General features: G+C 37.1%; 1 protein-coding gene across 3 annotated transcripts; it reads left to right on the top strand.

Moving 5' to 3' along the window:
• The first annotated feature begins 43,605 nt into the window (after positions 1–43,605).
• On the top strand, positions 43,606–143,526 carry NDUFS4 (NADH:ubiquinone oxidoreductase subunit S4). 3 transcript variants are annotated; one of them, XR_011430379.1, is made up of 6 exons: positions 43,626–43,777; positions 86,886–86,964; positions 118,603–118,775; positions 124,373–124,446; positions 142,948–143,147; positions 143,308–143,526. XR_011430379.1 is itself a non-coding variant. In XM_014734882.3 (5 exons), exons 1-5 carry the CDS (start codon positions 43,680–43,682, stop codon positions 143,409–143,411), a joined length of 528 nt encoding a protein of 175 aa, XP_014590368.3. In that variant the 5' UTR covers positions 43,606–43,679; the 3' UTR covers positions 143,412–143,526. The 3 variants fall into 3 exon arrangements, 1 of the variants encoding a protein (XP_014590368.3); XM_014734882.3 differs by lacking the exon at positions 142,948–143,147 and having other exon boundaries at positions 43,606–43,777; XR_011430380.1 differs by lacking the exons at positions 124,373–124,446; positions 142,948–143,147; positions 143,308–143,526 and adding an exon at positions 124,004–124,130 and having other exon boundaries at positions 118,603–123,252.
• The last annotated feature ends 653 nt before the right edge of the window (positions 143,527–144,179 follow it).

Raw genomic sequence — 144,179 nt, 5'->3', positions numbered from 1 at the left:
AAATTTATATCAATATATAGTGTAGGTTTTTTTTCTTCTCCCCAAAGCACCCCAGTACATAGCTGTATATCCCAGTTGTAGATCCCTCTTGTTCTGCTATGTGGGACACCGCCTCAGCAGGGATTGATGAGAGGTGCTAGGTCTGTGCCCAGGCTCTGAAACCGTGAAACCCACGGCCACCGAAGAGGAGCGTGCAAACTTAACCACTTGGCCACATGGTCAGCCCCTATATCAACATATAATGAATCAATATAAAATTCAGAATTTGTCAGAGAAATATTGCACCTTTAAAAATCTGCCAAGATGTCCAGAATAAACAAATCTACAGAGACAGAATGATTAGTGTTTGCCAGGGGCTGGGCAAATGGGAGAGAAATGGGAGGGTGACTAATAACAGGTACGGGATTTCTTTTTGAGAGAATGAACGTGTTCTAAAATTGATTGTGGTAATGGTTGCATGACTCTGTGAATATATAAACACCACTGAATTGTACACTTTATTTTATTTTATTTTATTTTTGGGAAGACTAGTCCTGAGCTAACATCCTCTACCAATCTTCCTCTTTTTGCTGAGGAAGATTGGCCCTGAGCTAACATCTATGCCCCCATCTTTCTCTGCTTTATATGTGGGACGCCTGCCACAGCATGGCTTGATAAGTGGTGGGTAGGTCTGTGCCAGGGATCCAAACCAATGAACCCTGGGCCGCCAAAGCAGAGTACGCAAACTTCACTGCTGCACCACCAGGCTGGCACCTGAGTTTGTATACTTTAAATGAACGAACTGTATGGTATGTGAATTTTATCTCAATAAAGCTGATGTTATTTTTTAATTATCTAGATCATTTAAGTGGAAGAATTTTAAATTTTCATTTAATTTTAAAATTTTTTGTTTTATAATAATCAATTTATAAAAGACACACACACTATTACACTTTTAACACAATCTAGTTGTGTACCCATGTTTACTTTAGATTTCTATACCCTTAAATATCAGCTTTGGTGGTGGGAGATATAACCCAAGCATCGAAATTATAGTTCCAAAAAATTGAGTCATTGTAGCTTCATTAGGAAAAAAAGGAGTCCTTTCATGGATTAAAAATATGCTATACTTTTATCCCAGTTTTATTACTATAGTAACTGCATTATTACCACAGAGATGACAGGAAAAAAGAAGTCAGAATTCTATGGAAAAAAAGACGATTTACCAATGTACATTTCCTTGGCTATCACTAAGAAAATCCTCAGACTAGAAAAATAATAAAAATCCTGGTCTTATCATATACTACTTTTGTACTAAAAGGGTTTAGCATAAAGTTAAAACATCAACATCAACCAAATTCGTATAAAAATTTTACTGAAAGAGAGAGAATAATTTTGGTCCCACCTGGCTGTTAACACAGTCAGTCTTAAGGCAATTAATTATGTTATCACATGTTTTTATGGGTGTGCTGCCAATTTGTATCAGCACAGAAGTTAATTTTTTCCCTTTTGGGTGTAAAGTGGTGCTGGAAAAAGAGAATTACTACTAGAAAACAGTTTAATCTATGGTAATACATTAGCTTTACTGGTTATACTTCATCTTGGAAATGAAAAGTCTGCGACTTTTTGGACAAATATATTTATACACACTCATTCTTTCTGACAAGAGAAAATTATTCCTTCTTTAAGAAACATTTTCACATCCCAAATAAATATGTTTTGTGTTCCACTTAGAAACCAAGAAAATTAGACCCTACTATCTGAATGCTAATTTTCTTTAACTAATCTAACTTATTTTCACAAATTACAACTTTTAAATGGCAGCTTTCCCCTGCAGAATGTGGAAGAAGGAAAGAGTTAACTATGTCCTTTCTCCTTAACACAACGTTTCACAAAATCCTCCAAGCTTACTCAGATTCTTACTCTTCAGTTACGGTTGGATGTGTCCCTTTTTTTTCTCAGATTTTTAAGTTGATCATTTAATTCCTCTAGGGGAAAAAACTTGAGAATTTATGCAAGCACTTTGTTGTTTATCTAGAATCTTAATTATATATCTCAAGACATGATATGCAACATACTATGGCAATGATGCATATGCGTATATAATGAACAGATACCCAGACAGAATCTTTCCTTGAAACCCCATCTCGATGTACATATGGTTCCCATAATCACCCAAAGCCAGATGGGGTTTGGATCAACCAAGGTTACTAATAGCTTACCTGTCAGAGCAACACGTTTTGCTCAACCTCGGGGTTTGCCCAGAGGACTTGAATGCATGCTATGCTGAGTGTACTGATTCATCTGTTTGCACTTCCACTCCCACCCATTCTCCATCCTTCTCTCTCCTGTCCTGTTCCCTGGAAGGCTGAGCTCTGCAGACTGCATCTCCCAGGGCCCCAAGGATGGGAGGAGAGAGACTCGGGGTGCTGCTTCCCTGCTGCCTCCTGTTTATAACGCCAGCTCTCGGGCAGAGCTGCTTCCCTCCCTGACACGCAGGCAAAGCAGGGCAGCCCTATCTCACTTCCAGCTCTCTTTGAGCTCCAGAAACTCTATTTCCACCCCTTGTCCCTTCTCTAGGGAAAGTGGAGGCTTCCTATTGTTGCTGGTCTAGGTTCTTCACATCGCTTGCTTACTCCCTCACCCCTGTCTAAGACTTCCTATGCAGACCTGATTTTTTGTTGATCGATCCTTAATTTATAAAGGAAAAGGGAGGGAGAAAACACTCAGGGAGAGAATAATTTCTCTCCATAGCCCAATATCACTGAATCTCAGTTTGATCTACTTCATTTTATTCCATTAAAAAACACTGTTTCTCGGGCCGCCCCGTGGCTGAGTGGTTAAGATTGTGGGCTCCGCTTTGGCGGCCCAGGGTTTCACCAGTTGGAATCCTGGGCGCGAAAATGGCACCGCTTATCAGGCCATGCTGAGGCGGCGTCCCAAATCCCTCATCTAGACAGCTCCACAACTAAAAATACACAACTATGTACTTGCGGGGCTTTGGGGAGAAAAAGGAAAAATAAAATCCTAAAAAAAACAAAAGACACTGCTTCTAGGGGCTGGCCTGATGGCATAGTGGTTAACTTTTCACACTCTGCTTTGGTCATGGGTTTGGATCCCAGGCACGGACCTAGACACTGCTCATCAAGCCATGCTGTGGTCACATCGCACATACAAAAAATAAGATTAACACAGATGTTAGCCCAGGGACAATCCTCCTCAACAGCAACAACAGCAAAACACTGCATCTAAGCTTTGGATCCTTACCCAACACCTGAATGCATGCATTTAATTTTTTTTTTTTTTTTTGGAGGAAGATTAGCCCTGAGCTAACTGCTGTCAGTCCTCCTCTTTTTTCTGAGGAAGACCAGCCCTGAGCCAACATCTATGCCCATCCTCCTCCACTTTATACATGGGACGCCTACCACAGCATGGCTTGCCAAGCGGTGCCATGTCTGCACCCAGAATGCGAACTGGTGAACCCCAGGCTGCCGAAGTGGAACATGCACACTTAACCACTGCCTCACCCGGCTGGCCCGCATTTAACTTTTTGTACCTAATTTAGTGAATACAGAGTTTTGTGCTGTCAGATTGGGAATAGGCAGAAAAGACAGGCAGCTTCCACTGAAAACCAAAACAGACGTTTCATGAAGCCTCCTCATTTGTTGTATTTGCACAGGCCAGTTTTAGGGCCAAAGCAATCTATTCCACCACCCTCTGTTCAGACTTGTCTCCAGGACCACAGCATCAATTTGTCTGAAAGCACAGGGCTTTCAGTTGTGTTTTTGACAATGAGTCTGTTATAAGCACTGTTTTATTTCCTTGCACAACTGTGGAGAAAAGTCTAGAATCAGAATCTGCTACATTTTTGAATTAACAAGGGAACTTACCCTATTTATATAACAGAGAGGATAATTATAATAAGATCAGACAGATCATAGTCAAGGTGTTATTTATCACAGGTAGGCAAATAAATTCAAATTCTTAAGATGAACATATTTATTACTTTAAAGGAATAAGTGTAATTTTGTGTAACAAATATCCTAACCCATACAGTGTCTTATAGTAAGCCTATTTGCATATGCTTTGAGATTAACATAGCCTTAAGTTTATAGGTTATAATTGTTAACCAAAAAACCTTTATTTTTAGAAGCTGCATAACGTAGAAGACTTCCTTGTAAATTTTAATAGACATTTATAAGGAATCATAATTGTGTTTAAAAGAGACAAAATTTGTACAAACTTAAAGTGGAAGAGCTTTACTCCTTTCCCCACCCTGGGTTGAGAGTTATTTGTACATCATGTTCTTAAAACCACTTAAGCACTTTATAAAAAAAGGCATGTTTGTTTGGTTTGACTAGGAAGCGCTTACACCATGCTATGACGTTTAGAGGGAATGAAAGGATACCTAGGGAAACGTTGTTTCCCTCCCACTCCTATATCCTGGTCACCAAGTTCCCCTCCTCTGAGGCAACTAAGGTTACCAGTTTATGTATATTTTTCAGAAATATTTGGTGCATAAACAAGCGTGTACCTGTATCTTCGTTTTGTTTTGCATGAATGGTATCATCCTAGAAATTCTATTGTGCAGCTTGCTTTGTCTATTTTTCATATCTTATAGATTGCTCCACATCAGTGTAGAGCTGATTCATTGCCTTAAAAAAGATATAGTGTTCGGGCCAGCCCAGTGGTGCAGCAGTTGGGTGCGCGTTCCACTCCAGCGGCCCAGGGTTCGCCCCTTCGGATCCCAGGTGTGGACATGGTACCGCTTGGCAAGCCATGCTGTGGTAGGCGTCCCACATATAAAGTAGAGGAAGATGGGCAAGGATGCGCGCTCAGGGCCAGTTTTCCTCAGCAAAAAGAGGAGGATTGGCAGATGTTAGCTCAGGGCTGATCTTCCTCAAAAAAAAAAAAAAAATTAAAGGCATGAAAACAAATTAAAAAAAAAAAAAGGAGGATTGGCAGCAGATGTTAGCTCAGGGCTAATCTTCCTCAAAAAAAAAAAAAAGATATAGTGTTAAATGATGTAGGTGTACCAAACTTAGCCTATTTTATCAGACCTTTCTTGCTTTGGGTGCCCTGTGCTATCTACTCATCAACCCTTTATTTCTCCCTTATCTTTTATTTTCTGTCCACATTTTTGGTTGGTTTGTTCATTTGTTTTCACTTACATAGCAGGGAAGATAAAAACAAATGTGATGATGATGATATAAGGATATACGAGGGTGAAGAGACCGTTTCCTTCTGCTGGGCATTTTTCAGTGGTGTCCTGGTAAATGTGATTTAGCAATCAGCTCTCCAGGAAGAAAAAACCCTGTTTTGTGGCATTTGCTGATTATCCTATCATAGTCAATTTCAGGCTACCAACGTGATGTCATTGAACCCAGAGTTGAGGAGGGATACCCACCATTCTGTGGTACTTTCCCTGAACAGATACAAGAGACTTAACCTTATCGTCATAGACAATAGTAAAATAACTAGGAAGTGATGAGTTTTAAAATGTGTTATTTTTGTTTTAGTATATTTTAATACACTTCTACATTCCTACAGCTTAATTTTGAACAACAGCTTGTTAATTTTTAACGGCTGGCTCACAAAATTCCTGAAAATGTAACAATCAGCTCTCGTGAGCCGGTGTGAGCCAGCTCTAGCATATCTCTAATTGTGTTCACCCTCATTGAAGAGGTCCCCACAGTAGCATATATCCATAGACATCTTCCCTTGACTCATAATCAGCTCAAATTTAATATGTCCTAAACCAAATTCCTGATTGCCCCTGTCCTCAAACGTCCCCTCCAACAGTCTTCTGTATTCTGGCAAACAGCAACTCTGGTCTCCCAATTGCTCCAGTCACAAGCCTTGGAGTCAGAGGAAGAGAAAGACAACAAGCTAAAAAGGAATGTTGAGGGGAAGAATAGAAGTGTCTAATAGGGGGCCGGCCCAGTGGCGCAGCGATGAAGTGTGCACGTTCCGCTTCCGTGGCCCAGGGTTCGCCGGTTCAGATCCTGGGTGCGGACATGGCACCACTTGGCAAGTCGTGCTGTGGCAGGTGTCCCACATATAAAGTAGAGGAAGATGGGCACAGATGTTAGCTCAGGGCCAGTCTTCCTCAAACAAAACAAAACAAAACAAAAACATTAAAAAAAAAAAAAAAGAAATGTCTAATAGAAATTTTCAGTTAGGCTTTCCTGTGTGGTATGTGATGTCATTCTCTTCTTCAGCTTCCCAAAAAGTATTCAGTAACATCTACATCATTCACTTTCTTAGGTGATTTAAATTTGAAGTTTCTAGATGAAACAAAAAGCTGAGTCCTGGTTCAAGGTTAACGTGGAAGCAATGACAGGTTTCCCATTGAGCCCTGTCACATCTATATTACACCCTCATTCATTCCAGGGATATTTATTAAGCACCAACTCTGAGTCAGGTACAATGTCAGGTATGTAGAATTCAGTGATAAACAGGATAGACACAATCCCTGTCCTCATGGAGCTTAAAATCTAGTGAGAAAGGTAGACAATAAATAATTCATCGCACTTAAAATACTATTACTTATTAAAATTACTATTGGTTTGAGTAATTTTACTTATAAAAGTAATATGTGTAAAGGCAAAATATAGGATACTATAATAATCCATAACATAAGCTAGACTGGAGGGCCACCGCAGCTGACACTTGGAAGTTGAGGAATGAGCAGGCAGTGATGGCCTGGCTTGGAATGGAGGTGGTGACGATTTTCCCAGACAGACAGAAACAGCTTGTGCTAATACTCTGAGAGATCAAAGAGCTTGGTTTATTTCAGAAACAGCAGGTAGGTCACTGAGTTTGAAACTCAGTAAGGAAGGCAGAGAAAGGTAGAAAATGAAGCTGGAGAGGTGGGCAAGGGCCAGACCATGCAGAAACTTGTAGGATTTTACATTTTAACGGAAGAGCAATTGGAAACCATTGAAGAGTTCAAGCAGGGCAAGGATATCATCAGATTTTAATTTTTAAAAATTCTACTGTCTTGGGGCTGGCCACGTGGCCGAGTGGTTAAGTTCACGCGCTCCGCTGCAGGCGGCCCAGTGTTTCGTTGGTTCGAATCCTGGGCGCGGACACGGGCACTGCTCATTAAACCACGCTGAGGCGGCGTCCCACATGCCACAACTAGAAGGACCCACAATGAAGAATATACAACTACGTACCAGGGGGCTTTGGGGAGAAAGAGGAAAAAATAAAAAAATCTTTAAAAAATAAAATTTCTACTGTCTGCAGAATTGGAGAAGAGGGATTGGGGAAGAGGCAAGAGGAAGAGGGAAGACGAGGCCATGAATAGCTGGAGGAGGCCAGTTAGAGGACCATTGCTGTGGTCCTGGGTAGAGATGAACGTGGCTTAGCCTAGGGAGTAGACTCTAGATGTTGGCTTCAATACACATTCAACCACTGTTGGCCTTGCTTTTGGTTATTTGAGGAAAACTTGTGGCCTCCCTGTGTTCTTTCTACATGGGATCTCTGCTCCCCAGGCCAACCAAGCTCAAAGAACTTCTCTGTTGTTCTCTTTGTAGAAAGTGGAAACAAAGTAAGTATCTAAAAGAATGAGCTCTTTCTTGTAAACTCTCCGTAGTCTCATTTATGTTTTCTTTCCACACCTCAGCTGTGACTTCTACCATTTCATTTCCATTGACTAGAAAGCATTCTTATTAGACTCAGATTCCCTGGGCTTGGCAAAGACAAACAGTTGATATTCGTTTATTTTTTATTATACAGTTACTGATGTTTATTCCATTTGGCTTCCTTATATTTTCAAAATTTAATTCTACACAGAAAATTATTTTTAAAGATTTTTTATTTTTCCTTTTTCTCCCAAAGCCCCCTGGTACATAGTTGTGTATTTTTAGTTGTGGGTCCTTCTAGTTGTGGCATGTGGGATGCTGCCTCAGCATGGCCTGATGAACAGTGCCATGTCTGCACCCAGGATTCGAACTGGTGAAACCCTGGGCCACCGAAGCAGAGTGCGTGAACCCAACCACTCGGCCATGGGGCCGGCCCCAGAACATTATTTTTAAAAAACTTTAAAGCAATGACTGTTTTTTACAAACAGGTGAATTTTTATTTTAAAAATTCTAATGTTTGCATTTGTTCCAGTTTCTCTTCTCTGTGCTGATTTGCAACATGCTTCAGATTCAAATGAAAGTCAGATCCACCGAGTTTTATCTGGACTATAAAAAAAGATTATAAAACTAGCAAAATTTTTGTAAGATACTTGTTGTCTATTTGCTGTCTGGACTTAACATGCTCCCTCAACCTCCTACTTGACTGTAGTCTTAATATTTTACTTCTCCAAGGGTTATCAGTCAAAGAATCAAGACTTTAAGAAAAAAAGTCTCATATTTTCTCAGTACTTAAAAGTATATCTGATGTTTCTGGACATGTGTGAAGGATAAGATATAAAAAAGTGTATGCACTTTCTCCAAGGCTAATTTTGACAACTTAAAAAAGAAGCATCTATTATAAAATATTATTTAGACTGAAAAGAAATCCAAACAGCCATTTAAGCCATGAATCTGCACTTTAACCACCCGAACCAGCCAACAACTTGAGATTTTATGCTTCCTTTGTTGTGAAGCTAAATATTATGGGATGTAATATGCCTGACCCAAACCTTGATTACCCTTTACATGGAATTTTCAAAAAGAAATTAAATCAGTGTTTTATTTGCCATCACTCTAAGGAACATTGCACACACTAGCACCTGAGATAAGAAAAAGAAATTCATCTCATCCATTCCATTATCGATGTATTAGTATAGGCTAGATTCTAAACTCCCAAGTTCAGGATCAATGTCTGCCTTGTTCTTTATAGCTCATCTACCACTTAAGACAGTGCCTGGCACATAGTAAACCATCCATAGATATTTGTGGAATTAATAGCTGCACTTAGTTTTTCTTTTTTTAAGATTTTATTTTTTTCCTTTTTCTCCCCGTAGCCCCCTGGTACATAGTTGTATATATTTTTAGTTGTGGGTCCTTCTAGTTGTGGCATGTGGGATGCCACCTCAGCATTGCCTGATGAGTGGTTCCATGTCTGTGTCCAGGATCCGAACCAGCAAAACCCTGGGTCACCAAAGCAGATGGAGTGTGTGAACTTAACCACTTGGCCATGGGACCGGCCCCCTAGCTGCACTTAGTTTTAACATACTCCATCATTACATAGATTTTGGTATATAATTCTTCCCTTCAAAGAATTCCATATACCTGCCTCATCCAATAACCCACTTTCATCCCCATCGTTAGACTCACATAGGGAAATTACTCAGCTTAAATCACTCCTTGAGGCCTCTGAGAAGTGCTATTTCAAATTTCTGGATCTATGGAAATCACAATTACTAAAGTAGTGTATTTCTTTGACCAAGTACAATGCCCTTTGAACTGAATTCCTCAACAAAATTATAGAAGCCTCTCTGATTAAAGAATTATTAGGGCTGGCTGGGTGGTATAGTGGTTAAGTTTGTGCACTCCCCTTTAGCAACCCAAGGATTGCAGGTTTGCATCCCGGGTGCAGACCTACACACCACTCATCAAGCCATGCTGTGGCAGCATCCCACATATAAAATAGACGAAGACTGGCACAGATGTTAGCTCAGGGCCAATCTTTCTCATCAAAAAAAAATATATATTATTTCAGCACACACACAGAAATGAAGAGCATAAAGATGATTTAAATGACAGCCTGTCAATATGAAAATTCTCAAGATAAGAGAGACAAGAGAAAAAGCCATGTGCCTGACAAATGTTAAAGGGCTGTGATTAAAAACAAATGATAAGCTCAAGGTTTTGTAAAGTCATCCAAAATCAGACTGAGGCTATAACCTTATTTAGATATCTTTGTTATCTTACAATGTGCCAGAAATACTAAAATGACTCCCCAGAGTACTAGAATCATACTTCCTTGAACACTGCTGTGAATAGCACTGATGTATGATAGTGCTGTTGTTTCCGAAGTATTTCATATTAAAACTCTGTGTGTGCATTAAAAAACACATGGACTATTGCTTTGGTAGGCATTTCTCTCCTGATGAATCAATTAGTACCACATTATCACGCACCAGACTGACCTTGCCTCCATTTGAGGGAGCGTGCCAGTCTGTTTCTTTACTTGAGCATGGTAAACGTGAAGGCAAAAAAGTGAGAATGAGCCTTTATTTCATATTTTGGTGAATAATTTCATCCATGGTCATTGATAAAGGATGCACTCACTGTAGAACTGGGGGTACTCCAAAAGCGCCAAGCATGAGAATTACTTTGGATGTAAAAATGCTTGAGGAGGAGGAGCATCTTCTAGGAACCAGTGGAAGAAATACATGGCAAATAGCAGAGCCATTTATTGACAGTGATCATCCTTTGTCCTCACTGCAGCTGAGAAGAATAGTGATATGAACCATGGTTGAGGAACATAAGGCCTGGAGCGTTTCTTGACTCAGGATATTCAAAGGGGATAGGATCAAAATTGTCAACACAATGCTCAGAATGTAATTCTATGTAATTATCTGTTTGCAGTTAGCGCTCTCCTTTTTATAGATGCATCCCTGAGCTAACAGAGTATCACTACATGAAAATGATTACATTTGCTTACTTTAATTTTCAGATTAAATTATCACAGACTATTTCATTGAATCAAGTCAAGCAACAAGTATTTTCTAAGGATTAATCTCAAGCCCAGCACTTTGCTGAATACATCAGGTGTATAAAAGAAAGAAAAGCTTCCACCCATGAGTAGAGTGCAAGTTCCCTGGTGAGATAAGAAACTCACAAAGAAAACAACCAGAAAATAATACTAAAGAGTATATTAGGAGCTAAGCCATTAGTGTGAACCACACAATAACTTCTATTTAAATTGAACAAGTCCAGGCTCATTTCATGGCCAGGATAGGACTTACACTGGCTGTGAAGTATAGATAGAATCGGGTTTCAGAAAGGAGGATGAAGATATTTTGGGGGCTGGCCCCGTGGCCAAGTGGTTATGTTCAAGTGCTCCACTTCAGCAGCCCAGGGATTCGTGAGCTCGGATCCTGGGCGTGGACATGGCACCGCTCATCAGGCCATGTTGAGGCGGCATCCCACATGCCACAACTAGAAGGACCCACAATTAAAAATACACAACTATGTACCAGGGGGTTTTGGGGAGAAAAAGGAAAAATAATTTTTTTTTTTTTTTTTGAGGAAGATTAGCCCTGAGCTAACTACTGCCAATCCTCCTCTTCTTGCTGGGGAAGACTGGCCCTGAGCTAACATCCTTGCCCATCTTCCTCTGCTTTATATGCGGGATGCCTACCACAGCATGGCTTTTGCCAAGTGGTGCCATGTCCGCACCCAGGATCCAAATTGGGGAACCCCAGGCCGTTGAGAAGCAGAACGTGCAAACTTAACCACTGCGCCACCGGGCCCACCCGGGAAAAGTAAAATCTTTAAAAAAAAAAAAGAAGAAAGGAGGATGAAGGTATTTTAGATAGGAGAACATCAGAAGTGAAGACAGAGAAGAGCGAGTCAGCCTGGTGGTTGCAACACAGTAATCTAAACAGCTTGGAGAAGAGCTTTTCTAAAGCATTGCATTCATGCTGACTTGCTGTTTGAAACCCAATTAGTTCTGAAGCTCCTGTCCCCCAGAAACCCTGTCCCCAATTATCATGACTTATTTGTAATGATGAGTGTCATGTAGTGTTGGCTTTAGGTTACAAAGTGTCGGGAAGATTCAAGCAATACCACCTTAACTTCTGTAGACCTATACCTAAATACAGTGAGATGAATAGGGACCTACTTCATCAAGGCGCTTAACAAATGCTAGGTTCCCTCACAGGAAAAACAATTCTGCAAACTTTAGTAATACGGGTTGAAATGCACCCAGTATTAGATGTGCAAAAAATTATACATTTCTTTATTTTAAATGATCTCATCTTGTTATTGAGTCCCTACTGCCACTGGCAATTGAAGAAAAACTTGGCGTCCATTAGCTGCCCTCTCAAGTTAAAAGTCTCCCCATGAATCCATAATTTTAACTCCCTATCAAAGACATTTCTTACTGCTGGAAGGGATTCCTCTCCCTTCTTTCTCACCAAGCTTGTTTCTGAATAGAGAGGGAAGCTTCTACATATTTATGACGGTGAGGAGCAGGGCCTTCAGCTTACCTGTTGTTCTCTTTTTTTTTTTTTTTGAGGAAGATTAGCCCTGATCTAACATCTGCCGCCAATCCTCCTCTCATTGTTGAGGAAGACTGGCCCTGAGCTAACATCCGTGCCCATCTTCCTCCTTTTTATCTGGGACTCCTACCACAGCATGGCTTGACAAGCAGTGCGTAGGTCTGCACCTGGGATCCGAACCGTTGAACCCCGGGCCACTGAAGCAGAACGGGCCACACGAAGCAGAACAGCTGTGCCAATGGGCTGACCCATCCCTGCTGTTCTCTTGATCTATGCTATCCAATACAGTAGACACTAGCCACACAAAGTCTTGAGCACTTGAAATGTGGCTAGGCCAGATTAAGATGTACTGTAAGTGTAACATACACACTGGATTTCAAAGACTTAGTACCAAAAAAAGTAGACATATACCTATATAATCTCATTAATATTTTTATATTGATTACAAGTTGAAATAGAAATATTTTGGACATATTGGGCTAAATAAAATATGTTAACTATTAAAATTAATTCCACCTTGTTTTCTAACCTTTGTAATGTGAGTACTAGAAAATTTTAAATTACATGTATAGCTTCCACTCTATTTCCATGGGACATGTTGCTCTGGGTCTTCTCCTATCTCCAATGCAGTATCGCTCATCTGTCTGTTTTCTCAGCAGTGGGCACAGGCATCTGCTGTGGAGTGTCTGGTCCTGCATGGTAACCACTCCCCTGCAATGACTACCGTCCCCGTCACGGCCTCCAGTTTCAAGTTCTCCATCAACACCAGCTTTCTTTTCCAAGCCCAAAACACTTTGATCTGTGGGTCTATGATATTGTGATTTATAATAAGAAATACATGTTTGGTCTTTGTCCCCATTTCTCGAAAAGAGCTCCTAAAAACCCTTGGAATTTCCAGTGATAAGAGCAGATAAAGGTGTCTCTTGTTATGGTAATGAGGAGACTTTGGGAATGCACCTTAGGATGGGGGCTGGTTGCCTGGAGAACCAATCACATGATTAGAGGGTTGGAACTTTCAGTCCCATCCCCCTGACCTCTGGGGAGAGGTGAGGGGCTGGAGGTTGAATCAATCGCCAAAGGCCAACTATTTAATCAATCACGCCTGTGCAGTGAAGCCTCCTTAAAAGCCCAAAAGAAGGGGGTTTGATAGCTTCTGGGTTGGTCAACATGTGGTGATTTGGGGAGAGTGGCCCCCTGGGAGAGGGAATGGAAGCTTCTCGCCCTTCCCCATACCTTGCCCTATTCATCTCCACCATCTGGCTGTTCCTGAGTTATATTCTTCAATAACACACCAATAATCTAGTAAGTAAAACATTTCTCTGAGTTCTATGAGCTGCTCTAGCAAATTAATCAAACCCAAGGAGGGGGTCATGGGAACCTCTGATTTATAGTCATTCTGTCAGAAGCACAGGTAACAACCTGGACTTGTGGTTAGCATCTAAAGTGGGCACGGGGTGGGGTGGGTGAGGTGCAGGGGGTAGAGGACAGTCTTGTAGGGCTGAACCTTCAACCTATGGAATCTGACACTATCTCTGGGTAGTGTCAGAATTGAGTTGAATTTTGGACACCCAGCTGGTGTCCAAGAATTGCTTCCTTGGTGGTGTGGGAAGCTCACCCCATGCACCTCCTCATTAGAATTGGGCGTAGAACTCTTACAGGCCTTGCAGCATTTCTGCTTCCTACCACCTAGTAGCGTATGAAGGTTACAGGCTGTGGATAATATCCCAGGCCCATGTCTAGAATCTTCCCAGTGCCCTTGCTGATTAACCTTTCCAGAGCTTTGATAGATAAAGCAATGAGGCCGACTACAAGCCTGGATGTTCTCAGATTCCCCCTCAAGCTATCTGGGGTTACTAACATCTGGCCACACCCTCCTTTGTCCAAGAACAACAATGATGGCTCACTAAATCCCTATTCGAGATCCAACTATGCTTATCTTGTTGCACTCATTCCTAATCAGTCTGAGTTTCTCCCATCCTATAAAACTTTCTCCTTCCTCTTACTGTCTATCTGATAAGTAATGCCCATCTAGCATGTTCTCCATGCTCTTTATACTAAGGGTTATAGTAAAACTCTATAATCTGAGTTCACAAGATTGGCTCTTGATATTGCCGACACAAATAATCCATAACCAACCTATAAATCAAAATTGGGGTGAGTTTATTATGAGCCAGAGTGAGGACTATAACCCGGGAAGGCCTTAGAAGGAGTTCCAGAGAAGCATGGGTTTCAGTACAGTCTTATATCTTTTTGGAACAAAGAACATACAGTAAACACACCCAGGATGCATTTCCCTCAAAGTTTCAAAGAGGTATTCAGTTGCAAATTAGCTGGTCAACATGACTCTGATGTCAAGAAAGGGACTAATCTGGGCGTTACCAATAGGGTGTTACCAATAGGGTGTAGGAGGGGAAGTAAGCATTCTTATCTTAAGAGAGGGCATTCTCTGCTTTAATAGGTAAGCAGATGCACAATGTATGTTTGATAGACCATAAATCAGGCTTTTTAGTTCAAGCTGAACCAGTTTTGAACTCGAATAGTTACCCCTTTTAACCTCAATATGTGAAAATCTCTTGTCAATATTCAAAGACGCGTTTTAGAAGATAGGCTATAGAGCCACTGAGCTCTGCTGGAAAATACCTTATCATCACTAACATTAGTGCATGATTTCCAATTTTACCTGACATGTCTGTATTTCCTGAAATCCTGTAATTCTCTACATAACAATTGCTTCTAGTCTTCACATAAGCTATTTCATTCCTTCCTTTATTATATGTTAAAAATAGCTGTAGCTCTCTATATATTCTTGTAATTTACACATATTCATTAAAAAACTCAGTACAGAAAAAGACCAAAATACCAACACCTAATGATAAGTGCTGCTAACAATTTTGTGATTATCTTTCCAGATACTATGATTCCAGATTACTGTGTTTAGTAATCAGTTTTACATAAGTAGGATTATTCTATACATACTGTCTTTTTCACTGTTAGAATCTTGTGGATATATTTTCACATGAATTAATATAGAAACATATATTAATTTTAATGGCCATAAAGTATTCCACTGTCAAGTTGTACTCTATTTTCTTGTCCCATGTTAATAGATTGGGGTGGGGGGTAAAATAAACAAAGCCATGATGGACATCCTAATAGATACATCATTTTGTGCTTGTGCAATTACCCCTTGGAATAAACTCTAGAAGTGAGATTGGTGGCTCAAAAGGTATATACATTTTGTGTTTTGATACTTTGTGTCAAATTGACTTGTAGGCTATTGTATTGATTTATATGTCCACAGTGAATGAGCGTGTGTTTTCCTTCACTTCCTACACAAATGGGGCACTTAAATCTTTTAAAACTTTATAGATGTGGAAATTATATTTCACAGTTATTTTTAGTTACATGTCTTTGATTATTAATAAAGTTGAATATATTCTTATACTTATTTACTAATTGTGTTTCTTCATGTATCACTGGTCTGTTAAAACTCATCACTGATTTTTTTCTATTGAATTGTTATTTTTTATAGATTTCTTCATTTGTGCATTATGGCTATTAATCTTTTGCCATCTGTTGTGAATTTTTCCTAATTTTTTATTCATCTTTCAGCTTGCTTACAGTATTCTTTGCCATAAAGATGTTTTAAAATTTAAAGCAGGGGCCGGCCCCATGGCCAAGTGGTTAACTCGCACGCTCTGCTTTGGAGGCCCAGGGTTTCACCAGTTCAAATCCTGTGCGCGCACATGGCACCCCTCATCAGGCCATGATGAGGCGGCGTCCCACATGCTACAACTAGAAGGACCCACAACTAAAAATACAGAACTATGTACAGGGGGGCTTTGGGGAGAAAAGGGAAAAATAAATATTTTTTTTAAATTTAATGCAGTTTCCAGTTTCTGTGATAATTTCCTAACAATGAAATATCAATATATACACTTATATTTTCAAGTTTTCTTACATTAAAATCATCGGTTTATCTTTAGGCTTATAGGGATCCAAAAGCAGAAATTTAACTTGTCTCTTCTAAATCACTAGCCAAAGGTTAAAATATCATTTGATGAATGATTCATCTTTTGTTCTACTGGTTTGAATTCATCCTTACCATATAATAAATGCCCATATATAAACTTGGTCTCATTTCTAGACTTACCAGCTTTTTCTACAAACTCATTTTTGAACCAATAACACTGGCTTTTTTTTTTTACTGGTAACTTTATGGTACATTTTAATGTATGGTAAGACATATCATCATCGTCTAGATTCGCCCTTCTCCATCTGATCTGTCCCCAAGAGGCTGATGTGTCAGGAACTACAACACAGATTCCTTTGCTCTCTGGCTTCTGGTTGGGGTTGGCCAACAAAGAGATGCAAGGGATTAAGGATAGTGATGTCCAAGTATTCATTCTCCCTGCTCCCCACTTGTGGGTCCCTATCAATGACTGTGTCTCTCAACCTTTCAAAAGTGCCTGCTCCTGAAAGCTGGCCTCTCCGCACAGCTTCCTAAGTCTCTGGGTTCCAGTAACTGTTTCCTGTTTTTCCCACTTCAGTCCTGGGAGCCATAACAGTGCCCTGGGTTACCAGTCCTAGAGTGTTGCACTAGATCCCCCAATTTCCCTTATCTGCTGCCCAAATCTTTATAAATAGTTGTTTTTTAACCTTCTCTTCTCCATATCCCAACTTGAGTGTGTCATCTGTCTCTTGCTGGGAACATTACTGATCCAAGTGGTAATAGTGAATACTTCTCTCTAGTCCTGGCTTACATTGGAATGCATCTAGTGTGTCACCAATAACCATCCTATATTGCAGCTACATCAAACTCTCTATAATGTCTTTGAACACCCACTTTATCACCTCTTCCTCTCCCTCTCAGCAAATGGTCTCACCTGCTACTACATTTGCAAACTTACCTGCACATCCTTCCTTCCTTCTCTCCCTCCTCTCATAATGCAAGAGTGACTTCTCTTGTGTCAGCTTAATTCCTCCAGCCATACTCATGATTTCATTCCTTCACTTTTCTCAGGGATTTTGGGCTATCATCCTTACTTTCTACTCACTCCCCGTTACCAGATTGAAACATTTCATGCCTGTCCTATCTTAAAGAGAAGTCCCCATTGGTTCCAGTCCCTTCCATTTTCTATCCTTTTTCTTCCCCTTCACCATTAAGAGTCTTGAACTTTACTATGCATTTACTCTTCAACTTCCTCTAATATCTATAATTCCATGGAAACTTCTCTTGCAAGATCACTGTGTCAGAGGTGGAGAGAGTGAAGAGTGCAAGAGGTTTATTTGGGAATAGCACCTGTGAAATATGAAAGAGGAAGGAAGCAGGATTTGGGCATGGAAAGCCTTCAGATGGTGATGCAAATATGAAAAATTCTCAGTCAATCAACAGGAAGCTCTGGGGCAAAAATTGTTCCTTAAAGGAGTCCTGTGTTTGGCAGACATGTCCTTACTTACTCGATGTCCTTGTCATGCTCCACCATTGGCTGTGGGCTATCCAGGAAGAGTTCGGCCTCAGGTCTGAAAGCTGAGGCAGATTCCGAATGTGCTAAAAACTGGACTCTCTCAGCTCAATGCTATTGATCACTCTGTCCTTAAGAACCATTCTTCTCTGATTCTCACCTATTACTCTCTCAGCTTCTTCTCAATCACATTTGAATGATTCTCTTTCTCTGGCCATCCCACTTATGTTGTTCCTCAGGGTTCTGTCCCAGGTCTTGTTCGTTTTGTACCCTGAAGTCTCTATCTAGAAAAGTCTCATACATGTTGATAGTTTCAAAGATGTTGATGACTTACAATTGTATGGCTCTAGCCAAGATCTCTGTCCTAAGCTCCAGACCCATATAGCCTAAAGCCCACTAGACATTTTGCTCACATGCCTCACAGGCACCTTAAGATGTCCTAAATGAATTCTTTTCTCCCCTCCAAACCTGCTTCTTCTCCTCTAGTATTTTCGATCTCAGTAAATAGCACAGTTATCCATCATCCTCCTCTCCTCCTCTCCACAGTCTTATTCAGTCACTGTCTTGTCTTTTTAAACTTCAACCATCTCCCCAGTCCATTCTCTTCATCTTCACTCTGCTATCTTATTTCAAGCCATGACTTTTTTCTCCTCTAAAATATTGCAGCAGCCTCCAAACTGGTTTCTCTCCTTTCTGCTTTGTGTCCCATCTTCACCCAACCTTATTATTAATTAAATAAATAAAAGTTAAAATGACTATGTCTCTGGTGAGGGAAATACAGATTAAAGCAACGTTGAAATACGATTTTTACCCCTTGTATTCGTTTCCTTCAGCTGGTATGACATCACTACAACTTGGTGGCTTCAAAGAACAGAAATCTCGTGTCTCACAGTTTTGGAGGCCAGAAGTCTGAAGTTAAGGTATTGGCAGGGCCACGTTCTTTCTAGAGTCTTCAGGGAAAATCTGTTCCTTAGCTCTTCCATCTTTTGGGGACTGCCGGGACCGCATCCCTGGGTTTGTGTCCCCACCACTCCACTCTCTGCCTCCATCTTCACATTGTCTTCTTTGCGTGTCTGTCTCAAAACTTCCTCTGCCTGTCTCATAAAAATACACACGATCGCACTGAGGGCCCACCTGGATAATCCAGGATAAACCCTCCTGTCAAAATCTTTAACTTAATCGCATCTTTTGCAATGCAAGGTAATATTCACAGACTCCGGATATAAGGATGTAGATTTATCTTTCTTGGGGGGACCATCATTCAGCCAACTCACCTATCAAATTAGCAAGGCTTTCATTACAATGCAGACTCAATGCAGGCATGAGAGCCAAAAAACAAGATGCGTACACATCCACAGCTGGTGAGGCTATAAATTGGTACAACTCTGTTCAAAACAATGTGGCAGTACGAATTAAGACTTTTAAAAATATTCATACTCCTATCTAGTAATCTCACATGTAGAAATCTGTCTTAGACAAATGCATTTAAATACAAACAGAAGATTCAAATTTATATATGTATACAAATCTATACACATATCCAGAAAAGACTAGGAAAAAATATCTTTCCAAAACTTAATGGAAAAAGCTGCCTATGATGGTTATCTCTGAACAGTAACACATTCTTATTTATACTTGTTTATGGTTTTCAAAAATTTTATGATAAGCATGCATTACTTTAAGAATCATTTAAGTCTCTTTTCAAGTTTAATCATACGAAATGTGGACTGGAGTTTGATTCACAATGAAGGAGTAAATGACTAGCCATTGAAGATTTGAGAATTACTTTCCAAAATGTTTCAAATCCTATTTGGCTATATCTCTAGAGCCAAAGGAAGACAGAATAAAAAATGGATGCTGGGAATCAAACTTCTGGCATTTGTGATTAAACTCCCAATGTGTCAGGGTTCATCTGTCTCTGGAGAAAATTTAAAGAGAGAGGGGCCGGCCCAGTGGCATACTGGTTAAGTCCACACACTCCGCTTTGGTGGCCCGGGATTCGCAGGTTCGGATCCTGAGCACAGACCTAGCACCACTTGTCAGGTCACGCTGTGGCAGCGTCCCACTAAAATAGGGGAAGATTAGCAGAGATGTTAGCTCAGTGATAATCTCCTCAAGCAAAAAGAGGAAGATTGGCAACAGATCTTAGCTCAGGGCCAATCTTCCTCACAAAAAAAAATAAAATAAAATAAGAGAGAGAGAAGTGAAGCTGGCATGGCCTGCTAGGATCACCCTGCCATGTGGCTAAAGAGGACTCAAGAAGTCACCTTGTTCATTGTACTACCTAAAGGCAAGCAGCTGCACTCTAGAGAAATGTAAAAGCCTCCTTTTTAAAAAAAGTACTCTAGAAAGAGAAATCCAATATCTCCAGTGGGCTTCCATGTTCTTAAATATATCAATTACATTTGACAATGTTCTGCAGGTTAAGTAACTGGAGGAGAGATGTGAGTTTATGAATTTTCTTTTGGGAACAATTAAAGAAACAAAGGAGAGTCTATTCCTTTGATTCTATGCTAAATCTAGCTACATACAGCACAAAATTATTTTATGATTCTATTTATAACAGACTCCTGTGTGAATTCTGGTTTAAGATCAAGGACTTGGTAACAAAATAATTTTTAAGCAAAGGCTATCTTTATGTAAAATATCGTTAAAAAAAATAAAATTTCTCCTACAATAAGAAATTTTTTAGGGGCCAGCCGGTGGCACAGTGGTTAAGTTCGCACGTTCTGCTTTGGCCACCTGGAGTCCGCTGGTTTGGATCCCCGGTGCGGACATGGGACTGCTTGGCAAGCCATGCTGTGGTAGGCGTCCCACATATAAAGTAGAGGAAGATGGGGACGGATGTTAGCTCAGGGCCAGTCTTCCTCAGCAAAAAGAGGAGGATTGCCAGCAGTTAGCTCAGGGCTAATCTTCCTCAAAAAAAAAGAGAGAGAAGGAAAAAAAAAGAAATTTTTTAAATGTGCCACATCCAGCTAGGAGTAATGTGTTCAACCCGCATCATTTTCGGAAGAAATCACATAGTTCAACAAAACAAATGTTTTTTTCATTATGAAATGTTATCACATACAGTTAAAGGTAACCTGAGGGCACTAATTAACCTGAAAATATAGTTACAGTGAGTTTATTTAGCATGTGCTTATTTAGTAATTATTAACTTCATCTATTCAATGCATTACTCAATAAAATCACTGAGAAGTAAACATCTTGCAGATCCTGTCTCAGGAAGACTTAGAAGAAATGATGGCTTCCCCATTCATGACACACAAAACATCTTAAGGATTAAGACAATTGTAGTCAAAGGACTCTCCTCTCCCATTATGTACAAAGATCCTCAAAGCCTTTAACCTCGAGAGATTATGCAGAAAATGTGCATACAGTTTCCCCAGAGGAAATTCAGTTTGGGTGACTAACTCCATGAGAAGATGAAGCACAAAGAAAGGGACAAGAATAACCAAGCAAGACAAGCTGAAGTCGTGCAATTATCCTCAGAATTAAGATCCAGTTAGGTGTATTCATCCTCAAGACAGTGGTTACAGTTCTGAAAGTCATCTTTCAAAGGAAGGGACTATGTTACAAGCAAGGAATTTATGTAGGCTTGATTTGCAAGTACTCTGTTATTTGATGAAGTTGGTAAAAATACTTGTGTTTTCTTACCATAACCTGTGGCGGGAATAATTTTAAATGGAGAGTGAGACTTAAGAATAAATATGGCAAAAATAAGTACATATGTATGTCAAGGATACATACATATTTCAAAGTTATACACATATATGGGTTTATAAACTCATAAATACATACAAGGACTGTTTTTTGCATTCCTCAGTTGAAAATCACGAAATGATAGAAATATTCATTTTTGGAGTAAACTTGAGAAAGCTCCGGTCTCAAGAAATTGGTGTGGGGATAAGAAATTAAGACAGGCCATAAAAACAGTGATTATAAGTAGTCTAGACTGCATAAGGAAACACTAGACAACCGTTAAAAATGATGATATAGACATATTTGTTGTCTGTGATGTTTTTTGTTATAAAAAAGCAAGTAACAGGACAGCATGTATGTTGTGTCCCTATTTATGTAAAATTGTGTATATGTATGTGTGTGTGTGTAGAAATATGTCTGTCATACAGCGAGCATCGAATAAATATTTTGTTAAATGAACACAGTTAATCTCAGGATAATAAGACCTGGAGTGAATTTCAGTCCCTTCTTTTTCTATCCATTTTTGCCAAACAAACAATTAAAAGCAGAAAAACATTTTCATTTTTTTTAGAAAGAAAAAGAAAACAAGAAAATAATAATATTGTTAGTTTCCTACACGTAATGCAGTATCCTTGAAACACTATTCATCACTCAGTTTGGATTTCAAAAGAATCCATTCTGCTATCCCACGTCTTCTCTTGTTCAAAAGCCCTGTGTTTTTCAGAGACAGAAGAATTTGGATGAGGAAAACTCATTAAAGATAAGGGTGTATATATGAACGACTACAAAGGTAAGGAAAGAAAAAGAGGATTGCACCTTTCTGTGTGTTAATACAGCATTTCTCACACTTTTCTACTTGGGCACCCTAATTGTAGAGAAAAGAATCCGGAAGCTCTCCACAATCTTGAAATTTCTTTAAAGTCTTATGTTTGATTTTAAAATTTTGAGGATTTTGGGTTGTATTCCAGAGTACATCTGTAATTTTAATGCAAAATGAGGTTTAAATTTATTTATCCTAGAGTAAAATTGATGCTCCAAGAAAAAGCTGGCCACATTTTCCTCGTGGTTTGAGCGCCTGGGGGGCTGAGGGGGTGGGGTAACATCCCCGTGGAGAAGAATCAGTGTGTAAAATCCATATCACTGACAGATTGCCTGCTCTTGTGAAATAAGGCTGCAACTTTGCCCAGGAGGTCTCAGCACCTGATGAAAATCACGGAACAGGGAAGGAAAACACGTGATGAGAATAGAATACATTCGATCGTGCTTACTGTTCATTTAAAAAATATTGTTCATTTTACTAGTTCTCTCTGTTCAACATTCAAGTCCTAAGAATTAAAATAGTATTTAAAAAAGTAAAATATGGACCGGTAAGGTAAATAAAACATTAGTTACTAAGTACTCGTATCAGTACATCGAAAAATCAGGGAAAAGCTGAAATAAATTTTTTATTTCAAGATTTTGTGTGTGAAGAATCTTATTGGTATTCTGACAATATTATGCCTTTAATACAAATGTTTTGTAAAATTTAAAATGTATACAAACGTTTATTAGAAAATGAATAATCCCAGATGTTCATAAATTATCCACAATATCAAATTTAATTTTAAAATAAAGGGTGACGTCCTCCTCTTCCAGGACAACATAACAAAATTTATATGTATCTAATCCTCTAGATGATAATGCTATCTTTTAAAACATGAAGTTTTTCTCTCTAAAAAAACTGTTCTCACAATCCTTGAAATTAAGGGAAAAAATCTTTTAATAAAGCTTTTAATAACTCCATATCTATTCATGACTTTTATCACTCTTCTAGTTCAGAAAGGAAAAATGTAATTACCCAGTATATCTCAATAAGGGGGGGCAAGGAGTAATAAAGATACCAATTGATGAATATTAAATTAAAACCATGTGGAAAATTGGCAAGAGGATCAAGACAACCAAATTACAATTTAAAAATTAATCTTCTTTGAATTTTTGGTAACTGAGTAATCAGGAAAAATAAATTCTATTTTGTAAACCAGTTACTGTTCAAAAACTCCAAAATAATATATCTTTCTGCAGGAGAATGTAGCTGGAGCTGATGGTCAGAGGAAGATTTTCAGTGCTAAATGGAACTTTAAAAGGCTTCTTTTTCTTTTGCAGTTATTCATTTCTTGGGTTCAGTGAAACGTGTTAGGTTACAAAGAATGATCTAATTTTATTTTCTTCCCTAAAAAAAGATAGTGTTATAAATTTAAAATTATAGAAAAAATTAATCTACTTTTAGCAAAAAGGGGCATTTAAAAAGAACTACAAGTAGTTTTTTTACATTGAAAAGCAACTCAGTGTACTAAATTACTGTATCTGAATATTCTATTTTTGCACCACATTTAAATTGTTGGAGCTTGAAAAGTAGATGCCAATGCTTGATTCAAAGAGATATTTATCACATTCCCTAAACTGATGGGAAGAATACACAGACACAATAGGGATTACAAGTCTCTTTGATGAAGTCTCCCTGATTTGAACCTGTTTTTTCCTCTTTCATGGAACAAGAGATAATCTCCCTGAAATAAATATTTCCCCCTTTGAAAAATGATTCAAACAAAAAATAATTGGGCAAAATAAGGTACAGAATACATCGTTACGGTGGGAAATATTAAGTAAATGTAAACACATAAAACACTAAGATTATATCTCTCCATTCTGTTTTCAAAAGAAAAAAGGTAATGAGCAGACACCCACTTGTAATTTACGAGCTGAAGTCTTCCTTTGACAGCCCACGGATCAATTAAATCCTCTTCAAATTAGTTTTGATGTGTTAATGTGTAAGTTCCCCACCTCCTCAAGTTTCCATGGACCATTACTGGGTTTTTATGCTGGCTTTCCACTGAACTGTTTCTAGTGTTTTGTTGCATGTTAATACAAGGTCATTTAAAGCTATGTAAATACAGAGAAAAATAACTCTAAAGCAGATCATTTCCTACTTTGCTTTATTTTCTCACACTGTCTTCTCTTTTCCAAGGGTTAAGAAGAGATTTGAATCTTGATTAGTGTTTCTCTTCTATAGCTGCATTTATAATCTTTAGCAACACTTAGATTATCAAAACATAGCAGGTGGCCATATCCCAATTTCCACAACCTGTTCAAAAACACCTAGCTTCTAAAAATTGTTAACCTTAACCTGTCACAAATACTTAACTCTAACACAGAGCGACTAACAGGTAAAGAAAGAATATTTTAAATTTATGACTGGGTAATTCTTTTCACATATGATGGAATCCAAAACAATACCTCAGTTTTATCTGACAGGGAATTACTGTCACGTTTGCCTCCCCAATGCTTCCTGTTGGGGGTGAGTGGTCTATTCTTCAGCATGACAAAGTCTGATTTCTGAATGGCTGGTGGTGTCAAAGGGCCATTAGTATGCTAAGCCTTTTAGTGGCATGGGATAGCTCCATCCTGCTTTCCTCAATTGTTGCAATTGGGCCACGTGATTAACTGATGATTTCAAGGCAAGCTTTGGAATCTTGATATCTTCCAGAAATTAATATTCCTTCTAGTAATATAATCTATTGACTCCTCCTGCTCAGTTCTTTAAAGCCAGAAAGGAGGCAAAGTTTTAGTAAAACTCCCGAACAATAAGAAAACAGAAGCCTCAACAAACAAAATTGCTAGTTTCTCTCATGATTGGGTTTTAAGAGTTTAAAAAGACAAGTCTAATCTGTTTGGAAAAACTGTTGACAGCTTTTATCATGTCCTTCATTTTTTAAAATTCTACAAAGAACGGTGACAATTAGACTTTGAAAGCAATTTTTTTAAACTGGAATTAACTATAAAAATGTTTACGGTAACTTTTTTTGTATAGTCAACTCTTTATTACCTAGCACTGGTATTTCTTTTGCACTTCTTGAAAATATTTTTTTCATACTTATTAACTGCCAGCGCCTGTAGTATAGCAGAATAAGCATGAAACACTCATTTGAAAATTAAAGGAACTGAACCAGATGATTTCTGATTCTATACTTATTTATTTTATTATGTCTTATTCTTATTCTACGTTTAGCCTGAAAACCAACAAGGAAGTTTATTGAAATAGCACATTTAGCTCCAAAGAAGATTTGAAAGATGATATACTTTAGATTAGTTTGCTAGCGGTACCAAAGGAAGAGCTAACCAGGGGAGAGGGGTTGACAAAATGGATCAGTTTCTCAGCCTTGCGGGAATGAGACCTATATAGTGCGTGTTATTTGGTTAGAGGGGTATTCCAGGAATATCAGCCACATGCATGTTCAAATATAGAAGAGAAAATGCCTGCCAAAGTCCAACACACAATGTTTTTTAGATTATTAATGTATACATTGTTGACAAATGTGCCTTTATTCCTAATGGGTGAAAAACTGAGAACTACAAATATCTTGTCACATTGTGACCTAAAATATCAGAGACTGCCTGGCTTTTCAAAAAACTTGTTTCTTTTTTTTTCCTGGGCACACATCTAGACCACACATCCCTGCCTTCCCTGCAGTTAGGTATAATTATGTGACAGTTTCAGCTGTAGGGTGTATTTAGCTAATAGGGTGTACTTCACTGCCAGGACTGGTCCAGAAAAGTCTCCCACGTACGATCTTTTGTGCCCTTTCTCCACCTGCCAGCCTGATTCAGAGCACAGTACTGAAAACCTGTGACCAAGAGGGCAGGCCCACAGGCTAGAACTAGCCTCTATTCAGGAAACACTGCTGAGAGGAGAACTGCCCACCAATCGGGAATACTTATATTGGACTTTACGTGAGTGAGAAATAAACTTCAATGATTTTTGAGCCATTGCACTTTACATATTGGAAGTGGAGTACTGCTGAAAATAACAACCCCAAATTGGTGACATTGGTTTAGTGGTTGAGCATCAAGCAGTGAGGAAACTGATATTGGAGGCTAGAAAGGTAGAAAATCATGATAGCTAGAAGCAGAACACATGGTAAAACTGTCTCCAACGAAAGCTTGAAGGAAGCCCATATAACCACTGGCCCTGTAGCACTAGTGGAAGTGACTAGAAAAAGCAACAGTGACTTCTTTTAGCAAGTTATCACAAGAAACTGATGTACTCAGAAAAGGACAGTTTGCAAACAGAAATGAAAGCGTCCAGAAATCTAGTTCCTCGAAGGACTGGAAAAGTCAACTACTTCTAAACCCTACAGAATAGGAAAGAAGACTGAAAAAAAAAAAGGTTTGAGAAACAAAGGGCCATAAAGCAATTGTACATTCTAGTTTGGCCAGGATAGTCATGGTTTATGCCTGTTGTTTCTGCCTAAATATTAATAGTATTAATGTGACTAATTCTGAAGCAAAAATCAGATCACAGGTGTGGCCTTCCTACCCAAAGTCCAGGTGCCATGAAAGTAGCTAGGTTGTTAAGAGAAAAGAACAGGACATAGGATAATATAGTTATCTATTGCTGTGTGACAAATAACCCCAAACTTAGTAGATTAAAGCACAATCTTTTATCTACTCATGATTGCACAGTTGGGAAAGAGCTCAGTGTGGATGTCTCATCTCTGCTCCACAAGGAATCAGCTGGGGTCACTCAATAGTTGCATTTAACTGGAACACTGTTTGCCATAAGAGGCAAGGAAGCAAAGAAATAAATGAGGCTTGAGAATTATGTCTAAGAAGGACCTTTAGGTGTGGTTACCGACACATGGAACTGACTGAAAAGTATACGAATCAGAAATCTACTATGATTTTGAAGGAATTGAACTATCAACACAATTACAAGCCCAAACTTTCACATCAGGAGTAAGTGGTAAAAACTCAGCAGCTTTCAAGAAAGGCACACTTCAGATGTATCTATGGAGGATATTGGACAAGGAAGTACCTCCCAGAGGGCAGGGTCTAGAAACCAGAGAACAAACAACAAGGGACTTCCTACCAGGGAGAAGAATCAGGGTCTAATCAAGGTAGGGAGCATTCATAATGCCCATTCAACAAAATTTCAAAGTTGCAAAGAGGATTGATGGCTGTTTATCTCTAAGTCTTTCCTTTCCTGAATAGGAGTGTTTATTGCAATTATCTGTTCCCAATCCACCATTGTAATTTGAGTGTATATGTTGATGGCACATGTCTGTTTATTTCATGTTGGTAGGCTATGGATTGGTACATCAATATGGACTTCATCTGGATGTGGTATCTTGCATGGAACTTTGGTTTGTTTTCCTTGGGAAGGGAATGAGTGTTTTCCGTATGTAAGGAGAAAAGAGAAAAATAGATACTTGGTGATCAGAAGAGCAGACTGTGGTAGAGACCTTTATGTGTTAACCAAAATCCGTTCCCTTTTTCTTCAAAGTACATAGACACACTACTTGTTCCAGGATTCCTTATGCAGTTAAGTGTGACTATGTGACTGAATTACAGACAATGGAATGTGGATAGAAGTGATATATGCCACTTCCAAGTCTGATCCATTAAAAATTTCCCCATCATGGGGCTGGCCCCGTGGCCAAGTGGTTAAGTTCATGCGTTCCGCTGCAGGCGGCCCAGTGTTTCATTGGTTCGAATCCTGGGCGCGGAGATGGCACTGCTCATCAAACCACACTGAGGCAGCGTCCCACATGCCACAACTAGAAGGACCCACAACGAAGAATATACAACTATGTACCGGGGGGCTTTGGGGAGAAAAAGGAAAAAAGTAAAATCTTTAAAAAAAAAAGTTTCCCCATCATCTTCATAGTTTCTTTTCTTATCCATTTACTGAATGTAACGTTCTCCAAAGACCTCGAGAAAGGTAGAGCTTGGGTCCCTGGCCTGACTGGGAACACTTTATTTTACTGATATGTGAGAAACAAACTTTTATTTTGATGAGCCATCGAGAATTTAGGGTTTATTTATTAAGGCAGTTAGCCTCATCTTAACTAATACAAGGAAATTAAATGTACCAGAGATAAAAGTTATGTGATTCACAAATTATTATAGGGTTAGTTTTGTTTATGATGAATAAATCCAAATGTGTTCATTGTCAAAAAACATTCTTAAGTTTTTATTTTCTTTTATGGGTTTAGGATAAAAATAAAACATGTATCTCTTAGGCAAAAGTTGGGATATTACCTGGCTCACACGCTTTCTTTTAAAATTTGTCTCTTCTGAAGAGATAGGCACAGGCAACCATATCTAGCCCATGTAGTACCACCATCTAGTCCAGCTGATTGACAGGGGTGGAGATCTGACCCAAGATGGATCAATCTGATTCCTCTGCCACAGGAAGTTGGTACTGGAAAACTACTAAGTAGGGCATAACTGAGTAATTTTAATGGTGGGATCTTAATGTGAACTCCATAAGCTTCTGCTGATTAATGAGTGAAATATATGATGTCCAAGATTTGTTTTAAAATACTCCAGAAAAAAATGTTGAGGAGGACATGTGTGTATATGGGTCTTAATTTTTTTTTTATTGAGTTAATGATAGGTTACAAACTTGTAAAATTTCAGTTGTACATTATTGATTGTCAGTCGTGTTGCAGGTGCACCACTCCACCCCCTGTGCCCACCCCCCACCCCACCTCTCCCCTGGTAGCCACCAATCTGTTCTCTCTGTCTACATTTTGAAATTCCTCATATGAGTGGAGTCATACAGAGATTGTCCTTCTCTAATTGGCTTATTTCACTTAACATAATTCCCTCAAGGTCCATCCATGTTATTGCAAATGGAATGCTTTTGTTCTGTTTTACAGCTGAGTAGTATTCCATTGTATATATATACCACATCTTCTTTATCCATTCATCTGTTGATGGGCACTTAGGTTGCTTTCATGTCTTGGCTATTGTAAATAATGCTGCAATAAACATTGGGGTGCATAGGACTTTAGGAATTGCTGACTTCAAGCTCTTTGGATAGATACCCAGTAGTGGAATAGCTGGGTCGTATGGTAGTTCTATTTTTAATTTTTTGAGGAATCTCCATACTGTTTTCCATAGTGGCTGCACCAGTTTGCATTCCCACCAGCAGTGTATGAGAGTTCCTTTTTCTCCACAACCTCTCCAACATTTGTTACTATTAGTTTTAGATATTTTTGTCATTCTAATGGGTGTAAGGTGATATCTTAGTGTAGTCTTTGATTTGCATTTCCCTGATGATTAGCGATGATGAACATCTTTTCACATGCCTATTGGCTATCTGTATATCTTCTTTGGAGAAACGTCTGTTCGTGTCTCCAGCCCATTTTTTAATCAGGTTGTTTGATTTTTTTGTTGTTGAGTTGTGTGAATTCTTTAGATATTATGGATATTAAGCCTTTGTCAGATATATGACTTGCAAATATTTTTTCCCAGTTAGTGGGTTGTTTTTTTCTTTCAATCCTATTTTCATTTGCCTTGAAGAAGCTCTTTAGTCTGATGAAGTCCCATTTGTTAATTCTTTCTATTGTTTCCCTTCTCTGAGTAGACACGGTGTCCGAAAATATCCTTTTAATACTGATGTCAAAGAGTGTACTGCCTACGTTTTCTTCTAGTAGCCTTACGGTTTCAGGTCTAATCTTTAGGTCTTTGATCCATTTTGAGTTTATTTTGGTGAATGGTGAGAAAGAATGGTCAATTTTCATTCTTTTACATGTGGCTTTCCGGTTTTCCCAGTACCATTTGTTGAAGAGACTTTCTTTTCTCCATTGTATGCCCTCAGCTCCTTTGTCGAAGATTAGCTGTCCATAGATGTGTGGTTTTATTTCTGGGCTTTCAATTCTGTTCCATTGATCTGTGCACCTGTTTTTGTACCAGTTCCATGCTGTTTTGATTACTGTAGCTTTGTAGTATGTTTTTAAGTCAGGGATTGTGATGCCTCCCGTTTTGTTCTTTTTTCTCAGGATTGCTTTAGCAATTCGGGGTCTTTTGTTGCGGGTCTTAATTTTTTAAAAATATGAGAATAGTGTAATAAACCCCCATGTACTCATTAGCCAGCATCAACAACTATCAGCATTTTGCCACTCTTGCTTCTATGTGTGTACCCGCAAACACACACACACATACAAACACACTTTTTTAGACAGTGTATCTTTTGTGTGGTTAAAAATTTAGATTCTGGGGGCCAGTCTGGTGGCCGAGTGGTTAAGTTTGCGCGCTCCACTTCAGCAGGCCCAGGGTTTCGCTGGTTCGAATCCAGGGCGCGGACATGGCACCGCTCACCAGGCCATGCTGAGGCGGCGTCCCACATGCCACAACTAGAAAAACCCACAACTGAAATATACAACTATGTACTTGGGGGCTTTGGGGAGAAGAAAAAAAAGAAGATTGGCAACAGTTGTTAGCTCAGCTGCTAATCTTTGAAAACTGAAAGAAAAAAAAATTTAGATTCTGGGATGTGATGGACTGGGCTTCGTATCTTGTATTTGTCTCTTTCTAGTGGTATCCAGCTTGCTCAAGTTACTGTGTCCTCTGTAAAGTGCAATATTCTCATATGCAATGTAAAGAAAATGTTAGTGCTTATGTTGTAGGGATGATTAAAGATTAAATGAAATGTGTAAAGCACTTAGCACATTATCTAGCACATAGTAGGTACATAAGATTTACTTTTTTATTTTTAATAGTACCGTGGCGAAAATTTGTACAGTGTACAGTGGTGGCACAAGGGAAAGACGATGGATACCCCTGAGGGCGTGGGGGGAGGGGCAACATTAAATGAGAGAAGAAATTGTTACGCTGAGTCTTGAAGGTTGCGTTGGACTTTTCTAAAAGGATAAGATAGTGTAAAGGGTGTCCAAGAGAGAAAAGCCACAGCATTTTGGATATATACAAAGATACAGTGAACATTTGTTAATTTTTGGCTGCCCAGTGTGTAAATCCCCTTTGTAAGTTTGAGAAATTATCAGCTTATGAATACTGATGAGAGGTAGAGACTGCATGTCACCAAGAAACCTGAAAATAACACATACCCTTTCCTAGCCCCCTGTGCAGCTAGGATATAAGCATGTGACCCAGACTCAGGCATTTAGACACATTTGCCCTGGATTTTGGATAGGGAGCCATTGATGCCAAGGGCCCAGGGCAGTGAAGAACCCTTTATGGAGACAAGTGGCAGTAGTAGTGGCAGCGATACCCAGTTTTCATGACAGCAGTGGCCATGGTTCCAGCAGTGGGGTCTAGTGTCCAGTGACACTCCAGGCAGCTATGCATCTGTATTTAACACAGCCATACTAGAGTCCTCACTGGGCTAGTTTCTATGGCATGCTTTGGCTTTGGTCTGGCTTTCTGTCTAGCTTCCCTTGTTGCTGCCGCTTTCTAGTGGAGCTCAGTTCTTCAGACCTGTGATTCTATCTCCTACTCAATACACTTTGAATAACCTCCTTTTCTACAGTCACAGTAGGTTTCTGTTGTGTACATCTAGGAATCTTGATAGATAAGAAAGTGCAGCAGGGTAAGGGGGACTGGTAGTATGCGGTAGATGTGAGGCTTGGGATCTTGCAATTTTAGATAGGGTGGTAAGCTCAACTTTTGCTGGCTTCCCTTAGATTTCTTCCCTGATTTCCCTGCTCTGCCATTTCAAAGGAATAATATCTCCCAGGTTCTCTTGACTTCGGGCTTCTTGGTAGGGTCAGTTAATAAGAGGCACTGGCAGACGGGAGGGCAAGTTGGGGTATTTATCTGCCCCCTTGCCAGCTTGGGGGCTGATCTCAGGCACTTTTCCCATGATTCTATTCTAATTCCTGTTGGACAGCCTCTCCCTTCCTGGTCCTAGCTCCCACTTAGCATCCCTTGCTATGGTTTCAGATCCCGCTGGATGGCCCCTCTGGTAACACCACTGATTCCCTGTGGTGCTTAGCCCCAGGGGGTGACAGCAGCTCCTGCTAATTCTGATATCTGAGTTGCCTCTTGATCTCCCTTGTTTGGCTCCTCAGCAGTTCCATCACCTGTGTAAACAATTCCCTGAATTAAATTTCCTCTGTTTGAAATAATGGTCTCTGTTTTCCTGGCAGGACATTGACTGATATGTATGTCAGGGAAACCCTCATTGAAAAGGTGACATTTGATCAAAGACTTAAGAGAGGAAGGAGTTGGCCATGTTGATATCTGGGTGGGGGGAGTGAATTCCAGGCAGAGGGAACAATCCATGCAAAGTCCCTAAGGTGAGAAGATGCCTGGCATGTTGAAGAAAACAACAGAGTGAGGAAGGAAAGAATAATAGGAGATGAGGTAAGATTGGCAATGGAGCCAAATCATCTCTGATATGAGGACCCATTGGAGAGTTTTGAACAAGGGGGTGACATGAATTGCCTGCCTTATATTTTAAAAGGACCATTGTGGCAAATGTGTTGAGAATATACTGTAGGGGGCAAAGACGAAAGACGGGATATGTGTTAAAAGGCTATCAGTACTGTAGGTAAGAGATGATGGTAGCTGGGACCTGTGAGCTAGCAATAAAGGTAGTGCGAGTGGTTGTATTACAGCTATACTTTGAAGGTAGAGCCAGAAGAATTTATTGTAGTGAGAAAGAAAGAGAAGAGTTATGGAGGACTCCAATGATGTTGTGAATATCTAACGAGGGATATACAAAGTGGCCAAAAGTCTTTAAGCACGGTAGTGAGAAGTTACCTGCATGTGTTCCTCTAATATCTGCACAAATTTTATTTTTTTATTTATGTTCTTTTGGACATCTTCTAATGTTAATGGTTGAAAGCACTAAAGCCATTTCTGCTGTCTTTAGTTCTTTGACTGTTGTTCAAGCTCATGTATAAAGACTGTGGCCACTCTGTCGTATAGAATCATTTTCAAGAAACATCCCAACATATTTCAGAACTAGTGTTCCAAAGAAAGTGTGGGAAGTCAAGGATAACTCCAAAGTTTTTAGCCTGAACTACTGAAAAGATGAAGTTGCCACCAGTTAAGATGGAGAAAGGAGATGGATTAAACAGATTTTGGGGAGATCAGGAATTCAGTTTTTGCCATGATAAGTGTGTGATATCTATTAAATATGCAATGGAAGAAATCAAGTAAACAAGTATAAATGCAAGTCTTTAATTCATGAGAAAAGACCGAGCTGGAGATAAAGGTTTGGGAGCTGTTGGTAAATAGATGACATTTAAAAACCATGAGACTGAATAAGGTTGTCAAGGGAGGGGAAAAGAAGGCCAAGGATTGAGCCTTGGGACTCCAACAAGAACAACTTTGGGAGAGAAGGAGGAACCAGCACTGGAGTCTGAGAAGGAGCACATAAATGAAGTGGGAGGAAAAGCAGGACAGTGTGGGGTCCCGGAAACCAAGTGAAGCAAGTGGATTGTGGACTGAGTAATCAACTGTGTCAAATGATAGTTCAAATAACATGAAGTCTGAGAATTGATCATTGGCTTTAGCAACATGGAGGACATTGGTGACCTTGAAAGAGCAGTTTCAGTGAAGTGGTGGGAGAGAAAGCCCGTGGGGTGGGTTGAAGAGAGAATGGGAGAATTGGAGACAGTGTATATAGGCAACTCTTTAGAGGATTGCTGTTGCAAAGAGATGGGGCAGTAGTTGGTGGGACAAATTGAGTCAAGACAAGTTTTGTTTTTTAAAATGGGAGAAATGACAGCATGCTTGTGAATGGAGGAAAATATTCCAGGAAATAGTGAAATATTTACAGTGTAGAAGAGAAGGGACTGAACTACTGGAACAATGTTCTTGGTTAGGTGGTTTAGGATGGGATGAGATCTGGTGCACAAGTGGAAGAATTCGCTTTAGAAAGGGGCCTGAAGAGTTCTTCTAAGGAAAATGATGGAAGGCAGAGTATGTAAGTGCAGCTGCTGGTAAGTGATATGGTGGTGGGTAATCTGATTCTTCTGATTAATTCCATTTTCTCAGTGAATTTGGAAAGTCATCAGCAAGAAGTGACGATAGAAGAAGAAATAACAGAGGTTTGAGGAGAGAGAAGAAGGTAGGAGTGATTTAATAAAGTGAGAAAATGAATGGGATAGGAATATACAAATATAGAATACAGGAAAGTATAATATGACTACCAAGTAGTGTTCAGGGCCAACTTGAGGTTTGTGGTCCAGTGAGGCAAGTCAGTATGGTTTGGTGCTTTTCCTCAGTTGTGTTCAGTTGTGTGGTTGCAGGTGCAAGATAGAAAGAGAGTTGGATTTAACTTAGGTGGCAGTGTCACTGAGTACAAAGTGATAGAGGGGAAATGGAGTTGTGAGTGTAAGCAAGGAAATGATTATAGTAATTGGCTATGGAATTTAATCTTGATAAGGAGGGAGAGTGCTCATCAAGGGAGAGAAGAACAGGGAAATAGTGGTAGGATCAAGGGATTGGCAGTTCTTGTGGAATTAAACGATACTTGGAGTACCAAGCTCCTTCCACCTCATTGTTTGCTCATCATAGAGATCTTGTCTTCATGATCTGAATCTTCACATTTATATCCAGTTAGCAGGATGATAGAAGAAATAAAGAAAAGGCAGGGGAAAAGAGGTGCAACTACTATCTATGTTTAAAGAAAGTTTCCCAGAAGTTGTCACATGATTCTTTTTTTTTTACATTTCAATGGCCAGAAATTGTTACATGGCTATTCCTAGCAATGGAGAGGCTGAAAAATAATGTCTTTATTCTGGAGACTTCTATTACTAAGACAAAGGGCAGAAAATATATTGGGTTAGGCAATTACTATATTTCTTTACTTCTAAAATGTACATTGTCCCAATTTTACTTCCCTGAAATCAGGATATATAATATAGTTGATAGTGTGTCATGGTTTAATTGCTGCATTTTTTCATGCTTAATAGTACAGAAAATAACGATGCGTTTTACAGTTGATGACATCTTTTATTGGAAGAAAGATGGTAGAATTTTGCCAAGACAGAGAATACTGGATGCGAGGAACAGATTTGCTTCAGTTAAGAGAAAGGGAAAGAATATAATTAGTTTGGTTTTCTACATGTTAAGTTTGAGAATATCCTATGAACAGTTGAAAATTTAGGATTGGAACTCCAGACTGTGATGGGGCATGTGATCAAATTTACATGGGAAAATTCCTGAGTTCTTAGGAGTCTTGATTGTTTGTACCTCTTGTTTTCCAAAAATAATTTCAGTGGCTGTTCTTCACTATAGGTAGAAATTATCTCATTTGTTGCCAAAGCCTTGGAAGCCCTGCCAGATGTCATGATAACTTTATAAGATGATAAGATATTAATTCAAGATTTTCAATTAAATTAGCAGTGAAAAATAAGATGTGATTTAAAACATTAGTTTGTAGCCAATAAGTGATGGTGGAATTTTCTCATGTCTATAGTGATTGCATGTGAAACTTCTGATCGAAATGTCTGGTTTTAATTTATTTTCTTCTGGATGCTTTGCTGAAGACCCATGTGCAAGGGGAAAAAATTAAAACCAGACAACTTTAGATCCACTGTAAATTTCACATGCCATCAGAAAGACTAAACTAAATGTTTCTTTTGGCCACCATGCTTGAAATGCAAGCAAAAAGTCAAATCAATTCACATTTTAATACTCCTATTTGAAATAATAAAATGGTATTTGGATCCAGACAATAATTAAGCCTAGTCGTAGTATCTATAGTTTCGGTGAAACTGTGAAAAACATAAATGCACACAACGAAGTATTACTGTTCCATTTTCAGGTCTATATCCTGTATTTGAAATGTGAGAAATAAGGAAATGAAAGGGGTTATTAAATTTTTTTTAATGCAAGCCAAGTGAAAAGTAGATTTATGGTATCCAGTCTCTTGCCAGCAACACTGGGCCCCTCCCGCAACATCCCACCAAGGTCTTCAGGAAATGGCACTTGATCAAAGATGAAATATTAGAAGCCAATAAGATCTGTAGACCTGAGAGAACAATCACATTAAAAATAATTTGTACAAGCTTTTTCTAAGCAAAAGTTAAATAAAGAAAAGCCACTACCTTCCTATTTTTGACATTTTTAAAGTTCCAATTAGCTTCATTTATTCATTCATTCATTCATTTGTTCTACACCTTCTTTGGGGTCTATTATGTGTCAGGGACTAGGCTAGGTATGGGAAAATGATGAGCAAAAATGGATAAAAAAAGTAAGTTCAGAGAACTTACTTTACCTTCTGAAGAAAGACATGATTACATTGCATTATAACTGCACCATGGGAGGTGCTCTAAGGGAGAAAGATACAGTGCTAGGTGGGTCTACAAAAAGAGGAGCTGACATAGTGAAGGAAGTCAGAGAAGTATTCCTTGTGTAAGAGCATTGGTAAAGATGCTTTTGGCTGCAGGCTATCTAGCAAATGGAGGCTTAAACAATTTAGCCAATTGTTTTTCCATATAACAAGAGTCTGGAGGTATTTTGATCAGAGTTGATTCAGAAGCTCAACAATGCCATTAGAGCGCTAGGCTCTTTCCCTCTCTCTACTCTTCCATTCCGCCTTGTGGCTACGTTCTTATGCTTGTTCCCTCATGCTGAGATGTCACAGCTCTAGGCATCATGTCCTCATACAACTGCATCCAAAGGCAGGAAAAGAGATGTTTTTCCTTGTGTGTCTCTTTTTTTCTGGAAGCCTTTTATCCCAGAAAGGATTTCAGTTCCCCTCGGCCTTGGGCATGTCACGTGCTAGCTGCAAGAGCTGATGGGAAGTATACGACCTTTTTTAGTCTCTATAGTAGGAGTCAGGCTCTGGCAGCAAGGAAGGGGGAGGTGGGAAATGCTTCTAAGACACCAACAGTTTCTACTACAGGGAGTGACTCACCGGCTGTGATCTGGAGGGCAAGGAGGATGATTCGGGAAGAGGCAAGGAAGAGCACTCCTGTGGGCAACAGCTTGTGAAAGCCTCTGGGCTGGGACAGAAGGAGAGCCAGAGAAGAAGGTGGGGGACAGACCATGCGGAATCTGTCAGATCAGGATTTTGTCTTTATCCTGGGGGCAGTGGTAAGCCATTGGAGAGATTTATAGAGGTGACATGATCATATGTTCATTTCCAGAGTGGAATATAAATTGGAGGCCAGAAGGAGTGTGGTAACCCAGTAGGAGCCATTGCAGATCTCCAATTCCAAGTGAGAGTAAAATTATATAGTTTACTAATTATTGTAGGTGAAGTAAAAATTTCCTCATTTGATCAACATTTATTGCAGACTTAAAACAATTGTTCCTGGAAGCATTACTGTGAAGGTAAGGAAAAGTTTACCTCCATAGCTGGAGGGAGATTGACCTCATTTACTGAGGGATTTTCCCTCCTTACTTTATAATTCATATTTATCATAGAAAGTTCATAAAGTACTGAAACTTACAAAAATGCTAAGGAGGAAAAATAAAGCGGAGAGGATGTATAGAAAGTGTTGGAGTGTGGCCAAAATTTTAGAGAGGGTAGTCAGGAAGGATCTCACTGAGAAGGTGATGTGAGCAAAGACTTGAAGGAGGTCAGAGAGAGAGAGGGAGAGAGAGAGAGAAAAGAAGAGTGTTCCAGACACAGGGAACAAGATTCTAAGCACAGAGAACAGCAAGCACAAAGACCCTGAGATAGGAGTGGGCCTGGTGTATTTTGGCAATATCAAGGAGGCCATTGGAGTTGGCCTGTGGCTGAGTGGTTAAGTTTGCACGCTCCATTTCAGCGGCCCAGGGTTTCACCAGTTCGGATCCTGGGTGCGGATGTAGCACTGCTCATCAGGTCATGTTGAGGCTGCGTCCCACATAGCACAACCAGAGGCACTCACAACTAGAATATACAACTATGTACCGGGGCCTTGGGGGAGAAGGAAAAAAGAAAAAAAAAGATTGGCAACAGATGTTAGCACAGGTGCCAATCTTTAAAAAAAAAAAGGAGGCAATTGGGTCTAGAATGTAGTAAGTGAACTGGATAGTAGTAGAAAATGAGGTTGGAGAACCTTTAGGGTGCCCATTGTATAGGGCTTTAAAGATTTTATTTTTCCTTTTTCTCCCCAAAGCCCCTCGGTACATAGTTGTGTACTTTTAGTTGTGGGTCCTTCTAGTTGTGGCATGTGGGACACTGCCTCAGCACGGCCTGATGAATGGTGCCATGTCCGCACCCAGGATCTGAACTGGTGAAACCGTGGGCCACCAAAGCGGAGCGCACGAACTTAATCACTTGTCCATGTGGCCGGCCCATGTACAGGGCTTTATATGTTATAATAAGGTCTTTGGCTTTTGCTCTGACTGAGATAGAAAGTCCCTCAAGGGTTGTGAACAGAGGAATGGCATGACCTGACTTTTGCTTCAACAGCTCTGATTGCTATGTGGAAGCAGTTAGAAGGATACTGTAATGGACCATGCAAGAGGCGATGGTGGCTTGGATGAGAGTAGTAATAGCAGAAGAAAGGAAAACAGTCAAATTCTGGATATCTTCCGAAGATTGAGGTGGAAGGTGAAAGAAAGGGAGGAATTTTAAGAAAGATTCCAAAGTTACCACATGACTGAGCAATCCCACTTCTGGGCATAAATCCAAAGGAAATAAAATCACTATCTTTGAGAGATATCTGCACCTTTGTGTTCATTGCAGGATTATTTACAACAGCCAAGACATGGAAACAACCTAAGTGTTCATTGTGGATGAATGGATAAAGAAACTGTGCTGTATATATACACAATGGAATATTATTCAGCCATAAAAAAGATGGAATTCCTGCCATTTGTGACAACATGGATGAACTTTGAACGCATTATGTTAAGTGAAATAAGTCAGAGAAAGACAAATACTGTATGATCTCACTTATATGTGGAATCTAAAAAAACCAAAGTCACTGACACAGAGTAGATGGGTGGTTTCCAGGAGGGAGGTGGGGGTTGTGGGAGTGGGGAAGTGTTAGTGGTGGGGAATGGATGAAGGTAGACAAAAGGTACAAACTTCCAGTTAGAAGATGAACAAGTTTTGGGGATCTAAGGTATAGCGTGGGGACTATAGTTAACAATATCGTATTGTTTGCTTGAAAGTAGCTAAGAGAGTAAATCTTAAAAATTCTCACCACTCACACACAAAAAGGTAACTATCTGAGGTGATAGATGTGTTAACTAACTTTATTGTGGTAATCTTTTCACAATATATGCATATATCATATCATCATGTTGTACACTTTGAATTTACACAATGTTACTGTGTCAGTTATATCTCAATAAAGCTGGAGAAAAAACAATGATTCCAAGGATATTATGACTATTCGAGCCTCTAACATTAACAGTATAGAATCAAGTTTTAGGAGTACCTATTAAAGTCTCTCATGGGGCCAGCTCCGTGGCCGAGTGGTTAAGTTCACGTGCTCCGTCTGCTTCGGTGGCCCAGGGTTTCACCGGTTCGGATCCTGGGTGCAGACATGCCACCGCTTGTCAGGCCACGCTGAGGCGGCATCCCCCATGCCACAACTAGAAGGACCAACAACTAAAAAGTATATATATACATCTATGTACCGGGAGGCTTTGGGGAAAAAAAGGAATAACAAAATCTTTAAAAAAAAAAAAACTCTCTCACAATTAGTGTTCCCCAGAATATCATTTGGGAAATGAGGTTAAAGATACTAAGTGAGTTAAAAGCTATGCTAAACTACTGAGAAGTTAGATAAGGTGAGATAGTGAGTACTCATTGGTAAAACAAGTGTCTTAGGTTGCTGTTTTGTTTAGCAATGATGAGCAGCTCAAGAGGAGGTTTCTGGTCACCAAGTATGAAATGCAAGCAAAAAGTAAAGTCAATTCATATTTTAGTACTCCTATTGAAATAATAAAATGGTACTTGCATCTAGACATTCTCTTAAGCTTAGTGGTAGAATCTATAGTTCAGATGAAATTGTAAAAAAAAAAAACAACACAGCAAGTTTTTTCTGTTCCATTCTTAAGCCTATATCCTGTATGTGAGGTCAGCAAGACCTCAGGTAGGGGCGGCTGAAAGAATCCAGCAGAAGGTCAAGAGAACCAGAGATTCTACAGGAGTGTATTGCTGGCAATGCTGCTTTTGGATCATGGGCTGTGTAGAAAGGCAAAAAGCCGGAAAGTGGAGGCTTCCCTGGGGATTCTAAATTCATAGAAGGAGGGGACTAGAATACGTGGTAGGAAGAGAGGTTGGGTTCTGGTCAATGGGACTCAGGTCAGGGCTACAAAAGGTTGTCCTCATGAACATTGGCACAGAGCATAAGTTACTCCTTAAAAAAGAAAAAATCTTCATTAAAATTTAACCCAAACATTAAAGCCACCCTTGGCCTTAAAATTCCCTCTGAAATAGAGAAACCCGAAGCAGTCACACATATGTATGGCCAACTGATTTTTTGACAAATGTACAACACAATTCAATGGAAGAAGGATAGTCTTCTTAACATATAGTGATGGACCAAGTGGATATCCACAGGTAAAAACTGAATCTCAACCTAAACCTCACATCTTATTAACTAAAAACTTAAAAACTAACTCAAAATGGATCATGGAGTTAAATGTAAAAGGTAAAACTAAAAACACCTTTAGAAGCAAACATAGGAGAAAATCTTTAGGACCTAGGGTTGGTGAACAGTACTTGGACATGACACCAAAAGCACAATCCATAAATTGAAAAATTACTAAAGTGGGCTTCGTGAAGTTTAAAAACATTTACTAAGCAACAGATCCTGTTAAGAGGATGAAAAGACAAGCTACAGATAGGAGAAAATATTACTAAACAACATTTCTGATACAAGACTTGTATCTTGGATATATAAAGACCTCTCAAAATGCAACAGCAAAAAACAAATAATGCAATTAGCAAATGGGCAAAAGACATAAGACATTTAACTAAATAGAATATACATGTGGCAAATGAACACATGAAAAGATATTTAACATCATTAGCCATTAGGGGAATGAAAATTAAGACCATAATGAGATATCACTAGATACCTATCATACCTATTATTTATGTTAGCTGAGCTGAAGTTAAATAGTAACAATGCCAAATATTGGTGAGGATATGGAGAAACTGGATCTCGCACATTGCTAGTAAGAATGTGAAATGGTATAGCTACTCTGGAAAATAGTTCGGCAGTTTCTTAAAAAACTAAACATACATGTATCACATGACCCAGTTTTGCACTTTTGAGAAGTTGTTCCAGAGAAGTGAAAATTTATGTTCACACAAAAACCTGTACATAATTGTTCATAGCAGTTTTATTTGTGATAGCCAAAAACGGGAAACAACCAAAATGTTCTGCAACAGGGGAATGGTTAAACCAACTGTGGTCCATCCATATCTATATATCTATCCTATTGGTTTTGTTTTTCCGGAGAATCCCAACAATACACTATGGCATGCTACTCAGCAATAAGAAGGAATACACTATTGATACACACAATAACTTGGACAGATCTCAAGGACATTATACCGAGTGAAAGAAGTGAATCTCAAAAAGTCATACACTGCATGTGTCCATTCATAGAACATTGCTAAAATGTCAAAATTATAAAAATGGAAACAGGATAGTAGGGGCCAGGAGTTAGGGGTGGGTGGGCATTACTATAAAAGGGTAGCATGGGGGAGATCTTTGTGGTGATGGAGTAGTTCTGTATTTTTTTTTAATTTCTTGCTTTTATTTATTTATTTATTTATTTTCTTTTCAGGAAGATTAGCTCTGAGCTAACATCTGCTGCCAATCCTCCTCTTTTTGCTGAGGAAGACTGGCCCTGAGCTAACATCCGTGCCCATCTTCCTCTATCTTATATGTGGGACGCCTACCACAGCATGGCTTGCCAAGCGGTGCCATGTCCGCACCCGGGATCCGAACTGGCGAAGCCCAGGCCGCCAAAGCAGAACGTGTGCACTTAACTGCTGTGCCACTGGGCTGGCCCCTCTTGCTTTTATTCTTGAATACTGTTTCTTTTTTTGAGGAAGATTAGCCCTGAGCTAACATCTGCTGCCAATCCTCTTCTTTATGCTGAGGATGATTGGCCCTGAGCTAACAGCTGTGCCCATCTTTCTCTATTTTATATGTGGGACACCTGCCACAGGATGGCTTGATAAGCAGTGTGTAGGTACACGCCTGGGATCCACACTGGTGAACCCCAGGTGGCCAAAGTGGAGTGCGTGAACTGAACTGCTGCACCACCAGGCCAGCCCCGAATAGTTCTGTATCTTGATTGTGGCAGTGGTTTCATGAACTGACACGTGATAAAATGACGTAGGACTATACAAACACTTTACATCACTGTCAGTTTTCTGGCTTTGATATTGTACTAGAGTTATATAAGGTGTCATCAGTGGGGGAAACTGTGTGAAGGATACACAAGACCTCTCTGTACTATTTTTGCAACTTCCTGTGAAATCTATCATTATTTCAAAATAAAAAGTTTAAAAGAAAATTCCCTCTGAGACAGCTCTCCTTAGCTTTCCTTCATCTTTCTGTGCGTGAGCTAACAACTGTTGCCATCTTTTTGTTTGTTTCTGCTTTTTCTCCCCAAATCCGGCCAGTACATAGTTATATACTTTAGTTGTGGGTCTTTCCAGTTGTGGCATGTGGGATACCGCCTCAACATGGCCCAATGAGCTGTGCCATGTCCTCACCCAGGATCTGAACCAGTGAAACCCTGGGCCACCGAAGCAGAGTGAGCTAACCCAACCACTCGGCCTCGGGGCCGGCCCCTCACGTGCTTAATTTTAAGAGCAGCAATGTTCCAGCGTTTAAAAAAATCTCTTAAAAAACAAATCCTGCAAATTAACCTGCTTTTTATTTTATATAATCCACAGTGAATCATTGTTCTTAAGGTCAGTATCCCATAATACAAACATGTTTCCAACACTCGCCTCAGAAGATAATTTTGTTTTATATGAATAGAGCACTAATCAGATTCTTAGTGGCAACTGATGATTACACATTCAGAATTTACTGGGAAAACAGTGATATCAAATACTATGTTCCATTAGTTTTTAATATAAATCCGCACGTCATAAAAATAATCTTTTTCCAGGCCATGTGTCCAGACTTGCCGTTTGGAAAATATGATCGTTACAACTACAGAACATCAAACTGAATACAGCCCTTTCCTGAGGGCTTGCAAACTGAATCTGGCAACACTTTGGAAAAGTAATACTTTAGGTTCTCAAGAACCCAAAGAGCCCTCTGGCTCTTCCAGTGGGTTCAGCCCTAAATATTCTGAGTCCTTTGAAAAAATTATGAGTTGCAGGTGTTTAAGTTTTCAAGTATTTTCTTTTGGTCTTTTCATTAAATAACCAGTCCTAACAACAAACAAGGATTACAATTTATCGGGGTAATATTTACACTTAATGTACTTCTGCATTTTTCTTCCATCCATTTTCATTTTTATCTCTTTCAACCAAACCTTTCACCTCTTTTCTAAACTCCAGTATTTAACAAAACGTCAAACAAAAAAATAAAATAAACCAAAAAACCACTCCATTACAGTGTGGTTGCGCTAGCTTGCGAACGAAGGAAGTTTGTCCCTTGCGGTGATCCGTCCTGGTGTTTGCCTGCAGCAAGATGGCGGCGGTCTCAATGTCAGTGGCGCTGAGGCAAGCGTTGTGGGGGAGAAGGGCAGTGGCTGTAGCTGCCGTTTCTGTTTCCAGGGGTCCAACCAGGTAATAGGATTTCTGTGCATTTCCTCTCCTTCAGGCTTCTCGCGTCTCTCCACTTTTGCGGTGATGTCTACCGGCCAGGGCCCGGACCTCGGGGAAAGCGTCCTCTCTTGACCCTTTCCTCGGGAGAGGGCGGGCGGATTTGGGACTAGCTGTGATCAAGGCGCGCTGGCCAGGCGAGTGGGGGCGTCACTGCGGGCAGGGGCGAGCAGGCCCTCTGGTTTCTTGGAAACTTTGGGGCTGTTGGTCTGGGACAGGTTCTGTAGGGTGGCGTTGTCTCCGGAGCGGGAGCCCGGCCCCAGCCTCTGGAAAAGGGGCGGAGCCTCACGCGTTTCCTCTCCCCTTCCGCACCCCTCCATTTTTCACCTGTTCACCCATCACTCCAGTCCTTGCTGGAGGGATAAATCCATCTCTTCGTTCCGCGGCTTCAAGTGGTGTTGATTTGGTTTCTGAACAGAAAGATTGTTTTATTCATCAGTCCGCTTGGGAGGAAAACTTGGTTGGAATTCAATGTTAGTAAAAATCTCACTGCTAGGAACCTTGGAAGGTAATTTTTAAAAGGCTGGTGGTGATGTCGGGAGGGTGCCCATCCAGAATTTTATTAAAGCCTCACAATAATTCACAGATTGTCGTTATTGTTTTGCCTTGAAGCATTTTTGTGCTGATGAATTCTTTTTTTCTGACTGCTTTACTTAATTCTCCATTTCCCTATTTTTCCGAATTTTCCCCATTTGGTTATAATACGACCACAACAGCGTACATGCACACACACTAGCATTTTTATCTGCGAAGAATTTTTTATCGCTGTTTTCGCAGCTTGTTAGTATAAGTATAAACCAGGGCTTATGTTGAGTGTCTTCTACATGCTGTGGCGACTGCATTAAGGTGCGTAGAACAAGGATGGAAAGACTGAATGGACAGATGTGAAGGAGGTGGGAGGATTGGGGGTGATTAAAATTGAAAAAAGGGTCTAGTCAAATGCTAATTAGTGTTTCATTAAATAAATACGAAGGGAAAGCAGAGTTAGAACTAGAGTTAATTAGAAAGGATTTTTGAAGGTAAGTTTTATTAAGGTTTTAAATAGTGGGTGTTGGATGGGAAAGAAGAGGATGTCCTGGGTCGGGTCAATGGCTTGTGAAAAGACTTGAAGGCAATAGTAGAGACATATATGCATAATATAGTCATTGAAAAATAAGGATGCTAAGATTGGGGAAAGGTAAAAAATTTTTAGTTAACTGTTCTACATGTGGGGAACTTGAAGAATGGAAAGTATTTCTCTGAGGTAAAAAACTCCACTGGTTGACTTAGGAATAGAATCGAGGTACCCGGGTTAGTTTTTGTTTCCCTAGACATTATGGAGATTAATTTTGCATTCCTTTGTTGTTGTTTTTTTTTTTTTTGAGGAAGATTAGCTCTGAGCTAACTACTGCCAGTCCTCCTCCTTTTTTTGCTGAGGAAGCCTGGCCCTGAGCTAACATCCATTCCCATCTTCCTCTACTTTATACATGTGGCGCCTACCACAGCATGGTGTGCCAAGCGGCGCCATGTCCACACCCGGGATCTGAACCGGCGAACCCCAGGCCTCCGAGAAGCGGAACGTGCGAACTTAACCGCTGCGCAACTGGGCCAGCCCCAATTTTGCATTCCTGAATAATAATGTGTTCACAGTAGCCCTAGAACTGGAAACAGATTTTTAGGGTCCTCTGGTGCATGGCTAATCAAAACATGATTGTAAATCTAAACTTAAGTCACATTTTGTCAGCAATTAAGTAGTTGAAGTTAAGATACTAGATTTTGGAAACTTTCATGATAATTAGTGCTACTTACCCAAATTTAAAGAATTTCTGCTTGAAAATGTATTAGAAGACATTTGGAAATAAAATTTTAAATCGTATTAGATCGCCTTTGTTTCACACTTTAAAAGACTTAAAAGCCAAGGAAAACAAATTTTAAACAAACCAAATGACATTTATTTGCTTTCCGTATATACCACTTTTTTACCCAAAGAGCTTACGATGTCTGTCTCACTTTGAGGGAGATTTATGGCCCTTCTCCCTTACATCTTATTTGCTTTTCGTCTTTAAGCACTCTTTCCATTATGGTTTGATAGTAATGAGGATCCAAAAAAGTTGAGTGTGGACAGAGAACAGTAAATGGGGAAGTCTACATCTAAAATTCACTGTATCGTAATGCTTAGAAAACATTTGCAAATGATGTACCATTTCAGATCACTTGAGTAAAATGAGGGAGAGTAAAATCAGTAAGGCACTTGGTAAGGAGGAGAGAAGTGAAGAAATACGGATATTGAAGAAAAGGAAGTGTCAGTTGAAGGCAGGAAGCAGTTAACTGCTACATTAGCTTATATGAATTAAACTATAGTATATCAGTAAAAAACAAGCAAACCAAGAAACCCAACAACATATACACACAAGAGAGAGAGAAAAAAATTGTTTTAACAGTGTAGATGATTCAGCTGCTAGTTACTGAACTCATGCTCTAGAGTGAGTCCCGGTTTCCACATGCTTCTCATTTCCCTGGACTCAATGAGAGGGGGCAAAACTCTGGATAAATGGCCTACGCTTGTCCTTACTTTCCTAAGCGCTTGTCCAGGGTAAGTTTAACTATTTAGGATTTTAATCTGAAAGCCAGATCAAATAGCACTCTATTTCAAAATAGTAATACTTAGGACTCAGAACATTTGGTGCAGTGGTTTTTGTTTTCGTTTTCTTTAACCTATTCATGTATACTTTTCTCAGCCTTGTTTCATCACTTCTCAGTTAGACTGAGTCTTGTGTTTACCCCATCATAGCTCCTTAGGGTCCTCAGAGGGTATTAATTAATCACTGTTTTGGGGACTAAGCCTCTCTGGGACCTGTTTGTGAGGCCTATTTTATGCTCCAATCTCTGGCTTTATTCTGTTGCTCTATTTCCTTTTTCAGCATTAGATAAGGCAGTATGAAGTTATGAGTCTGCAGGAACCTCCAATGAGTAAGAGGTCCTAAGGGTGACAGGAGTTCTGTGTATATTACACCTTGCTAGGAAACTCTTTTAGCCCAAATTTGAGAAGCATTTAGGACATTTAAAAATCAGTAAGTGGACTTCTTTAGATAGGCTGGATAAACAAATTCATCTCTGAAGGGCAGATACTTTTGCTGTCTTTGAACGTATCAAAGCCTAGTATTGTGAGCATGAAATGTTTCTAAAGTATCCTCTAATAGGTTTCATTGTTTTGCTTATTTTCCTCATTAAAAATAACTATATTTAGTTGGTCTGTTTTCATCAGTAGCAGACTCTTTGTTGAATTCTTAGGAGAATTAGATTTTTTTTTTTTGAGGAAGATTAACCCTGAGCTAACATGTGCCGTCAACCCTCCTCTTTTTGCCGAGGAAGATTGGCCCTGAGCTAACATCTGCGCCCATCTTCCTCTATTTTATATGTGGGACGCCTGCTACAGCATAGTTTGACAAGTGGTGTATAGGTGCACACTGGGGATCTGAACCCAAGAACCCCGGGCCCCCAATGTGGAACGTGCAAACTTAACCACTACGCTACCAGACCAGCCCTGAGAATTAAATATTTTAATACTAATAAATATTAGAATAGTGTCTGACACATAGTAAACTTTATCTAAATAAATGCTAATTTTATTTTTGGTTTGAATAGCCTTAATATATTTCTTTTCTTTAATTTTGGTGGTAGATACTGTGGTAGATGGTATTATTGTTTAAAATATTTTCTTCCATTCCCTGTGACAGCATTATATATCACTGCGCCATTGGCTAAGTGTCTTGTTTTGGCCAATGAAATGTTACTGGAAATGATATGGCATGTCAAGCAGAATCTTTAAGAGCTGTCTCATGTTTTCAATGTCCCTTTTCCCTTGGAAATGAGTGTTTTGCCAGGTCCCCTTTCTCCTGGAATGACGATAACATGGAGCAAAGTGGAAGCTGATTCTTGTAGGTTATATAACATATAAAGTGACTAAGAAATAAACCTTTGTTGTAAGCCACAAAGATGTTTAGATTGTTGGTTACCTTTACTGACTCTTTTTTATACATACGGATACACATTTGCACACACACACATTTGCAGATCAGCAGGTTTTAGCACTTGGACTGATGGTCTGGTGAAGTCACACACTTTTAGAAGGCTGGAAAAGATTTTATTTATTTTTGTATACTTCACAGCACCTAGTTTGATGGCTCACATGTAACAGGTAGATGATTATCACATAGATGAGTAAATATATATTTAGAGATACATGATTGTGAGAACAGACAGGAGCCATAGGCAGTATTTCTGTTAATAGCCTTATCAGTGAAAACCAAGTAGGCACTAACCTACATAAATGTGAATATAAAATATCTATAACATTCTTTTCTAATTATTTGCAGTGGTCTGAGTTTAGGATATTCACCTAACCCTCTGTTAACTTCTGGATTGAACTTGTCTCATAGATAGATTTTCTTTGTACTTATATATTTCTTTGACAAGTGTTCTGACTCCTGTATTCAGATTTAAAAAAAGAAGTGGAAATGAATTTATTTGGGAAAGGGTACTCATGGAACATGAAAGCTTTTTAGGAATAATGGTAACTAAATGGGATGATTAGACTTGCTCTCTGCAAGCTGCTTTACATGAAGTTTTTAAAAATTAATAATACCTGAGGCTTAATGGGGAAAGATGCAGCAGCTTGGTTCCTATGAAATGCATGTTAGAAGAGGTCTCTGGGTATGGGTTGAATACAAAATAAGACAATTTCAAATGGGGAGGCTTCTAAAATATATCATATCCCTTCGTGAAAGTTGAGAATCATTTTTATTGTATTTATTTTGAGCACAAATTAATAATAGCAGTTAACATTTATTTCTCACTTACCTTGTGTTAGCCACTGTGTCAAGGACTTGATCTGCATCATCATGTAATTTTCACAGTAATCCTGTGAACTCAGGTGTTCTTAGTCTCATTTTTCAGATGAGGAAACAGATACAGCTGAGGAAACAGATTTTTAAGTTTACTAGGAAATACGAGGAAAAACAGAAATAAGTTTACTAGGAAATTTAGCAGTCTAAAGGAATATGTTGACTTTTGCAGTGAGAAATATTTTGTCTGATAATAGTAAATTAAAACCCCAGTGTCTTCTCTGTTTTCTTTTCCTTTTAACAAGGTATGTTCTTTATATGAGAGACTATCCAATGGTCTTTACTTTCACTCCACTGTTCCTTTTGTACAGTGAGGGTCTCCAATTGAGGAATTAGGGCTTTTATGTGTGTGTGTGAGGAAGATTGGCCCTGAGCTAACATCTCTTGCCAAGCTTCCTCTTTTTGCTTGAGGAAGATTGTCGATGAGCTAACATCTGTGCCAGTCTTCCTCTATTTTATGTGGGATGCCACCACAGTGTGGCTTGACTAGCAGTGCTAGGTCCACGCCTGGGATCTGAACCTGCGAACCCTGGGCTGCTGAAGTGGAGCACATGAACTCAACTGCTACGCCACCAGCCAGCCCCCCTTGTTTTTTAATAGTATGGATTTTTTCCTCTAAATTTTGTAATTATTTGTGGTGAGAGACTTTCTATAAATGACTTCTTATATTTTCTTACCCTCTTAAACAAAACACATATAATATGTGTATTAAACAAGGTATACTGAAAACATTTTTTTCTTTTACTCCAGTGATCATTAGGAAAAACAAGTATTGTGTTCTGCTGCCTTTAAAAACTATCAGGTGTCTGCTGTGATTTCAGAGTTCTTGTGTCTGTCTTTTGATAGGGTTTTTGTATCCTTCCTTGGTTGGTCTGCTTCCTTTTAGCAGTTTCACTACCCCTTTTCATTTATCATGGGTTTGAATACCAAGCAAGGAAACCTGTTAGAATTTTGTGTAAGATAAAGTAGGCTTGATGAAGCTCTGATGATGGCCACAATTTATATTGTTGTGATTAAAGCCTTGAGCATTTTTAAGATTGACAGATAATTACATATAATACATGAAGTCTTATAACTTTTCTTTTTCTTTTTTTTTAAAGATTTATTTTTCCTTTTTCTACCCAAAGCCCCCCGGTACATAGTTGTATATTTTTAGTTGTGGGTCCTTCCAGTTGTGGCATGTGGGATGCCATCTCAGCATGGCCTGATGAGTGGTGCCATGTCGGCGCCGAGGATTCGAACCAGTGAAACCCTGGGCCGCTGAAGCGGAGTGCATGAACTTAACCACTTGGCTGGCCCCCTATCACTTTTCTTTTTAGTTTTCAGTGTCCAAAGACCCAGATGGAACCTTATTGTACCTGAATTACGCAGTGGCCACATTCTTCATAATGAGTTTCATCTAAATATTTGGATATTTTAGCAAACTAGTCTAAGTCTTTGTCCTTTAAGTAATGGCATGAGAGCAGTTCAGAATTTCTGCTTTCAAATTCTCTTTCTGTTATTTGTTATTGGGCATTTTGATAGGTGAATACAACCTTAGTTTCTTTAGAACTAGTTAGTTGCTTACATGAGACATTTTCTTTTTTTTTTTTTTTTAAAGATTTTTTATTTTTTCCTTTTTTCTCCCCGAAGCCCCCCGGTACATAGTTGTATATTCTTCGTTGCGGGTCCTTCTAGTTGTGGCATGTGGGACGCTGCCTCAGTGTGGTTTGATGAGCAGTGCCATGTCCGCGCCCAGGATTCGAACCAACGAAACACTGGGTCGCTGGCAGCGGAGCGCGCGGACTAAACCACTCGGCCACGGGGCCAGCCCCGAGACATTTTCTTTTTGCCTTTACTCACTAGACTTAATTTTTTCTTTATAGGATCATGTTCCTTTTCAGTGTTTTTAAATGCTTGCAGTGCATCAAAATCACCTGTTGTGAACATAAAAAGTTCAGATGCCTTGGCCCCAATATATATTGGTTCAGTAAGTTTAGGTTAAGGTTTAGCTCCATGGCTATTCTAATGGGAAGCTAGGGCTGAGAACTACTGTTTTATTTTATTTTTTAAATAGTTTCCATGCTATATCTTGAAAGACTTCAAAATGCTTTTTTCCTTGTGGGAGGGGTGAAGGAGATTTCCAGAAACACACACAAATGCTCACATTTTTGCATATTTTCCTAATCTAAGCTTTATGTTTTTCACCCATGCACCGTATAGAGGCTTTTTCTTGGAGAAACTTTCCTTTGAGGCAAAGCAGGCATTGTGATAATTTTGGAGAAGGCAGGCCATGTTATTCACTCTCTAGAGACTCTTGGTCTTCCTTTTGGAAGGGCTCAGGTTTAATATAGCGCAGCTGTTGAACTCTGCCCTTCAAAGTTTTAAGAAAGTGTTTTGTCCTTTAAAATGGAAATGGCTTTTTTAGGGAGGTGGTCTTTGGGTGGATGTAGTTCTCTAAGAAAGTTTCATGCTTTTCTAGAGTTCTTTTGTTTCAGTGATTTTTTTAAGAATTGTTTCAGATGTGAGCACTATCTCTGAGAGTAAAGATCTGGCTGCTTTGTAATATGTTTTGCTATATCCTTAACAAAGCTAGATGAAGAGTTTCTTTCTTTGTGTTTTCTAGGACTCAAAAATATGTTCTTTCCTTTATTCAGCCACTCCGTACATAAGTAGATGGTCCTTGAATAGGGTTTACTAGACAAAAGATCCTGTTCTAGATGACTGTTCAGCAAGCCATATGCTCCTTCTGAAACTGTCAGTCTGTCTCGATGAGTTTTAAAGTGAATACAGATGTTTTGGCTCTTTTGAGGACTACCACTCTTTGTGTGGAAAGAGTACTTTTTTTTCAAGAGATTTCTTCAATATACTTATAGAAATTTGCATGAAATTTGTATTTAATAACTTTTTGTCTTTGTCTAATGAAATTAGATTTAATTTGACATTAGTAATTTGAATTTAATTTTAATATCCTTAGTATAAATGAGATTTGGAGAAATAAAATAGGTCTCAATATGGCTTTCGTTAAGATTTTGTACTTTAGTCTTTTTAAAAATTTGTAACTTGAAGTGCTTTGTAGTATTTACTTTTGTGCAATGAAAGGTGATATTTTGGCAGGAAGGGATAAGCTTTTAGATGTTCAATGCCTTCTACTTTGGTGGGTTAACTCTAGAAATTATAGTTCATAGATTCACTTAATGTTTGAGTTGGAAGAATTTAAGGCGAGAATCTCTAGAACTTTCTGCGTGTTGATTATCTAGCAGTTGAGGAATATATGAGAATTTCTGGTAGCCCTAGAAAACCCTCTATACTTTTAGACTCAGAAACTGGTGTTTCCCTTGAATACTACATAGAAAAATTCTAACTCCCATGCGCATGTCAGCCGTTCAGATAATTGAAGACGTTTGTCATCACTCATTCTCCCTCCAAGTCTGTGTGCTGGGCTTAGCATGTCCAGTTTGTTTACCCTTTATTAGTGACCAGATTTCCTAATGCTTTACTACCTCCGGGTACTCCTTAGGATGTATTTCATTTTGCCAGCATGTTTCTTTGAACTATATACTGTACTTTTAACTAAATGAACTATATATTGTACTTTTAATTAAATGAGATTATTAGTGAGTTGAAAGTAAAGAGTTGACTCTAGGTTGGATTTAAAATTTTTTTATTTTTAAAATTATAAAGAAAAGTTTACATTTTTCCTTTTGGTGAGCAGTTTTTAGAATTTTAACACATGTATAGATTGTGTAACCATAATGATCAGGGTGTATAGAATAACGAAAGGCTTTACGCCAAAAGACTCCCTCATGTTATCCCTCCCAATGCCTCTAATCCATGGCAACAAGTTATCTTTTCTTCATCTCCATGGTTTTCTAATATTGAAACTAATATAAATGGAACCGTACAGTATACAACTTTGTGAAGATTGTTTTCTTCACTCAGCACAGTGCCTTTGAGATTCATCCAAGTTGTGTATATCAATAGTTCATTCCTTTTAATTGCTAAGTAGTATTCCATTATGTAGATGTACCACAGTTTATCCATTCACCTCTTGAAAGACATTTGGATTATTTCCAGTTTTTGACAGTTGCAAATAGAGCCGTTGTAAACACTTTTGTACTGGATTTTGTGTGAGCATGATTTCATGTCTCTAGAGTAGATACCCAGGAGGGAGATTCCTGGATTGTAGGGAACATATGCTTAATTTTATAAGATACTGCCAAACCACTTTGCAGAGTGGTTGTACTGTTTTGCTTTTGGTATTGTCAGTATTTTTAAATTTAGCCATTTTAATAGGTGTAGAATGGTATTTCATTGTGATTGTTTTATAACAACTTTATTGACATATAATTAACATACCATAAAATTCACTCATATAAAGTGTATGAGTTGATGGTTTTTGGTATTTTAACAGAGTTGTGCAACTATTCACAGTCAATTTTAGAACATTTTCATCACCCCAAAAAGAAACCCCATGCCCACCAGCAGACACTCCCTGTTTCTCCCTTCCCCCTAGCCCTAGGTAACCACCAGTCTCCTTTTTATCTCTATAGATTTGTCTACTCTGCATATTTCTTATGAATGCAATTGTGTCATCTTTTGTGATGCCTCTTTTCCTTAGCATAATGTTTTCAAGGTTTGTCCAAGTTGTAGCATCTATTAGTACTTTATTCCTTCTTATTGATGACAAATATTTTATTGAAAGGACATACGATTTTTTTTTTTTTTGAGGAAGATCAGCCCTGAGCTAACATCTGCTGCCAATCCTCCTTTTTTTGCTGAGAAAGACTGGCCCTGAGCTAACATCCGTGCCCATCTTCCTCTACTTTATATGTGGGATGCCTACCACAGCATGGCTTGCCAAGTGGTGCCATGTCCGCACCCGGCATCCAAACCAGTGAACCCCGGGGCACCGAAGTGGAATGTGTGCACTTAACCGCTGCACCACTGGATTGGCCCTGATGTATTTTCTTTTTCCTGATTTTTCTCCCCAAATCTCCCCAGTACATAGTTGTATATTTTAGTTTTGGGGCCTTCTAGTTGTGGCATGTGGTATGCTGCCTCAGTGTGGCGAGATGAGCAGTGCCATGTCTGCGCCCAGGATCTGAACCTGCGAAACCCCAGGCCGCTGAAGCAGAGCGAGCGAACTTAACCACTCAGCCACATGGCGGCCTGACGATATTTTATTTATCCATTAGTTGATGAATGTTTGGTTTGTTTCCACTTTTTGGCTATTATGAATAATGTCCTATGAACATTCCTGCACAAGTTTTTGCATGGACATATGTTTACATTCTTTTGGTTATATACCGAGGAGTTGAATTGCTGGGTAATGTGGTAACTCTATGTTTAGTCTTTTGAGTAACTGCCAGACTCTTTTTCCGAAATGGTTGCACCATTTTACGTTCCCACCAGCAGTGAATAAAGGTTCCAGTGTCTTCACAACCTCATTGTAGGGGCATTAGCTGGCGGCCCCCCATGTGTCCTTGAGGCTCCTTATCTGGGCTATGTGCCAGCACTCATCATGATAACACATCATGGTAACAGTCCTGGGCTTGGTCAACCCAGCTGCTTTCTTGTGGGATAATTGGCACAAAGACCATCGAGGTCTGGAGGAAAACAGAGGCCCTTTGGGAGGAGGGGTTCTGGTCCTTGGAATGCAGGTGATACAGGTATGATCCCCCTTGGCAAGCACGCAGCCTTTGTTCCTTTGCCTACTTAAACAAACTTCTTTGGGGAGGCTGTAGTGGTGCGCAGATATACGTCCAGCCGGCAGCCCCTGAACTCTTTCCCTTTACGTAAGTCCCAGTAAATCTCTGTGTCTCGCCTGTGGTCTCCAGGTCGTTTCTTCGGTCTCTCGGCACAATATCCCACTGCCCTAGCTCAGCTGGTTGTGCAGCCTTACACTCATCAATGCTTATTATTATCTTCCTTATTATAACCATCCTAGTTAGTATGAAGTGGTGTCTGGTGGTTTTGATTTGCATTTCCATGTGGCTAACTCATTGTGATTTTAATATGCATTTCCCCAATGGATAATGATGTTGGACTTTGGTGAAGTGTCTATTCATGTCTTTTACCCATTTTTTAATTGGGTGGTTTATTTTCTTATTGTTGAGCTTTGAGTTCTTAAAATATTCTGGATAGAAGTCCTTTGTCAGATATGTGGTTTGCAGATACTTTCTCCTAATCTGTAGCTTTTCTTTTCGTTCTTTTAGAAGTAGTTTTCATACAGTAAACATTCTTAATTTTTATAAAGTCCAATTTACCAGTTGTTTTCTTTTATGGATTGTACTTTTGTTGTCATATCTAAGAACTCTGCTTAACCCCAGGCCATGAAGGTTTTTTCCTATATTTTCTCCTTGAAGTTTTGATCCATTTTGAGTGGATTTTTTTTTCTGCTGAGGAAGATTCACCCTGAGCTAACATCTGTGCCAATCTTCCTCTATTTTTTTTTTTTCAGTGTGTGGTTCACCAGCACAACATGGCTGCTAACAGAGCCATGTAGGTCTGCACTGGGAACGGAACCCAGGCCACCGAAGTGGAGCGTGCTGGACTTAACCACTAGGCCACGAGGGCTAGCCCTGAATGAATTTTTTTTTTTTCTGAGGAAGATTGGTTCTGAGCTAACACCGCCAATCCTCCTCTTTTTGTTGAGGAAGACTGGCCCTGAGCTAACCTCCATGCCCATCTTCCTCTACTTTATATGTGGGACGCCTATCACAGCATGGCTTTTGCCAAGTGGTGCCATGTCTGCACCCAGGATCTGAACCGGCGAACCCTGGGCTGCCGAGAAGCGGAACATGTGAACTTAACTGCTGCGCCTCTGGGCCAGCCGCTGAATGAATTTTTTTTATAAATTATGAAATTTAGATTGAGGTTAGTGTTTTTGCGTATGGATGTATACTTGTTCCAACACCATTTATTGTAAAGACTATCCTTTTCCAATGAATTGCTTTTGTACCTTTGTCAACAATCAGTTGTCTGTATTTGTCTGGGTCAGTTTTTGTACTCTCTGTTCTGTTCCATTGCTTTAAATCCCTTTGCCAGTATCACAGTCTTGATTACTGTAGCTTTATAATAAATGTGTATTATAATTGCATAGTTGTGATTCTTCCAATTTCATTCTTTTTCAGAAATTTTTAAGCTGTTCTAGTTCCTTTGCCTTTTCATCTAAATTTTAGAAGCAGCTTGTCTATTATCTATGTAAAATTCATCTGGGATTTTGATTGGTGTTGTTTTAAATCTATAGATTAATTTGAGGAGAGTTGTCATTTTTACTATGTTGAGTCTTCCAACCCATAAATGTGGTATGTCTCTTCACTTATTGATTGATTTCTTTCATCAGAGTTTTGTAGTTTTGAATGTGCAGATCCTGTATATGTTTTGTTAGATTTACGCGTAAGTATCTGAATTTTGGGGGACTATGGTAAATAGCATTGTTTTTAAAATTTCAATTTCTAATTTTACGTTGCTGCATTGAAAAATAGGATTTATTTTGTGTGTTGACTTTGTATCCTGCAACCTTGCTAAATTCACCTGTTAGTTCCATAAATATTTTGTAGATTCTTTGGGACTTTTTAAATAGGTAGTCATGCACTCTGTGAATAGGGACAGTTTATTTTTTCTGTTCCAATCCCTATGGCTTTTGTTTCTTTTTGGTTTCTGGAAGGATGTTAAATAAGAGTGGTGACAGTAGACACCCTTGGCATTTGCCAGTCTTAGGGAAAAGCATTCAATTTTTCACCATTAAGTAAAATGTTAGCTAAAGTTTTTTTGTAGAAATGCCTTTTATCAGATTGAGGAAGTTTCCTTTTTTTTTTTTTTTTTTCCTTTTTCTCCTCCAATCCCCTCAGTACATAGTTGTATATTTTAGTTGTGGGTCCTTCTAGTTGTGGCATGTGGGATGCCATCTCAGCATGGCCTGATGAGTGGTGCCATGTCTGCACCCAGGATCCGAACCCATCAAACCCTGGGTTGCCAAAGCAGAGTGCTCGGACTTAACCACTCCGCTACAGGGCCGGCCCCAAGGAAGTTTCCTTCTACTTCTAGTTTGCTAATAGTTTTTTATCAAGAATGGGTGTTATATTTTGTCTAATCCCTTTTCTGCATCAATTGATATATTCTTGTGGTTTTTCTTATTTAAACTGTTACGATGGTGGATTATATTGATTGGTTTTCAAATATTGAACCAGCCTTGTGTTCTCAGGATAGGCCCCACTTGATTGTGTTAATTCTTTTTATATATTGCCATATTTGATTTGCTAGTATTTTGTTGAGGATTTTTATGTCTATGTTTTTGAAGGATATTGGTCTGTAGCTTTCTTTTTTGTACTGTTTTTGTTTAGATTTGGTATCAGGGTAATGCTAGACTCATAAAATGAGCTTGGAAGTCTTTCCTAATCTTCTATTTTCTTTTGAATTACTTTAGTTTCATACAAATTTTGATATGTTGTGTTTTATTTTCTTTTGGTTCAAAGTATTTTCTTATTTTCCTTGAAACTTCCTCTTCGATGCATGGATTATTTATAAATGTTTTATTTAATTTCCAAGTATTCGGAGATTTTCCTATGTTTTGAAAACGCAATTCCCTGGGATTTCCCTTTGCAGATTCCATCCAGAAACTTGTGGCTGTTGTTAGCCTGCTCTGTAGTGCAGTCCCTACAGTTACACTCGTATCAGGGGCTAAGGAACAGGAGGACAGAGAGAAAAAACAACAGGAAAATAGATGTTGGTTCTACCTTCTTAGAATTGCAACTTCAGTGAATGGAGAGAATGGTTTCCTTCTCTCAGAGTTTTGGCTCTTGCAGGTTTCCATGTGGCCACAAGATTGCCTCTGGCTGGTATATGGTGATGAGAGAACGGAGAAAAGAGAAAAAATGGTTGACTTGCACTCTCACCCATTTCTATTAGTTCCCTTTCTAGTTCTTTGGAGCAGAGTGCTTCTTTTGGAGTAGTGCTCACTTTTGGGTTTCCAGCTGCATTAAGTTCAGGCGTGGGGGGCAGGGCGGCGATGGACCCCCTGGCCAAGTGGTTAATCATGCGCTCCACTTTGGGCAGCCCAGGGTTTCGCTGGTTCAGATCCTGGGCATGGACATGGCACTGCTCATCAGGCCACATTGAGGCGGTGTCCCACATGCCGCAACTAGGACCCACAACTGTAATATACAACTATGTAATGGGGGGATTTGGGGAGAAAAAGCAGAAGAAAAAAAAAAGATTGGCAACAGTTGTTAGCTCAGGTGCCAATCTTTAAAAAAAAAGAAGTTCAAGCAGGGGATACTGGTGGGAAAAAACATGGTAAACTCACTGCTGGTTCAGTGGTACTTCCAATTCTGGTGATCTCTGAGCTGCCTGCTATTTGCTTTTCAGAGTCGTCAAATAACTGTTCTGTGCATCCTGTCCACAGTTCGTGGTTGCATTCAGCGGGGGAGAGAGGCCAGAGTGTGCTTAACTACATATTACCAGGACCAGCCATCCTAAGAGGAATTATTTTTAATACTATTTTTTTCAAAGATTGGCACCTGAGCTAATATCTGTCACCAATCTTCTTTCTTCTTCTTCTTCTCCTCCCCAAAGCCCCCCACTACATAGTTGTGTATTCTAGTTGTAGGTCTTTCTGGTTGTGCTATGTGGGACGCCGCCTCAGCATGGCCTGATGAGCGGTGCCATGTCAGCTCCCAGGATCTGAACTGGCGAAACCCTGGGCCGCCAAAGCAGAACGTGCAAGCTCAACCACTTGACCACGGGGCCGGCCTCTAAGACGAATTATTTTTAAAGCTAAATTCTAATATTTCTTATATTTTAGCACGTCTAAATAGATTTGGAAGATCTAAAAATGATTCAAAAAAGTTGTTCATACCTTCAGATTCTACACCATTGATTCTCAACTGTGGTGGGAGGAAGGGAGGAGTTAACATATCAGAATCTTAGAAATGGGGCAGAGAAAGGGTTTCAAAATACGTGTGCCCTGGGTTGAAAATCATGGCATTTAATAAAAGATGGAAGTTTGTTGTCCATATAAGTGGACAGAAAAATACATTGAGTCACTGGTTTAGACCATCAACCAATAAATCTTAACTTCTTTGTGAGAATGTGGGAGTCAGAGTTTTATTTTGAGTAACTGATGGAAGTTTTGGTGACTTCTCTCTAGAAATATGTATACTCATATATATAATATCAGAATTTTTAGGGGATTCATGGATCCCAGGCTTTACAGCCTGTAGAGAGTATTAGATCTTACAAGTTTTGTTTATGACTAGCTCTTGTGTTAGACCTGTCTCAGTAACAAGTCACAGAATCCTAGAAACTCAGATGACTGACTTAGGGAAGAAAAGGGAATTGGTTTACGTCACCAAGCAATGGAAAGGGCAAGGGTATAGCTAACTGGTCTCAGGGACCAGAGCTAGAAAGCAACTAGGCTCTCTTTCTGGTTTGTCTCTGTCATTCTCTTGAGTGACAGCTACTACTTCAGATTGTTTTTTCCTTTGTGGCAGGTATCATAGCTGATGGAAGGTTTTTCAGTTCTCGAGAGGAACTGAAAATCCGTGTCTTTGGTACCATGTTTGGAAAATCCTGGGGAAATATTGAATTGAGTTAGATTAAAGTGACTAAGGGTACGGTCATTGTTTGTAATTTTACTTACACTGCTGTATCATATGCATGTAGATCATGGAACCCTGAAAGTCAGGTATAGTGAAAGCTGGGCTCCCTGAACAAAAATTATGAACACGAATATTTTATATTGAGATATCTTTAGGGAACAAATAATGTTTATATATAATTGTGGCAGCTGACCTCTTAACTTTTTTCCTAATGAACTCTGGGGTCTTTGCTTGCTAAAGTTTGTTCACTCGTTATAGAAATATTTGTATTTCTTTTCTAGTCTCAGAGGACTGCATTTCTACAGACTTTACTAGGATATATGCCTTTGGAACTTCTGCTTTGAGGATGAATGTATAGGGAAGAAATAGTCAAGCAAAGGCTAGTTGATCATTTCTCAAGAGTCTTGCAGAAGGGCTTTGTCTTAGATTGGCATTTCCTAAAGTTGAGTCTGAGACAAGGACTTGGGTGTAGGTGGTTTATTTGAGAGTTGACCTAGGAACTAGAAGTGAGGAGCCCAGGAATGAGACAGGGAAGAAGGAAAAAAGTGTGATGCTGAGATTGCTGCTGTGAGCAGTAGAGGCTCAGTTCCACTGGCACCTCTTGAGAAGCTTACAGAATGCCTTTCAGTATTGTCCACTTGAAAGATGGAAGGCTTGAGCATTTATCCACTGGTTCTCATTTCTCTTTGGTTGAAGGTGTTAACTCTTCTGTACTTTGAGCTATACTTGTGCTTCTAAAGACCCTGAAGCATAATGGGATCGCTTGAGGTGGTATGCTGGAGGAGGACCTGAGTCTGAGCTCCTATAGCTATGGCTGAATGACAGATGGGTCAAGGGAATGTGACTTGAGTACCAAAGGTGTCCATTACAGGCTTCCTTACAACTCAAGAGTCCCTGTAACCTATTTTTTTAGGGGGTGCTAATAGTAAGAATTCTTATCATTAATAAAGATTATTAATGATAAGAATTCTATTCTAGAATAATAATTCTAGAATTCTAATAATGAGTTCTATATATAAGAATAGCTATCATATATTGAGCACTTGGGCACTGAGGTAATTGCTTTATATATGTTATTTCATCTCATGAAAGTGAATGATCTCATTTTAGATGGTCTGTTGACAATTATGTTATAGTTTAATCTGTTCCTAGGGTTGTAAATAACTCATATTTATTGGAATTTGCTTTATTCACCAGTATTCTGAAGGACATGACAAAGGATCAGGAAGCTGAGATCTTATAACTCACTTAACTGTAAATAATAATAGAAGTTCTCCAGGGAAGAGATGGTTTCTTCTATACAATTCCATGTTTAAAAAATTCGTAAAGGCAGAATACTCCCATATTCTCTACCAGATGGTTGACCAGGAACTGCGTATAACAACATCCCAGCAAACAAAGATCAACCTACAACGTTTTCTTTGAATTTGAGACTATAACAGATAAGGTTAGTAGCCAGTAACCTAGATGATCTCATTCTCTGGGTGAGCATATATTTTCTCTTCACTGATACTACCTAAATGATTCAAAGATAGTTAAGGGAATTTTTTTCTACAGTTGCCTTTTAAGCTCTTGCTCCTGTCCCACTGTCATGTCTAACTGATTACTGTGGTAGTGGCCTTGTCTTCCATCTTATTAATGTGTTTTAGCATACCATTTTCATGCATTGTTAACACTGGGAGGGGTATAACGTGCGTCTGAGGTTATTTCACAAATTTCAATTTCCTCTTCCCTTAGTTGAGACTAAAAACGTTGTTATTCTGTTGCTAAGGAACAACAGAGGATTTAAGTTCATCTTAGTTACTGCTTGTAAGTGGCCCCTCATTAGGGCTCAAGTTTTTATTTTGGTCTCAAATTTAATCTTTTGGCTTTGAGTTCAAACTCTTCCAACTCCCTTAATAATCTCTTACTAGCGTCCTTGACTCTAGCTTTGGGAAAAACTGCTTTCCAGAGATTTCCTATTAGGTCCTGATATTAGCTGTGCTGCCAGGCTGTGTTCTTAGCTTCCTCACACTTGAACTACTCTATTGGATCCATCACATCAGTCTAAAATAGTAGTTAGGAGCACATGTTTTGCAGTGAGCTCTACCTACATTTGAGTTCCAGATCTGACACTTCCTAGCTCTGTGCCTACTTTGTGCCTGTTTTCTCTTCAGTCAAATGGACATAATAATCTTTGCTTCAAAAAGTACATAAAGTGTTTAGGGCAGTGCCTGGCATATGCGAAGTGCCTGATAAATTGTAATGACAACATTATCATCATCCTCAACAGCATTATTCTTTCTTTGCTGACTTGTTTCTTTCCCTTCTCTTTTTACTTTTTGCTGAGGAAGATTTGCCCTGTGCTAACATCTCTTGCCAGTCTTCCTCTTTTTTTGCTTGAGGAAGATTAGTCCTGAGCTAACATCTGTGCCTGTCTTCCTCTATTTTGTATGTGGGCCTCTACCACAGCATGGCTGGTGAGTGATGTAGGTCTGCACCTGGGATCCAAACCCACAAACCTGGGCTGCCAAAGCACAGCATGTGGAACTCTTAACCACTCAGCCATGAGGCCAGCCCCTTTTCTTTTCCTTTTTGTTCCTTTGTTTCTTCTCCACCATTTTTTTTAATGGTAATTCTATTTTTAACTTTTTAAGGAGCCTGTGTAGTGTTTTCCATAATGGCTGCACCAGTTTACATTCCCCTCAACAGTGCATCAGGGTTCACTTTTCTCCACATCCTTGCCACACTTATCTCTTGTCTTTTTGACGACAGCTATTCTAACAGGTGTGAGGTGATATCTCATCGTGGTGTTTTGTTTTGTTTTATTATTTTAATGAGGTCATAATGGTTTATAACGTTATGAAATTTCAGGTGTACATTATTATTCATCAGTATTCTTTTTTTTTTTAAAGATTTTATTTTTTCCTTTTTCTCCCAAATCTCCCCAGTACATAGATGTATATTTTAGTTGTGGGTCCTTCTAGTTGTGGCATGTGGGATGCCACCTCAGCATGGCCTGATGAGCAGTGCCATGTCTGCGCCCAGGATTTGAACCGGCAAAACCCCGGGCCGCTGAAGAAGAGTGTGTGAACTTAACCACTCAGCCATGGGGCCAGCCCTGATCATTAGTATCCTATATAGACTGCATTGTGCTCACCACCAATATTCTAATTTTTATCTGTCACCATATATATGTGCCCCTTTAGCCCTTTTGCCCACCCCCAAACCCTGTTTTTTTTCCTTTTGTAAATCTTACCTAGATTTTAGTTCCTCTTCCTGGCTTATCAGAGCATCTTGGATTTTGTCTATTTACAGTTTTTATTCATGAGTATATAAAGGAATTATCTGCACCTGGCTTTTTCCAGATTGTGACCTCCCATGCACTCGTCAGCTCAATGCAGTCTATTTTTGGCATCCACCATTCTGTGGAAATAGCTTTCATCAAGGTCGACAGTGATCCTCTTGATACATGAATAGACTCTAGACTCTTCTCAGTCCTTATCTTACTTGATCTTTGCAATCCAAAAAAATGACTTTGTCATTCTTGAGAGATTCTTCCTTTGACTACTCTTTTGGCTTTCCTCCTTCTCACTTCCCTTTGAATGCCCATCATCTTTTGCCCACTCCTTGAACTGTCAGTGTTTCTCAGAGTTTGATTTATAGCCCTTTACTCTTTTTAAAATGTTTTATATTATATAATATTTTATAAACGTATGAATATATGTAACATATAAAGGTTAGAAAACATAATGGCAAAATGAGTTTGTATGAACCCACTGTCCAATTTAAAAGCGAGAGAATTACCAGTACCTTTATTCTTTGCATACTCTCTGGTAGGCTGAATAATGTTCCCCCTCCAGTATGTCCATGTCCTAATCCCCAGAACTGTGAATGTTGCCTTAGATAGCAGAAGGGACTTTTGCAGATACAGTAACGGATCTTGAGATGGGAGATTATTCTGGTGGGCCCAATGTAATCACAATGGTTCTTCTAAGAAGAAAGATGCAGGAGGAGTCAGAGGAGAAGGAAATGTCACTATGGAAGCAGAGACTGGAGTGCTGTGACCACCTGCTAAGGAATGCAAATGGTCTTTCAAAGCTGGAAAATACAAGGAACAGATTTTCCCTTGGAGCCTCCGGAGGGAACCAGCCTTACTGACATATGATATTAGCCCTGTGAGACTCATTTTGGACTTCTGATGTTCAGAACTATAAGACAATAAATTTGTGTTGTGTTTTTATTTATTTTTTATTTTTTTGAGGAAGATTGGCCCTGAGCTAACATCCATGCCCATCTTCCTCTACTTTATATGTGGGGTGCCTGCCACAGCATGGCTTGATGAGCAGTGCTAGGTCTGTGCACGCGATCTGAACCAGTGAACCCTGGGCCACCAAAACAGAGTACATGAATTTAGTCACTACTCCATGGGGCCAGCCCCTAAATTTGTGATGTTTTAATCCACCTACTTTGTGGTAATTTGTTAAGTAGCAATAGGAACCTAATGCACTCTGCCTATATCTTGTTATCTACCATGACTTCAGTTACCAACTAATTACACTAAAGCTTAAATGTATATAGTTCATTCGCATTGTATACACTTTTCACTCAAGAAAGTCAACGCACATGGTAACTAAAAAAGTGTAGAAAAGGTTTTTTAAAACATTTAGAAATTCAAGTTAATTCTCTCATTATTCTATTTAGTGATCATTTAGTACCCAACCAAAAAAACAGCAGTTGGTTCCAGTGATAGAGGACTGGCTCATTAAGAGATGGTATGTGGGTCTCCACTGAGGGGAGAGGGCGCTTCCGAAAGGATTTCCAAAGATAATTTTTACTTTTTACAATTTTTGCCTAACACACTCACTTTAGGACCTACTGTCCATGTAAGATGTAACTCTGAATCTTTTGTCTTGATTCTAGACCCCTTAGGTCTAACCAAGACATCTCCACTTGGATTTTCCACAGACATCTGTCTCAGTCACGGCATATCTGAAACAGTTTGATGATCACCCCCTCACCGCTCCGCTCGTTTTCCCTCTTAGTACTGTCACCAACAGCCAGCTGGTTATCTAAGCCAGAAACCTGTGTAACATTCTTGTCTCCTCCCTCTCTTAAGCCTTTTCTTATCAGTCATTCAGTCCTAGCATTCATTTTCCTAACTATCATTTAATTTCCATCCTTAATGCAACTGTGGTTACTATCATCCTACCTCTTAACTGGTCTCCATGTCATCAGTCTTAGTTGATTCTCTGTTGCCTATAGGCTAATGTCCAAACCTCTCAGCATGCCACAGAGTCCTTCATATTCCCTGCTCATATCTATTGTTTACTCTTTGGCATTCTCTCATCAGTTTCCTTCTGGCCCAATCTCTACCCATACACAAACTATATTTTAATGATTCTGAACTACTTGCAATCCCACACTGCTCACGCTCATCTTCTGTCTCCCCCCCGCCCCCATTCCCCCTCTCCTATAATTAAGGTCCTGTCTCCCTAGACTGTTTTTCTGCTTTCCCCTCTGTTCTGTTTGCCTTTACCCAACTTCAACACCCTTTGCCTATTTAAGTCCTATTCATCCTTCAGGTAGCACTTTATTTTTTTGGTGAGGAAGATACGCCTTGAGCTAACATCTGTGCCAGTCTTCCTCTACTTTGTATGTGGGATGCCTCCACAGCATGGCTGACAAGTGGAGTAGGTCTGCACCTGGGATCAAACCCATGAACAGGGGCCACCAAAGCAGAGCAAGGAACTTTACCCAGTTAGCTGCTGGGCCGGCACCAGGTGGCACTTTAAACATCACTTTTTGTAAGGAGCATTATTTGAGTCACAATCTTAGATTAAATACTAGTCCTGTGTGGTCTTAGAGCCCCCTGTTCTTACCTCTTACCTCTTTCTAGTACTTATTATGCTTCATTGTGATTGCCTGTTTCCTTGTCTGTGTTTCCCACTAGACTTAAGTTCTTTGAGAGCAGGAACTGTTTCTTTGTCACCTTTGTGTTTTCACAGCGTAACACAGTGCTTAGCATATGATAAATATTTAGTAAACATGTGGGCTCATTTGATTATGGAATAGTGTAGAAATTTAAAAATATTTTCTAGCATCTCCTTAAGCAGCATAGCATTTTAGATTTTTGTTTTCCTTATGGAATGACTATTTGGGTTTTAAATGTAACCATCATGGACAATGATGTTTTAGATTACTGAAAAATGATGACTTTTATAGTTTTATGATGAGTCCTGCTTCTTCCGTATATTGAATAACAGTATTGCAGACTTTATCTTAAGGCAATATTTACTAAAATGTGTAAGTGGAATTCTGTCAGAAAGATAGCTTTTTGTGTGATTTGCGTTTTTACTAGGACTCCAAAATTTTCCATCAAAGAAAGAATGGAAAAGATGGAAATGTATTGCAAATTTAAAGAATTGCCAATAATAAAGTAGTTTTTTTTCTGTAATAAATAGCTGTGTAGCTATTATACTATAGATTTTGGGATGGCAGAATGCTCAATATACAGAATAAACCCTGATCTTTGAGATTGAGAATTACACATTCTGCTGTTACAGTCCACATTAAACAAACCACGTGATTTTGCTTAGTTAAATTTGTTCAGTTCTATTTATTTTAGAAATAAAAGCAAATAAAAAATGGAATCTATTAGAGTTTAAGTCATTTTGGAATATTTTGGATACTGTTAAATTTTACCATTTTATTTAATTTACTGGAAGGGAGTTAGGAGCAGGCAAAATAAGAAGTATTGGTGGAAAGATAAGCATTTTTGGGAAAATAAAGAATTCATGACCAGAATGTAAACTACTGGTTTTGTGGTACTATACCTAATTTAGTAATAAAACTGTATAACACACATAATAGGCACTAAATATGTGAATGGATCAAAGTGATATGCTAAATGTTTTTTAATTCCGTTGTCAGTCTTCTGCCTTCCCCTCTGTTCTCCCTGCCTCTACACCCATTGCCTATTTAAGTCCTATTCATTTAGTGAACCCAGGTATCACCTCAGAGAGCTACTGAGAAAATTAAAAGAGATCTAAATGATAAGCACTTAGCTCAGTTCATGATATATTCCAAGAAAATTATTAGCAATCTTGTTATTTATTTTGGAAAACTAAAGTTGTTAAATTAACAAGTAAATTCTGTTTAGAAATTTTACATTTTTATTAGCTTAACCCTGAAATTCAGACCAATTCTAAGACATGGATTCAACTACAAAAACTGTTCAGATTAAAAATAACAACAGGGGCTGGCCCCGTGGCCGAGTGGTTAAGTTCGCGCGCTCTGCTGCAGGTGTCCCAGTGTTTCGTTGGTTCGAATCCTGGGCGTGGACATGGCACTGCTCATCAGACCACGCTGAGGCAGCGTCCCACATGCCACAACTAGAACGACCCACAACGAAGAATATACAATTATGTACCAGGGGGCTTGGGGAGAAAAAGGAAAAAATAAAATCTTTAAAAAAACCCCCAAAAATACCCACAACAATTCGTTTCTCTAAACATGTTTACTGAATGCTTATTATATACTAAGCACGGTGTTATGCTGTGAAACCACAATTGAAGAAGAAGCAGTTGTTCCTCCATTCATAGAAAAACACCTTGTATATTCTCTTATCATAGAAATTACCACTAGCATTTAAAGTAGTGACATTGAAATTGTTGTTTATATGTCTGCCTTCCTCCAATAAAATCTTTAAAGCCAGCTACTGGATCTAGCATTGTGCACCAGACATAGTAGATGTTTCAATAGATGTTTGATGAATTAAGAATAGGAATTAGAATCTTGGTATACATTCTTAAGTATATGTGGTCAACAGAGTTCAGCTGGGCTTTTTTGAACATACATACACTATTTTTTAGTTGATAAGTATTAACTCTTGCCAGATCTTCCAAACTTCTTTTCAGCAAGTAATTTATTGCCTGGATGTTTGGTAACATAACAAAAAATATTTTAAAGTTAAAGCGACTTCTTTAGGTATGGCATAGTGACTATAGTAAATAATACTGTATTGCATATTTGAAAGCTGCTAAAAGAATAGATCTTAAAACGTCTCATCTCACGAAATTTGGTAGCTATGTATGGTGATGGATGTTAACTAGACCTACTGTGGTGATCATTTCACAATATATGCAAATATTGAATCATTATGTTGTACACTTGAAACTAATATACTGTTATATGGTAATTATACTTCAGTTAAAAAAATCTCAAGTGAATTTTCTTTTTTGAGGAAGATCAGCCCTGAGCTAACATCTGCTGCCAATCCTTCTCTTTTTGCTGAGGAAGACTGGCCCTGGGCTAACATCCATGCCCATCTTCCTCTACTTTAAAGAGTTTTTTATTTTTTTCCTTTTTCTCCCCAAAGCCCCCCGGTACACAGTTGTATGTTCTTAGTTGTGGGTCCTTCTAGTTATGGCATGTGAGACGCCACCTCAGCATGGCTTGATGAGCCGTGCCATGTCCACGCCCAGTATTCAAACTGACGAAACACTAGGCTGCCTGCAGCAGAGCACTCGAACTTAACCTCTCGGCCATGGGGCTGGCCCCCCCATCTTCCTCTACTTTGTATGTGGGATGCCTGCCACAGCATGGCTTGCCAAGCTGTGCCATGTCCGCACCTGGGATCCGAACCGGCGAACCTTGGGCTGCCCGAAGTGGAACGTGTGTACTTAACCGCTGAGCCACCGGGCTGGTCCCCTAAGTGAATATTTTTAAAAGATGGAATGTTTTTATGAAAAATCATTGGAAAAAGTACTGGTTTCGTGTCTCATTTTCTTATTAATTATATTAGTTTTGTGATTGAAATCAAATTGCATATACAGTTCTGACTATTTTTTATTTAAAAGTCATAAACTTAGGTATTTAAGTAATTTACTCAGAGAAGTCAGCGGGAGTTTTAATTGCTCTTTTCAGGTCTAGTAGTCTGCAGCTTTACTGATTAGATTTGGATAAATCTAATAGTGATTGTCCAGTTTTTCTTAAATGGTATAAAGCTCTGTAAAACTATTAATTGAATAACAGGCTATTAAGCTAACCATAGTGAAGTTTAGTGTGTGTGTGTCTTTATTTTTATGTGGCCTTTTGTGCTCTAGTGAATATATATTTTGTTGTGTTACGTTTAGGAGGTGATAAAGTCTAGATTGTATTTTACACTTTTTTAAAAAAAATTCTCTTTGAATTTGTTTAAACAAATCACTAGGTCTCTCCAGTTTACAGACATGCATTATTTAAAAAAAATATTATATTTCAAAGTGGCACTGCTGTGTTAACTAGTACAGGATATTTTCAGTTTTTCTTTTAACAACTCACCTCTAGTTACAGTAGTTTACTGAATCCTTCCTTGATTTGTGCCTGATTTCAAAATCAGGTCATAGGTAACAGACATCTACTGTGGCTGCTTAGGGACATGAATTGTCGTTTACTTATTTTTAATCTGAACATTTTTTTGTAGTTGAATCCATGTCTTAGAATTGGCATGAATTTCAGGGTAACCGAATAAAAACTTAAAACTTGTATACAGAATTTACTTGTTAATTTAACAACTTGAGTTTCTCAAAATAAATAATAATGATTGCTAATAATATTCTTAGAATATATCAGGAACTGTGCTAAGTGCTTATCATTTGGATCTCTTTTAATCTTTTCAGTAGCTCTATGAGGCGATACCTGGATTCACTCAAGGTGGATGATAAATTCTGATGATAGGAATGGCCTGCCATCTAGACAGTTCAGGTAGCGGGGTCCTCTATGAAGAGGTGATTCACTGGCCCTATGATGAGAATTGTGGTCCACTAAAGATAAATAATAATAGTAGTCTGATGGCAGGACTGGTCAAGTCAGGCAGCAGTGTCTTCCTCAAAGTAGGCGATCCTAGGCCCAGATGGAGCTGTAGCCCTTGAGCGTTGTTCTGAAAGTCTAGGCTGCTGAGCTTGTTAGATTGTTAAACCTTGTTCAGTGGTGCCCATGCAGTTTTTCTAGCCAGTCATATATTTCAAATACCACTCATTTCATCAAGAAAAAATAATTTCAATCTTGATGTATTCCAAATCAAAAACGTTCTTTGATGTAAATTTTGATACTAGTATTTGAAATTCATATCTGTAAGTAGCCACTTCTGGAGAGTATAACTAACCATCCCTAGGATGTGGGTTAAAATTAACTTGTGCACAATAGATGGTACTATTAATACTGACGACTTTTTTTTCTTACTTTAACAGCCGAACTAGCTAAGATTTGTTGAACCTTGACCGAGTGCCAAACACTTGGCTTTACATAGGTAGTCTCATTTAGCCCTCATAGTAACCATATGCAGTAAGTAAAAATAATCAACATTGCTTTTCAGTGCAATATTTGGATAGACAATGCAATCACAGAGTTATGCGTATACAAAGTAAATTAGATGTAAAAGTCTTCCTCTTATTTCTCACCCCAATCTGCTCATTTACCACTGCTCTCCCCACCTCCCAAGAAACCATTGTTATTAGTTTCTTATACTTGGAGTTTGTCTATGTATATTTAAGCAAATACATTTCTCTCTTTTTTTTTTTTTTAAAGATTTTATTTTATTTTTTCCTTTTTCTCCCCAAAGCCCCCCAGTACATAGTTGTATATTTTTAGTTGTGGGTCCTTCTAGTTGTGGCATGTGGGATCCCACCTCAGCATGGCTTCATGAGCGGCACCATGTCCTTGCCCAGGATCCAAACCTGAGAAACCGTGGGCCGCTGAAGCGGAGTGCATGAACTTAACCACTCGGCCACAGGACCGGCCCCAAAAAGCAAATACATTTTTATTGTTTTCCGTTTTCCACAAATGAAGCATCCTAATGATAATATTTTTCGTTTTGCTTTCAATTTTCTACTTTTTGTTAAAATCTTCACACATCCAAAAAAGTTATAATACAGTGAATCCGTAAACTCACCACCTAGCTTTAACATTGTTAATATTTTTCTGTTTTTTGCTCATTTTGCATATTTCTGTATTGTATGCATATAGATCAGCAAAAAGCAGATATAGGAGTATATATGCATATATATACATATATATGTTTAAAATGTACTTATACATAAATTCTTTTTTACCTAAGCTATTTGAAAGTAAATTATAGCTATCGTGGTGCTCCATCCCTAAATACTTCCATTTTTTAAAATACGTTATCACCAGCCAATGAAGGATTTTAAGCAAAAGAGTGGCATGATTGAATATAATTACTTGGTGATGTGGAAGATGCCTTCAAGGGAGATAAGACTAGAGGCACTGAGGCCCATTAAGTGATTGTTGTATTAGTCCAGGTGAGAGGGAATGACATAGAGTAGTAGATTTAGTAAAAAAGAAAAATTAGCTGTTTATATGTTTGAGAGAAAATGGAAAAGATGTGTTTGTTAGTCTTTTGTAGGGTTCCCTTTCCCTCTCTTGCCACTAAAGGAACTGGTCCTGCTTGTTTCTAGAGGGAAAGAAATGAACATTTATTTCTCTTTACACCAGGCACTCCATGGGCCAATTACTTAACATGTTATTTAATTCTGCCAGTCATTCTGTGACGTATTATTATCCTTATTTTTGCAGATGAGGAAATTGAAGTGCGGAGTTGTGAAGTAATTTGTTCAAGATCATATTGCTCTTAAGTGGCAGATCTGGAATATTAACATGGGTCTGACTAACTCTGAAGTCACTACATGGCTGTTTTCTAAATTGTTTCATGAAGTTAAAAAAAAATTTGAATGTTATGATTTTTTTCTTCTAAATGTATTTGTAATTATTCTTAATCATGTAATCATCAGTCTTTAAGAAATAGTGTCCCCAAGAGTGCCAGATTTGCTGATGGATAGATATTTCATCTTTGAATTGAAGAATAAGTGACACCTACCAAATGGCTTTCTCTTTGCTGGATCATGAATGCTGGTCTGTTCAACTATCATGTTTTATAATGTCAGCATATTTTCTGTGATTGAATTTACTATTTTGTTTTTTTTTGTTTTTTGTTGTTTTGAGGAAGATCAGCCCTGAGCTAACATCTGCTGCCAATCCTCCTCTTTTTGCTGAGGAAGACTGTCCCTGAACTAAGATCCGTGCCCATCTTCCTCTACTTTTTATGTGGGCCTTTTGCCACAGCGTGGCTTGCCAAGCGGTGCCATGTCCGCACCTGAGATCCGAACTGGCGAACCCTGGGCCGCCAAAGCGGAACATGCGCACTTAACCACGGTGCCACCCGGCCAGCCCCAAATTTACTATTTAATTTATTTTAAATACATGATATAAACATAATTCCAGTGGTTTTATGGCAGAAGTTTTAAACCAAAAGATTCCTAAACTGAAGCAAATAAGCAACAAGTTGGAATACTTCAAAGTGAAATGAAGATAAAATACATACTTTTTTTTTTGATGAGGAACATTGGCCCTGAGCTAACTTCTGTGCCAGTCTTCCTCTACTTACTTTGTATGTGGGATGCCTACCACAGCATGGCTTGATGAGTCATGTGTAGGTCTGCGCCTGGGATCTGAACCTGTGAACCCTGGGCTGTGAAGCGGAGCCTGTGAACTTAACGTTGTGCCACCAGGCTGGCCTCGTAGCCATTTTTTTATAAATTAGCTGAGCTATCCAAAATGAAACAGTAGCATTAAAGCTCATGTGAAGCAAATCATCGAGTGACTTTTATACCCTTTCTAAGCTTTGGAGGCATAAGAAAATAAATACTGTTCCCCTCTAGACCAAAAATGTAGCTTTTTAAAAGTGACATCTTGATTTACTTGAAAATAGTAAACTATCAATATGTAACACTTCCAACCTCAAACAGTCAATGTAAAACAGATGTCATACAATTTAAGTTCTTATATGACATTCCCTGGAGGAGTACATGAATAGAGAATTGCTTATGAAGCTCTATCAGTCAGGATACTAAACCCCAAAATATCTGTGGCTTAAAATAACAAAAATTTATTTCTTGTTCGTGCTGCATGTACCTTGTAGGGTAGCCTGGAGCACTACTCCTCCATTTGTCCTTGCTTGGGACCCAGACTGACCACCGTTAATTATTCTGACTGAGGAAAAGAGATAGGCTATTATGCACTGACTTTTAAAGCTTCTGCTAGGTAGCGTCACTTCCTCTCACTTCGTTGGCCAAAGTAAGTCAGTAGCCCACATCTAACTTCAGAGACGGCTGTGAAGTGTTACCTCGCCGTCTGCTTGGAAGGGGCTGGAATACTGGTGTGCAGCTGTATGACTAGCACTCAGGCCTTATGAGGAGCATAGAGAATTGTGCATGGTTGATCAGTAGAATCATTATTTTGCAAAAGATGCTAAGTACCTCTAAATGCTGTAATTGAAGTAAGCGTCTTGATGCTGAAAGGTGAACAAGATAGATAACTGAAAATGTCCAGTACTTACTTGCTTAGAGGAGTCAGCTGGTTTATATGGGCTTGCTTTTCTTTCTGCTTTGTCCTTTACATTTTTGTAAATATATTAAAGAGGATTTGCTCTTATGTGCTTATTTGTGACATAAATCTGTTAGTGAAGAAAAATTCAAAATTATCAGCTATTTTTATGCAGAATGTGTTCAATAATGGTGCTAATGGTCTGAAAATCAGAAGGGTGGTAATTGGTATTAAGTATGGTAACAAAGTATCACTTATTTTGTGTTTACATAGACACGCACTAGAAATTTTTTAAAAGTGTATGATGTTGGAAAATATGCTAATGAGGCAATAGAAATGAATAATCCTCTTGAAGGTCAACAGCTTCAATTTGGTCTTCTAAAAATTTGTGAAGAGATTCGTGATTGCTGTAGGTATATATGACGTACTCCTACATATATACATGCATACATACATGACGAGGCTTTCTCAGGCAAAGTCATAAATCTTCAGTTTTATCAAACTTTTATGTGTGTGTTCCTCTCTGTTGGGGTGTAAATCACTAATTATCAGGAAAATGCAAATAAAAACCAAGCAATACCACAGTTTTCTCACAAGGCGTATTCTTTTTTTTTAAGTGTAAAATTAAATGCACATAAACAAAATTTAACATTTTCATCATTTTTAAGTGTAGTTTAGTGACATTAAGTACATGCATATTGTTGTGCCACCATCACCACCATACATCTCTAGATGTTTTTTCATCTTCCAAAACTGAAACTCTATGACCATTAAACAATAACTCTCTACTCTCCTCTGCCCAAGCCTCTGGCAACCACCATTCTACTTTCTGTCTCTGATTTTCTCTAGGTACTTCATGTGTGGAATCGTACACTCTTTGTCCTTTTGTGACTGGCTTATTTCACTTAGCATTTCTTCAAGGTTCATCCCTGTTGTAGCATGTATCAGAATTTCCTTCCTTTTTAAGGCTGAATAATAATTCAGTATATGTATATACCACATTGTTTTTAATTCATTCATCCATCAGTGGACATGGGTTTCTTCCGTTTTTTGGCTACTGTGAATAATGCTGCTATAAACATTGGTGAACAAATACCTAGTCAAGTCCCTGCTTTCACTTCTTTTGGATATATATCCAGAAGTAGAATTGCTTGATGGTAATTCCATTTTTAATTCTTTTTAGGAATTATCATACTGTTTTGCTTAGTGCCTATATGATTTTACATTCCCACCAGTGGTTCCAGTTTCTCCACATCCTTGCCAACACTTGCACCTTCCTCCCTTCCCCCCACCCTCCCTTCCCCTCCCTCCCTTCCTTCCTTTCCTCCTCTCCCTCCATCCCTCCCTCCCTTCCTTCCTTCTCCATCCTAATGAGTATGATGTGGTATTGCTTGGTTTTTATTTGCATTTTCCTGATAATTAGTGATGTTGAACATCTTTTCATATGCTTATTGGCCATTCATTATCTGCTTTGAGGAAATGTCTATTTGAGTCCTTGGCTCATTTTTGAATTGGATTATTGTTTTGTTGTTGAATTTTAGTAGTTCCCTCTATAATTCTGGACATTAATCCCTTGTCAGATATGTGATTTGCAAATATTTTCTCCAGCCCATTTCTTTTTATCACTGAATTACATTCCATTGTATAGCTCTACCACAATTTATCAATTCACTGATTGAAAGATTTGTTTTTGGCAATTATTAATAAAACTATGATAAATATTCTTGTGCAGATTTTTGTGTGGGCATATGATTTCAGTTAAATTGTGTAAATACCTAGTAGCACAACTGCTGGATTGTATGTTAAGACTATGTTTAGCTTTGCCAGACTGTCTTTCAAAGTGACTGTACCATTTTGCACTCCCAGCAGTATGGATGAGACTTCTTGTTGCTCCACATGCTCACTAGTATTTGGTGTTGTCACTTTTGGGGATTTTTAGCCATTCTAATAGGTGCATAGTGGCATCTCATTGTTGTTTGAATTTTCAATTCCCTAGTGACATATGATGTTGAGCACCTTTTCATATGCTTATTTCTCATCTATATATCTTCTTTGGTGAGGTGTCTAACCAGATCTTTTGCCTACCTTTTAAAGGGCTTGTTTTCTTATTGTTGAATTTTAAGAGGTCTTTGTATATTGTGGAGGCAAGCTCTTTATCAGATACGTGTTTTGCAAATATTTTCTTCTGGTCTGTGCTTGTCTTTTCATTCTCTTAAAGTCTCTTTCACAGAACAGAAGCTTTTAATTTTAATGAAGTCCAGCTCATCCATTTTTTCTTTCATGAATTTTGTGTTTGATGTTGTATCTAAAAACTCAGCACCAAGCCAAGTTCTTCTAGACTTTTCTCTTATGTTATCTTCTAGCAGTATGATAGTTTGCTTTTTTCATTTAGGTGTATGATCCATTTTGAGTTAATTTTGTAAAAAGTGTAAGGTCACTGTGTAGATTCATTTTTTTGCATGTGGATATGTTTCAGTTCCACTTATTGAAAAGATTATCTTTTTTCCATTGGATTGCATTTACTCCTTTCTCAAAGATCAGTTGACTGTATTTCAGTAGTCTCTTTCTGGGCTCTTGATTCTATTTCATTGATCTATTTATCTGTTCTTTTACCAATACCATACTATCTTGATTACTAATATGTGTAGTGAGTCTGAAATCAGTTAGTGTCTGTCCTCTGACTTTGTTATTCTTTTTCAGTGTTATGTTGACTAGTTTGAGTCTTCGTATTTCCATATGCATTTAGAATCAGCTTCTTGATATCCAACAAAATAACTTGCTGGAATTTTGATTTGGATGTGTTGGATCTATAGATCAATCATTTAGGGGAAGAATTGACATCTTAATGATATTGAGTCTTCCTATCTATGAACAGGGAATATTCATTGATGTAGATATTTTGTGATTTGTTTCATCAGAGTTTTCTAGTTTTGCTCATATAGATCTTATACATATTTTGTTAGATTTACCCCTAAATATTTATTTATTTTTTGGTGCTAATGTAAATGGTATTGTGTTTTTAGTATTAAATTCCAGTTATTCATTGCTGGTTATATAGGAAAGCAGTTGACTTTTGTATATTAACGTTGTATCCTGCAAATTGATATTGAATTACTTTTTAGTTCTAGGGGTTTTTTTGTTGCTTCTTTGGGGTTTTTCTCTATAGACAATGATGTCATCTGCAGACCAGGACAGTTTTATATCTTCCTTCCCAATATGCATACTTTGCATCCCATTTTCTTGTCTTATTGCTTTAGCTAGGACTTTCAGTACAATGTTAAACAGGAGTAGCAAGGGGGGCTATCCGTACCTTTTTCCCAGTCTTAGAGGAAGCGTCTAGTTACTAACCATTATGTATGTCAGTTGTAGATTTTATGTGTATGTTCTTTATCCAGTTGTAAAAGTTCCCCTCAATTCCTAGTTTGCTGAGAGTTTTTAGCATGAATAGGTGTTGGATTTTGTCACATGCCTTTTATGTGACAATATGATCATGTGATTTTCTGTTTTAGCCTGGATTAGGTGCTGGATTACGTTAATTGATTTTTGAATACTGAACCAGTCTTGCATACCTGGAGTAAATCCCATTTGGTCATAGTGTATAAATCTTTTTATACATTGTTGGATCTGATGTGCTCATATTTTGTTGAGGATTTTTGCATCTGTAATCGTAAGAGATATTGGTTTGTAGTTTTCCTTTATTTAAATGTCTGTTTATCCAGTTTTGGTATTAAAGTGATGCTGATCTCATAGAATAAATTAGGACATGTTCTCTTGCTTCTATTTTCTGTATGAAATTATAGAGAATTAGTGTCATTTCTTCTTAAGTGGTAGAATTCACCAGGAAACCAATCTGGGCCTGGTGCCTCCTTTTTTGGAAGGTTATTAATTATTGATTCAGTTTCTTTAATAGTTGTAGGCCTATTCAGATAATTTCTCCTTGTATGAGTTTTGATAGTTTGTGTTTTTCAAATAATTAGTCCAATTCATCCAGGTTATCACATTTGTGGGCATGAAGTTGTTCATAGTATTTCTTTATTATTCTTTTAATTTCCATGGTATCAGTAGTGATGACACCTCTTTTGTTTTTGGTATCAGTAATTTGTGGCTTCTCTCTTTCTTGGTTAGCTTGGCTAGAGACTTTTCAATCCTACTGGTCTTTTCAAAGACCAGTTCTTGGTTTTGTTAATTTTTCTTTACCAATTTCTTGTTTACAACTTCATTGACTTCTGCTATAATTTTTATTATTTTTTTCTTCTGTATGCCTTAGGTTTGTATTGCTCTTTTTTCTACAGTTTCCTATGGTGGAAACTTAGATTACTGAATTTAGACTTTTCTTTTTTTCTTCTTTTCTTTCTTTAAAGGTTGGCACCTGAACTAATAACTGTTGCCAATCTTTTTTTTTTTCTTTTTATCCCCAAATCCCCCCAGTACATAGTTGTATATTTTAGTTGTGGGTCCTTCTAGCTGTGGCATGTGGGATACCACCTCAGCATGGCCTGACAAGCAGTGTCATGTCCACGCCCAGGATCCAAACCAGTGAAACCCTTGGCCGCCAAGGGTTCTTTTCTAATATATGTATTCGATGCTATAAATTTCTAAACACTGCATTTACTGCATCCCACAGATTTTGAAAAGTTGTGTTTTCATTTTCATTTAGTTCAAAATATTTGAAAATTTCTCTTGAGACTTCTTTGAGCTGTAAGTTATTTAGAAGTGTGTTGTTTAATCTCCAAATTATTGGGGATTTTCCAGTTTTCTATTAGTGATTTCTAGTTTAATTCCATTTTTGACTGAGAGCGTATGTTGTGTGATTTCTCTTCTTTTAAATTTGTTAAGGGGTCTTTATGGCCTAGAATGTGGCCTATCTTGGTGAATGTTCCATATGAACTTGAGAAGAATTATATTCTGCTGTTGTATTTTGAAGTATTCTGTAAATGTCAGTTAAATCCAGTTTATTGATGGTGCTGTTCAGTTCAGCTATATCCTTACTGATATTCTGCTTGCTGGCACTGTTAGTTACTATTAGAAGAGTGTTGAAGTCTTATCTATTAATAATGAATTTGTCTTTTTCTTCTTGTACTTCTTTCAGTTTTTGCCTCACATAATTTGATATTCTCTTCTTTGGTGTATCCACCTTAAGGATTATTAATGTCTTCTTGGAGAATTGACCCCTTTATCATGATGACATGCCCCTCTTTATTCCTGATAATTTTCCTTGTTCTGAAGTCCACTTTGTTTGAGATTATTATAGCTACTGCTATAAGATTTGATTATTGTTAGTATAGTATATCTTTCTCCATCTCTTTACTTTTAATCTATCTGTGCCTTTGTATTTAAAATGCATTTCTTTTAGGCAACATATAGTTGGATCCTGGATCCTCGTTTTTGTTAACCACTCCGACACATTCTGTCTTCCAGTTGGTGTATTTAGACTATTTGATTTTAAAGTGATTATTGTTGTAGTTGGTATTAATATCTACCATGTTCATATCCTCTGCTCTCCTTCCCTTTTTGGGGTGATTTTTGTCTTGCTTTCTAAAAGTCCTTTGTATATTCTAGATATTAGTCTTTTATCTGGTATGTCTATTGTACTTATTATCTCTGATATTTCCTTTATTTTAATTTAGTTTGTAGCACCTTTTATTGTTCATAAGTTAGTTTTCTTTCACAGTTTGTGGTATTGTGTCTTGATTAAGAAAACTTTTACGCCCAAAAGTTATTTTAAAAACTCTAATACTTTATTCCAGTAATTTACACACACAACACAATGTGTATATATGTGTATGTATTAATCCCTCTGGAGTTCTTTGGTATATGATATAACTATTTTATAAAATGATGCAAACATTTTTTCCATGAAGGGATAGCCAGATGTTTCAGTATCATTTATTGACTAGTTCAGCCTTTTACCACTGATTTGAAGTTGTACTTTTATTATATAATAAATTTAAAGATCTGCATAGTCAATCTTTTTACTCTGATCTGCCCTGTTTATTTGATCTATGTGTGTGTGCTTCTGCTAATACCATGATATTTTAGTTACTGTAGGTCATTAACTGGCAAGGCAAATCCTGCCTTATAGTTGTTTTTCAAAATTTTCTTGTTATTTTTGTGATTTTTTTCTTCCTGTTGAGAATCATGTAATTTTATAAAAATTTGGTTAGAATTATTATTATTATATTTAATTTATAGATTAATAATTGATATCTTCATGGTAAATTTTCTTCCAGCTATTTACAAGACGTGCTAAAGTACAACTCAGTTCCTTCCTTTACGGCATTCCAAACCAGTAGAGTTATTCTTTAGTGGCCAAAACAACTCAATGATTTGACCTTCCTAAATATGAACTTTTCATGTATTAATTGTGTTTTATAATATAATTATCATCACCATGACTTCTATATTTCTTATTCACTTTATTTTCACCTCATTTATATTTATTTTGATAACCTCTTGCTGTAAACTTAGGTATATGTCTTTCTCCTTTACATTTTCCATCATGCCCTCGAGTTTCTTTGTTATCACCCTCTAAAACCTTGCCCACATTCTCCTTATTACTTCTCAGTTCCATTCCTAAGTCTGGTATGTGAGCATAATTACCCTTATCCCTCTTGCACAAATCTTTCCTTAGTTGTTGGATGATTCTCAAAGGATTATTTTAAGTTTTTGGCTTGAGTTGTGTCCAGAGGCACAACTGCTATTAGTTCCTCCTACACGTTCCACCTGGCTCAGAAGAATGGGAAAAAGGACATCTATGAGCAGGAGATTATTAATTTTTTACTGACTTGACCAGTCGAACATTTTAAGATAATATTAAGTACTGTAGGTGAAGATTAGAACTTGATGTCATAAACCTGAATTAGAATCAAAGAACTTGTGAATAGGTTATAGACTGTCTTCACTGTTATTTCCATTGAACTTAATCAAAGCATTTGTAGGATCTTTGCCTTTCTCTGTATGTCTGTGTAGGGACATATGTGCCTTCTCCACAGATTTTCCCCCCAAATTAAAATGATCCCTTGACCCCTCATCTTTATTTTTTCTGTTAACAATTAGTTCTTTGTTGCTTCTGTCTAGTGAGTACAGTATGATGAAGACAGTTTAAATTTTTTCTGTTGAGTCAAGATCTTGAAAAGCTTCAAGGTCATTAACTTGAAGGTGATTTACCCAAATATCAACATATTCTAAGTCTGAGATAATTATTGTGGCATAGAGTATATGTATGTATTGTTATTGGGTTATTTCAGTTAAAACTCTTAGTAATGTTTCCTTTTGGTTTAGTATGGAACTATAAACACTTTCGGATTTAATGTGAATTTGGGTTAATTCAATTTGCAATTTATGGACAACAAACGTAATTGGTTTTAATCAAAAGGCTGAGGATTAATTGATTCCTTAATAATTTCTCTAGAATTAGGAATTCTACTTTGTCTACGAGTCCAGCAGATTATTTCTCGTCCCTTGAAGTTGCTGATTCAGTTTTAATATTTATAAAACCATATTTAGGGGCCAGCTGTGTGGCCAAGTGGTTAAGTTCGTGGGCTCTGCTTTGGTGACCCAGGGTTTCACCAGTTCAGATCCTGGGCACGGACATGACACTGCTCATCAATCATGCTGAGGTGGCGTCCCACACAGCACAACCAGAAGGACCCACAGCTAGAATGTACAACTATGTACCAGGGGGCCATCAGGAGGAGACGAAGGAGGAGAAAAAAAAAAAGATTGGTAAGAGATGTTAGCTCAGGTGCCAATCTTTGAAAATAAAATAAAACCATATTTAATTATTTGTAGGGATGTTTTCATTATCTATAGTTAGGTACAAACTACCCCACTACTCAATTAAGTTGTTTAAAACACAACAGTCATTTGTTTTGCTCACAGATCTGTAATTTGGGCAGGATTTGGCAGGGAAGCTTGTCTCTGCTCCATGTGGTGTCTGCTGGGATGACTTAATGGACTAGAGGATCCATGTCCAACAGCTCACTCACATGGCTGGCAAAGTGATATTGGCTATTGATTCCTCTTCACGGGAGTCTTTCTGTGAGGCAGCTTGGATTTCCTCACAACCTGGTGACTGGATTCCAAGAGTGAATATCCCAAGAAACAATGTTATGAGACAGGAAATGGAAGCTGCTAGTTTTTTAAGGCCTGAGCCTGGAAACATGCATAGCCTCACTTCTGTATTATACTGATCAAGGAGTCACAAGGTTCAGATTCTAGGAACAGGGAACAAAGACCTCTAGCTCTTGGTGGGAAAGAGGAGTGTCCACAGAAATTTGGAGCCAGGTATTCAAACTGCTACAAGAGATATGGGAATTTTACTGTTCGGGGTTGATAAGTTTAATTTGCTTTAAAGGGAGAATTGTGTTAGTGCTTTGTCAGTAATATTATTCTTATTCAGATACTATTTTCCATTGCAAATGATTTCTTTTTATCTTTTCACCATTAAGACTTTTTGAAGAGTATATTTTGAAGTATAAAAACAGTATTTGCAAGATATATATGAAGAAAACTCCAAAACTCTGATGAAAGAAATCAGAGAGACAGGGCTGGCCCCATGGCCTAGTGGTTGAGTTCAGCGTGCTCTGCTTCAGTGGCCCAGGTTTTGTGGGTTCAGATCCTGGGCGCGGGCCTGTACCTGCAGGCTTACACACCATGCTGTGGCAGCAACCCACACGTGAAATAGAGGAAGATTGGCACAGGTGTTAACTTAGGACTAATTTTCCTCAAGCAGAAAAAGAGAAAGACTGACAACAGATGTCGGCTCAGGGCTAATCTTTCATAGCAAAATAAATACATAAATAAAAAGAAATCAGAGACGATCCTAATAAATATACATGGATAGGACTCCATATTGTTAAGATGTCAGTTCTTCCTGACTTGATCTATAGATTCAGCATAATCTGCTCAGCTCACCCCGCCATTTTGCTCCGCCCCTTCCGATTCAGCATAATCTGAATCAAAACCTCAGCAAGCTACTTCATAGCTATCAAGAAACTGCTCCTAGGGGCCGGCTGTGTGGCCGAGTGGTTAAGTTCGCACACTCTGCTTCGGTGGCTCAGGGTTTCACTGGTTGAGATCCTGGGCGCAGACATGGCAGCTCTTGTCAGGTCACACTGAGGTGGCGTCCCACATGCCACAACTAGGACTCATAACTAAAATACACAACTATGTACTGGGGGGATTTGGGGAGGAATAAAAAAGAAATTGATTCTAAGTTTATATAGAAAGGCAAAAGACCGAAAATTCAATATAATACTGGAGAAGAATGACAAAGTCAGCAGACTAACATTAACTGACTTCAAGATTTAGTACACAGCTACAGTAATCAAGACAGTGTGGAATTGGCAAAGGAATAGATAAATAGATCAATGGACAGAATCAATAGCCCAGAAATAGATCACTGAAATATAGTCAACCGATCTTTGAGAAAAGAGCAAAGGTAATCCAATGGAGAAAAGATAATCTTTTCAATAAGTGGAAGTGGAACATATCCACGTGCAAAAAAACGAATCCGTACATTGACCTTACACTTTTCACAAAAATTAACATAAGAACAAATCTAGGTAGCTTGGTTTGGTGCTGAGTTTTTAGATACAACATCATAAGCACAATCCATGAAAGAAAAGAATAGGTAAGTTGGACTTCATTAAAATTAAAAGCTTCTGCTCTGTGAAAGAGACTTTAAGAGAATGAAAGACAAGCACAAAACGGAAGAAAATATTTCCAAAACACATATCTGATAAAGAGCTTGCCTCCACAATATACAAAGAACTCTTAAAATTCAACAAGAAAACAAACAACCCAATTAAAAAATAGGCAAAATATCTCAACAGACGCCTCATGAAAGAAGATATATAGATGGCAAATAAGCTTCTGAAAAGGTGCCTCAACATCCTATGACATTAGAAAATTGAAAACCAGCGAGATGCCACTACACACCTGTTAAAATAGGTAAAATCGAAAACACTGACAACACCAAGCACTGGCAAGAACAAGGACAGGAAGTCTCATTCATTGCTGGTGGGAATGTACCATGGTACAGCCACTTTGGAAGACAGTTTGGCAGTTTCTTACAAGCTAAACATAGTCTTAACATATAATCCAGCAATTGGTCCCTACATATTGACCCAAATGAGTTTCAAACTTAGACCCCCACAGAAACTTGCAAATGAATTAGGAGAAACAACCCAAATGTTCATCAGTAGATGAGTGGATAAACAAATGTGGTGTATATACATGTTTTTGAAGGATGTACCTCCTTAGGTTTTTAAAGGAAAACAGATTATGAGTTGAGTAATTATGATACAGCATTTCCATAGGGAATTATTAAAACAAACTAGAACTATACTCAGTTCCACTTTTAGCATCACATAGACTCATCACTAAAAGAAACTTTAGAGTAATAAATCCTCATTTTACAGATTTACAGAGAATGAAATTGAGATGCAGAGAGGTTAAGTGATTTGTCCATAGACACAACTAGTAAGTAGTAAAACCAGAGTTGGAAATAAGATCTCTTGATATCCATTTCCAGGATATATCATTTTCTTACCAGGAAGCTTATAAAGAAAAACTAAATATAATAAATGATTTTTACACTCTAATAGTGATAATTGACGATAACAGTCACAGCCCTCAGAGTTTATCCTTTGGGCTCAGAATTAAGGTTGACACTTGAGAAACCTGGAAATATGAACAGGCCAGTTAACAAAACAAATGGGTAGCCAGAAAGGCAAGCTCACGAGGCAAATAAAATTTCTAAGTTTCTTGAAAATGGTTGCTAAATAGCAAAGTAAAATTAGCATTTACTTGCTGATGATTACATATTAGTCATTTCTCCATGTACACTTAACTTCCTAGTGTTAGACGTTGTCCAGTAAAATATGATTATTATTTTGGTAATTGTTACTTTCGGCTATTGTGAATAACCCTGCTATGTACTTTGGTGTGCAAGTATATATTCGAGTCCCTTCTTTCAGTTCTTTTGGGTATATACCCAGAAGTTAAATCACTGGGTCATATGTTAAGTCTATGTTTACTTTTTTAGGAAGTGCCATACCGTTTTCCACAGCGACTGCATGATTTTACATTCCCACCAACAGTGCACAAGGGTTCCAATCTCTCCATATCCCACCAAGACTTGTTTTTTTGATAACCATCCTGTTGGGTATGAAGTGGTATCTCACCGTAGTTTTGATTTCCATTTCCCTAATGACTAGTAATGTTGAGCATCTCTTCATGTGCTTATTGTCTATTTGTAGATCTTTGGATAAATGCCCATTCAAGTCCTTTTCTCATTTTTAATTTGGTAGTTTGTTTTTTGTTGTGTGACGCCCTCTTTTGAAACTTAAGAATTATCCATAGGGGCCAGCCTGGTGGCGCAGCCGTTAAGTGCGCACGTTCCGCTTCGACGGCCTGGGGTTCGCCCAGTAAAAGTTGTAGAATTTAATTATTTAATTAACAAATAAAAAGTTTCTTCACTTTAATTTCAAAACAAAAGTAGTTTAAATAGGAAGGATTTGTATGATCATTTTAACTAATGTTATGAGTTTAGTCCTATATCCCATTCACAGAATTGAAGAAAGTCTGAATAGTTAAAAGAGAAATATTAAGTCAAAAATAAAATGGGCACAGAATCTAGCTCTTTTATATTAGCATTGTCCTATCCTCACCCCCCAAAAATTACTTAAAGCTAACAGATGTCTTATTTCATGTACACATTGTAGTTTACAGTAATGGATGCCATAGCTATCACTGATTGTGACAATTAAGCATTTTAAAGTTTTCCAAAACATTAAGCCATCTTATGGAGATTTCTCTTTTGAAAGTAAGTTAGTATATACAGTTATGACTCAAATTTATAAACCAAATGAATATATAGTGTTCAGTTCTTTTTTAAATGCAATATAATCACCATAATTTTATTGTAACATAATCACTAATAATTGATGCAAAACTTCATGCCAGAGGTTCAACTTTCAATAGCTATGGTGTACACAGCTTTAGAGAAAATCTACTTACTAATATAATTTAAAGATAACTCATAATACAAAAGGCTCTTCTGCTTTATGAAAATGTTTTTAGAAATATCTATGTCAATTATTTCCCAAAATTAATATAATTCTTTACCACTGTAAATACCCTGCTCAGAAACGTATCTACACAAAATACATCTACATGGAAGTTATTCTAAATCATTTATACAAACCGTTAAAATACACATTCTGGTTTTTATAATATTAAAGCATAATTAATCACCTTTTAAAATCTATTTCCTCTGGAAATCATTAAGACCAACAACATGACACTAAAAACGTCTTGAATACTTTTAACCAAATCCAAATATTACAGGAAAAAATTAGGCAATGATAAAGAAACTAAGAGAACTTGAAATATTAGAAAATCTAGCTACATTTTAAGAAAATGAAGTTTCTCTAACAGGTATTAGATCAAAATAGTGCAAATTATTAGATATATTAAAACTCCACAATCCATGAACTATGCAATTTTGGACTGCACAGTAGATTCGATTTAAACAATATTCTCTTAAATTGTGTAATAAAATCTTATAGTAGGGGCCGGCCCAGTGGCGCAGCGGTTAAGTTCGCACGTTCCGCTTCTCGGCGGCCCGGGGTTCGCTGCTTCGGATCCCGGGTGCGGACATGGCACTGCTTGGCAGCCATGCTGTGGTAGGCGTCCCACGTATAAAGTAGAGGAAGATGGGCACAGATGTGAGCTCAGGGTCAGCCTTCCTCAGCAAAAAGAGGAGGATTGGCAGTAGTTAGCTCAGGGCTAATCTTCCTCCAAAAAAAAAAAAAAAAAAAAAATCTTAAAGTACATTAGTCATAACACAAGGTAAATTTTTAAATTTTTAAAACATATATGCTTCAGAGATATATTTTAGTAATTTTAGTTAATTTCCAATTAATCAGAAGAATTAAGTTATATATCATTTTCTGTAAACAGATAATTTTTATAAACCAATACACAAACAACACATAATCTCATATTTTTATCAGGCTATATATAAAAGGCAGCACAATAAAAAAAAAGACAAAAGATGTTAAGTAAAATAATCCTACCAGAAAGAGTTAAAAATCACAAAATTTTTTGTCAGAAAAAACTTTTGATAGGCTAGATTGCAAAGAGATCATAAAAAAGAATTTTTATTTATTATTTGAAACAATATATTCATATAATTTATTTCAGAAAAATTTAAGTAAAAAGGACACATAATACACGTGTATGTATATGTATACGTATGTGTGTGTGTGTGTGTGTGCAGGTTATATTAGGTCATGTGCTAAGTAACTATTCCTCAAACATGGAGAGAGAAATTATTTAAAAAATCAAATCTCAGATGTGGAGAAAAATGCCCCTCCAATTCTAGATAGTTAAGGTAGCAACAGAGGTCCAGAGTCAATTACAAACACAGCATTTAATTAGTTATACCTACAAAATATAATCTACAGTTAATTTTAGATTAAATGTGAATTATATAGCAAATATCTATTTACTGATTAGCCTGTAAAGAATGTCACATCAGTGAAATGGCCAAGTAAAAAAAGTATTTTTAATAATATTAGAGTATAAAAACATTACTAAAAAGACACAAAATCTGGGAAGCATAAACGAAAAAATGACAGAAGCTACTACATAAAAACCTCTAAACCAAAGGTATTATAAATGAAGAATAAGATAACAAACAAGGAGAAAGTATCTACAACATAAAACAGTAAAGAATCAATATCCAAAATAAGTAAAAGAGCTTTTACAAACCAGTAAGTATGGATAATTCTTCCATATCTTTCTTTCTTCTTAATTTAGGCCATTAAGAATTTGGTTGAGCTTTTTCTTTTTCTTTCTGCTGCCATAATTTAGGAATCAGCATGCTGGAAGAGTTGATATAGTTTTGCATTTTTCTTCCTGGTAGTGACAAACTAGCCACTGTACACTCATAGCAGTACAATACTTGTCACTGGTGGCCTTTCTGTGACGGAGAGCCTATAGACTGATGTTAAGTGCAGCCTGTTATCAACTGTCAAGTGAGAGTCTGCCAAAAACTCAGCAGACAGAACTAATTGGGGAGAAAAAGGATTTTTGTGCCCTCTTCTCTTTCTTTCTATTCTCTTTGTCTTATAAGACAGATATTGTTAGTAGGTAGTTTGTTTATGTAACATTTGTCTGCCTCTCTTGTCTCATTGCATGGATCATTTTTTAACTTAAAGTTTTGCACTGCAGGTCATTGAGCACTTCCACATGGAGGCTGGCACAGGACCAAACTCGAGACACGCAACTCATAACAGTTGATGAAAAATTGGTAAGAATTTTCTGTTACACACTGCTATGATTCTGCCTTCAGGGTTATTTTTGTGCAGTAGATCTTCAGTATGATGTTCTGGGTTCTTCTAAGAAAGTGATTTAAATTTGAATTTCTAGATCATATGTAAATTTTAGGAAGAAATGCTCATCACTAAAAGATAATTTGTGTTAAGCATTATGCACAAATATTAAGTCATACATTAAGAAATTAAAATTATAAAAGGCTTCCATTTTTGTGATGTTTATAAGTAGCAATCAGAACATTTTTATTTTTGTAATAAATGTATTTTTTATTTTCTCAGTTACTCTCTTATTTGATAAGTTGTAAGACACCGGTACTATCCAAAATTAAGTATATTGGTTTTTTTCTGGAACCATTTATTGTTGTTGTTACTGTGCGTATGTATATGTGTACCTACACACGTATACATCCCATTTCTACATTATGCATGAGAGATTACAACTGGCAACAAATGAATAATATTCTTCTGTTATCAGTAGCAGATAGAATTGTCACTTCTGAAATTTTTTAATGTGATCTTAGTTTAGATGCAACTTGTTGTTTATGCTTATATTGTACAATAGCATAAATTTTGTAAAGTTTCTAAGACTCCTAGTAAAATGTGTAATAGTATAAGCATGCTTTTCATTTTGTATCTGGTTTACTATTATCAAATAGCTAGGTGTGTTTCTTAACTACTCCCCTTATAATTGTTGGACATTCTTTTATCAGTCAATTTTGAACCTGTAAGCATAAGTTAAATACTAGGTCACACTTAAGTTTTTATTTATACCATTAAAGATATAATACAGGTAAATAAATAGTAAGTAAACAAACAGACAACTTGGAAAACTCACATCTTATGCTTAAGGCTGCTTGGTTTTATCTTTAGTTATCTCTTTGATCTACTTACTGACATTGCCATCATCCCAGTCTAGGCTGCCATCATGCTAGTCTAGGCTGCCAGTATCTTACACCTAGATTGCTGCAGTAGTTTCTTTCTTTCTTTTTTTTTTTTTTAAAGATTTTTTTTTCCTTTTTCTTCCCAAAGCCCCCCGGTACGTAGTTGTATATTCTTAGTTGTCAGTCCTTCTAGTTGTGCATATGGGATGCCGCCTCAGCATGGCCTGATGAGCCATGCCATGTCCACACCCAAGATTCGAACCAGTGAAACTCTGGGCCGCTGCAGCCTAGTGCGAGAACTTAACCACTCAGCCACGGGGCTGGCCCCGCTGCAGTAGTTTCTTGATTGATCTCCATAGATGCTTGAATCTTCCTCTTATTCATTTTCCAAAGGATGACCAAAGTAGTCTTTTTTAAAATGCTAGTTTTATCATCCTCTTGTGTAAAATCCTTTGGTGTTTCTTACTGACCTAAAAGTAAACATTAAAATTCTAACCTGGCTTTTGAGGTATTGCATGATTTAACTTCTGCCTTCCTCTGTAGGGTTATCTTGTGCCACTGTCTTTTATACTCTGTACTCCACTCTCACAAAGCCTGGAACTTGCTGTTCTTTTTCCTGCTTCAGGGCATTCAGATTCCAGTTCACCATGCCTAGATGCTTTTTACCAATCCTCTAGCTCTTCATCCAGGTACCGTCTATTTATTCTTCAAATGTTAATCAAACATCACTTGCTTAGTCAAGTATAAAAGAAATGAGGCAGGTATGTGTGAGAGGATGATGATTTACACATGCCATGTGTTCATTAATTAATGAAAGTACTATTATTTTAATTTTTCTAGTGACGTCTCTTTTAAGCTCCAGGAGACTGCCTTCTTGTTTCACTGTTATGGGATCTGCTCTATATAAAATTTTTAATTTTACAGAGTTCATTGGTAATGTTTCTAAGTTCTCTTCTTTCTAGTTTGAAGAATGAATGAGTCAGACAGCAACTTATTGCTCTAAATAAGGTACTGTGAAGCATACCAAGGAGGTATACAGACTACTTTGAGTTTTGTGTTTTTAATTCTATCTCATAAAATCAGTTGCACACTTTCAATGAATTTTGTTGCCCTGTATAGATTTCCCCCAACTTTGTTATGTGTTTCTTGAATATATTAATCAAAATGTCAGTATGGTATTCCAGTTGAAATCACTTGAAGTCTTATGTATAATTATTCATAGTTATTGAAGTAATATTTAATATGCATTACTGAAACCCATAGGTAGTTTTCAAATCTTAGTTTTAGCCATTCATTTAGGTTTATATTAAAATGAAAGTATTAAATAAGCAAATAGGTAACGTAATGCTCATAGGGCTTCCATGTTCCTACACACTGTCAGATGGAGGGTCCAGTAAGTAGCATAATGACAAGACCAGGGGCCGAAGGGTACTTCTAGAAATATTGAGCAATTGCAGTTGATTATATTTGCGTTTTGAACAAAAATTATTCTAAAAATATATCTCAACATCGATGATGATAACTTTTCAAAATGTGAAGTAAACCCTTATGAGTATTTTAAAAGGAGATATGGAAATAGTGCTTTAATGTCACTATTACATAATGTAAACCTGTTTATTAACTTAGTATACCATTTTTATTAACTACTCGTTAGTAGATTACTGTTATATTTGTACGTGAAATTGGATAGAAGCTAGAATCTTTTTTTTTTATTAAGGTAACATTGTTTTATAACAATATGTAAATTTCAGGTGTGCATCACTATAGTTTCATTCCTATGTAGATTACATCACGTTCACCACCTAAAGACTAATTACCATTCGTCATCAGACACACATGCCTACTCACCCGTTTTGCTCTCCTCCCTCCCCTCTGGTAACCACCAATCCAATCTATGTCTCTATGTGTTTCTTTTTTCTTGTTTTTGTCTTCTATTTATGAGTGAGATCATATGATATTTGATTCCCCCCCCCCGACTTATTTCGCTTAGCATAATACCTTTAAGGTCCATCCATGTTCTTGCAAATGGCAAGGTTTCATCTTTTTTGTGGGTGAGTAGTATTCTGTTGTGTGTATATACCACATCTTCTTTATCCATTCATCCCTTGATGGGCACCTAGGTTGCTTCTAAGTCTTGGTTATTGTGAATAATGCTGCAGTGAACATAGGGGTGCATGTGTCTTTATGCATTCGTGTTTTCCTCTTCTTTGGATGAATACTCAGCAGTGAAATAGCTGGATTATATGGTAGTTCTATTCTTAATTTTTTGAGGAATCTCCATACTGTCTTCCATAGTGGCTGCACCAGTTTGTACTCCCACCAGCAGTGTATGAGAGTTCCCTTTTCTCTACATCCTCTCCAACACTTGACAACTTCCTCATAAAGACTGTTCTAATGGGATTGGTGGTGGTATTAATGAATGTGATTTTTAAAAATACTGTGTAATGAAATATGTTAATGTTTGGAAGATTTGCATACCTCTATGAACCAGTATTTTCCATATGACCAGTGTATGATGTTATAAAATCACACATGGGTAAAAGTTTAATTTAAAGCACAAGAGGGAACAATGGATTTAATGAAACTGAGTATGAAAATATTAAGGCTGTTAAAATATTGCTCCCTTTTCTAATTACATATCTGTCTGAGGATGAATTTTCTTCATATATTGCAACCAAGACAACTTAGCACAACACTTGGAATGCAAGATGTTAGAATTCAACTTTCTATTAGCTAGACATTAAAGAGTTTCAAAAATGCAAATCATTGCCACTCTTCTCACTTAACCTTTGTTTTTGAAAATGTTATTTTTCATAATAATGTTATTTATGTTACTATATAATCAGTTTCTTATTTTAAATTAAGTATATATTTAAATTTTTCTTTATTTTAATTTCTTATATGCTAAGTATCTATAGATATAACTCATATAAACAAAACTTCATTGGAGTCCCAATAATTTCTAAAAATGTGTAAGAGTCCCGAGACCAAAATGTTTGACAATTGTTCTCCTAAGTCTTCTCTTTTCTGGGTTAAACATCCTCAGGGCTTTGATGCATTTCACATGAGTTCCAGTTAATTCGTCATCTTGATTATCTTCCAGTTTGACTGAATCCCTTTTAAAATGTTGCCAGGATTTCTCTGATACTCCAGATGTATGGTGCAGGGTATGGTGGGAATTATCTCTATTCCTTTTAATCTCAGCAGTTCTAGTAAGGCAACTTAAAATTTAGGTTCTCATACTTCTTCCTTATGTGGATTTCATGGAGAGCTAAAACCTCAGATCCTTTTTTATTTGTACTATTATCAAGTCATGTTTCATTTCTTGCATCTTAAGTGTATGCTGTTTATTATTTTTAACTCTCATTCTCAGATTAGCTCAAAGGGCATGTTACTAAGTGAAGCTTAATTTTCTTTTTTTTTAATTGTTATGTCTGACGGGCAGAATATAATATATAGAACACAGCAAATTAAAGGAATTTTTATAGTGTTTTGTGGATGTCAGTACCATTATAAGTACAAAGGAAAAAATGTTTTATTCTGGGCATCTATTGTATATTGACAATATGTATCCTATCTTTTTATTAGGCATAGAATGTAGAGGGGGAAAGTCTGCCTGGCATTTTCTAGTGTAAAGAATCTGTTCTCTCATTTTATAACTATGTACAATGTTGACGTTGTTAGAGTACAAATCTTCAGATAATAAAATTGTAGCAATTCCTGGATTACTCTTAATAATGAATTTTATATCAGAGCACATGATAAATTTCTAATCAATCTTAAGACTGCCTTCTCTCTTGTTTGTTATGTATAAAGTGTTAACTATCCTTTACATTTACTCTCAGAACTAATACATTTTTAAATATCGAAAGAGTAGATGACAGCATCTTAAAATAATCTTGTCAACTTATGTAGAAGCACAATGATTTAAAAAAAACTTTTTGTGGGTTGCACCATTTTTATTTCCAAATATGTGATACTTCCTCCAGATTTATCAGCTTACAAATGGTTGTCTGCTTGGCCCTTGGTTTTTGTTGCAAGAGTTGCTGTGCTATGGAGGTGGGGTGAAGAATGTCTTTGCCTTTCTGCTTTATAAGAGAGTAACTTTTTTTCCTTTATGCCACCCCACCCCAATCTCCTTTCAGTACATTTGGTGAATACTCAAGTCCAATGAATATGTTGTCTTTTTATATTCACTTCGACTATACAAAAGAGAGAAGTTAGATTTTCAATATTCTAAAGATTTTGAGTAGGTGCTCCCCCACAAAAGGACCAAAGCATAAATTAGACCTCCATAGATAATATTTTTTATTTGTTTTAAAATCATTTTTAAATACTAATTCCTGTTTGTCACAGTCACCTTATATTAACTATCTACTGATATAGTTAAAATTTTAATGCAAAAATACCCTCATAAAATGTAGGAATTGTTTCAATTTATTAATTGAAAAATGTGAAATAAGCCTTAAGAGTTTACATTAGTATATTAATTCTGTAAATTATGTTGGCTGCCATGTTTCCTTACTTCATTTATTTATTCAGTAAATACTTACTGAGTATTTACATGTGCTAGGTACTATGCTTCAGTGTTTATGTTGACACTTCAGTGGTTTGTTTTCATTTAGGAGCTTAGTTATTTTGTTTCAAAACTATTAAGCACCACCTGTTTGAAATCTTGCAAAGGTATTATGAGTATACATGCATCCTCAACATAAATGCATATGAAAAAGGAAACTTTTTATTTAGCAGTCTGTAATACTATCTCAAATTTTTGGGATGGGGAAGGATGGCTATTATTTGTAAGCTTTTTTTGAGAAATTATAGTACACACCATTAATGTTAAATTGTACTATTGTGGACATTTTAAGTAGTCTGTATTGACGTCTTTATTTAGAAGTTAGGTATGCATGTAAAATAGTCAGTGTTTTGAATGTTGCCAATTTTTTGTGTTTTATTGCTTAACAATTTTTTCCAAATAACAATAACAGTTAAAGCTTTGTTACTTGCTGATGTTTGCAGTAAGTACTTGCTGTTTGATTAAACACGTGTATTAATAGCACACTCAGCCAGCTGGGTGATACTATTGCTGTTTTAGAATGTCTGCAAGCAGCAAGTTATTTAATAGAAGTTTTTTGTCACTTTATTAGGTTTAAAATTTTTCCATTGCTTGAACTTAATCTAAGAAATTTGTAAAAATGAATGATTTTTTCAAGCCTTTAAAAATTAAGCAATTATATTTGCTACACAAGTATTTGTTTTATCTTGCTTTTGCGTTCTAACATACTAAAAGTTTATAGATGAAAATTTTTTTTCTAAGTCTGCAAACTTGAATTAAAAATCGGTCATTAAGAGGTGACCTGCACAAAAAGATAAACCTAAGTTAAAGGCTTAGCTTTGCTCTGACTGCTTGCTTTTTTCTTTTTTTTTTTTAAAGGGGTCAGTTTTCTTTTGGTGAGGTTACTTTCTTTTGGTGTATGGCAGCGCTATCTCTGCTAGATTATTGGAGCGAGTAGTGTCTGCGATTGGGGTTATACAGCCTTCTAGCATCTCAAGTGTCTGTTTTGTCTGGACTTTCCTCGTGCAGCATTCTTGTGCAAAAATTTCAAGGCTTTAGTCTGGAGCACTGGGTCAAAGGATATGTCTCTTTGAAGGGTAGACAGGAGTTTTTTATGTTTTATTCACTAAGTAGTATTTCATTTTACATCAAAGAATTGCAGCCTTTGAGAACCTTCCGTGGTGGCTGTTTATCATGGGTTTTTTTTTCCGTTAGGACTTTCACTAAATATGGAATAATGTTTCTTCATGTTTCTCAGTTTACAGATGCTTTTTATATTCTTGTATTTAGATGAGATCGTTTAAATAAAAAGAGAAAAGGCATTGACTAAATATAAATGTTGATTTGCAGTATAGTTTTATGTTTTAAAAACAACTGTAGTGTTTTACAATGTACTTCTCTCTGTTGGTTATACATACTACCCACAAGCTATTGAAAAAAAAATTGGTGAATAGCCTTTAGGATTGTAGCAATGCTATTGCTTAAAATTCTAAAGAAATAGTAATAACTAATGATTTTAGAACTGTAAATTTTATAGTGAAATGGCAATTCCTTAATTAGCCTTTTTTCAAGTACTATTTTGTGTGTGTGTTAGTGCCGGAGAGAGTGCTTTTGAAAAATATCAAAAACTCAAGTAATAAAAAATGTTAAGACTTAGTATAGCTACAAGTAAATGTTCTTCTTTCTATACTTTTGGGATAGGTTAATCAGTAAGTGTATTACGTACCTATAAAATTAATCACGTAATGAGTGATTGCTTCTATGTTTAGAACGTTATTAAATTGCAGTTAATATTCTTATCACATGACATATATACCTAAGCATTTGAACTAATATTAAAATAGCTTGTTATGTTTTTGGGTACAACATGCTCTTACTGAAAATTTATCTAGAGTTAATCAGTGTTTAAAATTGAAATATTTCTACTCTCATTAATGACATTAGTTTTAAACAACTTCAGTTAACTTTTACATTTAACGTTGATTAAAACGTCAGATTCTTTATTACATACAATTATTTTAAATAAAATTATATTGTTAAGTTCAGAACTTTGTTTTCTAAAATGTACTCCCAATTACAAGCTATATAAAACTTGTGCTTATTACTGCTTACAGAGGAAATGAATGTTTAATAATAGTTTTTATATGCAGACAGGAACCAGTTAAACTTAAAATAGAGAATGATCTTTCTATATTAAAATTATTTAAGGAACAAAAGCTCTTTCCTCTGCAGTATTCAGCCGTCTCTATTATCTGTGATTCTTCAGCAATTAAAGCAGATTTATTTTCCTCTTTGTTCCTATTTCGAATACTTGAACAATGCTGTAGAATTGAACTGACTGGAATGTTTTATCTTTCAAAAGCTTTAAAGTTCTATGTACCAATTAGCAAAATACAGTAAAGGTTTAAACTGTTAATAGCCACAACATCTTTAATGCATAGATCTGTGGTATGCTAGCGCTGTGTAACAGTTCTCCATTGTATGTCTCTTTTAAGGAGAGTAACTGTGTCAGTTCTTTTCTTGCTTTACTACCTGCTGTGTATGGAAATTGTGTATAGTACTTGACACTTGCTTTCAAGAATTTAAAATTCTTGCATGTTATTATGTAGGAGTTTTGGCTTTCAATAAAGTAGAATTGATAATATTTTATTTATTTGGATTTTATATCAGGATTTTTTGGTCATATTCTAGAGACTATACAATTTATATTTGAAAATACATTATCTATTTTTCTTTAGTGAATTCAGAATACGTAAGCTATGCGTTATCTCCTTGGAAATTGCTTGTCTAATTTTATTCATTTAACTGAATATAATTATAAACTAATCATCAAGGTTTATATCAGACTATGGAGATAACATGATGTTTTATTTTATACTGTATTTGAATGTAGGTGGGGCTTTTTGTTGTTTGTTTCATTGATAGTAGAGAGTATTTTGTTTTTAGAGTTATAGTTTTTCTAATTGGCTAGCTTACCAGATAATTTCAAAACTCAAGAATTCACCCAAATACCTACCTTAAATTTTTAATGCCTCATGTTTGTCATTTTATAGTAAGTTATTAATGAAGGCAGGGGTGAGAGGAAGTGAAAAAAATAGGAGCAACGTTTTTGGTGACAATTATTTTTTCTCTTTATATTGTTTATCTCTGGGAATAGAATTGGAGCAAGGAAAGGAGAAGTAGACCTCAGAATTTGAGACTAGCAAACTTCGATTGTTTCTGTGTTGAGGCTTTCTAATCTTGTGTGACTTAGTCTGTGCTCCAGTTCTACTCTTCAAAATACCACTTGCACGCTTGCAAATATCGTTCATATTTTACAAGATGAAGAAGTTTAAAAAACAGGGTAATGACATGGAAACTTTACTGTATACAGTGTACTATGCCTCCACAGAACTCTGCCTCTTTATAAGGCATACTTTTCCAGAAATGTGTGAATAGGCTTTTTGTTCAGTTCCTGTTTCGTGTTTAATACTTTGTTTCTTTCAGCTATGAGTATATTGCGTATTAGTTAATGAGGTTTTTAAAAAATTTTATTTTAATGCTTCCAATAAAATAGGTATAAAAAATGATCTTGGCTTTCTCCATGCAACACAGAGACACAGATATACCAAAATCTTGGGCTGAGAACACTAATTTGAATTCAAGAACTGAGAATCTGATTAGTGTACTGACTTGCACTTATTACATTGACTACTGTTTATTGTTGTAATTAAAATCTATCAATTAAAAAGATTTTCAAACCTAATTGAGTAGTTTGAAATGTGACATCCAAAAAATTAAAATAGTGTTTCCAGATTAGTAAGCATTATAATGTATTAAACATTCAAATATGGTTGATGTGGCCTGTGCCTAGACTGTGTAGAGAGTAAACCTTCTCTAGGGCTAGGAGTTGTCAACCATGACAATCTGTAGTTTTTTGTGAAGATCTTGCAAGGGATTTTTTACTCGTCTCTTATTTAGAATATAAAATATTACTGTACTTTTTCATTGGTTCATTCAGTTATTTTAAGCACCTGCTATTTGCCATATTTTAGCTCCTGGGGATATAGCATTAGAATTTATATTCTCATGTGTAAGAATATGCCAATTTTATTTATAGATAATTAAGATATTTTCACAGATTAGTGAATGTTATAGAAGAAGATCAAGCAAGGTGATGGGATAGAGGGTAGTTGGGGGCTTTTGGTGGAATAAGGTATATTTATAGAGCAATCAAGGAAGGCCACCTTGAAAAGGTATGATATATGAACTAAGATTTGAATGATGAGAAGGAGCCAGCTATGTGAGAATCCAAGGTGAGAGCATTCCAAGTAGAGGAAAAAGCATGATGCCCAAAAGTATAAAGTATCTGGTAGTTGTCAAAGAAAAGAAGGAAACCTATGACATAATGAAAAAGGGGGACAGTTATATAAAATGTCAGAGGGGATCAGGTATGATTTTTAGGTCCATAGTAAGAAATATGAATTTTATCTTAGTTATAATGGAAAGCCATTGTAGGCTGTTTTTTTTGTTTTGTTTTTTTTTTTTTTTGAGGAAGATTAGCCCTGAGCTAACTTCTGCCAATCCTCCTCTTTTTGCTGAGGAAGACTGGCCCTGAGCTAACATCCGTGCCCATCTTCCTCTACTTTATACGTGGGATGCCTCCCACAGCATGGCTTTTGCCAAGTGTGCCATGTCCGCACCCGGGATCCGAACCTGTGAGAACCCCGGGACGCTGAGAAGCAGAACATGTGAACTTAACCGAGGCGCCACCGGGCCGGCCCCCATTGTAGGGTTTTAAGTAGGAAAGTGATTTGATCTGATTTACTAATAAAAAAGCTTGAGAATTACTTAGCTATTATGGTCAAAGGTCACTTCAAAGACACTGAAAAGAAGTGATTAATTTGTTGCCATTTTTAGTTACTCATATGCCTTTTTTTGACATTCAGGAAATAATTTTTATAGTTTTCGTGAACTTTTCTACATTAAGGTTTCTGCAAGTGATGGGATTTTTAACAACTACTTTTTTAAAGGATCTCAGTTTTTGTCTTTGCATTTGATTTTACATATGGTATAACAATTCACTGATTCTTCCATTAAAGCGTCTTTTGAAGTTGAAATTGCTTTTTAATAAAGGTCATATTGAGAACTGGAATTTTTCCCCCAAAAAGGGGGAAACAAGTTAGTCAACACAGAAGGGAAGATAAGATGGAGATTTGTCATCACAGTAGCGGAAGATAAGAAATTGACTAAGCTGCTGTCCACCAGGTAGGTGCTGACAAAGCCCCAAATACATTTAAGCTTCTGTACCTTGCTTTCAGCTGATGGTGATGATTGTCTTCATTTAGCTTTGACTCTACTGCTCTCTCTGCCTCTGCTTTCTTCCTCTTTCTCTCTGCTTCTTGGAATTTATTTCTCTTTCCACTGTTTGTATGTCTTTTCCCCTCTGTCTTTGTGACTCTCTGTTCCTCCTTTGCTGACTATTTAGCTGGTAGTCATCTCTCTCTCCCTTTCTAGCTGCTTGTGTTCCTCCCATCACCTTAAGTCCTCCCTTCCAGTGGCTGGCTATTTCTTTCTTTTCCTCTGCCCCTTTCACCTCTGTCTGTCTGGTTATGGCTCTCTGGTCAATTCATTGGCTATCATAATTCTTTTCCAGTCCTCTATGTCTCTTCTGCTCACTTTGTTGTTCTTCTTCCCTTTCTCTCCTTTCTTCCACACTTCTGTTGCTTTTGTCCTTTTTCTTCTTTCTTTACTTCTTTTTTCCTCTCCTTCTCCCAAAATGACTGGAGAGCTACATCAAATCTAGACGGAGACAGAGATGGCCCTACTCTCTAATTCCTTTTTTTCCCATTGTCTTATTTCCCCCTTTGGGAATATACAGGACTTTTGAAGACATTTACTAACTGGAAAAAGAAATGCCATGATTTGTACATTATTTGAAATTTTCACCCTAATGAGAAACTTGGGATACTGGGAAGACCATGGACTTATTAAATAGACTTAGCATTAGGTCTTTAAACCCCCTCTTTTAGATGTGTAACCTTTAGCAAGTTATTTAACCTCTGTGAATGTCTTCATATTATAAAACGAAAGCACCTTTTTAGAGTTGTTTTCAATGTTTGAGAATACCTGCATTAAGCAACAGGAGAACGCAATATCTTGTTTATTTCATCATTCATGAAAGTTCTTTTCCTCTATTTTTTTTTCGTATTTTGAGTTGTCTGAAGACAGAAGCAGACTGGAAATATAATTGTTATTCTTATTTGAATCTGAATTAATTGAGAAGATTAGTATTCTGCACATTTACTATTCAGATGCTGAGTTCTAGGGGATCGTGGAGCAAAATATTGGCCTCAATTACAATGGTCTTATATTAGAAAGATATGTTAATTTGTGTATGTACATGTGTGTATAGTTGGTATTTAACAATTTTTGTTGTGTAACTTGCCTTTTCGGACAGCCTGTGGCATTTTACTAAATCATCTGTGATACTACTATTTCTCATGACATAGTTTCTGACAATCAGTTGTGTAGATGTATTACTATATGCTTATCATTCCAATGAGAAATTTCTGTAGTCATTTATAACCTATTTTTAATGATAGGAATTATAAACTGTATTACTCCAAAGAAGTTTCTGAAGGCTTTATTCATATTATTGTTATTTTTTATTTTATTTTTTTAAAGATTGGCACCTGAGCTAACAACTGTTGCCAGTCTTTTTTTTTCTCCCCTGCTTTTTCTCACCAAATCCCCCCCAGTACATAGTTGTATATTTTAGTTGCGGGTCCTTCTAGTTGTGACATGTGGGATGCCGCCTCAGCGTGGCCTGATGAGCAGTGCCATGTCTGTGCCCAGGATCCGAACCAGTGAAACCCTGTGCCGCGGAATTGGAGGGTGCGAACCCAACCACTTGGTCACGGGGCCAGCCCCCTTATTCATATTATTTTACATTATATTTGGTCATTAAACTGTATGTAATTAAAAAAATTTTTATATTGATTTTAATATTAATATGCACATTATAGGAACATTAAGTTGGAAATGTTAAAATATAAAAAAATTAAAATCACCTTTAATTTCATAGTCTTGGTGAATTTACTTCTTTTTTATGTGAATATTTAAACATATCAATATCCAACCATATTTATATATAACACAAATCATGCTTTATAGTTTGATGTCCTGTTTTTTTCACTTTATTTGCATTATATTTTGAATATCCTTGTGTCTTTAAAATTATTCAAAAGCATAATTGTAAATGGACATATGATCTCCCATTGTATGACTGTACCATAATATCTGTTGTTATGCTGCATATTGTTTACAATTTTTCACAATTATACACAGTTCTGGAATGAACATCTTTATACCTAAGTCTAATCTTTGATAACATATTTATTTTAGGATTGATTCTTTGAAGTGGAATTACCAAATCGAAGGGCTTAGTATTAATATTTTAAATATTTTTTAATACCCAGAGATAATTGATACAGAGTAGTTCTAGAAAGGTTTTTACTACTGAATTCTATGTAATTTTAGAGATAGGGCTCTTCATAGCCTGTGCTTTTTTCTGGTATGCCTGGTCCAGTTCTGTGGGTGACTTTCAGACTCTGACGCGGGGCTGTAACAAATTCTGCCTCTAAGATAATAGGTAAATACTATACATCTAAGAATTAGAAAATAATAAAAACACATAATACTTAAATGATGTAGCATTGAATTAGGAAGTACTTCAGAGCTTAGTATATCCTGAGGATCAACATTATGAACCGAGCTATCATTGGTGGATTATCAATTGGTGGATACATAGGTTGATGAGATTTCTATCATAACTATATGTCAAATATTAGGTTAACACATAGCAATTAGTACCACGACTGCTATTACTGTTATTTTGTAATGCATTGTAATAGAGTTTGTATTATAAAGAATGTATCTAAGGAAGTTATGAAACATTCTCCCTATCTTATGGGTCAGTCTATATTTTTCTTTTTACGAAGCCTTTCCAGAACAATGCAAGGTGATCATCCTCTAAAATATCTATAATACTTACCTTCATCATCTTTTTTGGTGAACTACATTATTATTGATTTTTAATTTAATTTCATTGTAGTCAGCAACACACTTTTTTAAAAAAAATTAGCCATTTTATTTATTTATTTATTATTTTTGGGGAAGTGAGGAAGATTGGCCTTGAGCTAACATCTGTTGCCGGTCTTCCTCGTTTTGCTTGAGGAAGATTGTCGCTGAGCTAACATCTGTGCTAGTCTTCCTCTACTTTGTATGTGGGATGCTGCCACAGCATGGCTTGATGAGTAGTGTGTGGGTCCATGCCTGAGATCCGGACCTGCAAACCCTGGCCGCCCAAGTGGAGTGGGCGAACTTAACCACTATGCCACTGGGCCGGCTCCAACAACACACTCTTTAGGATTTCGATTTTGAAATTTCTTGAGACTTTTTTTTTATGGCCTGAGTATGGTCTATCTTGATTAATGTTCCATGTATGTTTGGAAACAATGTGCATTTTCTAGTTTTGGGGTTTAGTGTTCTATAAATTTCAATTAAGTTTTAAGTTGGTTAATAGTGTTGTTCAAATTTTATCTTTGCTGATATTGTGTCTACATCTCCTGTCAATTACAGAAAGAGAAGTATTAACATCTCCAACTATAATTTGTCTGTTTCTTCTGTTAGTTAGATCACATTTTTGCTTTACTTATTTTGAAACTCTACTATTAGGTGCATAGACATTGAAGATTGTTGTGTGTTCTTGGTAAATTCATGTTTTTATCCTTATGTAACATCCCTCTTTATTCTGGTGTTAATCCTTGTTCTGAAATCTACTTTGATGATGTTAATATAGCTGCTCCTGTTTTCTTATTTTTAGTTTTGCATGGTGCATCTTATTTCACCCTTTTACTTTTAACCTATTTGTGAGCTTGTATTTAAAGTTTGTCCCTTGTACATATGTTTGATTCCTGCTTTTATCTAGTTTGAAAATCTCTGTCTTTTAATTCCCATCTGATTTTTTTTTTGACTCCTTTAGCCCCACACCCCCTCACCTCTGGCAACCACCAATCTGTTCTCTGTATCTATGAGCTTAGTGGGTTTTTTTTTCTTTTTTCTTTTTCTAGATTCCACATATAAGAGAGATCATACAATATCCATCTTTCTCTGTTTTATTTCACTTAGCATAATGCCCTGGAGGTCCATCCATGTTGTCGCAAATGGCAAGATTTCGTTCTTTTTTATGGCTGAATAATATTCCATTGTTTACCTATACCACAGGTTCTTTTTTTTTTTTTAAGATTTTTTTTTTTTATTTTTCCCCTTTTCTCCCCAAAGCCCCCTGGTACATAGTTGTATATTCTTTGTTGTGGGTCCTTCTAGTTGTGGCATGTGGGACGCTGCCTCAGCGTGGTCTGATGAGCAGTGCCATGTCCGCGCCCAGGATTCGAACCAACGAAACACTGGGCCGCCTGCAGTGGAGTGCGTGAACTTAACCACTCAGCCACGGGGCCAGCCCCACCACAGGTTCTTTATTCATTCATCCATTGATGGACACTTAGGTTGTTTTCATATCTTGGCTCTTGTAAATCATGCTGCAGTGAACATGGGGGTCACATATCTTTTTGAATTAATGTTTCATTAGCTTCAGGTAAATACACAAAAGTGGAATTGCTGGATCATATGGTAGTTCTATTTTTAATTTTTTGAGGAGCCTCCAAACTGTTTTCCATAGTGGCAGCACCAGTTTACATTCCCACCAACAGTGCACAAGGGTTTTCTTTTCTCCACATCCTCTCTAACACTTATTATTTCTTATCGTTTTGATAACAGCCATTCTAACAGGTGTGAAGTGATATCACATTGTGGTTTGGATATGCGTTTCCCTGATGATTAATGATGTTGAGCATCTTTTCGTGTATCTGTTGGCTCTCTGTATGTCATCTTTGGAAAAATGTCTATTCAGATCTTCTGCCCATTTTTAATCTGTTTGTTTGGTTTTTTTTGCTATTGGGTTGTAAGAGTTCTTTGTGTATTTTGGATATTAGCTCCTTATCAGATATACTATTTGCAAATATTTTCTCCCGTTCAGTAGGTTGCCTTTTCATTTTGTTGATGGTTTCTTTTGCTGTGCAGAAGCTTTTCAGTTTGATGTAGCCCAACTTAGTTGTTTTTGCTTTTGTTGTCAGATTGAAAAAAATCATTAACAAGACCTGTGGAGCTTACCACCTATGTTTTCTTCTAGGAATTTCATAGTTTTGGGTCTTATTTTTAAGTCTTTAATCCATTTCGAGTTAATTTTTGTGTGCAGTGTAAGATAGTGATTGAGTTTCATTCTTTTGCATGTGGCTGTCCAGTTTTCTCAACACCATTTATTGAAGAGACTGTCCTTTCCCCTCTGTATATTCTTGGCTCCTTTGTTGTAAATTAATTTACTGTATTTGTGTGGATTATATCTAGGCTCTCTGTTCCATTGATCCATATGTCTGTTTTTATGCCAATGCCACTGTCTTAATTACTATAGCTTTGTAATATAGTTTGAAATCAGGGAATGTGACACCCCCAGCTTTGTTCTTTCTCAAGATTGCTTTGACTATTTGGAGTCCTTCCTGGTTCCATACAAATTTTAGGATTTTTTGTTCTGTTTCTGTGAAAAATGCTATTGGAATATTGAGTCTGTAGATTGCTTTGTGTAATATGGACGTTTTAACAATATTGATTCTTCCAATCCGTGAGCATGGAATATCTTTCCATTTATTTGTGTCATCTTCAATTTCTTTCATCAGTGTCTTGGAGTTTTTGATATACGGGTCTGTCACCTCCTTGACTAAATTTATTCCTATTTTATTCTTTTTGATGGAATTGTAAATGGAATTATTCTCTTAATTTCTCTAATAGTTTGTTTATAGTGTATAGAAATACAGATTTTTGTGTATTGATTTTGTATCCTGCAACTTTACTGAATTCCTTTTTAGTTCCAACAGCTTTTTCATGGAGTCTTTAGGGTTTTCTATATAGAATATCATGTCATCTGCAAATAGTGACGGTTTTACTTCTTCATTCCCATTTTGGATGTCTTTTATTTATTTATTCTTTTCTTGCATAATTGCTGTGGCTAGGATTTCCACTACAGTGTTGAATAAAAGTTGTAAGAGTGGGCATCCTTGTCTTGTTCCTGATATAGAGGAAAAAGCTGAAGACTTTCATGTTATGATGTTAGCTGTGGACTTGTCATATATGGCTTTTATTATGTTGAGGTACATTCCCTCTGTACCCACTTTGTTGAGAGTTTTTTGTCATAAATGGATGTTGAATTTTGTCAAGTGCTTTTTCTGCATCTATTGAGATGATTATATGATTTTTATTCTTCATTTTGTTAATGTGGTGTATCTCTGTTAATGTGTTATCTCTGACTTTTAATTCTCATCTGATTTCTTTTCTCCCCTTCTCCTCCCACTCCCCCTCACCACCTTTCCCATCTTCATTTTGTATTGGGTACATTTTTAGAAAGCCATTTTATCTCCTCTATTGATGTTTTAGCTGTATCTCTTTTTTTTAGCAGTTGCTTTAGGGATTACAGTATGCATCCTTTTGACAATCTATTGTGAACTAATAATATATCACTTTATATGTAACATAAGAATCTTAAAACAATGCTTCTAACTATCACTCTAGTCCTTTGTGTTAATGTTGACTTACATCTTACTTCCACATATGTTATAAATCCCATAGTAAATTATTATTATTATTATTTTTCCCTTTTTCTCCCAAAGACCCCTGCTACATAGGTTTTTTTGTTGTTTTTTTGTTGTTGTTGTTGTGGGTCCTTCTAGTTGTGGCATGTGGGATGCCACTTCAGCATGGCTTGGTGAGCAGTGCCATGTCCATGCCCAGGATTCAAACTGGCGAGACCCTGGGCCACGGAAGCAGAGCGTGCAAACTTGACTACTTGGCCACGGGGCTGGCCCCTTCCATAGTAAATTATTAATACCACTTTGAATAATCAGTTATCTTTTAAAGAAATGAAGAAACAGGAAGAAAAATCTTTTATATTTATCACAGATTTACCATTTCTGATGCTCTTAATTTATCCATATAGATACAGATTTTCATCTCGTCTCTCTTTTCTTCAGCCTGAACTTCATTTAACATGTCTTGCAGTGCAAATCTATTGGGACAGAATCTCTCAGCTTTTGTTTATCTGGAAATACCTTGATTTTGCCTCTGCCTTTGAAAGACCTTGTGTTAGCTCAGGCTGCCATAACAAAATGCCATCAACTGAGTGGCTTAAATAGCAGAAATTTATTTTCTCATAGTTCTGGAGGCTAGAAGTCCAAGATCCAGGTGCCAGCATGATTGGTTTCTGATCAGGACTGCCTCCCTGGCTTGTAGATGGCTGCCTTCTCAACTGCATCCTCACATGGCAGGGAGAGAGAAAGAGCAGCACTCAGCCTCTCTTCTTCTAAAGGCACTAATCACGTCATGAGGATCCCACATCATGACCCAGCTAATCTTAATTACTTCCCAAAGGCCCTGTCTTCAAATACCATCATATTTGGGGGTAAGGCTTCAGTATATGAATTTAGGGGTCAGTGGGATACTGAATGTTACGGACGTTCAGTCTATAACAACCTTTTTATTAGATATAGATTTCTAGGTTGAAGCCTTTTATTTTAGCACTTTAAAGATATCACTCCACTTACTTTTTGTAATTGTGGTAAATATATGTAACAAAATTCACCATTTTAACCATTTTTAAGTGTACAATTCAGTGATGTTAAGTACATTCACGGTGTTTTACAGCCATCACCACTATGCGTTTCCTGAACTTTTTCATGATTCCAAACAGAAACTCTGAACTTGTTAAACAATAATTCCCCATTACCTGCTTCTCCCAGTCCCTGGTCACCTTTATTATACCTCTGTCTCTATGAATTTGCCTACTATAGGTACCTCATATAAGCAGAATAATACAATATCTTTCCTTCTCTGTCTTGCCTAATTCATTGAGCATAATGTTTTCAAGGTTCATCCATGTTGTAGTGTCTGTCAGAATTTTATTCCTTTTAAAGGTTACATAATATTCCATTGCATGTATATGCTATATTTTGTTTATCCATTCATCCATTGATGGACATTTGGGTTGTTACCACCTTTTGGCTGTTGTGAATAATGCTGCTGTGAACATGATGTACAAATCTTTCTTCCAGCCCCTGCTTTCAGTTCTTTGGGGTTTATAACCTGAAGTGGAATTATTGGATTATATGGCAATTTTATGTTTAACTTTTTGAGGAACTACCATACTGTTTTCCACAGTGGCTGTACCATTTTCACATTCCCAACAGTGACACACAGGGGTTCCACTTTCTCTCCATCTTCACCAACACTTAGTTTCCATGTTTTAGATAATAGCCATCCTAATGGGTGTGAAGTGGCATCTTATTGTGGTTTTGTTCTGCACTTTTTTTTATTGAGGTCATATTGGCTTATAACATTGTGTAAGTTTCAGGTGTACATTATTATATTTCAGTTTCTGTATAGACTGCATCGTCTTCACCACCAGTAGTCTGGTTTTTATTCATCACCATACGTAAGTTGCCATTACCCCTCTCTCCCTCCCCCTACCCTCCTCCCTTCTGCTAACCACTAATCTGTTCTCCTTATCCATGTGTTTGTTTATCTTCCACATATGAGTGAAATCATACCATATTTGTCTTTCTTTGTCTGACTTATTTCACTTAGCATAATACCCTCAAGGTCCATCCATGTTGTCACAAATGGCACGATTTTGTCTTTTTTTAATGGCTGAGTAGTATTCCCTTGTGTGTATATATATATATACACATATATATATATGTACTACATCTTCTTTATCCCTTTATCCCTTGATGGGCGTTTGGGTTGCTTCCACGTCTTGGCTACTCTGAATAATGCTGCAGTGAACATAGGGATGCACAAATCTCTGAATTGTTGATTTGGTGTTCTTTGGATAAATTCCCAGTAATGGGGTGGTTGGATCATATGATATTTCTCTGTTTAATTTTTTGAGAAATCTCCATACTGTTTTCCTTAGTGGCTGCACCAGTTTGCATTCCTACCAGCAATGTATGAGGGTTCCCTTTTCTCCACATCCTCTCCAGCATTTGTTATTTTTTGTCTTTTTAATTATAGCCATTCTGACAGGTGTAAGGTGATATCTCATTGTAGTTTTGATTTGCATTTCTCTAATAATTAGTGATGTTGAACATCTTTTCATGTCCCTGTTAGCCATCTGTGTATCTTCTTTGGAAAAATGTCTGTTCATATCCTCTCCCGTCTTTTGATGAGGTTTGTTTTTTTGTTGTTGAGTTGTATAAGTTCTGTATATATTTTGGAAATTAACCCTTTGTTGGAAATATGATTTGCACATATTTTCTCCTAGTTGGTATGTTGTCTTTTCATTTTGTTGATGGGTTTCCTTTGCCTTACAGAAGCTTTTTAGTCTGATGTAGTCTTATTTGTTTATTTTTTTCTTTTGTTTCCCTTGCCTGAGTAGACATGGTATTCAAAAGATTCTCCTAAGACTGATATCAAAAAATGTGCTGTCTAGGTTTTCTTCTAGGAGTTTTATGGTTTCATGTCTTAAATTCAAGTCTTTTATCCATTTTGAGTTAATTTTTGTGTATGGTATAAGATAATGATCTACTTTCATTCTTTTGCATGTGGCTGTCCAGTTTTCCAAACACCATTTATTAAAGAGACTTTCCTTTCTCCACTGTATGTTCTCGGCTCCTTTGTCAAAGATTAGGTGTATGTGGATGTGTGGTTTTATTTCTGGGCTTTCAATTCTGTTCCATTGATCTGTGTGTTTTTGCCAGTACCATGCTGTTTTGATTACTATAGCTCTGTAGTATATTTTGAAGTCAAGAAGTCTGAGACCTCCAGCTTTGTTCTTTTTCCTCATGATTGATTTCGCTATTTGGGACCTTTTATTGTTCCTTATAAATTTTGGGTTCTGTTTCCATGAAGAGTGTCATTAGGATTCTGATCAGGATTGCATTGAATCTGTAGATTGCCTTAGGTAATACAGACATTTTAACTATGTTTATTCTTCCCGTCCAGGAGCATGGAATATCTTTCCATTCCTTTATGTCACCTTCGGTTTCTTTCAATAATGTCTTAGCGTTTTCAGTGTATAGGACTTTCATATCCTTGGTTAAATTTATTCCTAAGTATTTTATTCCTTTTGTTGTGATTGTAAATGGGATTGTCTTCTTGACTTCTCTTTCTGCTAGTTTGTTATTAGTATGTAGAAATGCAACTTATTTTTGTATGTTGATTTTGCACCCTGCAACTTTGCTGTAGTGGCTGATTATTTTTAATAGTTTTGATCTGCATTTTCTTAATGACTAGTGATGTTGAGCATCTTCTCATATGTTCATTGGCCGTTTGTATATGTTCTCTGGAGAAATGTCTATTCAAGTACTTTGCACATTTTAATTTGGGTTGTTTGTTTTTGTTGAGTTGTAGCAATTCTTTGTTCTGGATATTAATTCTTTATCAGATATATGTCCTTTGGTGCACAAAAGTTTTACTTTTGATCAAGTCCAATTTATATATTTTTTCTTTTGTTCCGTTTGATTTTGACATATCCAAGAAATTCTCACCAAATTCAATGTCGAGAAGATTTCCTTCTATGTTTTCTTTTGAGAGTTTTATAGTTTTAGCTCTTACATTTAGGTCTTTGGTCCATTTTGAGTTAATTTTTATATATGATGTAAGGTAAGGATTCAATTTCATTCTTTGATATTTGGATATGCAGTTTTCCCAGCACCATTCGTTGGTGCTTTCCATAATGAATAGTCTTGGCACTCTTGTTTGAAATCATTTGACTATATATGCAAGACCTGGGCAATCTATTCTATTTCATTGGTCTATATATCTGTCCTTACGCCAGTACCACACTGTTTCAAATACTATAGCTTTGTAGTAAGTTTTGAAATCAAGATATGTGAGTCCTCCAACTTCGTTCTTTTTCAAAATTGTTTTTAAGCAAAAATTCCATATGAATTTTGTGATGAATTTTTCTATTTCTGTAAAATACATCATTGGGATCTTGCTAGGGATTGCCTTGAATCTTTAGATTGATTTGGGTAGTATTGTCATCTTAACAATCATCTTAACTCCAGTGCATAAACATGAGATATCTTTCCATTTATTTATGTCTTTAATTTTTTTTTCTTCTTCTCCTTCTCCCCAAAGGCCCTAAGTACATAGCTGTATATTCTAGTTGTGAGTGCCTCTGGCTGTGCTGTGTGGGACACTGCCTCAGCGTGGCTTGATGAGCAGTGCCATATTCATGCCCAGGATCCCAACTGGTGAAACCCTGGGCCACTGAAGCAGAACACGCAAACTTACCCAACTCAGCCATCGGGCCGGCCCCAAATCTTTACTTTTTTTAAGCAAACTTTAATAGTTATTGATGGTCTCAATTCTTTCTATAAAACATACTAACACCTGACACGCTACACACTATGGCTTAATTTAAGTTTTGTTTTAGTATACTACCATTTCTCAGTAGTTCAGACTTAGGCTTACCAAGACTCAGCTGTGGGGCCAGCCACTTGGCCGAGTGGTTCAGTTTGTGCGCTCTGCTTCAGCAGCCCGTGGTTTCACTGGTTCAGATCCTGGGTGCAGACCTAGCACCACTCATCAGGCCATGCTGAGGTGGTGTCCGACATGCCACAACTAGAAGGACCCACAACTAACATATACAAGTATGTACTGGGGGGCTTTGGGGAGAAGAAGGAAGAAGAATAGTACTCTTCAACCAACCTTAAGAAAAGAAAAAGACTCAGTTGTGCTTGTTTCCACACCTTTCTATGCCAGTTTTATTTGACATTGTAATTATATAACTTAATTGAATACTGCAATCTGAATGCTATGTCAGGGACAAAGAGTTCTTTCTATGACAGTTCTGTTGAATACTTTGAAAAGACAATATTGGTGAATTTCTAACAAACAATTTTTGTCAGATTAGGTAGAGGTGAAGCGATTATAAAAGGTTGTAATGTGAAAGGAATCATAAAATTCTAGACAGATTTTGGACTCACATTGTTTCGCAGATCTCTTTATATTCTCATTTCGCATTTTAAAAAACCACAACTATAAATTGTAGTTGATGTATTTTCTTGTTAGTTTATGGAAGAAACAACACTTGGAATTCTTATCACTGGACGTATACTCAAAGCAAAGGTACTGGCCATATGTCAGAAGATTATTAAAAGAATGTACATGTATGCTTTTTGAGTTATAATATAGTGTTTAAGGTGTGGGTGTGTATGTGTGCACACATGCACACGTGCATGCATTTACTTACTTGGCGATCCCATTTTCACTGATATTTTCAGGTAACTGACAAACTATCAGTTCCTAAGTCAGAAAAGAGACTTTTATTACATAGTTTTACTTTTATTCTTATGCTAAGTTAACAAGGGCTTGTCTTAAACTTAGGTGTACTTCCTTGTAATCCAGTTGGACTTTCACACATTGCCTCTTGAATATTGCTTTATTAAGCCAGAAGCATTCACCTTTGGATCCATTATTTTCTGTTATTTCCAGCTTCCTTTCCAGGCTTAGTTTCATTTATTGCTTAAACCATCACTTGACTTTAGGAAGTTTGTTTACCTTCCGTTCCTTTCCCGTGGTGTTTATTCAACAGTTATTTCATATTTAGTTCTCTGCTGCTGTGGCTTTTACTCTCACAACTCTTAATGTACGTTGTATGTGTGTCAGCCTTTTGATTTGTCACCAGGGTATGAGGAGGGCTGTTTGATTAAGAAATAACAGATTGGATCTTTTTGAAATGTAATTTGCTGTATATATTCCAATGCTTTGTGGCCAAACTTTTTTCTCTTTTATATTAGTTTCTGAAAAAGCTTCTGTGTGACCCTAATATAGCTACGTGACTTAGTGATTTAGAAATTCAAAAAATTCTGGATCATTAGATTAAAAAGCCAAAAAAAAAAATGTCTTTCTGGCTGTTAAAAAGTTGATCATTATTAATATGTTGTACCCTTCTTCTTATAAGTTAAAAAAATTTATTAGCTTAATACTTCCAAAATGCTTCAGTGGAGCCTGCTGGTTTTCATTGAGGCTGTCTTGATCATTCATTTATTTGTTAAGCATGGTTTGTTTTTTTAGTAACTTTCATTTGTTTCAAAGTTAGTAGAAAATGAAGATTGTTTCAAGTGTTTCCTTGTAAAATTGAGGGGAGTCTTCCAATGGATTTTCCTGATTTTAGGGAAAACAGTTTATTGCTATATCATTTTTAAAAATTGTAGCATTCTGCCCTAAACAGCTGCTTAGTAGACTTGATTCGGTTATGCCATATGTCAAATCATGTGCTACAGAATATAACTATATATGCAGTAAAAATCTGAAAATATTTGCCATCCCAGCACCATTACAAAGAGATTGTACAACTCTGTGATGTCCGAGACTTATAATTTGAGCAGTTAATTAGAGTTTAGGTGAGTGTTACCTTTTTGTGCCTCTTTCTTCTGGTAGCAGCTCTTATAAAGTAACATTACATCGTTTGGATTAATTTTTTTTTTTTGAGGAAGATTAGCCCTGAGCTAAACATCTGCTGCCAATCCTTCTCTTTTTGCTGAGGAAGACTGGCCCTGAGCTAACATCTGTGCCCATCTTTCTCTATTTTATGTGGGATGCCTGCCACAGCATGGCTTGACAAGCAGTGTGTAGGTCTGCACCCAGAATCCAAACTGGCGAACTCCAGGCCACCAAAGCAGAACATGTGAACTTAACTGCTGTGCCGCCAGGCCAGCCCCTACATCATTTGGATTAATTTTGAGGAAATTTTGTTATTTTTTTATGTTTTCACAAGTCAAAAATCAACCTCATCGTCTCTTTCATAGTTTTGCTTGGAAGAACACACACTAAATAAATTCAAGCCAATTAATATATACCTATTTCTCTGTGTCTTGAGAGGATAAAGGGAAATTGGCCTACTTTGTTGGTGGCAATATAAAATTTTACTACCTTTTTGGGAAGTAATTTGATAACATGTCAGGGACCATGGTAATTCTTACAACCTTTGACTCAGTTAATTCTCTCCTCAGTGACTAACCGTAAGGGAATTAGATTAGTGAGATTTTCATTGCAGTAATCTATACTTAAAAAGCAATGACAACAAAACAGTTTAATTTTTCAATAATAAGAAATTGGCTAAGAAATGGTGGCATATCAACCTAATAGATTATTAATGAGACAATTCAAACAAGAAAAATGAAGACTGGGTAATGGAAAAAAGTTAGTAATAGTGATACTTGAAAATAATCAATGCAAAATAACATTATTATAACTGTGTAAAGTAGATATGTATATGGATTGTTGGTAGGTAATACAGTTAAGAAAACAGTTGCTATGGTATTAAGCATATGGATATATTTTTTTAAATTTCTCTTTAATATTGTTATAATGTTTTAACACAGTCTTTTTAAAATCATAAGTACCTTGAAAAAATTATCTTCTGTTTCTCTCTTTGGTTAGGTATTTTCTGATATCGTTTCACCCTTAAAATCAAATGCAATCTATCTTTTATTTGACCCCCATGGCATTAATAATATTTTCCTTTACATCCTAATTGAATCCTTCCAAACAGTGCTGTGAGGTAGATTTTGTTGTATATTTTTTAGAGGAGGAAACTGACATAGAGAGTATTTAAGCAACTTGTCAGTACTGCGCAGGTAGCAAATGATGGAGCTTGGGTTCCTTCAGGTTTATCTGAATCCTAATTCTTTGCTTTTAACCAATATTGTATTTCATAGTATGATTATTTAGTTATCCCCCTGCCTCCCTCCTTTGGGTATACACATTATACTTCTTAAGTTCAGGAATGATGTCTTATCCTTAGATCCTCTGTTGCCCCTGGCATAGATAACTTGGCGTAGTAGGATCTTTCAATTTGAATTGAAGCGAACAAAGTAAATTATACCTTATTTCTTCATTTTAATGAATGTCATAGGCTTTTCAGCATGTGGTTTCATACTTAATAAAACAAATTTATTTTACATATGTTGTATTCAAGTGTTTTTGGTGTATACAAGAAATGGAACATTCAAGCCCTTCTTAAAAAAGAAAAGCTAGGTTTTTCTCTCCTCCAGACTTGAAGCAACTTATTGACTCTAATTACAAAACCGTTTGTTGTATTTTAATTACGAACTCCTATTTTTCTTTCTTTCTTTTTTTTTTTTTTTGAGGAAGATTAGTCCTGAGCTAACTGCTGCCAATCTTCCTCTTTTTGCTGAGGAAGACTGGCCCTGAGCTAACATCCGTGCCCATCTTCCTCTACTTTATTTGTGGGACGCCTACCACAGCATGGCTTGCCAAGCTGTGCCATGTCCACACCCAGGATCTGAACCCGCGAACCCCGGGCTGCCGAAGCGGAACGTGCGCACTTAACTGCTGCGCCACTGGGCCGGCCCCCTAACTCATATCTTTCAAGGAAAGTGGGAGATTTTCTGGATCTTGACACTAACATCCCATTACTTCTTCACTCTGTCCTTTCTAAAATATTCAGTAGTAATTTTCACGAATAGAGATCATGTCTATACTGTTGAGTATTGTATCCAGTGTCTAATATATAGGAGCTGAAAAATATGTTGAATAAATGAGACAATATTCTTTCTATTGCCTAAAGTAAGCACTTTACATACATGATTTAGTCCCCATTTTATCTCATTTAATTGATTTTATGGATGACGAATTAGGAGAAGTCTATTAATTTGGCCAAAGTTGTGAGCTGGGATTCTAACCCAGTTTTGACTCAGCCCTTTGCTTGTAGCCTTTGCTCTACCCTATCCTGCTCAGAAGGACCTAGCAGTAATGAAAATAGTTTGAGATTGAGACACATGTGTCTACTTCTTAGTTTTTCACCCGTTACATGATTGGCAGCATCATTTACATAATCTATCTTCACAACATTCCATTTAAAACTTAACTTTTGGTTCCCTGACAGCTTTGCTCACTTTTCAAAATATAATGGATGTCACATTCCAATATTTGTTTCATTACCTGATGGACTTCCCCATCACTGTGTTGCTTAAACAAACAAAAATTGGGTTTTTTTTGGCACACCTCTTACTTTTACAGTTTTGATTGTATCTGAATGAGTATGGCTACTAACTTTTTAGAAATGTTTAAAGTTCTTCCGTGGTAAGTAAATATATATGGTTATGATATCTGCCTACTCTATATTTCCCAAACTGTAAAACTTATTTTGTGAAATGTCCTTCATTATTTATGAGACCATTTAATGAGTTTCTTGTGTTAAGTATCTGTAGGGTACTTGAAAGGAAGTTTTTATTACAAATCTAAGATTGTTTTCCTTTTAACGTCTTTCATGGTTGAAGTAGAATATAAACACAGTCATCAAACTTAGATCAGTTTTAGCCCTAAAATAAATTTAAACACATAATTGGTAACTACTAGCCTGCAATAAAACAAATTTCTATAAGCAGTATTTTTACTTAATTTTCCAATATGTGCTCTATTAAAACTTTTCAACATTGATTCATAATAACTTGCAGTTTAGTGAACTTATCACCCAAAAGCCTGATAAAAATTTTGGCTCTTCTAGGTGTATTAAGAGATCCATCAAAAACTCATCCAGAGTGGCAAAAACCATTTTCATTTATTTCTCTTTATGACTAGTGTAAACTATTAAGGTTAAGTGGGTGGGGCAACCGGAAGTAATTACTAAGACCAGTGGCATTTTTGTGGTTTAATAAAGGCAGAAGCTAATTATTCAGTTTTTATTTAAGTGAAATGGTGCCAAAAAGGAGGTTCCTGCAGAGCAGCTGCACTCCTTCAGTGTTACCCTAATTTACCAAAGACACAACTGTCACAAACAAAACTTTTAAACTTGATATATAGCCACAAAAGTAAGGAGGCTTTTGTTTGGAGTGCATGCAGAAGAACTCCTTTATACAAATCAACCGGCAGATGACGGACAATGATGAAAATTTGATTCTTTGAAGTCATAATAGTCATTGAAATGTGTGAAATTCTGGTATTGAAAAGAGAGCAGCCAGCAAGACTCTAAATCCTGGGTGGTTGCAAGAAGCTTGCTGGGAGGTTTTTCTGCATTTTGACACCAACTTCCCATTGCTTGTTCCCTGCTTCCTTTGTTAAAAAAAAAAGTTGAATTCACATAAGATAAATGGGGACAGTTGATAACCGAATCATACAGTTTTTATATGGAAAACTAATATTTTGTAATGGAAATTGGTATTTGAAAGAATAAAGTTTTTTTACATATACTGGCGTATACTTTCTTAATGATTTTTAAATTCCTCCATTCTATTTAACTAGACGTGTGAAATGGAAGATCAGCTATCAGCTCTTCCAGAATTTAAAATTGTGGAAGAAATGGTGCTGAAAGAGTGGAACTTTGGAATTATGCATCTTTTCAGTAGCAAAGTTTATTTGAGTGCCTTTTAATCTAAGAATCGTGATTAATTACTTACTATTTCATAAAATAGCATATTGTACGTAAGATTGTGTTTCTGAAACTTTATTCTATTAAGATAGTGACATTCTTTAATAGAAATGTAGGTTTCATGCTTGACCCAACTGCTTAAAAATTAAGTTTTAAAATTCAGTAAATCTGTCTATATTTTCTACAGGCTATCTTGCTTTGTTAGAATTTATAGATAATTATTAACTGGTGAGTCTTGAGGTTCTTCAGGTGCCAACTTGAAGGCTTCTCCTACCTTATGTGATTTAACTTGTTTGTAGTCACAGAAAATTTATGAATTATTTATAAATTGTCTATTTTAGTAATAAAATGACAAATCTGTAAAAGGCAATATTGACATCTTCAAAGCATTTCTTTCTTTTATAGGTAGGTTTTTTTTGAAAAATTACAGATGATTCATATTGCAATACAGAAGTAGCAATCTAGAGAGAATATCATTAGTTCAATATAGTTTCAGTAGTTTGCACATGTTTTATTCATTTTTTGCAAAAGTTGAGTCACAGGTACATCAGTGAGAACTTTGACAGAAAGCAAAGCGTTGAAGACACAGTAAAGAGTTCAACATAGTGCCTCGTAGTTCTTTTCAAGTATTACATTGTTTTAATGGAATCTTGGAGTGGGAGCTTTAGCCCATTGAAATGTCGCTTAAAGGACAGGTTCGTCTGTCAGTTGCTGAAGCTGTGTGGATGAAATGATAACAATAGAGTGTCGTAATGCATTTTAAAAGTGTGAGAAATCAGTTTGTCTAGACTAAGAGTGTGGCTACAGGGACTAGGAGTTTTAGAGATTCTGTGCCCTTTAGGTGTCAAGTATGTTGAGAGATGCCAAGCCTTTTTATTCTGTCTTTGGCAGCAGCTCAACTGGGCTGCAGTACCCTACATGTCTTCTGCAGGCAAAAACAGGGCTTCTATGTCAGAAGAACTTGGGTTTCAAAATTCAGAAACTCATTTGTTTGAGTGCCAGCTTTAAATTGGGGGAAGATATCAATAAATAATTGCCATAATTTGAGAATGCATGGAAGCACTGGTTGTTAGGAGTTCAAAATATAAAGAGTTCACAACATTTTGTAGCCACTTATTTTAAAGAGGCTTTCGATCCTAAAAAATCATTCTATCCCTTTGTACTTTAATAAGATAATACAAATCAAGAAATACAGTTTCCATTTTTAAAAAACTTTATTGGTTTTTAAATTACTTTGGCATATATGCATCACATTATAGAATTTTATAAAGAAAAAGTCTCTTTCCTATGATCTTGTCTTCCTGAGGTAACTAGTGTTAAGAGTGTAATATGTTTCCTTTCTTATAAGTCTTAATTTTGGGAGTAGCCAATTTATAGCTCCAGTTTTTATGAACTTAGCTCAGAATGGAGGGGTTGCTGTGGAGTTTGGAAATGATGCCTTATCCCATAATTTTGTAACACATAAAAATTGTTTATTTATACCCTGCTTCAGCAATAGCTGAAGAAATAGCATATATTAACACAAAAATATCTAATATTAAATAAGTTAATATGACAGATTACAAATGCTGTAGTGGATTCAAAGGGGGAAATAAGCATTGAGGATTTCTCAGGAGCTGAGTCTCTTTCAGGTTCTTTCTTGAATAGAGTAATATGCTTTAGAAAGTCATTAAATGTAATAATACCTGAAATGATTTTTTTTTGAAGTTGAACTTGACAATTACAAATTACCAATTAAAAGTTATATTCATACCTTTAAAAATCATGTACCAATTGCACTCATTTTGTTTTTATCCTACATGCAAAGAAACTTTTAAAAAAGGTAGGCACATATTAGAATTGCATGTTTGTGTAAATATTTATATGGATCATTTTGATAGTTTCTCCAAATGGACAAGCTGTGACAAAGTAACTACACCTAGGTATTGGTGCAAGTGCAAAGGTATTGTGTTAAGCAGAGGATTGGTTGCCAGCTAAAATAACTTTCAAGAATTGTTTTTTTAATCTTTGGGTAGAAAGACTAATCAAGTCAGAAACACACTTATGCTGCAGTATGTACTGGGAAAATGCTAAGTATTTATACTAATTCTTTGGTCCATAGCATTGATTAGAGTGGAAGTACAAATAAACATTAGCCTTCATTAGGAGAGCTATTAACAATAAAATGAAAATTCACAAAATGGGTTAAATTTTTTAGTTTTCTAGTTTTACAAGTTTGATATAATCATTTTCATGTTACTCTTGTTTGTAACCAGTTATTTAAAATATACTTTAGTAAGTGAACCATGATTTTAAAATACTTCTTTATAAGAATGATATAGTTGACCTTAATATAATCTTATTTTGACAGAATAAAGTATTTTACCATTACTGAGTGGAGACAAACTCTGAATTACTTTATTATTTTGTGTCCTGGCTGCCACTATAATTTGATAAATGTATCTAATCTGAGGCATCAAAATGGTATGCGTTCATCAGTTGAGCATTTGTTACTAGATAGAATTATAGAAAAAGAAAGGAAATTTACCATTGTTTTCATCTCACATTTCTGCAAAAATCTTGCAACTTTTTTTTTTTTTAAAGATTTTTTATGTTTTTCCTTTTTCTCCCCAAAGCCTCCCAGTACATAGTTGTATATTCTTTGTTGTGGATCCTTCTAGTTGTGGCATGTGGGACGCCGCCTCAGCGTGGTCCGATGAGCAGTGCCATGTCCGCGCCCAGGATTCGAACCAACAAAACACTGGGCCGCCTGCAGTGGAGTGCGCGAACTTAACCACTCGGCCACGGGGCCAGCCCCAAAGTCTTGCAACTTTTTGGCTTACCTTTGCCAGATAGATTTGATGTATCATTTTCTCTTCAGTAGGTTTCACCAAAGGGAGATAAATCAGAAAGGGGATTAAAGTTGTTAATTGATTTTAATTGTTCACAAAAACATTCAGGCTTTCCTCTGAAGGGAATGCCTTGTTGTAAGCTGTTTGACACAGAAGCCACTGATAATAGATTTTTTCCTATGTAAAATTTTGTCACTTTTTTTATCCCTCCCCCCTTTTTGTTTTTTGGTGAGGAAGACTGGCCCTGAGCGAACATCTGTTGCCAATCTTCCTCTTTTAGCTTGAGGAAGATTGTTGCTGAGTTAACATCTGTGCCAGTCCTCCTCTATTTTGTATGTGGGATGCTGCCACAGCATGGCTTGATGAGCACTGTGTAGGTCCAGGCCCGGGATCCAAACTGGCGAACCCTGGACCACTGAAGCAGAGCACGTGAACCTAACCACTACACCACTGGGCCAGCCCCTTCCCTAACTTTTAATATCCCTTTGCATTCTTTCTCTGCTGACTAGTAACCCCTACTCATGAAATAAGAATCTATTGACCAGAGGGTCTTCTACCAGCAAATTCTTCAGAAATTACCAATGCTTTGTTGGACAAGAGGGACCTAAATTTTTTTTTTATGAATCCTTTCCCACTGTACCCTAACCCTCTCCCCAGTATACCTCTTCCACATATCAAAATAGCAATTTATGTGGTAAAATAGCAGAGTAGTGAACTAAGCCAGAAAGCTAAAAAGCCCAATTTATAAATAAAACCCAGTTTATAAATAAATCTGAATAGAGTTGCATGAATATAGAAAGCAAAAAAGTACATTAGGGGGTATATGGGCTGTTAGAAACTGTTTGCTTGTTTTTCTATAGGATATCACTACTTTAACTGGTGTTCCAGAAGCGCATATCAAAACTAGAAAAGTCAGGATCTTTGTTCCTGCTCGCAATAACATGCAGGCTGGAGTAAACAACACGAAGAAATGGAAGATGGAGTTTGATACCAGGGAGCGATGGGAAAATCCTTTGATGGGTTGGGCATCAACGTGAGTACTTTAGTTTAATTTGAATATTGTTTTCAACTCTCTTTTTCTATGTAGATTTTCCTTTTAAATATACTGATTTTTAAACTCTTTCATGTATACTATGCTTTATAATACTTTTTGAGACCATTTGTATAGGTGTCACTATGTTCAATGACATAGATATATTACATTTATTTACATGTATCATATATATATTTTAATATTCATATAAGTGTAGCCCAGCACAACAAACCATAGAAGCAGTCCTTTTCAGAGTACTGTTTATTGGATAAAATGGCTGACATTGTGAGTACTCTTAGCACGGTCCCCAAGCTATGTATCTTAGTTTAAAAGGTACACAGTGTGAATAATTTAGTGACACTTTCTTATTTTTAAATTAAAATAAAACTTTCTTTTTAAAGATTGACACCTGACCTAACATATGTTGCCAATCTTTTTTTTTTTCTCCTTCTTCTTTTTCTTCTTCTCCCCAAAGCCCCCCAGTACATAGTTGTATATTCTAGTTGTAGGTCCCTCTGGTTATGCTGTGTGGGACGCTGCCTCAACATGGCTTGATGCACGGTGCCATGTTCCTGCCCAGGATCCAAACCGGTAAAACCCTGGGCTGCCAAAGTGGAGCACGTGAATTTAACCACTCCGCCACGGGGCCGGCCCCCTAAAATAAAACTTCTTTATAAAGTATTTTTTTGTTTTTAAGGAGAGGAGACTACGTGAGTTTAGAATTTAGCTATTTTGGGGAAACTAGTAAGTCCCTGAGATCTTGCGATTAATAAATTTACAGTGCTTTGGAATAAAGTAGTCATAAATTCTGTGGCACCAATGAAGTCAATGACGTAAATCTCTATGGTGGAATAAGGCCCAAATGTTAAAATAGCAAGACTGCCTGTAGTCGAGTAAAAGAAGCTGCTTCTAGAGAAAACAGCCAGATAAGCTAGAAAATTGTCATTCTTATTGAGACTCCTAGAACATTATATGTGTCCAGTCTCCAGTTGGAGGTAGTTATCAGTTTAAATTTTGTCTCATTTTAGAAAAGTATGATATATAACATCTTTTCTTGTTGATGTACCTGGGAGAATTTTTGTTAAAGACATCTGCCATTTTGCAGTTTAAATAGAATTATATTTTATTTGACAAAATGATATATAGGCACAGATTTTTAGGTGTTTTGGTATCTTTAAATTTTATGTTTCATGTAATGTATGGAGTGGCATTGTAAGTTGCATGCTTCTAGAAACTAAAGGAATTTATAAGGAACAACTTTGTCCATACCCAATGGTTGAAATGTTATGATTACTCTTTTTTAAGTCACGTGAGATTTTATGTGTTCATCTATATACAAGATTTATCCATTGCACTATTTATTGATGGCTTTTGGGTAGTTTTCAGTTGTGGTTCTTATGCATAATACTAAAACGAAGATTCTTGTACATATCTTTTGGTGAACATATGACTGCTTATTAATATGCTAACTAACCCCTGAAATATTAGTTATTAGTTAATAATCAAACCAACTTATCTTAAGAAGTATCAATAATCTATTAATTCTCTATCCCTTATGCTTATCTAGTTGATGATAATGGCACTGTGATGAGTTTTGTTCTAGCACACAGTTAAACTACTGATAGATCACCTTGAACTTGTGGAGGATATATTTTATGCATTGTGTAGGGGAAGAAGACATTTCCTCTACCCACTGTGGGTTCTTCTGGCTGGAGAACGAATTAAATTCACATGAGACAGAATAACAGGAGAAAATTAAACAAAGCTTTATAACATGTGTATACATGGGAGAGGCCGAGGCAAGCTGAGCAGCTTGCCAAAATGGCTGAAGCCACCACCTTAAATATCATCCTCAGCTAAAGATAAAGGAGGATGTTGGGGGTAGGGGGAGTCAATTATAGGAGGTTACCAGATTATGCTGATTTAAGTCCTTGCCTTCCACATTGATTTATCAAGAGTTTCTAGAGATAAGGTCATCCCCCCCTTCTTCCTGGTACAGAGAGGAAGACACCTTGACAGATGGAGATTTCCTTAACAATGTAAATGTCTCTTAACAAAGGGTAAGTAAATTCTACTTTTTAGAGTTGCTTTCCTGTCTGCAGTTTATTAAAAGTAACCAGCTCCAAATAATCCTCATGCCAAAGAGACATATCTTGGGGTGGCCAATTCCAGTCCCCCACAATTGTTACGGTGGGTCTGTTTCAGTTTTACTCCTCATCTTAGTCCTAGAACATAGTGTTAAAAAGTAAAAAAGGCATGGCCTTTCTGAAGTTTTGATGGAAAGTTCAGGGTGTTGACCAAGTCCTTCTGACTCCGTGGAACTCCAAATGCAGTCTCCTCTGTACCAAGCCGACTGCTGCTGAAATCTCTGCTCATTTCTTTCAGTCTTCTCAGCTGTTGTTTTAGAGCCTGGCGCATTCACGTGCAGTTCAGCAGTTCCCTGCTCAGTAGATTCCTCCTTTTTACTGTTTTCCCCGCTAAATTTCCAGCTGCTCTGGCAGTCCATCTCCACACTCCCTTGTGCTGACAAGACTATGGCTTTCTGCTTGAGTTCCTGATGTCCCTAGCTGTCTGGACTAGAGAGTACCTTTAGGGGAACAACTGTAAACTTGGATCTAATCTAGTTTGATTCTCTTCTTTCAAAGGTTGGGGAGGTCCACTTTCTTTCCTGTTTTTGGTCGTTCTCTAGTCCCTTCAAACAGTTTTTTTCCTGTTTTGTCCAGAGTTCATACTTACTATGTAATTGTTTGGCAGGTAAATTGATTTTAAAGGCAGTTATATCCGCCATTACCCAAATTGGAACCTCAGTAATTAGAAATTGAGCTAATAAAATCTAAAAATATAAGCACAAATTATATTTGGTAAAGATTGAAAGGAGAGATTATATACAATTGGAAGAGGGTAGGATATGGAAAAGCTTGATATTCAGTGTGAACCATGAGAGATAATTGGGATAGACTTCCATATGCTGAGATAGTGGTCTTCCGCTATACTGCAAGTGGAAGGAACAGATTGAGCTGGTGGGAACATACAGGCTACCTTTAGAGGAACAGTTAGCAATGTGGTTTGACTTGTTTACTTCCATGAGGAGTAATTAAAAAGAAGGCTGGAAAGTGGGTTCTGATCATATTGTAGAAGTGCTTAAATGCCAGAGTGGAAGATTGAAATTAATTTGGTAGACAGTGGAAACTAAAGTTTTTGAATTGGGCAGTGAGTTTGGGAGATGAACTTTAGGAAGATTATTCTGGCAACATGGCAGAGGGTGGATTGGAGTCAAGAAAGATTGGTTAGGAAAGTATTATAGTAGTTTGGTGAAGAGTGAAAAATGGTGTAAGCTGGTGGTGGCAACATACCTAGAAAAAGAACGGCAAAATATAGGAGATGAGGGAAATGAGAAGGGTAGAAACTGAGTGAATGGTGGCTTATTGATGCAAGTGGTTACTATTTAACCTATGTATGTATTTCTTCATAAATAAAGTGTGGATAATACTAAAGGCTGTTCCACATTTGCGGGAAGTAGAACTCCTGGCTCCTAAGTTTTTCCTACAGTTTTTTCTATATTATTTCTTATTCCCAACTAAGCTTATATATATGTCAACACTCATCAAATTATTGGATCATATTTATGTTGACACTTCTGTTCTCATTATAGTTTATATAACTATCAACTGAGAAATCATATGTGCTTTGAAAAGGAGGAACCAATATAAAATTACCATTTGTTATAGTACTAATACAGCCAGCCAATGTGAAGCGCTTTTGCTTACAAGGTGGGGTTTACGGTAAGAATACCATACCATGGTAAGATCATTATAGGGATCTCATAGGAGTCCCAGAATAGTAACCACAGTGTATGACCAGAACTTAAGCAGCAACAACTTGTGGATCTTCAGTGAGAGCTACTTCCCATGTGTTCTCTTCTGTGTATATCTCATATCTTTCCACTATCCAAATTACTTCCTGAACCCTCTTTTCTATATTTTTTACTTCCACTTTCTAAACAGTGTTTCACAGAATGCTGTACGGCTGTCCCTCGGTACCTGCAGGGGATTAGTTCCAGGACTTCCATGGATACCAAAATCTGCAGATGCTCAAGTCCCTTATATAAAATGGCGTAGTATTTGCATATAACCTAGGCACATCCTCCCATATGCTTTAAAGCATCTCTAGATTACTTATAATGCTTAATGCAATTTAAATGCTATGTAAATAGTTGTTATACTGTATTGTTTAGGAAATAATGACAAGAAAAATATGTCTGTACATGTTCAGTATGATGCAGGTATCGTAGGCCTTTCCATGTGTAGTTGGTTGAATCCATGGATGCAGATTCCATGGATTCAGACCCCGGGGATACAGAGGGCTGGCTGTATTTGCTTTTGAGAGATTCATAGTAAACATGTGTAGCAAACAGTGCTCTACCTTTTCATAAACATATTAATAATGATTAATGGCCAAATGATTGAGTTCACACACTGTACTTTGGTGGCCCAGGGTTTTGCCAGTTCAGATCCTGAGTGTGGAGCTAGCACCACTCATCAAGCCATGCTGAGGTGGCATCCCACATAGCAGAACTGGAAGGACCTACAACTAGAATATACAACTATGTACTGGGGAGCTTTGGGGAGGAAAAAAAAAAAAAACGAAGATTGGCAACAGATATTAGCTGAGGGCCAGTCTTAAAAAAAAAAAAAAAAAGCAAAACTGCAAAAAAAATAAAGGTGACATTTCTGAAGTTAAATGGTATTTTGTAAAGAGTCTATATAGATTTGTAAATACTACCATTATGCTAATTGAAGAACTCAATTAGATGTCACATCTTGGAGCTTTATTTTGTTAAATGGCCATATGCTTAGAAGAGTATTGTCCATAATGATTGAAGGTTCATTAAGAAAAGTGGATGTTTTTGCCATCTATTTTGGGGGGTGGGTAATGATAGTACTGACAGTTGCACTCATCAGTAATTTTCTTTATATTGAATGTATAAGGTCAGTTAGAGAATCCCCTTGGATTTTTTTATTCAACTCTATTTTTCTCCCCTTTTTTTTTTCATTTTAAGATTGGCCCTGAGCTAACATCTGTTACCAATCTTTTTTTTCTTCTTCTTCTTCTCCTCCCCAAAGCCCCCCAGTACATAGTTGTATATCCTAGTTGTAGGTCCTTCTAGTTCTGCTGCGTGGGACGCCGCCTCAGCATGGCTTGATGAGCAGTGCTAGGTCTGCGCCCAGGATCTGAACTGGCAAACCCCAAGCTGCTGAAGTGGAGCATGCGAACTTAACCACTCAGCCAAGGGGCTGGCCCCTCTCTCTTTTGTTACGAGTTGAATAAATAATTTTATTAAAGACTAAAAATTACTGAATGTCTTTGCAATTATAAAGTTTTTAATTTGATAACACCTGTTAGAAAATCTCCCAAATTTAACACAGAGATCTTCAAACAGTTACCAGTTTTAAAGAGATTATTCACAATATTTCATCAGTAGTGTGCTTATTTGATATTATAACAACTGTTTGTTTTCTATACTTTATTTTAAATATTGGGGGTTTTTTTCAGCCAAAGCTTAATGTTAAATCCTGGAAAAAAATTGTTTCTTACAGGGCTGATCCCTTGTCCAACATGGTTTTGACCTTTAGTACTAAAGAAGACGCAGTTGCCTTTGCAGAAAAAAATGGTATGTTTGGTCTGTTTTTGTTTTGCTTTGACAAATAAAATCGAGATATGATTTTAAGTTCTTAATGTTAATTACAACCAGTCAAGGATATAGAATTTGAGTTGAAAGAAATCTTTCAATGTATCTAATCCAGTAGTTCTCAGATTTTTTACAGTATCAGAACTCCCTCTCCAAAAAAAAAAATCTAACGTGGAATGCCCATGTAACATGCAAAAGCTGAACTGCTCTAATTTGAAGTAGAGGCAGGGGATAAAACTACTTGTCTAACTCCTACCTTGTTTGTGAATCCCTCTGCAAAATCACTAACATTTGTTTTTAAACTCTAATTGAACATCTCATAAGGCAGCCTGCTCCAGTTGTGACACCTCTGTTTTTTTTACTTGAGCCAAAATCTCATGTCTCTTATTCTACCTAATAGCGCTTCAGTTATTTGAAAATAGTTATCATTATCATATTCCCTCTAAAATATCATGTAAGCCTAAATGTCTATATTTGCCACTTATCTAGATATAGTGGGTCTAGTACCAAGCATATTCTCAACTCTACAATTATATTAATGCAGCCTAAGAGCATATTAGCTTTTGAAGTAGCCACCTAACACTATTGGTTTATGTTGATCTTGCTACCAACAGAAATGCAAAATGTCTCTTCTCATTTTTTGCTGTTAAGCCATGGAACACAGTAGTGAAAAGAGACTTTGGAGTCAGACCAGTCTGAATTCTAATCCTTTTTGTGCCACTTTGAAGCTATGTGATTTTGGATTAATTTCATAATGGACTTAATGGTTTTTCATTGTTGAAATAACAGTATTTATCTCATGGTGTACCTAGTCCAGTACCTGGTACATAGTAGACACTTGGTACCTATTGGTTCTGACCCTTGCCTCCCTCCATCTGGTATTTCTGCTGTTTGCCTCTCTTTGGTTTACATGCACTACTATGCATTTTTACCTAATGCATTCTGTTGTTCTAGTTGGTCATATTGAATTTGAATCTAATTTTAGTTATCTATTTGAATGAGATAATGTCTAAGTGTATTGTTACTGAGTCAATATATAAATATAAAAGATTGTGAGTGTTATGTAACATATTTGACATATAAATGTGAAAGCACCATAAAGGTTATTATTATTATCTAGAATATTTGCTTTTCACCCCAAGTTAGTGTTATAAATAGTTTATGATTAAGAGTCTGAAGCCAAAGTGCCTGGGTTTGAATTTATATTGCGTTTCTTACTATTTGTGTGACTTTGTACTTCCATTTTCCCTTATGTACAATGGGAATTGTTGTGAGGATTCAATGGGTTAATAAAAGTAAAGTGCTTGGAACATAGTCAAGTATAAAATAGTATATAAGTTTATCCAATTATTTTATTAGGAATAGACTTTTAAAAACTTAAGATTTTGTAAGTAAAATTCCTTATTAACACTTGCTTGGTAATTTCCAAATTTCTTAGTTACCTAAGTATTCTTAAAGTGGTCCTATTCTTTAAAATATTATTTTGACTTAAAATTAGCATTGCTTTCTTTTTAATTAAACTGTAATATAGCTTATCAAAAACAGTTCTATTAATGTTTTCCATCTTTGCAGCCTACCATATTTCATGTCTGACACCTTGAAAATTATTCATTTGAGGTCTGTAACATGAGTTTAATAACAGGAAATCTAATTAAACTGTTAAATCTCTGGTTAGTGTCTCTCTAAGTGGTCACAAGGACTGCTTGACTACAGTTGCCATGTGAATTACAGGTGTGAACTAGCCACTGCTGCTGTTGAAATCAGGTGCTTTTCCCATCTGATTTCTGCCTCCCCAGGAAAGAAAACTGAGGAATGTTATCAAAGTCAATAGACAGTAAAACTTGAAAAAGCTTAGTGGATAGTACTTATAAAACTCTAGGCTAACAGTGGTAGCAGGAATTATATCTTTCTTAGTCATTGCTTTGTCCCCAGCACAAAACCTACATAATGGACACTCGATATCTGGTGAAATTACTGACTTTGTAAAATGTATTCCTCTACTCAAGAATTTGAAGCCACTGTCATCTCCTGGGAAAGTCCTCAATGATTATTCCACTCTGGGATTCACTGTATTAATTGTGATCTGCCTCATTTATTTAACATTTAGCTTTTTATATCTTAAATAGATAAGTCAAGTCCTGTTTCTCTAGCTGTTGTGGCAGCAAGCCTAAACAAACACTGTTGAAGTGATACAGAATCATGGGGTGGAGAATCTTTCCCAAATTACCCAGCATCCCCTCCATTCTGATTTGCCTCTTAGTAGGTGGATAGTGGTGGGAGACATATAAATGAATCCTCTCTCCCTACCACACCTAACATTCTGTTGTGAGTTAGTGCTATTGAAAGTTGGGTGAAACAATGTTCTGGTAAGTTAAGGCATTAAAAAGAAGTGGTTCAGAAGCACTGATATATAAAGACTTTTGGAGTAAGAGGATAGTAACTAGGATTCTCATTCCATAATTGTCTGCCTCACAGGAGAGCTTGAGCAAGTCATGTTTCACTATACGTAGGCTTTGATAAGCATGTTTCTTCATCTTTGAAATGGAAAGTTGGATTGGGTAATGCTCAAAAACTACAGACTTAAGGATGTTAAGTCCAGGGACTAGCTCACATATATCTTTATGTCTTTACTGTCTAGCCCAGTGCTTATTCATTATATGCTCTAGGGGAAATATGTGTTTTTGTTGATAGAGATGATTCTGTGTTGATAGTGAAATCTGGGAAAGGTTATCCATTTATGAGCAGTAAATGTTTGCCTTTCAGTAGGGTCTAGAAGTAGGAGGTTAGGGTAAAACTGCCACCAAAAAAAGATAATTTGTATACTCAGGCACTATTCTGAAAATGAACAATCTACTTTTCATCCTCTTCTCTGTTTTCTCATTTCCCTTATTTTTAAATGGTTAAAAAACAAAAAAGTTATAAGCATTATTTCCCTTGACATAAAAGACTGTATTGTAGAGTATCAGTATGAAAAACAAGATTTTCAGATTCAGTTGCTTTCTAGAAAACATTTTTAATGCCTTCTGTTTATATTTCAGACTCAAGTAATGAGTATCATCATCACAAAAGCTAACGTTCATAAGCACTAAGTCATGAGCTAGTCACTCTGCTAAGTGCTTTTCGTTCATTCTAATTTAATGCTCACTACAACTCTATGAAGCAGGAACAGTTACCCCATCTTCTAATTCAAGGAGTCTGAGGTTTTAGAGACATTAAGTAACATTAACAAGGTCACATACCTATAAGTGGGTGAGCAAGTTGTATTTAAACAATCATATTCATTCATTTATGTATTGTCTGTGACTGCTTCTCGGCTATAATAGTAGAATTAAATAGTTGTAATGGAGACTGTATGGCCCCCAAAATCTAAAAATATTTTCTGTTTGGCCATTTATAGACAATATTTACTGATCCCCTGGTCTAAACCATTATATATACTGACTCAATACTGAGACCCTTTCTTCTCTGACATTTTTATAAATCCAAACTACTGTTTATTCAAACATCTTGAAGGGCTTATGTTTAATAGATATACTCCTGAACTGGTAATTCAAAGCTCTTCACAATCTAAACACTAATTTAATTAGTAAAGCACTAGCCTATCTTTGTCTTACTATGCCAACCCTCTTTCTGCCCTTGTCCCCAAACCGGCTATATACTTTCCTTCATCCACAACCTTATTCATCCTTTTCCCTTTCTCATTCTTATCCCTGCTTATGAACTCCACCCTAGTCTTCGAAATACATTTTAAATGTTATCTCCTTGCTGATCCCTTTTCCCCTTTCCCACCTGCATCTCCCACCCACAACTGGATGTGCTGTCTCTTCCTTTTCACTTACACAATAATTTGTTCTTTTCTTAACAGCTCTTATAGTGTGGTTTTTGTATTTGACTTTTTTTGTATTGCATTCAATCAGACGTATGTTGAGCACTCTCTCACATGCCAGTGCTGGTGGCTAGGCTCTGGGGATCAGTAGTAAATAAGGCATAGTCCTCATACTCAAAGTGTAATATTTTATCCTGCCTACTGGATTGTAAGTACGTACCAGGGAAAACACCCAGTCCCACCCATCTTCATCTTTTAATGTGCTCAGTAAAAGTATTGGTGAATTTGAACAGTACACGTAGTGATGTTATAAATTATTCTCCAGATCATGTTTTAAACTTTACTTTAAATCACTTTAAATTAATTTGGCTACTTATTCTGTCTTTTAGAAGAACTACTAATTCCCTCTAATTAGAAATCTGAAGAAAGAAAATTGTAGTATTTTTAGCAAAATAACCAATAACCATTCTATAGACAAGAGAAATAAGGTGAGTTTTACTTGAGCCAGAGTGAGAATGATAACCGGGAAGGCCTTAGAACGCCTTCCAGAAAAGCATGGTCTTCAGCACAGTGTGTACCTTTATTAAATACACCCAGGGTACATTTTCAAAGTTTCAAAGAGGTATTTAGTTGCAAAATAGTAGGTCAACATGAACCTGATGTCTGGAAATGAACTAATATTTACCAATAGGGCAAAGGAGGGGAAGTATGCATTCTTATCTTGAGAGAGTTCATTCTTTTCTTTAATAGTTAAAGCACATGTACAATGTACATTTGATATGCCTTAAGTCAGGCTTCTTTTGTTCAAGCTGAATCAGTTTTGAACCTGAATAGATAGCCCATATACCTCAATATGTGAAAATCTCTTGTCAAGTAGAATGATGAGCAATTTCTTATATTTTGGTGTCTTTGTAAAATAAAATACAACCAATAAATGTTTTAATGTCAAATTAATTTGGAATTTATCCTGAGTTTATTAAGGGTTAGTACCCTGAAGTATATTGCAGTGTACTCAACATGATCATTTCATAACCTTAGAGTAGTTTCCAAGCTGTATGTTATTCGTTCTAAACTCTTTCTTTTTTAAGGATATTAAGACCTAGAGAAGTTAATAAAACAAGACCAAGATCAATCATGTGTTCCTAACTGATAGGGCGCAAGTTTCTGGATTCCAAGTCTCGTGTTTTTTTCTGTGATACTATGCTGTTGGTAGACCTTAAAAATTAACCATCTAGGGGCCAGCCTGGTGGTGCAGTGGTTAAGCGCACATGTTCCACTTTGGCGGCCCAGGGTTCACTGGTTCGGATCCCGAGTGCGGACATGGCACTGCTTGGCACGCCATGCTGTGTCAGGCATCCCACATATAAAAAAGTAGAGGAAGATGGACATGGATGTTAGCTCAGGGCCAGTCTTCCTCAGCAAAAAGAGGAGGATTGGCAGCAGATGTTAGCTCAGGGCTAATCTTCCTTAGGGGAAAAAAAAATACCATCTAGGATCTGCACTGTCCAATATGGTAACTACACATGACTGTCTAGCACTTGAAATGTTTCTAGTTCGAATTGATATGTGCTGTAAGTGTAAAATATACACTGGATTTCAATGACTTAGTATAAAAAAGCATATAAAATATCTAATAATTTTTATATTGATCACATTGAAATTAGAATATTTTGGATATATATTGCACTAGGAAAACATATGATTAATTTTACCTGTTTTAAAAACTTTTTAGCCATTTTTTAAATGTGGCTACTAGAAAATTTAAAATTATATGTGTGGTTCACATTATGTTTCTATTGGACAGCACCAATCTAGAGTACTTAGCAATATACAGGATATACATTATATACATATTCTAAATATTTCATTTATATATTCTATAGTGGATATAAGTAGGAGAACCTTATCCAACAAAAAGTTCACGTTTTATACTTAAGAAATAGAGTTCTATTCTGCGATGCTCTTACCCAGGATGAATCACAGATAAGTGGAAACTCTTATAGTACATATACTATAATAAAGAAATAAAATAGCTGAAAGAGACCTATATTATATTACAAAAATCGCCTGTTAATCACGTTTTCAATTTTTTTTTTTGAGGAAGATTAGCCCAGAGCTAACTGCTACCAGTCCTCCTCTTTTTGCTGAGGAAGACTGGCCCTGAGCTAACATCTGTGCCCATCTTCCTTTACTTTATATGTGGGACGCCTACCATAGCATGGCTTGCCAAGCAGTGTCATGTCCACACCCAGGATCCGAACCGGCAAATCCCAGGCCGCCGAAAAGGAACGTGCTAACTTAACCGCTGCACCACCAGGCCGGCCCCACACGTTTTCAAGTTTTTAAGCAAATAAGTTATTGTGTATGGGGCCAGCCCTGTGGCATAGAGGTTAAGTTCATGCACTTGCTTTGGTGGCCTGGGGTTTGCAGGTTCAGAATCTGGGCCCCCACTGCTCATCAAGCCATGTTGTGGTAGCATCCCACATACAAAGAAGAGGAAGACTAGCACAGATCTTAGCTCAGTGCCAGTCTTCCTCAAGCAAAAAAAGGTTTGGCAACAGATGTTAGTTCAGGGCCAATCTTCCTCACCAAAAAAAAAGTTATTGTGTGAGTCCATCATTTTATATATGAATGTCTTCATCTCTGAGACTAAAAGAAGTTCTCTTCTTCCAGCTAGTAATAATCCCTGCAGCTACTCTCCCCCTGCTTCTGTCTTTTTTCTTAGGTCTCTCTCCCCACCAGACCTCACTCCCTGTGGAAGGCTGGTTCTGTGAAACTGGGGAATGGGAAAGCAGAAAAGACTTGAATGCCCTCCCATGACTTCTTTCTCCCCCTGCTCCCCACCTTCTACTCCCCCACCTCCTCCTTCTCATCCCCCAACCTACACACAAAGTAAAGAAAATATAAATACCCCTGTGTCTTTTGGCTTTAACCTCAGGGCCTCATCCAAAAGGTCTCCTTTTGAGCTCAGCATATATTCCAGAGGAACTCTTTCAAGATACTCTTTCTCTTTTTACAAAGAAAGGTTATCTGGGGTTTCCTCTGAAATGTAGATGAACCTTACTTTAGTTCTTTGTCTCTCACCCATGAGGCTTTTGTCTTTCCTTGTGTTTCATGATAGAGTTGAAGGGTGGGTGGGGAGGAGGAGGAAGCTGCATCAATGATAGAGGAGGTGGAAGATAGCTGTGGAAAATTTCAATGGTAGAAGGCTAGGCTCTGCTACTATTTACATGCTAATGAAAACCAGAAATGGCTTTTTTTTCCGTTTGATCTGATTTGAAACTTTGTGACTTTCCTCTGGTATGCCATTTTACCCCCTGTGTTTTTCTCATTGTTGTTAGTTGTAAACACTCTTTGAAATTCTCAAAATAGAGGAGAGTTTCTTTCACGAATAGGACAGAGGATAAGCTGTGAAACTGCTTTCTGTTCATAGTGGGTCTATTGAGGAAGAAAACCCGCCTCGGAAGTAATAGAAGGTAGAAGCAGGGAAGGAAGCACACAAGTCTATAAAATTAATTCTTGTTTCACTGGATCATAAAGTTATCTGCTTCTCAACTAAAGTTCTGGAAATCCTGACTCCGTCCACTGGTACTGGCTTAGAATTAAGTGATGCCATCAGAAGTCTCTACCCAAAAGTACCTAACATAGTCCTTCTCCACGGGGCTCTGAGACAGTCTTATTTCGTTGATGACAAAGCTCTCTGGCCTGTAGCTGATTACAAGAGCTTTAAGGGAATCATCAGAGTAAAACAAAAAAATCTATCCGTAAATGATAAAAGACTTAAAATGGCTATAGTTAACATTACTGATAAATTTCAAAAGTGAAATATAAGAGTTCATAACAAGATATGCAGCTTAAAGTCATCCCAACAATGTTATAGACAAAATATCTGTAAACAGTCATTAAACTTATTTTCAAAGAAGACGATAAATGTTTATCTGATTTATAAAAATGGATGAACATAATCTTTACAGAGAAAAAATCTTGAGATATGATGTAATAATCCTGAGACATACCATAAATATGCCAAACGTATAGTAAGAATATACCAAAAATATATCAGGAATATCAAGTGAAGAGATTCAGTAAGTCTGGGGTAGGTCCTAACATCTGCGTATTAATAAAATTCCATAAATAAATGATATGGATTTCCAGTTGACATATACTTACCTAGAAGATACAAGATCCAAAGTAAAGAAGGATAGATGCAACCAAGTTAATATTTTTTAAAATAACTCAAATTGTGACTGATAACCTATACTGTTGTCTAATATCAGGTAAAGCAGTACCAGGACTGTGATAAGTAAAACATCATATCTTGGAGGCTGAGGGCATTAACAGATCTCTGTACTTCACATACGGCATATAATTTCTGAAATACTTATTAATAACATTTTACCCATAAAGATAATAACATCAGGATGGTTAAGCATCTGTTCTGAGTTGACTGTTCTTAGTGCACCTCATCAATAGTAATGTGTCAAATAAACTTAATTACTTCTAGCACCTCCCTTTTTTACAAGATTGAAAGAATATATCTTTGTGATCTTCCGGAGGCCCTCTGGGGAATCTCAAAGATAGTTTTAAGGTGCAAAGGTATTCTGAATGTTTTATTTTATTTTACATTTAGGATTTGATTTGGGAGAAGCAAAAATAAAAATTTTTCAGTAGATTTGAACACTATGATAGGAATAGGATCATGGGTGCCCTAGAAACAGTATTTGGCTCATAAATTTGAACACTTGGCATAGGAATAGGATTATGGGTGCCCGGGAAGCACTTTCTGGCTGCTCATTTCAAAGTGACAATGAAACTTATAAACATAGAAGGTAATGTGATTATAAAAAATTTAAGCTCTTACATAAGTCACCAAGGACTTAAAGTCAGCATAAATCATGTACAGTTATTCAGATAAACCACAGACCCATTGTAATCTGGGCAGATTAGACAAAATGAATAACTCTTCATATTGTCAGGGAAGGCAATAAACAGTAAACTATGAAACAAGCCCATCAAAATTGAGTAAACTTTGCTGAGATTTTTATACATTTCATAGCTTTTCAGACTTACTTTTTAGACATACTATAAGGCAAATAAAATGTCCTTTTTGCAAATCTCTTACAACAACTTTCTGTATTCATTCAAGTTTTTTCCTTCACCATTCTCTTTCTCATTGTGGAATAATCAGTCATTTTACTTTAGGACCTAAATATTCTTTCCCTTAGTAAACGAAAACACCTCTTATTACCTTGCATACAAAGTTATATCTCTTTGCCACTATTGCTCCTAGTAGAGTTTCATTCATGTATATTAATTATATCTTTTAACCAAAGTTACTTTGATTTCATAAAGAAAACTGAAAGATCATTGAGAACTATTACATACCAGCATTTTAGTAAACTAGCAAAACTCCTAAGTACACATAACACAACCTTCTACAACTGCGTGTAGAAAGTGTCCAGCTTCTCCAGGTGGCAAAAGTGAAGATGTACATTAACAAACCCAAAGATACAGTCTCTCTGTAGCATATAAAAAATAGGAAGCAAAAAGTATATAAAAAATTTCTGCTTAGTAATCCGTGGTTCAGTATCCTATCTTAGAAGTGATCTGGGTATCTAATAAATATCCGTTGATATCATCTAATGTTTTAATTTACCCAGAGATCTTGGGAATTAATTTTCAAACTGACATATTACAGAACATAATTACTGTTGAAATAAAATTTTCAGAATAATGAATCATTTTGGAAAAACACAAATTTACATTTTTCAGAATTATAAACATTAGAAAGAAGTAATACTAGCTTATTTGACCAGTAAACCTGTATAAGTTTAGAAAGAACATACCCAACTGGAATAAAAAAAAATCTATGTTTGTGTTACATTTAACCCTGATAGACAGCACAGCTGTTTTTATGAAACCAAAATTATTAAATTTGTCTTGTTTGCTAAAAACCTGCGTATACTATCTGAACTTGAATTCTTAAATGTTTCCTAGGTCCTATAAGAGTACTTTTTAAATCTAGCACATTAAAAGTATTCGAAGTTCCATTTCTTTGGTTTCTGGGAATTTTAGGAATACTCCACTTATGCAAGTGCTTATTTTTCTCTGTAAGCCAATCAGAACAGAGCCCAGAGCCCCTTAAAGAGATTTTATAATCTAATTCATTAATATCATCTGGAGGTAGAAAAACATTACCCACCCACATAATGGGAGAGAAAGACCTTTCCGAATTAACAGACATGTAGATAGACATATAGTCATACAGAGAGCTTATAACTTGAATCGTAAAATTTCAGCTATGGGTTAATAGGAAACACAGAATTATGAATTCACTGGTCCATACTAAAGAGCTGTTCTCTTCTCAGTGAATTTAAGTTCTTCATTTATTTGAGTTCAAATAGACAGAAAAGACTAACTAGATTTTCTGTCTTTTCTCACCTAACAGATAATACATCTCTAAAACCGTTAATCCATTTAAAAAGAGTCATCAAATGATCAGACCATAAAACCAATTCCCAAAATTAGTAGACAGCACAATTAAAATGAGAAAACCAGAGAGTCAGCAAAGTTCTCTTGTGTTTACTTCTTGGAGCCAAGAAAAGACTTGCTTGGGCTTAAAATAATGTGTACCTCTTCTGGTGAAGAAGTTTGCCTGGCTTTGGTTGGTGAATCTAATAGGTGTCTCAGTGGGACCTCCAAAATTGGTAAAAGATATTTACCAAAAAAAATAAAACCATGACTCTAATATAGATATAAATAAACATGTGTTGAAGGATTTATTTTACTCGTGAAATAAGGGAGCCAGGGAGATGTTATAAGCAGTTCAAATGAAAAGTCAATACAACACTAATTTCTGTAGAGTAAAAGAATGTTGAGATCATTACAAATAGAGACAACACGGGTTTTGAGGGCTGGGGGAGTCACCAGACAGGACAGAATTTATGTATCTATCAATTACAGTTGATTCTGGCTATTCATAGTAGTTATGTTCTGTAAAGTCACTACAATCACTACATACACTAAATTTGCAAATACTCAAATATTGCTCCTAGGGAAAATATAGGGTTAGATTCCTGTGAGCCTCTGATCACAAAACTTCGTCAACTGATTAATATGTAATCTTGTTTTTATGAATGTTTCTGTTTAAAAACACCTCATTTAGTGTATATTGTTGATTCCTGAACTTGAATTCATGGTCACCAGCACTGTAACTTGTGTCTGAATGAAACTTATCTAACGCACCACACATTGGCATATCACAGCCTCTTGAATTCAGGAACTCTGGAAAGTACTAATTCAGGAACTCTGGAAAGTACTATATTTGGGGGCCATTGTAAACAGCGAAATTACCAACAAGAAGCACAAAAATGAAAAAAAAAGTGGCTGTAAATAAACCACAAAAAGGACACTTGTTTACAATATGAGAGCTGAAACAAGAAGACAGAGCATTACCTTGCTTGACGTCAGCTAGCAATGTGTGTGTTGGTGACAAGTTTTTCACCATTCTATGCATGTCACAATGACCATGGAAGCATTGTGAGTATTGTTTTGGGGTTACAAATAGATTTTAGTGAATACGCAAATTCACAGACAGAATCAGCAAATAGTGAGGATTATTGGTACCTACAGCTTACAGAGTTGCAAAATAACTCAAAGATAGTGAACGTGGCTAACGTCTGGCGTGCTGTGGACACTACATGGTTTTCTATTAAAGCACAAAATTTTTTTTCTACAGAACTCTTTCTTCCTAATCTCCAGTCCCAGGTCCTGGCTGTCTTGGGGCTAGGGAAATGTTCAACTTGACTACTAAGGTTCCTGAGAGAGCGAAAGAGGTGAATTCCTTAGATTCCCAATTGGAAGTCTGAAATAATTTTTCTCTTAGAGATATCGTTATACATGGTAGCTTAGTGAGGTTCCTAGTGTATTATAGGTTAAATAAGATTCTGGAAATCCCCATGCACAGACCACTCCCCAGACCAATTGCATCAAAATCTCTGAGAGTGATTTTTGGACATCCACCATTGGATAGTTTTTTTCTCTAGAAAAATGTGTTCTAACTTTCTAATGACTGATTTTCAAATGTACTTTTGGAACCAGTTTGTTTTGTGGCAAGTTCTGAATAGTATGGTTCTAATTACTGCTTTGGAAATAATAATAATAATATTGTATAGCAATTATATTATTTAAAAAGATAAAATTTAAGGGGGCCATTCACTATCACATCAAAGGTGGTTTTTTTGAGATGTTGCAGCTGTGGCAGGTGTAGGGTGTTACTAATCTAATAAATATTTCAGGTGCTTCACATTTTCACCCTATTTGCTTGCTTAAATCATTTTATCTAAGTTCTTGGAAAGAATTGCTTTGCCATTGTATCCAAAGCCCTGTTATTTCTCCCCCATGTTTTCTAAAAGAAGATCTAAGATACTTTTAAATTGTTCTGAACTTCCTCCTCCTCCCCCCAAAATATTAGAATTATCAAGAATTTCAAAGTAGAGAGACTTTTAAAGTGAAATTCCTGAAAAGCTATTTTTCTTCCTTTTCCCTCCCCTTGAAATTACATTTTAAATGCATGCTTTGCTTTCACTTAGGCATAATGTGAGTGCATAGCCTGAGGAGGAATCTTGAAACCTTCCAAGTACCAACCAACATAGCTTGCGTTGGCCTCCCACAGCCTTTGCTATTCTGATCGCATGCCTCTGGTAGCAGTGACTGCCAGTTATGTCACTTTGTGCCAAATTATGTGGTGGTTCTTGCTTTGTACACAAATGGACAGTAGGAAAAATCATTAAACTGTGCACTTCCGAATGTCAGGGTTTGAGATTAGGTTATTAGAGGCGAAAGACCTTTTACAGGACTTGAACCAAGGTTACTAGAGGTAACATATTTCACAAGCAGTAGAAGCACTGATGAATGTGACTTTGTATTTTTGCATTACTGAAGCATAAATGAAAAGGTTCTATAAATATAAATGAATGGAGTTAATTTTCTTTTTCTGTTTCATGTATGGAATTCATAAGTTAATTGTTGTGGTCTGTTTTTTTTTCCAGAGGCTTTTTTTTTTTGGTGGCATTTGAAAAGATTACATCAAACATTCATATCATATGAAATAGAGTATCCCAACTACAGTCTGGAGATCAACAAAATAAATGGGCTTATTTCTGAAAAAGAAATTGAGCATAGATGTTACAGATCACGTTTTACGTTTACTAGAGCATTTGCCAGAGATACTTCTCTGATACTAGGGCTTAAAGTTCAGAATATCTTCGTGAAAGCATTCCAGTGTGTGAAACAGCAAAGCGAGTCAGCTTCTCATCATTTAGGTGCTGGTGGTTGGATTTGTGGTTAATCCATGCCATATGGCTGCTCTCCTCAGTGGGAAGTGACGGCAGCCCTAGGAGCTTTACCCCATCCCTGGGGCAGCTGCCTTGGACTCAGTTGCTTTGATCTTCTTCTGTTGCACAGCTGGGAAGAGCAAGGGCTGGTTTTCAGCGTCCTAATAGAATAACATATGGGACCTTTGTCGTAGACCACACCTTGATTTTATACAAGCATTCATCAGAAAGTGCAAGTGTTTCCACTTCCGTGATCTCTCTCAGAAACTCGTTTGAGTTTTTTCTTTAAAAAAAACCCTTGTTTGGGGCTGGCCCCGTGGCCGAGTGGTTGAGTTCGCGTGCTCCGCTGCAGGCGGCCCAGTGTTTCGTTGGTTCGAATCCTGGGCGCGGACATGGCACTGCTCATCAGACCACGCTGAGGCAGCGTCCCACATGCCACAACTAGAAGAACCCACAACGAAGAATACACAACTATGTACCGGGGGGCTTTGGGGAGAAAAAGGAAAAAATAAAATCTTTAAAAAAAAAAAAAAAAAAAAAAAAAAAACCCTTGTTTTAGGGTTGAAAAATTCTTATAGACATTTAAATATTTCACAAATAAGATTTCATTCTTAAATTTCTACATTTATTTGTTGCAAGTTATATTGCGTTCTTTCTTTTTTAGAACAAGTTTCAAATGGGAAGTAGAAAAGATGAGTACAATTCATGTAACTTACCCATTAAGTATAAATGTTTGGTATCCTTTCAGGTGGTGTTATTCTATAGTTATTTTGTGTTGTTAGCTAAAGCTCACTGCTTGCTCCAGTAGCCTGTATATGGCCGCTGTATTACAAAAAGTAATTTGGAAAAGATTGTGGTATGAAGGATAGTGGGACCAGTAATTTGTTCATCCAGGTACTGGAAGGTAAACACTTCGGAGAGGGATGCTTGGAAATGTGGTCAGATTCTTAACAGAGTTCTCAAAAAAGAGCAAATTTTCATTGTAACATACATAGTAGAAAAGTTTTCTGAATGGTGGACAGAAAATCCAAAGGGAGATTTATGTAGACTGACTTGAGTTTTCAGTCTCTATTGTGAATTGTCACTAGACTTCCTCACACCCTTCTTCACTTTTACTTAATCAGAGAAGCACTGTTGCATGTGCAGCTTTGGGAGCAAAGTTGTTTTCCGTAGAAAAACGTGAGAGGAAGAAACTTTTTCCCCTTTGCATCCTAACAATCATGGGTGGCTGTGGTGGAGTGATAATATGGAGCTGGTACTGTTAGCACGTGGCAGGTTTCTTCCATGTGTGTTTTTGTTTGTTTCACAGGGTGCTTTGCCCATCCGCATTCCAATCCCTATAATGATACTTCTATTTATTGTTGTTAGCACCATCAACAGCAAGTATTATCTGGCTCACAATTCCCAAGAGCCAGCTCACTCCTTAGTTACCAGAAGAAAACCCAAACCAGTTGTTCTTTTATGTGTACAAAAGCCCAGTCTTCTCACATTGCAGTGACCCTGACAGCATTTTGAGACTCCATGAACAGAACAGATAATTGAGCTATGTCTGCTTTCTGATGCAGTAAAAAAAAATTCTTTCTCTCCCTGGTGATTGAAAGACATTAACCATATAAATGAGTGAGTGATTATCAGGTATGTGTTTGTGTATAATACCAGTTCCCAAATATTTCCAAATGCTTTTTCGTTTCTTCTTCAGTTCCTCTTATACTGTCTTTACTGGGCTGGAGAATGTGTGTTGGGAGGCAGAGCAGGGAGGGAACATAGGTTCTGTCACCCATCATTTGGCAAGAAAAGGTCATGGAGTCTTGGGTAACTTACAGACTGACTTTCCAGGGATTCTTTTGTGGGGGTGTGTGTGTGCTTTTTCTCCCAGAATCCTCCCAGTACATAGCTGTATATTTTAGTTGTGGGTCCTTCTAGTTGTGGCATGTGGGATGCTGCCCTCAACATGGCCTGGCGAGTGGTGCCATGTCTGCGCCCAGGATCCAAACTGGTGAAACCCTGGGCCGCCGAAGCGGAGCGTGCAAACTTAACCACTCGGCCACAGGGCCGGCCCTTCCAGGGATTCTTAAAATAGTCTTTTCAACACATTTACCGAAATAAAAGGAAAAAAAGTTACAGAAACACAGAGATTGAAAAGAAATGGATGGAATAGTTACAAATGGCAATTACAGGCTAAAGAAATAGAGTTTTAATTATGAGGTGGTCAGGTGCATAGCTTTAAAGTCAACCTGAGTTAAATCCTGGGTTTGCCACTTACTAGCTGTATGGCTTTAGGCTGCTTGTTTATCTTCTCTATGCTTTATTTTTCCTCATAATTAAATATAAAATTAGGATATATAAAATGTGTACCTCATAAGCCAAGCAACATGTCAACTCAATTTTAAAACTTAATAAAAATACATTTAAGCACTTAGCACAGGGCCTAGAACATAGAACATAGAATACCAGGCACACTCCTGCCCCAAAGTGTTTGTACTTGCTGTTCGCTGCCCGCAGGCTATTTTCGGTGACGTCCACGATAGCCACAGGGCGCACTCTCTGACCTCCTTCACATCTTCACTCAGATGTGACCTTCTCAGGGCGGGAAAGCTTGCCTATCTATCCTCTCTAAAATGTTCTCTTCTTTGTACTTGTTAGCATGTTTTTTTAATCTTAGGTATTGGTGTATTAGCACCTAATATACTATACATTTACTTATTAATTTCTCTTCCCCTACTAACTTGAGGAAGTTTGGGAATTTATTCACTGCTTTGCCTCTGGTGTCCAAACAGTTTCTGACACAGAGTAGGCAATCAGTAATATTTATTAAATGAATAGCAAATGCTCAGTAAATAGTAATTATTATTGTTATACCTGCTGCATTGAATTCAGTATTTTTATAATTATCAGCATCATTTGCTGATTAATGTAGGAAATGCTTGAGAAGTTTATATTAAAGTTGTCATGCTCAGTTCACAGTATTAATTTGCTTACCAAAACCCTATTCTATAGTTAATAACTAGGCCAAATTATCCCTAACTAGACCCAAAGCATCATAGATTCAAAATTCATGAATTCCAGTGTGATGGAAATTTTATTTACACTAATACTTCACTTCATATAGAAGATGTGTTTCTTGGAAGTTGCACATTAAACTTCAGGGAGAAATAATCGCTTAGCATTTATCAAGTACTTACTGTAAACCACAAGAGACAGTATAGTTGAAGCACAGGCTCTAGAATCAGGCTGTGTTCAAATCCTGATTCTGCCCCTTCCTAGCTGAGTGACCTTATGCTAGTTACCTAATCACCCTGTGCCTCAGTTTCCTCAGTTATATAAAGGAAATAATAGTAATTCATATAAAGGTCTTACAAAAGGACCTTTCGCATAGAACTCAAATAACTGTTAAGTGCCAGGTGCTTTCGCAGCACTTTACATGAATTAGCTTATTTCATCCTCATGACAACCAAGGAAGTAGGTACTATTTTATGCCCTGTAGTAAATTTTTTGAAATGCAAATAACCACTTGTTAATGTACTTATTTTTTACTTTATGTCCTCTTAAAGTAAGATATTTGTGATTTTTTTTGTTTTAATGGGTAGGAAAGTTCTCAAAACATTTTCTCTGCTCTGTGAAAGTAAGGTTATGTTAAGCAAGTGAATTGAATCAGCATTTTCTCTCCTGGCTTCTGATGTTTCATTTGAATTTTAAACCATTTATTTCCTTTGCTTTTCTGCTTCTCCGTTTCCTCTTTTTTTTGAGGAAGATTAGCCCTCAGCTAACTACTGCCAGTCCTCCTCTTTTTGCTGAGAAGACCTGGCTCTGAGCTAACATCCATGCCCATCTTCCTCTAGTTTATACGTGGGACGCCTACCACAGCATGGCTTTTGCCAAGCGGTGCCATGTGCGCACCCGGGATCTGAACCAGCAAACCCCGGGCCACAGAGAAGCGGAACGTGTGCACTTAACTGCCGCTGCCGCTGGGCGGGCCCTCCATTTCCTTTTATGGCAAATGGACTTTCTTTAAAGGTGGAGTTCTAGCAGTGGAATTGCTAATTCCCCCTTTTGGACACTGAAATAGGCAATAGTAGCAGTATACTTTGATGACTTGAGTTTCTTAGGGTTCACTTTTGTGGCAAAATTGAATTCTAAGTAAGGGGCTGTTGAAATGTAAAGCAGCCTTGGTGGTCCACGTTCATTTCCAGTTCAGGGAACCACATCACCCATCATACTGTGTGTGGCTGCTGTGTGTTGCTGTGATGCTGAAAGCTATGACACTGGTATTTCAAATAACAGCGGGGTCACCCATGGTGAACAGGTTTCAGCGGAGCTTCTGGAGTCCACCCACTTCTGAAAAAATTGGCCACACAAACCCTATGAGTAGCAGTGGAACATTGTCTGATGTAGTGCTGGAAGGTGAGAGGATGGCGCAGAAAGACCAGGCGGGGTTCCGCTCTGCTGTGCACAGGGTAACTAGGAGTTGAAATTGCCTCGAGGGCACTGGCAAAAACAAATTCAAATGTAAGCTTTGTGACAACAAATACTGTACTCACCAAGAGGTAGTAGAATTCGTGCTAACTCACAGGATCAAGAAGCTCACTTAGACAACTATATAATATTCAGTTTGGACATTTTACACATGACTGCATGATCAGCTATGAATCAGATGTTTCAAGATGAGTTATTTGAAGAATGTTCTGAGAGAGAAGAATGATCAATTACAGGAATGGAAAAAGGATCGTATGAAGAAAAGTGAAAATTATAGAGGTTGCTTGGTCTAGGGAATACAAAGGTGACAATTATATTTTTAAGGATGTTGATTTGGTTCTTCTCCATATTTTAGAACTAAAGAGCTGGACTTAAATTAAAGCAGAAGAAATAGACATAAATAAATCCAGTGTTCAAAATTATAAAACATGAAAAGGGCTTTTGAGAAAAGAGAAACTCTTAGAAGAGAATAGATATTTTAGACCAGTGGTTCTCAAACCTCTGCATAAAAATCTCCTGGGATCAATAGTTAAAGTGCAGATTCCCAGGCCCCACCAGAGATTCTCATGTGGCCTTTGGGCAGGCATAAGAATTTTCATTATTATCAGTACTTCCATGGGATTCTAATGTAGATAGCCCTTGAAGCAAATGTAGGAAAACTTTCTGAGTTAATCAGTAGCCCAACAAAATCCAGGGAATTTAACCAAGTAATCTCAACTTTGTGTTTTCTATAGATAAGTATGTACTTGTTTTTCTGTATTGCTTCGAGTGAGCTCCAAACTGCTGTAAATGGACCAGCTTTTAGAATACAGTGAGACAGGTTATATTATTCAATGCTCCTCATTGCAGTTATTCAAGAAGTCACATATTAAACAACACGGAATGGAGAATTTTACATTATACATAACCACTGGTAATTGAACAAAGAATACTGAGCAAGAAGAAATTGAATCATGGGTCACACCCTTAATTTGAGATAAAGTAAATCATCTTCAGGCAATGTTTTGGACCCTCTTGTCACACAGGATTATAAGGGAACAAATTACTAAGTAAGTATTTATATTTCAGATGTGTTGACATGTTCTCCTGATGATAAATGAATATTAAATTTATGAAAGTTAGCCTCTGCTTGCTGTATTCTTCAGGTATTCTCTTTAATTCTGTTCCTGTAGGCTTGTTTTTGTTTTTGTTTTTGTTTTTGTTTTCTAGGATGGAGCTATGACGTTGAAGAGAGGAAGGTTCCGAAACCCAAGTCCAAGTCTTATGGCGCAAACTTTTCTTGGAACAAAAGAACAAGAGTATCCACAAAATAGGTTGGCACTGACTATATCTCTGTGCTTGACTGGGAATAAAGTCAGCTGTGCAGTATTTATAGTCCATGTATAATACATCTCTTAATCTCCTAATAAATTTGACCTTTAAACTGCAGATACATTTTGTGGTGTCTATTTTAAATGTTTTTTGATGTCTCAAATTGAATATGTTACAATTCCCTATATATAGAGGAGATCTCAGGTGATCATACCTTTAAGCAGTTTCAGTACGTAGAATCCATTAAAAGGAATGCTTGAAATCAGCTGCAACATTAAAGTTTACACTTGCTTTTTATAGCCATTCTCAATAGTGTTTATAAACTACCAGCCATCATTATTAAAATGCTGTCTTAGAAGTTCTTCTGTTTTATCATAGGGAGAGGAATTCGTGATTACGTTGCAATCTGATAAACCTAAACCCAAATCTCCTTATTATTGAAGTTCTCTTCTTTAATTAGAACTTTATATTCTCTAAGCTTCTTTGAGCCTGAATGAATTATGTTCCATACTAAACTCTGCCCACAAATCAGTGCTTCATGATTGTGAGAGGTTCAGATGGAGATTTTATATTCTTATGAATTGAGAGACTCAGAGAAAATAAAAATCAGTTCATTGTTGGAGATTTTTAGTGTTCACTGTTTTTAGAAAATATAAGTAGATACGGCTTTTGTTATATGTTAATCATTTAAGTCATACAGTATGTTATCATGCAACCATACTTTGTCAGGCTCTTCAATAAACACTTTGTATACTATGCTTCATAGTAAT

This window comes from Equus caballus, chromosome 21 (genome assembly GCF_041296265.1).
Source record: "Equus caballus isolate H_3958 breed thoroughbred chromosome 21, TB-T2T, whole genome shotgun sequence".
Classification (NCBI taxonomy): Eukaryota; Metazoa; Chordata; class Mammalia; order Perissodactyla; family Equidae; genus Equus; species Equus caballus.
Note: the sequence above shows the minus strand (reverse complement) of the source record. Positions and strands in the feature narration are given on the sequence as shown.

Excerpts from the sequence above, each read along its gene's own strand:
- NDUFS4 (XM_014734882.3), top strand. The coding sequence starts at position 43,680 with ATGGCGGCGGTCTCAATGTCAGTGGCGCTGAGGCAAGCGTTGTGGGGG. Across the intron at positions 43,778-86,885 it reads GTTTCCAGGGGTCCAACCAG|GTCATTGAGCACTTCCACAT; the intron begins GTAATAGGATTT and ends TTTGCACTGCAG. Across the intron at positions 118,776-124,372 it reads TTGATGGGTTGGGCATCAAC|GGCTGATCCCTTGTCCAACA; the intron begins GTGAGTACTTTA and ends TGTTTCTTACAG.